Source organism: Acartia tonsa, chromosome 15 (genome assembly GCF_053477335.1).
Source record: "Acartia tonsa isolate MP-2025a chromosome 15, ASM5347733v1, whole genome shotgun sequence".
NCBI classification, from domain to species: Eukaryota; Metazoa; Arthropoda; class Copepoda; order Calanoida; family Acartiidae; genus Acartia; species Acartia tonsa.
Window position 1 is genome coordinate 25,540,709 of NC_137274.1, and position 120,774 is coordinate 25,661,482.

Here is a 120,774-nt window from a genome sequence, read left to right on the forward strand (position 1 = left end):
TTATAATTATATTCAGATGTGACACCACTATTACTTGCCTCAGCAGGAGGACATCTCCCTGTGGTACAATATTTAGTGGAGGAGAGAGGTGCTGATCTTAAAGAAATAAATAAATATGGTAAGTTTTATTATTTAGCAGTGTCTATAGGAATATATAGATAAATAGATAGATAGATAGATAGATAGATAGAATTAACTCTAATGAATTGAGCAATACTGATGTGCCCTAAAAGGGCGAAACACTTTGTCTATTAATATATTTATAAATAGATAGATAGATAGATATATGGATAGATAGATAGATAGATAGATAGATAGATAGATAGATAGATAGATAGATAGATAGATAGATAGATAGATAGATAGATAGATAGATAGATAGATAGATAGATAGATAGATAGATAGATAGATAGATAGATATATAGATAGATAGATAGATAGATAGATAGATAGATAGATAGATATATAGATATATAGATAGAAAGATAGATAGATAGATAGAAAGATAGATAGATAGATAGATAGATAGACAAAGATATAGATAGATAGATAGATAAATAGATAGATTTAGGGCGAAACACTTTGTCTATTAATATATTTATAAATAGATAGATAGATAGATATATGGATAGATAGATAGATAGATAGATAGATAGATAGATAGATAGATAGATAGATAGATAGATAGATAGATAGATAGATAGATAGATAGATAGATAGATAGATAGATAGATAGATAGATAGATAGATAGATAGATAGATAGATAGATAGATAGATAGATAGATAGATAGATAGATAGATAGATATATTGATATATAGATTAATAGATTGATAGATAGTTAGATAGATAGATAGATAGATAGATAGATAGATAGATAGATAGATAGATAGATAGATAGATAGATAGATAGGCTGTTAAATATTGAAACAAAAATGATAGTGATTATAATTATATTCAGGTGCTACACCATTGTTTTGTGCCTCAGAAGGAGGACATCTCCTTGTGGTACAATATTTAGTGGAGAAAGGTGCTGATCTTAAAGAAAGATCAGCAGATGGTTAGTTTTATTATATTTCACAACAAGATAAATAAGTCAGACTAATTAAAATTGAAGCTCTGAAGCAATGACAACATTCTAAAAGCAAAGTTTAATACAAATTAGACAGACAAATGAGCATTGATAATTGTTAAGTAACAATGCATTAAATAGTCCTAAATATATACAGGGTGTGGCACATAAATCCGAACTTTTTATAATGAAAATAAAATTGTAAATCTTTATTGTATATTTAAAACTGGGAAGCAGACTAGGTATATGACTATTAGACTATTCACTAAAATTGCCTCCAGCACCAATTACCACCTCATTCTACCCACAGCCCCTAGTCTGAAGCTGGTGAAGATCTCCCTGATAGTGGCAATGAGTGAGGTATTTGAGGTATGGGCGCGTTTATTGGGTAAAATAATAGGAAAAAGTTAGGAGATATGCCTTCCAATTGTTTCACCTTCTTAAGTCTTAAAAGTTGAACCATTTCCACATTTGTGAATGTCCCCTGTGAAAAAAAAAGAATTTCCACTTATAAGTTAGTCTAAGTCACATTTTGCTTCTTTCACCTTTTATTTAACAACCTTTGTTGTTAGGTCTTTTAGTTCCTTCCAACCGTTTAGGGTTAAGGTTCACACAAACCTCTTACAATCTTGTGCATGCCATTGGTTGATTTTTTTAACCCCCCCTAAATTTTTACCCTGGGGGTAAAATTTGCTTGGGGGGGGTAATTACCCCCCCTGAAATCTGTTGGCAGGGGTAAATTTAGTTTACCCCCCCCAAAATTTACCCTGGGGTAAAATTTTTGGGGGGGGTAATTTAAATTTTATTAAATATATAGTATTAAAAATGCGCGCGAAGCGCGCAAAAATTTTTTTTATTAAAGATTTTTTATTTTGGGGGGGTATTTACCCCCCCAAAATAGTTTGGGGGGGGTAAATACCCCCTCCTAAATGGTTGGGGGTGCCTACGGCACCCCCAGGGTAGGGGTAAATTTTGAATGGGGGGGGTAAAACGAAAAAATTTTATGGGTGACTATGGCAACCCCAAAATCGTTTGGGGGGGTAATCACCCCATTACCCCCCCCCCCCTTGGACGCCTATGGTTAGGTTGGATGAAAAATAATCAGCTATACTCAAAAAACGCCTATCTCAGAAAACGCCTATCTCGAAAAACGCCCATCTCAGAAAACGCCTTTTTCATAAAATGCCTACTTCATTTTTAAAAATTATCTTGTAGTGAAACATGTCAGTCTAAGAAGGCATTGTGAATAATGTACAATATGTACATTATAAATCTTCTTATTAAAATATCTATCCCTGAATACCTATCCCTCTTCTACACTCTTCATTATTTTTTTGAGCAACAACATACTAAAGGTTTGCTATTTGAAAATTGGCCACAATTGAATAATACAAACTTTTACCTAGTTTATTCATGTTTTAAGTTTCTTTTTTTAAGCAAGCAAACCACTTTACTTTTCAGTTATTACAATAAGATGAACAACTATGAGCTCTAATAAAACATACTTCTTATTCATTTTCTTTATTATTTGACCTAATATCTTGAATTAACAGAATATTAGGTTGAATATGACTAAACCTAGTAGGTAAATTTGTTAAGAGATATTAAATAAGATGTTGTAGAATTTGGGTTGGGTGATTTTCAAAATAGGGTTGTGAAATTTGGGTAGGGCTTAAGGAATGGATAAATAGTTTGGAAAACACAAAATTTTGTTCTAGTTTTTATTATGCCTAAAAGAAATTTTAGATTCATGTTATATCATTATTTACTTACACAAATAATATACAAAATATTTATTGAGTATGATATGCTTTAAACTTTTCAGAATTATATAGCTGTTCCTCAAAATAAAAAAATAGTTTAGAATACCTAATTTTTATAAATTATAAAGCAATTTAACTTTTTTTAGATTTTACTTTCCATAGTTGATGAAATTTGGGGGAAAAAGAGGGTCAGGTTATTTTAATGTCTATCCCTATATTCTTTCTTATTTTTACCAGATTAAAAAATGATGTTCTTTTGAATAAGCTTCAATAATTAAACACTTTCCTCTAATGAGCTCTCCCTCCAATAATTTTCTCCCATTTATTTACACTATTAACTGGTTGATTTGGTAACTGTTTTTTTGTGTTTTAAATAAGAGATCATGAATGACAAGTATTGTTTTATACTATTTATAAATTAGGCTTTATTTTTTAAAATGTAGTGGGCATTTTATGAAAAAGGCGTTTTTTGGGATAGGCGAATTCTGAGATGGGCGTTTTTTGAGATAGGCGTTTTCTGAGATGGGCGTTTTTTTAAATGACACAAATAAACAAGGGGTAACCTACAGCTGTTTCAGGAAAGAGAGTAATAGAATAGTATAAAACAACTAAAACATGAATTTTAAAAGTACATCTATAGGTTGACCTCTGCAAAAAAAGTTGGCCTAAATTTTTTATAGGTCACTTCTGTGCTTCTGTGAACTGGGCTATAATGTTTCATATAATTTCAGGACCCAATGCAGTTTTTCTTTCATCTTACCGTGATGTTCATTCTGAGTGTTTGGAGTACTTCATCTATAATGGAGTAGAGTCAGATCAATTAGTTAAGCCAGGTTATCATTATTTAGTATTATAATTTCTAAGCAGTTCAGCTACTTTATAATTGTTAACATCTGTCAAAATATTAGAAAGTTGTCAGCTGTCATTCAAGATATGATAGTTCTTATTCTCTGTAGAAATACACATTACATTTACTTCAGGTGTTTCTTAATATCTCCAAAAATGCGGCTTTAATAACCATTAGATTCAATTTATTTTGCAACATATTGATTGAAAAGCACAATACAAATTAGTAAAAGGTTAAATCAATGTCCTCATTTGAGTTTTTTTTTCATATTTTCTTTTTTGGCTCCATGCAAATAACTTTTTAGGTTCTTTTGAACTTAGTTTTTTTTACCATTGATCTGTGTCAAAGTCAATATGTAAAAAAAACCCTATTAATACTGTGCACATTAATAAATAAAACAAGTAACTTTTTTTTCATTTTAATATCTTATAAAAAGCAATCTATAATGATCTGAAATTGTCGCTAAAAATGTATTTCCTTTAATTACTTATGTTTTATTAGTTAATCTGTTATGACCTGTCAACCAGAGATTATAAAATTAGAGGGGGGAGAGGAGAAAAAAATATGAAAATTTCTAATATCAAGAATCAAAATTCAAGAAAAGGAAAAATGATGTTTTAAAAAAAGTTTATAGCTTAAAATTCTACAAGAATACAGTAACACACACACCTTTTTAATTTATCAGAATCTAAAATGCACTGTTGTTTTAAAGTGATGGCAAATAAATTTTTTCAAAATGCATTTTTGTTTACCTTTTCTTATTTTTAAAGTAATTTTCATAGAATAATGCCTTAAAAGTTCCACTAAGTTAGAAAAAAAAATCAGTTTAAAATGCCCAGATCATTTCCACATGACCTTAATGTTAAAATTTGAGCAACAATTAAACTATGAGAAAATAAGCCATTTCTTCTAATGATAAAAACAAAAAAAAAAGATTTTTGTAATAAATCTCTATTGATATTTGTCTTTGAACTTTCTTTAAAATGTAATGAAAAGTTGCATTTACTTTATAAAATGATTATTCAAATTCCTCTATGATTGTGTTGGTATAAAGACTATGTTATATTTGCTATACATTTTTGAGAAAAAATCCGTTATTTTACTAAAATATTTCCATAGAAATTAAAATTCTTTTTTTATGTCAATGAAAAATTTGAAATACAAACTCAAACACACGCCACTTATCTACACACACACATACACTACTTAGTCTAACACTCTCACACACACACTCACACTCGCTCAGCCTAAAACGCCCCACCCACTTATCTACACACACACACACTATGTAGTGTAACACTCATACACATTACACACACACTCACTCACTCAGTCTAAAATTCCCTAACCCCTTTGTAATTACCTTACTTAATAACCAGGGAACTAAATGCATAAGACATTGGCTGATAAATTAATGGAAATCCACAATGAAAATATACACAAAATTACCCCTTTTGTAAACTATATTTAGTGGTTTGGACACACAAAGTAATGAACCAACCAATCAAAATTAAATAAAAGTCCCCAAAGTTATTTATCCAACGAATAAAATGTCATTAACTTTGGGAACTGATTCAATAAACAGCTAAATGTCCATTTCCTCCCTGAACACAGATCGAGAGAAGGTTGAGTTTTTAATGAAAAAATTTAACATTATCCTATTTTATAAAGTGGTAAGCTTTTTTTGTCTTTAGCGACGGTTTTAGGCTATTTTTTCTTTATTAAGAAAGTCATTCGTTGGTTTTAAGCTATTTTTAGGCCCTTTAATATCCCTTACAATATCCCTAGATACTAGGGATCTTTTTATACTTCAAATAATATTTATTCAACAACAAATCCCCCAGGTAAAAATAGCAGTTACAGATAGGGAGCAAGCAGGAGAAAGGAAGAGAGATAGAGAGAGAGAGAGAGAGAAAGAGATAGAGAATGTGAGAGAAAGAAGAGAAACAGAAAGGGTACTGCTAACACCAAGCCAGTAAAAAACATTTTAAATTTTGATTTGTGGCTATTCTTATTTTTTTCATTTTTTATCATGAAAACGATTGTCATGTGTGTTACTTTTAAATGACATTTTAAAAAAACACACAATGTTTATCTATTTTAAATGCAATTCTCTATAAATCACTGCAATTTTCCGTATTTAATGCATTATTATCAAATTTTCATAAAAATGATGCCTGCGGTATTGTTCTGTTCAGAAAATTTAAAAATTCTTTTTCATCTAATTAAATATTTGTCATTTTTTTAGGCAATATTTTTGAAGATTTATCTTCAATTGTAAGTTATCTTCCTACATGTATAACGTTATTTGCAAATTCACAGCCACTCTAAGAGATATTAAAAAAAACTTGTTGTAAATTTGATGCATATTTTTATCAAAATATTTATAATTTTAGAAGAATACATACTGGTGTTGAATGTAAACAACATTCCGACACTACTTGAAAGACCACCACCCTCCAAAGAAGCCTTGAAGTCTTATCTGGCCACTCATCTAAGTTTGACAACAAAGTACAAAAGAAAAGAGAAATTGAAGTTCTTTCTTCAGTATATGGAGGTGGCTACCAGTCAGAACATATTGACTAAAAAAGATGTTTATGAAATTCTCCACATAAGAAAAGCTGGACATGAGATGTTTGACACAGTTTTAAACAACTGTGTCAAAAATAATGATGAGGAGTCTGCTACTGAAATTATGAAGTTTGAAAAAGAAGTTCATGATGAAAATAAGTTATCTCTTCTGCAGTGTGCCAGAATAAACCTAGTTGATGAAGAGTTGAAACAATGGATTATTAGACAAATATATAATGAAGACAATAATGACTGTTTGGGAAAGATAGGGATAAACAAAGGAATAAAGATGTGGATTTCCATTATTTTTGGAACGTTTCTATTTTCTATGGGTAGCTATGCAATGGATCAGGAAAGACAAATTTAAAAAATATGAAATAGAATAAGAGAATAGTAATATAAATGTTTTTCACTAAAGAGCAATGCAAGGATCATTCCTCAAATAGAAATTCTAGTATAAAAACATCTTTGTTAATTTTTGATGATATAAATTTCCCTAAGCTAGCTTTATCCTAAGAAATTAAACTATTAATAGCTGACTTATAGTATATTTTTTTTCCTATTCTTCACTTTGTTCAAGCAGATATTTTTTTACATGATATAATTTACCAAATATCCAAAGAGATGGTTCGATTTAAAGCCCAACACTTCAATATAACTAAAGACATTACAAATGGATCCTTCTGTTGCTATGTCAGGTGTCCAACACTGATAGTTAGAGAGAGTGGGAATGTCTTGGCTCATAAACAGGCGCAACTCATTACCATGCACAGTTGGGACTTCTCAGACAAAGGTCATGCAATATTGTCTGTTGTATGTTACTTAGCATAATATCCACTAGTGGGTTTTAGAGTATATGATGCCCTTGGTTTTGCTAGATGATCACTTATATCAAATGTAAATCCTGCCAGGCTATTTGTAATAATAGTGCCAAAATGTTCCTCCATTGTTTTCCTATTGGCTGGTTTAGAAAGTATGTCTCTAGATTATCTCAATTTTCTATTCTTACAATTAGAAGAGATAATTTCTTCCATGGAAATTTGATTGATAGACCATTATATAATAGTGGTTCATTGATCTACATAATCCTCAAAAAAAATAGATCTGTCCACCTAAAGTAGCTGAAAAAATTATATTCTTTTAAAAATTCTTGTGTCAGTAATAGCAATAGTGTATCAAGTGAATTATATACTGTATGCTCTTTGTTAAAAAGAAAACAAAAATTTAGATGTCTATCTTATATACATAGAGACTTTTTAGACAAAATCAAAGATGGACAAATATTCAGACAGAAGGACAAACTTTTGGCTAAATATATATTTTTTTTAAGTAAGCTCCAGGAAATGTAAGAAAATCATTTTGGAAAAATTTGTTTTAATTAGGTGTCAGATTTCAATTTAATGTTGGATTACAACTCAAAAAATGTAAATGAAACATGGGATGAAATTAAGGTGAACAACAAAACAGCCTGTTTAGTAGATGATGCAATTACTAGTCAATATGCTATTGCAGGGTATGTCATGAAGGTGATACTTATATCCAATCTTATATCATACATTATTGGAGTATTCATAAGTAATCCAACCTGGGTAGATCAAATGATAGATAAAGTGAACAAAGATTTAGAAGAGTACAACAGAATTAAAAAAATTAAAGATGGCAACTATGTTACCTCTGATGAAGAAAATGAGAAATATAAAGACCTCAAACCAAAACTTCCTGAACTTGAAAGAAAGCTGATATTTCTCAAAGTCTTCCAATATTTTACAAAGTTGTTCTGGCCATTCTTGATTGTATTACCTCATGAATACTTGACAGGTGGTGTATATGTTCTTTAATTCTTGTTTGTATTACATCAAAAATACTTGAAAAGTATTGAGTGGTGGATATATTTAATAATATTCCTGTGTTTTTCCATTTTAATACTTCAATTGTATTGAGTGTTTATATTTTCTAAAATTTTTGTTTGCATTATATTTATGTGTACTATAGTGTACAATATTCAAAACCAGCTCAATAATCATACAATATTATCTTGTTGAGAAATTTATGATTAAATTTGATGAATAACGTAAAACAATTAAGAACATATACAACTTTAAAAGGTACATCTGACAACCCAATAAAGTACAGCGAAGGAAGAAGTAAGTCAAACAAGCTATGGCTTGGTGTCAAGTTCATTGAAACATCAGTCGAAAATAGTCTCCAGCTGTTCCTGATGATATGGTTACTTGTTCCATACTTTGCCTGTGTATCATGGACTGAACTGTTTTACCAAGGACTAAAAGGCCTAGGAAATATTCTCTCTTTCAATTACTATGATCCTGGAGACCTGGCAGTCAAGTGTGGAAAGATTATATTTGCTGTCCTTTCCATTTCTACTGGTTGTTCACTATTGAGACTTCGGAAACCAGGCCTGAATTTCAGCAGGAAAATGAAGTCATTGCTTTTTTTATTGCCTGGTGCTCTATGTCAAGTTATTGCAAGGCTGCTTTCCCTCAGTACTCTGATGCTAATGGAACAAAGTGGATTGTTGAAATACAGTTTGTTTCTTGTGAGCCACACAACTCTATTGATGTTGATGAAAACCCTGTTTGAAACCAGAGCCAAGAAAAAGAAACAGAAAGTTGCCAAAGTGCTATCAGAAGAGAGCTTTGAATTTGTTCTACAAAAAATAAAAGTTGCTTGCCTCAAGAGTACAGTGGAGACATGTATAAAGAAATCACTTCCTTGTATAAACAGTGTGATAAGTGGATATTCAATTTTGTATAACAAAACCAAGAGACCAATATTGATGTTCATTAGCTGCATATCTTCAACTTTCCTTCTAAATAATCTATACAACTCTAGAACACATTTGCATTACCCAAAGTTTGATATTATCAGCAGATGTTTGTTTCTGTTGGTGGTTTTTATTGAGAACAACCTCCTGTGTATTCTACCATTTATATTCCCCAATCTCTTCCCCAACATATCAGAACACTCTTTTGGAATCATTGTAGCTGTAGTTAACTGTCTATGGATAATCAGTATAATTACGGAGGTAATCAAAAAAGCCTTTATTTTAACCCTAACAGATCGAGGGGGGGGGTAAATTAACCCCCCCCCTCTTTGGCCAATGGGGTGGTGGTTTGCCAGATTACATAAGTTAGTTACACAATTCTTGAATGTTTAGGCCCTGAGAGGCCATTTGATTGTTGCCATTTTTTAATCTTTCCATGCCTAACCGGCCGGGAATGACTAGCTCTTGCTCAACATCATTAGATCAAAACTGATCATCATTGGTAAGGTGAATATTCAAATCATTGTCCAAAGCAGACCATAAATAAAGACATTGAAAGTTTTACCTTCTTCTGAGAAATGGAGAAAATGCCTTGGTCCATAAAAACTTACTATCAGGCACATTTATGATTATTAAATAGGGTCTTGCAATCAATCCCAATAATTATTAATATTAAACACTTTACTTATTAAGTTGATATACTTCAAATACATCCACATATTGAACACAATCTTGGGAGTTCAGAGACTAGAAGAAGGAAAATATACCTTTCACACCAGGTAATATAGATGCTTCTCTTCTTACTCCCCTCATTCTTAACTAAAATAAGATTAAGCTGAAGTAGGCAAATGATTACTTGTGGATCTCCTTCTTCTCCAATAAAACCTGCTATTTAGTTTATAAAACTCACTATCATTATTTTCTTAAGATGGTTGTGCAAAGAGCATGTACAGAAAATCTCATGGAGTTTCCCTTGCAATTTTTCAACAGAGGATTATAAAGGTATGGTAATAAAATGAACATTTTACTTCTTGATCCTGAGTCATTGTTTTTACTGTATAACTGATAGAATATCAAATACTGGAAAGAAATATGTTTTATCCTTACTTTGGGGTTATATTTCTTAGCTGTTGGTTATTATAGCTTTAAATCTCATGAATCAAAACTATTTATGTTTGACAATACGAAAATATTTTTCATTAAGGAATTGAGAATCCATTTGATGAAGATGGCAAAGAAACTGAAGAGACTGAGTTTTGGAATAGGGAGCCAGGAAATGTCATTATCTCTGAGGTAATTATAATATATAAATATCATTTAAACTTGTTTGTCTGGTATTTTAAATGATTAATTGAATTACTTAAGAGTTTATTTTAATTTTGCTTGTCTGCAAACAAATTGTTTTAAATATCAGAAACAGACACGATTCATACTTTAAAGTTTTTTTTAAACAATCTTGGCCCAACAAAGTATGTATATTCACTGAAAAGGGAAGTCTGTCATAACAGGGTATTGAGATTTTAGGCTGAAGATGGAAGGACAAAAATTGTAATACTTTTTTGATTAGTAAACAAAAGCAAGCTTGCTAGCTTTCAAATGACATAATGATGTTCAAAAAAAAGTATTCAACCAGCACTAAAGACTAATTTGATGTCATTGTAATTCAATTTTGTATCAGGTTGTATCAGAGCATGATATTTCAACAACAGAAGTGGAACATCAAGAGGCATCTGAGATTGAGCAGGTTATTTCACAGTTTAACATCAGAAGTTGGTCTGAATGTATTTAATTCTTTATTATCAAATAGATTTTTATACTAGTAGCTAATCTATTATGTATTGCATAATTTTTGATAGTTTTTCTTCCCCAAAAAAAGTGATAAACATCTGTAGACCTGTAAGAAGCTTCATTACAAAGGAGTAGCATATATGTTTACAAGATCCTCTGTTACACACAGACAGACTTACATCCTGTTTCTTTTATACAAGGATTAATAAACTGATGAATAATTAATGAATTCATTATCAGGATGAAACTGTAGCAGAGAGTGGCTTGAATGAAAATGAACCTCTTTTGGCAGGCAACAACCAGGTTGGTTATATTTTCAGTAATGATGCTCCTCTATATATTTTCTTTCCATGAGGATCTTCATGATGCTATCATAATTAGTAATTACTCTTACATGCTTTAAAAATTAAGTTTTGTAAAGATTTGCTAAATTTGATTTTCATACTTGGTCTCTGCTAAGTATGTAATGTTTCAGATGAAATTGGGTTTCAAGAAGGGAAATAAGATTTATATGGCTTCTATTGAAGATAGAAAGCTTATGTTTTTTTAAAAAGAAAATTAATCAATAAATCTTTTGTCCTCAAATAAAGCTATTTTTATACTATCTTAGGTAACTGTAGAAGTTCATGAAGAAATTCCCAAACTTGATGAGAGCAACCACAAAAAAATGAATATTGAACAGGTAAAAAATAATTTCTAGTAGCAAACCTACTCTATAATTCCAAATGTCTTTCTGTCCGTCTTTCCATTAGTCATAAAGTGGGAGAAACAAGATTTTCTCAGCTCTTATTTGAGATAAAAGGCTGAAGCTTCTTGTCATTATTCCCATTATAATGAAGCACAATTAATAAAAAAACATCCATGGAGGTCAGACTGCTTTTAAGCAGGTTTTTGGCTATCTTTACATATTAAATTTTCCCTATATCTTTGGTGTTTGGATCAATAAAATTTTTATCTTTCTATTATATAATGTTATTTATTTATTATCCAGATTGCAAGTGGGAGAGATGGAGATATGAATGAGAATGATCCTCTCTTTACCAACACTAAACAGGTTTATATTCTTTCCTGGTGCTTTCATACAATGTCATTGTAGAGCACTGAACCATCCCCCCCCCCTAACCCTCAGTTTTAAAATAAATTGAAAATAATGAAGATTTTTTACTTTGCCTAATCTGTCTGATGGGACCTTAACTGAGTTTTTCTAATCCTGTGGGGCTTCCCAACCTGACCTAAAGTAATAAACAAACAAACAAAAACTACCTCCCTAAAATTTAAAATCAATAAAAAGATAGGGGGGGGGGGGTGTTATCAGTGCTCAACAAAGTACATTGTGTAAAATCACCCCTTATCTTTGAATATTTATGAACATATAAAAAAATAATAAACCAAAGAAAGAGGGTTAAATTTATAATATAATATTTCAAGCAAGTGGTAATTGTCTTATTTCAATTATATGATTTTAAACTCTTTTCTCGTATTCATTTGAATCCGGTGGATAGAAACCGGTTCTCATGAATACGAAAAAACTATGTCTAGCATCGTATTATATCCAGTTTTCTACGAATATAGAAATGTACAATCATAAGATTAAAACTATTTTTTTTAGCCGGTGACTTCGTCACCTCGGGGCTAAAAAAACTAGTTTTAATCTCATAATTGTACATTCTATATCCGCGGAAAGCCGTTTATAATACGATGCGAGAAATAACTATTCCTGGGTATTTCTGTAACAATTAGGTATAGTACTGAAATTTCAGCTTTACTCTGTAATAATAAGCCCAGTTCACAAAAGTCAAAGGTCGACCTCTGGAAACTTTAGGTCGACCTATAGAAGCTTTAGGTTGATCTATTTTATAAAGGCATTAGTTAGTTTGACTTGTTTAGGTTGACCTACAGAGAAAATTGGTTGACCTTTAAAAGTTATTTGTGAACTGGGCATGTGTCAACTCAGGGAGGGAGAGGACATTGGGCTGTCTCCAAAGTCTTATTATAACATTTTCTTATTCGTCGGCTTAACAAATATGGGAACTTTTATTGAATTTTGATTGGTAGGTTCGTTTGGTTGAGTGTCAATACGTTTCATCCACTAAATGTAATCTACAGAAAGAGTGATTTTGTGTATCTTCTTTGTAGATGTACATCAATTTTTCGTCTACTGTCTTATCCCTTATAAAATTAATACCATTTTGTTAGCCCAGGTGAGCCTTCTTACTTTCAAGCTGTTGAAAGCTGTCTATAATACAATGCAATAAACAGTTATCAAAGCTGGATCTTTAAATCATTTCAATGGTGATCTAAACCACCCCGCGCGAAATTTCAGCCAATCACAGCGGCGCATTTTAAAAATACGCCGCTGTGATTGGCTGAAATTTCGCGCGGGGTGGTTTAGATCACCATTGAAATGATTTAAAGATCCAGCTCAAGTATGGCTTACAAACTGATTGATATTCGCTGGATTACAACCAGTTTTAAGCCATACTGAAAAACTATGTAATGCCTTCCGCTTCTCATGGTTAATAAAAATGGTTTAAATACCCTTAGAAAGTTGTCTATAATACAATGCAATAGATAACTATTATAGTTCATTGTTAAAAGCGATGCTTTTATTTAATTGGGATTGGTTTGTCCATCGGTATGTCCATTTAAAACATGCTGATTTTAACTTGTTTTGAGAACAAATGTTAATATTATCCAATTCATTTAATTTCTGGTATACTGATTCCTTTTATGACAAGGTACAATGTTATAAGCAAATCATCTCTATAATCAAGTCCTAAAAATATTTGTATGTAGTATCATACATTTAAGCAGTTTTGAAACAAATTTTCTTCCAATTTTGTTTATACTTATACAGTAAGATTCTGATTATTCAGTTTTGACACTCTACAAGTGTTAATGTTTGTTCGTCCTACTGTTTCAAAACTTCGTCTTATTGATAATGACATTCTTGTTCTATTTTAGGATGAAGAAGAAAATGACCATCACTAGATATACATTCAAATTATGACAACACTATGATGAGCACATTTCTAAGGTAGGTCAAATTTAATCTATTAAACAAATTAATTCGATAGCTGTCTCTCTGTTATGATCTTTAAAAGCAAAGCTTTTCTATATTTAGGGTTGGTCAGTCCACTCGTCCGGTTAGCTCTTTTCATTAATTTAGCCATGTTAAAATTGTCCTATTTTTTTCAAACTTTGCATTTTGATTCCTTCAACAGATAAGTAGGATTTATAAATTGTAGCAACTCTATAATTGTTACCCGAATGTCCATTAAGATATATAAGTTTTCCGGAATTTTAAAGTTAGGGGGAGATTTGAAATCTGCATCAAATTTTGAGGATTTTTTATAAAATTCGTTTTTTCTATAATTCTTTATCTAAAAGCGGAAATGCAATTTAAGTTAATTAATTTTGGCATCTGTGATTGGTGGATTTAAAAAATCTGCTCTCTGATTGGATGGCGTACATCATTCAACCAATTAGAGCGCTCAGCGCAGGTAGTTTAAAATCCACCTATCCTATTGGTCAAAATTAATTAACTTAAAATGCATTTCCGCTTTTAGATAAATAATTATACAAAAAACGAATTTTATAAAAAAAATCCTTAAAATTTGATGCAGATTTCAATCTCCCCATAACATTAAAATTCCGGAAAACTTATATATCTTAATGTCCATATGTACATTTCAAACACGTTGATTTGTATCCTATTTAACAACATTTTTTATGTGTTATGATAATCCTATTTATCTGAATTTTTGAATAATGATTCCTATTACATCAAAGTTTGATGCTATAAGGGAAGCATCTCTATATATAATAAAGTCCCAAAACAATATCCTTTAAATAAGCAGTTTGCAAAAAGTTTTCTTACAATTTTGTTTAGACTCATAAATGAATGCTTATCCAGTTCTGACACTCTGCAAGTTCTCTGGCTTTAAGGATGTGGTCATCCTTGTTTTTAAATATTTGCACTAATTAAGTTCTTCTTTAAACTGAAGGCTGCTGTGTCAGGTGCGCAACATAATTAGTTAGATTATGGGAAATGCCTTGACCAAAAACAGGCACAACCCATTACCATGCACAGTTAGGACTTCTAGACAAAGGTCGTGCAATTAAAGAGTTGGTTGTCTATTGTGTGTTACCTTACTTAATAAGCTGGATTAGATCTTTAAATCATTTCAATGGTGCGTCAAATAGGGGTGCGCCGAATTTCAGCCAATCACAGTGCGGTATTTCATAAAATGCTGTGCTCTAATTGGTGGAAAGTTGGCTCATCCCGATTTGGCGCACCATTGAAATGATTTAAAGATCCAGTTCTGGGTGAATAAATGAGTAACTCAACAAATATTCTCTACAACAAAATAAATTTATAAAATCCTTAAAATTATTTAATGTTTTTCAGGATGAATGTCCGTTGAAAAAAGAAGCTTTTTGTTACTGAGAAAAACTAAAAAAACCTACAAAACTTTGAAATCCTTATATATAATACAAAGTAGAACGATGTCTGTCTGTTTGTAGCAAAGGATCTCGCTAACCGCTGAAACGATCAGGTTCTCCTTTGAAGGGTAGCTTTACATAGGTCCCGGGAAGGTTTATTACTATTTTCTTGGAGGGTGGGACACCCCCAACCCCCCCAAAAAAATGAAAAATACCCCCCCCCCAAAAAAAAAAATATTTATATTTTTCTTTTAATTCTAAAATACTAAAAAATGGGTTGATCAAACCTCTTGGGGCACAGCCCCTAGAGGCTATGGGCGAAGCCGCTAGTATTTAATAAAGTAAAAGGATGAATGTTTATCTGCTTGTTTGTATTGAAGGATCTTGCTAACCACTGAACTGATCAGGTTTTCCTTAACAGTGTATCTTCTCATAGGTCCCGGGAAGGTTTATAACTATTTTGGGGGAGGGTATTACCACCCTCCTAAGAGAAATCGCCACTAAAAAATGAACCACCCCCCCACCCTCCTACAAATTCTTTTTTTATTTAATTTTTTTCACTAAAATTAAAATTGATGGGGGTCCCCCAAAAACACTTTTTTTACTTTTTCTTTTAAAATCTAAAATTAGAAATTGGGTTATCCCATTCAACTCCCTCCTCCTCAAGTATCCCTAGAAGCCTCTAGGGGCGTAGCCGCTAGTAATTATTGAAATACGACTTCTTCAAAATATTGGTATTTATATATGCATTTAATTAGCAAATACCTTTAACAAAAACTTTTTATTTTCAAACAATTTTACAATGCAACATATTTTTATGTAAAGATATTTTTAGCAAAAAAATATGATTTTTAAAGTTTTGATTTATGTCCAATGCCTATCCATAATACTATAAATCTAAAAGCTTTCAAACTTTGTTTTTAGACAAAGCCCAAATTGTGTCAAAATTGTGTCAAAAATGATTCATGTGACGTAATAAAAATGAGGGATTATCCATCTCTTTTTAAGGGGTTTTCTTTCCAACTTCTCCTCTCATCTCTCTCATTTTATTACGTCACATAGATCATTTTTGACACAATTTTAACACAATTTGGGCTTTGTCATCTTTTTATTAACATAATAATTATTATGATTATAATTTTATACTATATAATATATATTTTTTAATGTGATGTTTTTTGGGAAATAAAGTAGTTTTTTTAATAAAACTGTTTATTAGTCAATAATTACCATAAGTAAAGCTACTCCTAAATTATGTGTATGTCTACTTTCTCTCATTTCAGCAGAGAGAGAGGGGACAATGCAATGGGCTGTTTATTACACTAGTCCTCAAAGTTTTATAATAACGTTTGCTTATTCGTTGGCTTAATAACTTTTGGGACTTTTGATTGTTTGAATCATTAAGTTAAGTGTTAAAACGTTTTAACCACTTATTATAATATATGTATAAATGGTAATTTTGTGTATAATTATTGGGGATGTACATTAAATAAACGGCCATTGGCCTATCCCTGATGTTTAATTTTGAAAAATAGAATGGCAGTTGCTGCAATTAAAAATGAGCCACCTGCATTGTTATGTTCAGCTAAGAAGGAACTGCAGCCCAGCCGCGCAACTGCCATATCCAACTACCAACGGCAAGACATATAATTCTATAATTCCGTCCGTCCAAAACGGTTAGATCTTTTTGTTAATTTAAACATGTTAGAATTGTCCTATCAATTTCAAACTTTGCATGCTGATTACTATAACAGTTAGGTACGACTTAGAAAGCGTAGCAACTCTATAGTCATTACAGTAAAGTCCCTACGTCCATTTAAGACAAGCTATTTTTTTTACTTTTTTACAACAAATTTTTGTATGTTAAAATTATCCATTTCATCTGATTTTTTGAATACTGATTCCTATTACAACAAGGTACAATGTTATAAGTTAAGCATAAATATAATCAATCCTAAAAATGTCCGTATGTCCATTTTAAACATGTTGATTTTTACTTTTTTGACTTAAAATTTTTGTATGGGGTCAAATTTCTTATTTTAGATTTAAAAAAAGTTTTAAAAAATGTTTGGGGGCTGGAAATATTTTTTTTGGGTGGGTTGGGGATTTCCCACCCCACAAGAAAATAGTTATAAACCTTCCCGGGACCTATGAGAAGCTACCCTGTTTAGGAAAACCCGGTCGGTTTAGCGGTTAGGGAGATCCTTTGGTACAACCATACACACAGACATCCTGTTACTTTAGCATAAGAATTAAGCTCTATATTGATGGATATATTGACAAGAAGTTTCAGCCTTCTAGAATTTACAGGAGCCGAGAAAATCAGGTTTTAAAAAAAAGCAGCTAAAAAGCTGCTTCAGAGCAGTCCTATTGATGTTTTATAAAGGATGTGAAAAAAATGCGGACATTTTTAAAATTCAAATTACGCGGCTTGTGGTAATAGTAGAATAATGTTACACATATCGTTAGAACCGCTATGAAGTCTATCTTTTGGAAATAAAAAAATGATTCCTCTGCTACGTATAGTTTAGGAGCTACATGTTAAAATGTCCAACTTAAAATTACTGACTTGCGAGTAAATTTTATGACATTTAATTACTTTAATTTATTTAAATAAATTTACCCCCTAGCTTCTAGATTATTTGTAGCACAGGAACCGTTCTAATATTTCCAAAAAATACAGTTCATAGTGGTTCTAACGGTATGCGTAACATTTTTTCTACTAGTTATACAAGCCGCGCACTTTGAAATTTAATAATGTACGCATCTATTTTTGCAAAATCTTTTCTCTAATTTTTAGTTATATACTAGCAAGTCAAGTTTTACGTCAGTTGGGACATTTTAACACGTAGCTCCCTATCTATACTAGTACAGGAATCGCCCTCATATTTCCAAAAAATAGACTTCTTAGCTGTTTAACTTTTTCTACTATTAACACAAGCCGCGCAATTTAAATTAAAAGAATTCTGCATTTTTTGCATACCCTTTAGTTAATTAAGCTCCTTAATAATGGGAATATTGACAAAAAGTTTCAGCAGTCTATCTTTAATAGGAATATACTAGGAACTGAGAAAATCACGTTTCCTCAAAGACGTTTCTTACGGAAATAAATCATACAATCATGACAACATCCATAAAAGCGAAGCTCAGAAACGATATGACAGACGAACATTAACTTTTGTTGAGTGTCAAAACTAAATATATAAAAAATATGAAAATATAAGGTTTGACAAAATTATACGTATATTTGTTGCAAAACTTCTTAAATACAGAATTCTGTTTAAGGACATACTGACATTTTAATACTTGATAATAGAGATTCTTCACTCATAATATTGTACCTTATTGTAATAGGAATCAGTAGTCAAAACATCAGATCAATCGGATGATTTTATCACATAAAAAATTGTTATTAAAAAAGTAAAAAAATCAACATGTTTAAAATGGACGTACAGACATTCTGGTAACTATCATAGAGTTACTACGCTTTCTAAATCGTACCTAACTACTACAGGAATCACCATGCAAAGTTTGAAATCGATAGGACAATTCTAACATGCCTAAATTATCGAATAAAAGCTATTTATCTCGGTCGGACGTACGGACGGGCGGACCTACCCAAATTATAGAAAAGCTTCGCTATTAAAAAATATACTACAATGAGCACACAAAAACTGTTTTTAATTGAAATAATACATAATAATTAATAAAAATAAATTCACACACAAAAATGGTAAATTGTACAATAAAGTTGATTTTAGTAAAAATCTTTAAGGATCTAAAGGGATAAGACAATAGCAGATAAATTGATGTAAATCCCCAATGATAATACACTAAATTACCCCTTTTGTAGATTATAATTAGTGATTGAAACTTTAGGACACTCAACTTAATGAACCAACCAATCATACTTTTAAAAAAGCCTAAAAAGTTGTTGAGCCAACGAATAATATAAACATTATTACAAAACTTTGGGGACTAGTGTAATAAACAGCCCATCACCCCCTCCCCCTCCCTGAATTATGGAATTATTGTACATTTTTACCAACAAAAATATACATAAATTTTTTTAACAAAATATATAATCACAACAATTAATAAGTAATAACAGAAAATTTTATAATAAATGTAGTTATATACAAATTATGAGGGGGGGGGGGGGGGGTGGAGGGTAGAAACCCTTCCCAATTTTTTTTATTATACAAAATTGTTGAAAAGCTCTTTTAATAATTTTGCAGGGGTGTATATTCTGCACAAGATTCATTTTTTCCCCTGCTACAAATTTCCCCTTCCCCCAAGTTTTTTTTCCACCAAGGTGGGGGGAAATGGATTTTTTTTACATTTTTCCCCCCAACCACATATTTTATATCCCCCCCCCCCCCCCATTTAGCAGGGTCAATTATGCAGAATATACACCCCTGTAATTTTGGACTACAAATAAATACAGAAAAAAGGGTGGAAAATTAACTATTGATCTTCCATTGATTTATAAGGGAGGGGGGGGGGGGTGTTGAGAGAGTTCTGCACCTTTGCGTAAACAGTGATTATAGGCTTTGTCTTAGGTGTGGGAGAAGAGCACCTGAACCTGGAGGCCAAATCCAATTTCTTTTTAAAATAGGGAATCTACATGCCAAAAGAAAACTTTCCCCCCTAATAATCTTAAGACAAAGCCTATAATCAATGTTTACGCAAAAGTGTCAAAACTCCCCCCCCCCCCCCACTTACTGTATATTTTGAAAACCGGGAACAAAGTATTAAAAAAAATGCCCCAATTAGATTAAATGCCATAAAAAATACATTAGGTATTTTTTTACAATAGTTACAGACTAATAGCAGTCCAACCGCCAAGCCTATATTATAAAGGGAAAAGTAGGTTGCGGGTAAAATCTGTAAAGGTTGTGAGTTTAAAGTGAAAAACAGTAGAAGAACGATAAAAATGTTAGCTTAAAATTTTTTTTTTGTCATTAGGTAGTTCTTTTCAATAAGAAATACACATATTTAGTGAATGTTATCATTCTAATACCTACTATTTTTAAGCCTTAAAACACACACTTTTACGGATTTTACCCGCAACCTACTTTTCCCTTTAATTCTTAGAATACATTAGGTTGTGTATTAGGGTTGGCAATCCGTCCAATTATTGGGTCAGATTCGGATTTTTAGAAAAATCTGCCCAAAAAATAGCGGATTAATTCGTGGATTGCGGATTCTTGATTTTTTTTGTGGATTGCTGTTTTTCGGATGGTGGATTCTACCAATATTTTAAAAGGTCTTTTTGGATATTCTAGCACCTATAGCGGCCATTTTCTAAGCCTAACTTAACCTAACCTAACACAAACATTAAAAGCTGCTGTGAAATAAAACTTTGAATACTACACACCATTTTATCTCAATGCCTAGGGTAAAGCGGGGCGATCTCGGTTTTGAGGTGAAGTCGGTATTTTTTTGACCACCTTCATTAAATGACATTTTTTTCCATGTTCTAATCGACTGACAGAAAAAAACATAAAATCAAATTTGTTTCTTATTAAATTGCCTACAAAAAAGTGGAAAATGAAATTTTTGTGAGATGAATTTTGAGGGTACTTATTGGGTCTTAAAGTCGGACGACAAAAAAATTTTTTTTCGATTTTTTTGCTTCGGTCGGAAAAACGGTAAGTTGGACAAAAACTGGTAAGAGCTAGAGCTTAGACGTCTTCAGGGGACTTATTAAGAATCTAATAGGCTATCCATTTCCGTTTAAAACTTTAAAAAAGCTTGTATAGTTTTTTCTTAAATAGACTAAAAGTGAAGCGGGGCGAATTCGGTTTTTTCACTTTTTATACTAACTTTTTCAATTTTATATAAAAAAGTGAAATTTTCGAAAAAAAAAGTCAAATTTCTCGTACTTAGAAAAAAAAAAAAATTTTTGTAGAAAAAATTGTCCGATCTTCATAATTTTTTTTGTGAATGCTCTTTATTACATTTAGCAACTTTAACCTTTAGGGCATGCTGTAATTAAATCAATATGTCATAGGTTTTTTGAAGCTGGAAAATCGACCACAGATTTTGCCAAACTTTTCTCATTTTTTCAACTTGATTTTTTTAGGAAATTTTGCTAATAGAACTAATTTTTTTTTGGCCAAATCTATTCAAAATTGCCTGAATTTTAAGGATCAGGCCTTTAAAGTCATAAAAAGTTATTTTTTCTAGTAGTATTTTTATGTTTTTTATCAAAAAAATTTTCGAAAAAAAAGTCAAATTTCGCGTACTTCGGGAATTTTTTTTTTTTTGGTAGAAAAAATTGTCCTATCTTAATAAAATTTTTTGGGCATACTTTTTATTACATTTAGCAACTTTTACCTTTTGGGCATGCTGTAATAAAATCAATACGTCATCGATTTTTCGAAGCTTGAAAATGCCCTACCGACTTCGCCTCAAGGCGGGGCGAAGTCGGTGCCATTTTAGAGATCAATTTTGACAAACTTCCCAAAGTCCTAGGTTTACGTCCTTTTAGGACCTGATCGACTTTTCCGAGATCTTTCTACTGGTCTTGGTCCCATTTAAAAAAAATAATTTTTACGATTTGCAGGTTCAAAAAACCGAAAAAAAGACCGAGTTCGCCCCGCTTTACCCTAACTTATTTTTTTTCTGTCACATTTTAAATGTCATAAAACTTAACAATAAGAATCCAAAATTTCAATTGCGGATTCGGATTCAGGGTCCAAAAATTGGGCGGATTCTGATTGCCAACCCCTATATATATTTTTTAACAATCATACAAAAATAAAGGAATTATGAACAATTTAGCCGCCATTTTTATTTTCAGCTGTTTCTACCCGATTTTCCCGCCTTAATTTTTTGCCGCCATTTCTTTTCAAATATTGGATGTCGTCTTCGCTGGTGGCGGCCTCTTGTGAGCTGTTGGTGTACCTTTGTCCTGCAATAATTAAATAAAAGAGGACTATCCACGAACGAGAGCACATGATTCTAAGTACCTTCCAGCATTGATCCTAAGTATTTTCTTTCAGAATATAATAGGTCACCATATATTATTAATATATTGACGAGAAAATTTATGTTTCACCATGTTTTTTTAGGTATTTTAATTGATTTTGAAAACTTTTATGAAACTAATTATTTTAATAAAATGGATACTTGATAATACATATGCGAATACTCGTGTTATATAGATTGTAAATTAATCCATATTAGCATTAATTTAAACATAACATATAAGATATAGTAAATGTGCTTTTGACTTTTTTTAATTTTTATCATTTGACAACATGGACAATTAAAGACACCCCGAACTCAACAAAACGTTTGATAGAATTTTAACGAAAAATGGTGGACATTTTTTTACTTTTCTTCAACTTGAAGTGGTGAAACATAAATTTTCTCGTCAATATATTAATTATTAATAGTGACCTATTATATTCTGAAAGAAAATACTCAGGATCAATGCTGGAAGGTACTTAGAATCACGTGCTCTTGTTCGTGGATAGTCCTCTTTAGTAGCAAAGCCTATCTCTTAAGGGTGGTGATTATTTTTAATGGAACAAAAATATTACTTAATCTCACCCACTTACCATTGACAGAAATTAATAATCAATATCTCATTTTCTTCATTGACATGGGGGAGTTTTTTATCAGAAAAAAAACTTTTCATAGTTTTTAACAAATTACCTATGCATTTTTTGGCAAATCAGTTAACTTACTTTGGTGGGGAGGTTTAGTACCAACATTTGTTGCTGTGCTGTGATTGGTTGTTGGGGTGACTGTATTTCTTGAGCTGTGATTGGTTGTTGTGTTTGTTTTCATATTCGCCACAAGGTGGGATGGTATAGAGTCCTGAAATAGTATACTTAAACTAAGGAATCTTCAGGGATGGGGCTATGGGGAAATAATAAAGTGCATAGCTGATATGGTTAACATGTATATTTAAGTTTTTTAAAGGTCGAAGGAAGGTTCTTAACTTTTTCAGGGTTTTCTTCCACCCTCCCCAAAAGAAATCACCCCTGACAAAATACAGCAACCCTAAAAAAAATTTTCATGCTATATAAGGTGCCCCTTGAGGCTGCTTATGAGGGCATAGCCAATGGTAATGAATAAATGTTGGTGTTCACCTCTTTAACTTGAATAAGCTGAGTGTGTATAACTTCACAGTCAATCTTCATCATGGCAATTTTGTCAGGGGCCAGTTGGGACTCTGAAATAAAGGAAACATCAGAGAACCTAATATGTTACCTTGGGGCACCCCAATTCTAGACTCTTCAATAAAGGAATCATTAGGGTAAGGGAGGAATGAAGTCTGAGCTGGATCTTTAAATCATTTTAGTGGTAAGCCAGATCGGGGTGAGCCAACTTTCCACCAATGAGAGCACAGCATTTTATGAAATGCCGCGCTATGATTAGCTGAAATACGGCGCACCCCGATCTGGCTCACCACTAAAATGATTTAAAGATCCAGCTATGGTGTTTTTTTTCGTTTTTTTGAAAAAAAAAGAGGGTAAATAGTTATTTCTCGTATCGTATCATAAACGGTTTTCCGCGGATATAGAATGTACAATTATAAGTTTAAAACTAGTTTTTTTAGCCCCGTGGTGCTGAAGGCACCGGCTAAAAAAAATAGTTTTAAACTTATAATTGTACATTTCTATATTCGTAGAAAACTGGATATAATACGATGCTAGACATAGTTTTTTCGTATGGATGAGAACCGGTTCCTATCCACCGGATTTGAATGAATACGAGAAAAATTATTATTCTTAAATGAAAATCCTAATAGGTCCTAAGTGGACCTTATCCTAGGATTTTGGAAAGTTTTTCAAATTAGACCTAAAAAATTATCCGACTCCGCACCGTCTCAAGGCGAAGTCGGTGGTCGATTTTCAAGCTTCCAAAAACCTATGACATATTGATTTAATTACAGCATGCCCTAAAGGTTAAAGTTGCTAAATGTAATAAAGAGCATGCACAAAAAAATTTATGAAGGTCAGGCAATTTTTCTACAAAAAAAATTAACTAAGGGAGGGGGGGCGAAAGTGACACTTTTTGAAACCAAAACTAAAAGTCAACAAAGGAACTCAACTAAAAAAAGAGTTACAGGTCTGAGATTTTGCATGGCAGTTGCTTTATAGGGGTAAAATATGGAACTGTGAAGAAACGGCGGCGCAACCGCCGAAAACCGCCGTTTCCCGCCGAAATTTTTTTTTCCTTTTCTCGGCGGTTTTCGGCGGTTGCGACACCGTTTCTTCACAGTTCCATATTGTACCCCTATAAAGCAACTGCCATACAAAATGTCAGACCTGTAACTCTTTTTTTAGTTGAGTTCCTTTGACTTTTAGTTTTGGTTTCAAAAAGTGTCACTTTCGCCCCCCCCCCCCCTTTTTTCAAAGTACGAGAAATTTCACTTTTTTATAGAATTTATTGTATAAAATTAAAAAAGTTAGTATAAAAAAGCAAAAACCGAGTACGCCCCGCGCCAGAAAAGGTCATTTTCTGAAGAAAAAAAAATAAACAAGCTTTTATAGTGATTTCAACGGACATGGATAGCCCATTGAATGCTTATTAAGTCCCCCAAAGACGTCCGTTTGCCTCTGACTGTAAGGTCTGGCTAACTTACCATTTAAGGCAAGGGTGATGGCTGGCAATAACAAACTCATTCTTGGGCGCGCAACCTGAAATAAAAAAACAGGATGACAACATCCAAATAAACAATGGTAGGACAAACGAACATTAACACTTTTAGAGTGTCAGAACTGAATAATCAGAATATGATAAGTTGAAACATACTTACATTTATAGGACTTAATTATAGAGATGCTTCGCTTATAACATTATAATTTGTTGTCCTAGGAATTAGTTTTACAAAAATAAGATTAAAGAAATAATCATATCACATTAAAATTTTATGTTAAAAAAGTTAAAAATAAAAAAAAAGTTTAAAATGGATGTACGGACATTCCGGTAATGATTATGTAGTTGCTACGATTTCTAAATCGTACCTAACTACTTCAGAAATCACCATGCAAAGTTTAAAATCAATAAGACAATTCTAACATGCCTAATTAACGAAAAGAGGTAACTGTTACAGACTGACGGACCAACTCTAATTATAGAAAAGCTTCGCTTTTAAAAAGTGATAATTCTTTTTGCATTTTCTGTATAGTTGTGTGCAAGTCAAATGCGCTTGTTAGGTCAAACTGTTCTTGGTTATGGCCATTTAAAATACATATATATAAATTTGGTTATTATTAAGAACAGTTGGACTTAAAATACGCGAAAAAAACGAAACTCTTAGGATTTGCCAGGATGGGAGGGGATCATGAATTGTTAGAACACAGGTACCCAATATTTTCATATTCGTTGGCTTAAAACCTTTAATTTAACTGGTACCAGCAATGAAATGTACATTTATTTATCGGCCATTGTCTTATCCCTTCAAATCCCTGAGTTTTGTATCTATAACAAGTAACAAGTAACTGAAAGTAACAATAGAATGCAATATCACAAGCACCGAATTTTTGGATGCCTTTTTTGACCTGAAAGCCAACACTTTTCGACCTTTTAAGAAACCAAATACTGATCTCAGCTACATAAACTCGAAATCTAACCATCCTGCTAACATCAAGAAAGAAATTCCCAAAATGGTTTTAAGTAGAATTTCCAAACTTTCAAGTTCAAGAGAGATCTTTGAAGCTGAGAAAACACCTTTCAAAAATGCATTGAATTCAGCTGGCTACAATGATGACTTCACCTACTCACCCAACCAACAACGTCATCCTACTACAAGGTGCAGGAGAAGAAAGGTTATTTGGTTTAACCCTCCTTTCTGTCAAACAGTGAAAACTAATGTTGCAAGGAAATTCTTACTACTGATTGATAAACATTTTAAGAACACACCTCTTCAACAGTACTTCAACTGTTCTACAGTTAAAGTGTCTTATTGTTGTATGCCTAGCATCAAAGCCATCATAGCTGGACATAACAAATTCTTACTTAAAGATACAGCTGCTGCAAACACTCAACCTGCAAGATTGTGCAACTGCCGTGGTGGCCAAGCTGTGTGTCCCGTTGGAGGCCAGTGCCTGAAGTCTTCCTTGGTCTACAAAGCAGAAGTCATCAATGCAGTCAAACCTGCCACATACATTGGCCTGACTGGTAACACTTTTAAAGAAAGATTTACTGGTCACAAGTCATCCTTTAACAATGCCAATGCAGAGCACAAAACCAGCCTATCATCCTTCATTTGGTCATTAAAACGAAATCAAACTAATTTTGATGTTAGACGGTCCATCCTGCAGCAAGCACCAACCTACAACCCTAGCTCCGGTGCATGCAAACTCTGCAACCTAGAGAAGGTGAAGATCATGTTCAACAATGACGTCACCATGCTCAACAAGAGGTCTGAGATCAACAGCAAGTGCAGACACAGAGATAAGTTCCTTCTGATTGAACACCTGGCTGCTAATGATACCTGATACTGCCGTTTCAAGATTGTTTTTTTAAAATTATGTTTATTTGTAATTTCAATATTTTTTAAAAATCCTCTAAATTTAATTGAAAAAATCTATTAATTCTTATATTATCGTCAGTATTAAATTGTAACTGAAGATTGCTTAATGCATGAAACATGATGTTTTACAAATAAACTTTTGTTCATTCTATGTGGACTATATATATCTCCATACTTATTAGTTCTAATAGTGTGTCGAGAACTCTGCATTTTCTCCGTTGCTGATGTATCTATAATACAAAGTAGCTTGATGTCTGTCCGTCTGTCTATCCGTCCCTTAAGATCTCGGTAACTACTGAACCGATTGGATTTTACTCTTTACAGAATATACCTACTGGTCCTGTGGTGGTTTTAGGCTATTTTCTTGGGTGATGGGGAAATTAGTTCACATAAATTTTACTTCATTTTTTTTTAATTACCTCAGATAGTATGACTGAGAACCGGTTCTAATCCAGCGGAAATGTTACTGACGTTGCTGTTGTTACTATAGTGGCAGGTATTATAGACATCTTTCCGCGGAAAGTAAGACAGAAAACCGGTTCTAATCCAGCGGATATGTTACTTACCTTGCTGTGGTTAGTATAGTGGCAGGTATTATAGACAGCTTTCCGCGGATAGTATGAGACAGAACCGGTTCTAATCCAGCGGATATGTTAATGACCTGGCTGTAGTTAGTATAGTGACGGGTATTATACACAGCTTTCCGGGGTAGTATGACTGAGAACTGGTTCTAATCCAGCGGATATGTTACTGACCTTGCTGTGGTTAGTATAGTGGCAGGTATTATAGACAGCTTTCCGCGGATAGTATGAGTGAGAACTGGTTCTAATCCAGCGGATATGTTACTTACCTTGCTGTGGTTAGTAGCGGGAACCAGCAAATGATCTCCACTGAATGAAACCACATAGAAAGTGTCATCACGGCGTTCTATGTCCTAGAAAGAGGATACATATTAAAACTTTGGGTACCTTTGTTAAGATTTGATTAGTTAGTTCGTAATTATTAGTGTTAAATTATTATTAGTAATTTTTTCTTGGGGCCAATTCTATTGGGAGGGTGGTGATACCCTCCTCAAAAACAGTTATAAACCTTCCTGGAACCTATGAGAAACTACCCTGAAAAGTTGAACCAGAACTGTTCAGTGGTTTGCGAGATCCTTTGGTACAGACATCCTGTTACTTTATCATTAGGAAATGGTGGTTGCGCCCCTAACATCTAGGGATTCTATATTCGAAGGTGTATATATATAATATGGAAAGGCACAAAAAAAGCCTAAAACTATACCCAAACTTACTCATAAAAATAAAATAACCTATAACATTAACCATTTCAGTACTTATATGATTTGAAATATTTGGCGGGAAAACTAAAAAATTTTGCGGGAAAACCAACCTCGAACAGAGAAGAGAATGTGTGACGGTGCGGGGATGAGTCATACAGGCTGATGCTCTGCTGCCGATGGTGCCCATTTGCGGCGGCTGCTGCGGCTGCGACCTGACGGCGGGAGCCGCCGCCATATTGGTATCCACCGTCCTCAACCAACATGGAATACACTGAACCTTAATTAAAAAAACTTTAGGAAACTGTCTATGATACAATAAGATTTAATATCTCCTTTCCATATCATGGAAAGAAAACAAAGTAGCGTTTTTTTTTGGCAGCGCCGGAAAACAGCCTTCCAACCACGTAGGGGGGGGGGGGGGGGTGGTGAAAAACTAAGGAGTACTGAAAACTTTTCTTTCTCTCCATTTTTCCCTCGCCTTGGCCAACAATATGTGGGAGGGGTAAATAAATGAGTAAAATAAAAACCACTGAAAACAACAGAGAGGACAATGGGCTGTTTATTACACTAGTCCCCAAAGTTTTATAATAACGTTTTTTCTTATTTGGTAGGTTAACAACTTTGGGGACTTGTTGAATTTTAATTGGTTGTTAAATTGAGTGTTTAAACGTTTCAACTACTAGTTATAATCTACAGAAGAAGATATTTCGTGTATAATTATTGGGGATGTACATCAATTTATAGGCCATTGTCTTATCCTTGATTAATATCCTACCTATCATATTGGGCTTTATATTGTGGCGCTTGTTAATTCCCAACAATGGTTTAGTCGTCTTCTTTTTCTTCTTCTTACTCAATTTTGGAGGATTTTTGGTGGCGGGGATTCGGCGATTTTTTTCTATTTGCTTTTTTCCTTAGAACACAGAATAATAATTGAGTTTCACATAATCATTCAAAACCTATTAATATCCGGTGGATTAGAACCGGTTCTCATCCATGTGAAAAATTATGTCTAGCATCGTCTTATATCCAGTTTTCTACGAAAATCAAAATGTACAAGTATAAGATTGAATATTTTTAAAGCAACATCTCGGGGCCTAAAAACTGGTTTAAGTTTACAAGCCTATTATCCTTATAATAAAGTAACAGAATGTCTATCTGTCTGTCTGTCTGTTTGTACCAAAGGATCTTGCTAACCGCTGAACCAATATGATTCTCCTTTATATATTGCTAACCACTGTAAGTTCTACATTTTTGTGGAAGTTTACAAAAACATAGGAAATCAGATGGTTTTAGACTATTTCATTTTTTAACCTAAATTTTGAGAAGTTTTATCAATTTTTAACATTCGTGGAAAATTGTCTCTAATATAATGCTGTACATGAATTTTAAGTATGTCAACTTACAACCTGTTCTAATCCAGCAGATACTTATGGGTTTCAAAGCCAAATTGAAAAAATATTTATTTTATTATTCTTTGCCTTCGTCATGTTGAGCAGCAAATAATCCTCTCAGCTCGTTGTCCAGTCTGAAAATAGAATAATAAGAAATAAGGTGGGGTAGGTATTATTTTAAAACCGTTTTTTTTAACGATGTTCTAAACGTTTGCAAAACAAGTTTTGAAAAGCAAAGTTGTTGCTTATTGCATTATTTCATTTGTTACTTTGACAGATTTTTGACAGACCACCCCGTTTATGATATTTTTGTCCTCAAAAATTAACCATGAATAAGGAAATTTTATGTGAATAAGCTATTGTTTGTTCCGGCATTAGTAGATTTCCAGTATTGCTTCAAAACCGATCAATATCCGCTGGATTAGAGCCTGTTATCAGCCCTACTATCCGCATATTGTCCGCGCAGAGCTGTCTATAATATTATGCTATAAATAAATATATAAAACTCAGGGCTCTAAAGAGATAAGACAATGGTCAATGAACTGATAATAGAATAATTAGATTTACAGCATAAGTCATGTTTTCTTTCCACAGCAAAGCGTTATCCTAAGAAATTTGACTTAATATTGCTGACTTATTTTGCGAATGAAATGAAAAAAAATAGGGTTGGCAATTCGAATCCGAATCCGGAATCCGCAATTTTTGGACGCAGATTAGCAGACAAAAACTAAAAACTTATTTCTTAACTACAAGTAAAATGGTATTGGTTGGTAGCTTCAAAGTTTTTTTTGTATTTAATTTTAACAGTAGCTTTTCATATTATTACTTTAAGTTAGGCAAGGCTAAGTAAGGGTTAACAAATGGATTAATTCGCAGATTTTTGTAAGAATTTAAATCCTGCCCAAAAATTGGGCTGATTGCCAACCCTAGAAAAAATTACTGCTCTTTCAGGCCAATAATGGTCGTATTATGCTCCTGCGCTGTTCCTATTGGTCAAAATATAAGAATTTTTAATCATCTAAACTTTTTAAATTTATTGGGAATGGGGTATCAACTACACCAACTACCGAAGCCTTTAGAAATAACTAAATAGAAGTATATAATATGTTACAATAGACAGTTAATATAATGTTAAAAAGATAGTAGACATACGGATTTAAAAATTGATAAATAGAAAGAAAGACAGATATAGACAGACAGACAGACATAGAGACAGACAAACAAACAGACAGAAAAAGATAGACATACAGACATACAAGCACACATGCATATAGACAGACACAAATACAGACAGACAGACAGACAAACAACATTCATAGACAGACAGACAGATAAATAACTAATTGATTCAGTCTTATTAAAAACATGGGACACATGGCTGAACCTTTCTCTTATGAGGTTAAATTTGACAGACAAACAAACAGACAGACAGACAGACAAACAGACAGATAAATACCTTATTGATTCAGTCTTATTAAAAGACATGGGGCACATGGCTGAACCTTTCTCTTCTGAGGTTAAAGAGGACTATCCACGAACAAGAGCAAGTGATTCTAAGCATCTTCCAGCATTGACCCATAGTATTTATTTAGTAAATATACTAGGTTTATGTTTAATATTTGCTTTATTGACCAAAAAGTTAGGTTTCACCATGTTTGAAATGTTAAGCATTGTTTGGTGCAATATCATCGAATGTTTTGATGAGTTCAAACTGTTGTTTAAAAGCTTTGACACAAAAGTGTATTATTGTGATTAAAAATGTATATTTAAAGACATGGGGCACATATCGAAACCTTTCTCTTCTGAGGTTAAATTTGACAGCAAACAGACAGACAGACAAATAAACAGATAGACATACATTCATAGACAGACAGATAAATACTTGATTAATCAATAATTGATTCAGACAGACAAATACCTTATTGATTCAGTCTTATTGAAAGACATGGGACACATGGCGGAACCTTTTTCTTCTGAGGTTAAGTTTGACAGACAGACAGACAGACAAACAGACAGACAGACAGACAGACAGACAGACAGACAGACAGACAGACAGACAGACAGACAGACAGACAAATACCTTATTGATTCAGTCTTATAAAAAGACATGGGACAATTGGTGGAACCTTTCTCTTATGAGGTTAAATTTGACAGACAGACAGACAAACAACATTCATAGACAGACAGACAGATGAATACCTTATTGATTAAGTATTATTAAAAGACATGGGACACATGGCGGAACCTTTCTCTTATGAGGTTAAATTTGACAGACAGACAGACAGACAAACAGACAGAGAGACAGACAGACATACAGTCATAGACAGATAAATACCTAATTGATTCAGTCTTATTAAAAGACAGGGGACACATGGCTGAACCTTTCTCTTCTGAGGTTAAGTTTGACAGACAGACAGACAAACAGACAGACAGACATACATTCATAGACAGACAGACAGATAAATACCTAATTGATTCAGTCTTATTAAAAGACATGGGACACATGGCGGAACCTTTCTCTTCTGAGGTTAAATTTGACAAACCGACAGACAAACAGACAGACAGATATACATTCATAAACAGACAGACAGATAAATACCTAATTGATTCAGTCTTATTAAAAGACATGGGACACATGGCGGAACCTTTCTCTTCTGAGGTTAAGTTTGACAGACAGACAGACAGACAAACAGACAGACAGACAGACAGACCTTATTGATTCAGTCTTATAAAAAGACATGGGACACATGGCTGAACCTTTCTCTTATGAGGTTAAGTTTGACAAACAGACAAAAAAACAGACAGACAGACACAAACAAACAAACAAACAGACAGACAGATAAATACCTTATTGATTCAGTCTTATTAAAAGACATGGGGCACATGGCGGAACCTTTCTCTTCTGCTGAGGTTAAATTTGTTGCAAGATTTTCTAAATCTGACAAATAATCATAATCAGCCTGAAAAAATAACAAGGATGAAAATATCTATCTATCTATCTATTTATCTGTATATTTATCTGTCTATCTAGCTATCTGTATATTTATTTGTCTATCTATCTATCTTTATCTAACTGTCTGTCTATTTATACTTTCAGATTGTCAATCTGTTTCTGTCTGTCTGACTGTTTGTATGTCTATCTGCCTGTCTGTATATCAGTCAATATGTCTGTCGCTCTGTGTTTGTCCATTTGCCTGTCCATCTGTATGTCTGTAATGCTTTCTATACCTGCCATAAGAGAGATCTGCCAGCTGCCTGTTTCTCATGAATAAGACTGCTCCCCACCCCTCCAACACCACTAAGGTCAGGGCTTGTGTTCAGTGAACTAAATATCAATCAATCAATTAAAATATTTATCAATCAATTTATCTATTGATCCATTTAGTGATGGATCAATCTATCAATCAATCTATCCATCGATCAATTCATCAATCAATAAATCAACCATTCAACCAATTCATCTATCAATAAATAAATCAACTAATCAACCAATTTATCAATCAATCAATAAATCAACTATTCAAACAATTTATTGATCAATCAGTTTACTGATCGATCAATCAATCAATCATCCAATCAATCAACCAATTTATCAATAAATCACTATTCAAACAATTTATCGACCATCAATCTATTTATTGATCAATCAATCAATTATTCAATCAATCAATTAATGAATCTATATGAATCCATCAATGAATTCCTCAATTAATCAATCAATTAATTGCTGTGTAAAAGATGATTTTACAGCAATACTTTGGAATAAGATATCTCAAAAAGTATTAGAGCTAGAAAAATGTTAGAGACATTTTTAGAAAGCTCCAATATCTGTCAATTCTACTGTAATGTGAACGAATTTGCATGATGAACATGAGCCAATTAAGACGATCAAGGAGTTTTGGTGAAGAAACTCTAAAAATAAAACTGAAATTTGATCCCCAAAAGTAATTTTTTTTTTTAAATTTTTTACTATGGGAAGGTACTAATTCAATTTAGGGAAAGCATGTTCTGAACTCACCATAAGGTCCCAGTACATCCTGTATAAACCGTTTCTAAGGTTTTTTTCTAACCTAAAAGCCTTCGGGTGGGGTGTGATCAATCTATCAATCAATGTAAAATACCCGAGGTTTTCTGGCTGATTTTTGATCACATGACAAAATGGCTGACATCAAAATACCTGAGGTTACTAAAGTTAAGTCCCACAAGGAAGAGAATACCAAACAGGGCCGTGGCTTTCTTGGCGTGCACAGTACTGAAATATATCCGCTGGATTAGAACCGGTTCTAAGTAATACTATCCGCATAATATCCACGGAGAGCTGTCTATAATACTATGCTATATATATATATATATATATTAAAAATATTGGGATCTAATGGGATAAGACAATGGCCAATAAATTGATGTACATTCTAGTGTAATAATCAGCACATTGTCCCCTCTATCTCTTATTTTGGATACAGACCTGCCAACACTCTTATTAAAAAAGGGTTAATTTTGTTCATAATCATTGGGAACTGACCTGTTTCCAATATTTGTTGGCCAAGAAAATTTCTCCACCTCTAGTTGTGACACTCGTTCTTGTAATCTGTTATTCTCCAGACGTAGCAGGTTGTTTTCCTAGATATATGGCCTGTATGAAAACAATGTGTGAATACATATTACTGCATTCTTCTTACATTTAAGGAAACTGAAAATTACATCTAATATAATCTAGTGGGTAGATTAAAAGACAGATATAAAGACAGCTAGACAGACAGACAGACATACAAACAAACAGACAGACTGATAGGTAAACAAACAGACATAAAGAAAGTTATAGACAGACAGTGTTTGTATATATGTCAGTATGTCCATCTATCTGTCCATAAGTGTATGAACTAACCTCTGCCAGAAGTTTGAGCTGTTCCTCCAAAGATGTCACATATTCCTTTTTCTTCTTTCTACCAGTGAGAGAGGGGACAATGGGCTATTTATTACACTAGTCCCCAAAGTTTTATAATAACATTTGATGGGGTAATTTTGTGGATCATCATTGGGGGACGTACAATTCAAAATAACAAGTATCAACAAATATCGTCATGTTTCCAGAGCTGGATCTTTAAATCATTTCCATGGCGCGCCAAATCGGGGTGAGCCAACTTTCCACCAATGAGAGCACAGCATTTTACAAAAAGGCCGCGCTGTGATAGGCTGAAATTCGGCGCATCCCAATTTGGCGCACCATTGAAATTATTTAAAGATCCAGCTTAGGAATCTAAAGGGATAAGACAATGGCCTATAAAATGATACATAACATATATCCTTAATGATAAACAAAATTACCCCTTCGAAATAGATTAAAATTAGTGGTTGAAACGTTTGGACACCTGTAGATAAAAAAAACTAGTAGTTGAAACGTTTAAACACTCAATTTATCAATCAATCATAATTCACTTTAGTCCCCAAAGTTGATAAGTTAACGAATAAGAAAACGTAGTTATAAAACTTTGGGGACTAGTACACGTAATAAACAATTATGGGAACCTTAGTTAAATTTTGATTGGTTGTTTCCATTAGTTGGGTGTTTAAACGTTTAATCCCCAATGATGATACACAAATTACGCCTTATGTAGAATACAATGAGTGGTTGAATTGCTTCAATTGCCCTCGATTGGACTATAAATTACACTGGTACTCAAAGTTTTGTGACCATAGTACCCAAGTTTTATAACCATGTTATTTTAATTCGTTGACTCGAATATTTTGGTACTTCTACTGAATTTACCCAACAAGGAAGGGGACATTGAAATTTAAATTGCTTGCTAATGCTAATGTCGTATGGGTGAGTTGCACCTGGACTGAACAGTCAACTTGTCAACTCAAGGCCAGACTCTTGGTCCTTCACCTCATACCCGTGGTACAGTACATTGCAGACAACCAACTCTCTGTGATGCACGACCTTTGTCTGAGAAGTCCTAACTGTGCGTGGTAACGAGTTGCGCCTGTTTTGGGCCAAGGCATTCCCCCCACTCTAACTATTCACGTCGCGCATCTGACATAGTAGCAGTGGGAACCATTTTTAACGTCTTTAGTTATGACGCGGTGTCGGACCGAGATTCGAACCTAACACCTTCCCGACGACGAGCGGATGCGCTACGTGTTGAGCCACGGTCGCGGGTGAAATTTAAATTACACTGGTACCCAAAGTTTTATAACCATAGTACCCAAAGTTTTTATAAGCATGTGCCCTCCATCCCTGGAAATACAGGCGCTCTCGCGGTTTTTGATCATTCGCTGCTGCCGCTTCAAATTCCGTAACTGAAAAAAAATAGTTTTTTCTTAGAATTGGGCCGGATACTTTTTTGGCCGGATACCGGATATCCGGCTGATTTCCAATGCCGGATATCCGGTTCCGGCCAAATATCTGGCAAACGTTCGATATCCGACAAATTACCGGATATCAGGCCGGATAACCGGATATCCGGCGTCAAAAATCAGCCGGATATCATGTAACCGGATAGTTAAAATATCCGGTATCCGGCCGGATATTGGGCCAGACCGGATATCTGGCCCAACCCTAGTTTTTTTATCACATCGTATTATAGACAGCTTTACGCGGTTACAAAAATGTAAAACTATCCTAATATATAAAGTAGTAAGTTTTTTTTGGGTGTAGTGAAGGATCTCGCTAACCGCTGAACCGATAAGGTCCTCCTTAACAGTGAAGCTAATTTTAGGTCTTGGGATGGTTTTAGGCTATTTTATCCTTATAAAAAGTGTGGGTAGGTATGGTTTTCGTCTATTTTTGTGCCCTTCCATATTCCTTCGAATATAGAGCCCCTAGATGCTAGGGGCGCAGCCGCTAGTAAGAGTAAATTCAGTGTATTTTATCCCCGAGGTGCCGCTAGATTAGAACCAGTTCTCAGCCATACTGTAAAATATTGTTTTTGAATCGTATTATAGACAATTTTAACAAATATTAAAATAAAAAACATAAAATTAATACCTAATAATTTTAGTTTTACAATTTTTTTTTACTTTTTTTAGCGGGGGGGGGGGGGGGGTTGGTGGTAATTTTTTTTCTAGAGACCTCTGCTAAGTTACTCTGCAAAGGAGAACCATATTGGTTCAGCGGTTAGAGAGATCCTTCGGTACAAACAGATACACACAAAGATCCTGTTACTTTATTATAAGGACTAGTGGTTTCGGCCGAAAAGGTAATTTAACAAAACAAATTTGGTACCTAAAAAATGAAATCAGTAGGTAGGTATATTCCCTGAAGAGTAGAGCCCAATCGGTTCAGTGGTTACCGAGATCTTAAGCTTCAGACAGACAGATAGAGAAACAGACAAACAAACAGACAGATAGACTTCCTATTACTTTATTATAAGAAGATAAGACTAACTTCTCAAAAGAGAGAGGGGACAATGGGCTGTTTTATAATAACGTTTTCTTATTCGTAGTTGGCCTAACCACTTTGGGGACTTTTAATGGATTATTATTGGTTAGTTTATGAATTTGAGTGTCCAAACTTTTTAACCACTAGTTGTAATCTTCAGACGGGGTAATTTACTATAGAATCATTGGGGGTGTACATCAATTTATCGGCCATTGTGTTATCCCTTTAGATCCCTGCGTTTTACAGAGATTTATCACATCGTATTATAGACAGCTTTCCGCGGACATTATCCGGATAGTATTGCTGAGAACCGGCTATAATCCAGCGGATATTAATCGTTTTAAAATATGTAGACTAACCTCTTCTGAATTGTGAGCAATAGTTGGTGGAGCTGCAGGACGCGTCACGTGACTTTGGGTACCCGTCGTTGGGATCAGCTGATTTTGGGTACCCGCCACCGGGTTCAGGTGAGGTACTGAGGTAATTTTGGTCTTCTTTACTTCGTTAGGAGGTTTTAGGCTGTTTTTTAAAATAATGGTTGGTTTTTAGGCTGTTTTAATAAAGATATTTGGATTGTTTCAGGCTGTTTATTTAGTATTTGGATGGTATTAACCTGTCTTTTAACCACATTGCGATGGATTTAGGCTGTTTTTAAACCATATTGCGATGGTTTTAGGCTGTTTTTTTTAAAAAATATTGGGATGGTTTTTAAAAAGCATTGAGAAAAATATTTTGAGTTCTCTTTATTTTATAGGTATTCTTTTTTTTCCACTTCCCATATATTTTTCTAGTTTTTTTTTATGTTTCATGTTTTCAGAACAACCCCCCTTTAGCAGGGCTCAACACGTAGCGCATCCGCTCGTCGTCGGGAAGGGGATAGGTTCTAATCTCGGCCCGACACCGCGTCCTAACTAAAGACGTTAAAAATGGTTCCCACTGCTACTATGTCAGATGCGCGATGTAAATAGTTAAGAGTGGGGGGAATGCCTTGGCCCAAAATAGGCACAACTCGTTACCATGCACAGTTGGGACTTTTCAGACAAAGGTCGTGCATCTCAGAGAGTTGGTTGTCTGATGGGCGAATGGACGCTTTACACCGCAATCATAAGCGGTGTATGTTTCAAGGTGCGTGGAGAAAGATCTAGAACCCGAAGCGACACCAAGCCCCCTAGAGTCTTAGCCGGGGACCCAATGCAAAATATAATACACCCCTGGCTGTTTTTTTAAAAGTATTGCGCTGGTTTTATGCTATAAAGAAGACCTATGCCTGAATTTAATTGTGCTGTCAGCTGTGTATTTAATTCTCCTATACATTCATAAAACTGATTATAGAAACCTCTAGGGGATTAAATCCAGAGAGGGAGGGAGGGGGCATTGGGCTGTTTATTACACTAGTCCCCAAAGTTTTATAATAATGTTATCTTATTCGTTAGCTTAACATACTTGCGGACTTTTATTGAATTTTGATTTGTTGGTTCATTTAGTTTTAAACGTTTCAACCACTAATTATAATCTACAGAAAAGGTAATCTTGTGTATTATCATTGGGAATGTATTTCAATTTATTGGTCTTTGACTTATAGTTTTAGATCCCTAAGTTTTAAATATTTCTTTATCACATCGTATTATAGACAGCTTTCCGCGGATATTATGCGGATAGTACTATTGAGAACCGGTTCTAATCCAGCGGATATTAATTAATTTTATGCCTGTAGTGATGTTTTGATACTGATAACTGTTGTTCGTCTCACTCTTGACTAAAATATAAATGATTATTAGCGGCTACGCTCCCTAGAGGCCTATAGGGGTAATTAAGGCGATGGGAGGGGGGAGGAAGTCAACCCTCCCCTCATTTTCAATTGTATTTTTTTTTTAAAAAAGGTAAAACAAATTTTTGGAGGGGTCATTTTTTTCAATGTAAGTTGGCGGTCGGTACCCCCCCCCCAAAAAAAAAAAAAAAAAATTAGTTATAAAATTTACCAGGATCTATGAGAAGCTACCCTGTAAAGGTGAACCATATTGGTTCAGTGGTTAGCGACAGACAGGCAAACGGAGATCCTTTCACTTTATCATAAGAATTTATCGCATCGTATTATAGAAGACAGCTTTCTCGGATATTGAAATGAAGAAAATTGTTTGTAATACAATGTTATAGAGGATTTTCAGTATGGCTAAAAACCGGTTCTAATCAAGTGAATTTTAATTGGTTTCGAAGACATACTGGAAAATAAATTTTAGAATGTCTTGGAATCCTATTAAAATCCGCTAAATTACAATCAGTTCTAAGCCATGCTGAAAAATTAGGTTTCATAACGTATTACAGACAATTTTTCATTCGTTATAAATCTTGATTTTTATAAAATTTCTTTATATTTTAATAGCCGCGGCAAACTTGTCTACACACAATTCGATTATTAAGTACCTAGGTAACTATTATTCTGTTTTTATGGACTATATGAATCTTATTTTAAAACTGTACAAGACATGTTTTTTTATGATAGCTCCGAATCTAATAAATATTCTGAGGCTGATTCTTTAAAAAAAATAATGGTCGCTGCCAGCTAGTGAGGCAAAATTGTTTTTTTGTAAAAAAAATCCTCCAAAATCACATAAAAAATCTACAAAAATTCAACAAAATCTTATGTTAATAACCCTTTTATGATTTTTGTAGATTTTTTGTGCGATTTTGGAGGATTTTTCACAAAAATAATTTTGCCCCACCAGCGATCAGCTACCCTAATTTTTTTATGAATCCACCTTTGATCCATAATGAAAAAACATGTCGCGTATAGTAACATCCATAAGTAGCGAAGCACCAACAGATAAAGTAAATTATTGACCAGATGTTCAGGTACTATCCTTATAATAAAGTAACAGGATGTTTATCTGTCTGTTTGTTTAGAAGGATCTCGCTAACCGCTGAACCAATCTGGTTCTCCTTAACAGGGTAGCTCCTTATAGTTCCCGGGAAGGTTTATAATTATTTTGGGGAATTGTACCACAACCCACCCAAGAGAAATCACAAAAATCGAAAATTACCTAAGGACTTGAATGCAACAAAGACATGAAATAAACGTTTACAGTTTAGAGGCATCTAGACGCGCGTAGCCGCTAGTATGCGATAATTTGACAATCAAAAAATAAATTATTTATCCTTAGCTCAGCTTGACCGACAGAAAAACGGTCAAAGTAACTCAACTACTGGGATGCACTTTGATAATAAAGGGAATATTCGCCAAAAAAATCAGTTGGTAGATCTTAAAACTAGCGGCTACGCCCCTAGAGGCCTCTAGTGGCACTTTAAATGTTTTTGTTAGTTAAAATCTCTACGATATTTCTTTATGTTTCAATACCTCTTTATGTTACGTTAAAGTCTCCCGAATATTAAAAAATTTAGATTTTTTTCGTCATTTCTCTTGGCAGGGATAGGTATAATGACATTATTTCCCGCCGAAATTTTTTTTGCCTTTTCTCGGCGGTTTTCGGCGGTTGCGCCGCCGTTTCTTCACAGTTCCATATTGTACCCCTATAAAGCAACTGCCATGCAAAATCTCAGACCTGTAACTCTTTTTTTTAGTTGAGTTCCTTTGACTTTTAGTTTTGGTTTCAAAAAGTGTCACTTTCGCCCCCCCCTTTAGATTTTTTTGTCATTTCTCTTGGCAGGGATAGGTATAATGACATTATTTTATTTGTTGCTTTAGGTGCAACTTTGGGGACTTTAATCAATTTTGCTTGGTTCGTTCCTTTAGTTCAGTGTAAAATGTTTCAACCGCTAATTTTAATCTACAAAATGGGTAATTTTGGGAATGTACATCAATTTAACGGCCATTGTCTTATCCTATTAGATCCCTGGTCTATCAGTGAAAGTCTTTTTTAGTAGCGAAGCTACTCTATGATTCACTTTGTCCGTCAGTCAGTCTGTAACGCTATAGGGGAAATGGAATTTACTCAGCTCCTATAAAAGATAGAAAGTTGAAAGTTTTTGACAACATTTCTATTATTAACGAGCACAATTAACTATAAAACATCAATGGCGGTCGGACCGCTTTTTAGCAGGTTTTAGACTATTTTTACCTATAATAGAAGTTGGTGTGGTGTAATACCTTCCATCCGTCCCCAAGGTCAAGACAATGGGTGCTGAAATAATAAATGAATATTATTAAAACTTTGGATACTTTTAAAAAGGTTATTAAAAAGAGAACCTCTTTTCTCTTATTCATTCGAATCCGGTGGATAAGAGCCGGATCTAATCCATACAAAAAAACTATGTCTATCATCGTAATATATCCAGCTTTCTATGAATATAAAAATGTACAATCATAAGATTAAAACCAGTTTTTTAAGCCCGTGCCTTCGGCACCTCGGGGCTAAAAAAAACTGGTTTTAATCTTATAATTGTACATTCTATATCCGCGGAAAGCTGTTTATAATACGATGCGAGAAAAACCTATTCCAGTATGGCTTCAAAGAAACCGATTAATATCCGCTGGATTAAAACCATTCCAGTCAGCCATACTGAAAAATTAGGTATAGCATCGGCACAGACAATTTTCCACGAATATTAAGATGAAAATCATGATATTAAAACCGAAAAACTTGTTTTATACCTAATATTTTTCATTTTAATATCCGCAAAAAGCTGTCTATAATACGATGCGATAAATAACTATTCTAAAATTCGTCTAGGTCTGTCTGTAACAAATACACTATGATTCAAGGAGGGACGAGACAATGAATTGTAAATTAAACTGGATGGAACCCAAAGTACTTTATCTAAATCGTTGGAAGTAAAACTTTGGGTACTTTTAACAAAGTTACAGTGTACATCTAAATGTCTGTCTGTCTAACAATCTTGATAAATGTATATCCAGCTATCTATCTACCTAGCTAAATGTATATCGTTCTGTCCTATCTTCTTTGCTAGATGTTTGTCTATATAATGGCTTTCTACCTAGCTAGCTAAATGTTTGTCTATATGGCTTTCTACCTACCTAGCTAAATGTTTTATTTCTATATATCTACCTTGATAAATGTATTATATATTTATCTATCTTAATAAATGTCTGTTTGTCTGTCTATCTATATGTCTATCTGTCTATCTGTCTATCTGTCTATCTGTCTATCTGTCTATCTGTCTATCTGTATATCTATCTATCTATCTATCTATCTATCTATCTATCTATCTATCTATCTATCTATCTATCTATCTATCTATCTATCTATCTATCTATCTATCTATCTATCTATCTATCTATCTATCTATCTATCTATCTATCTATCTATCTATCTATCTATCTATCTATCTATCTATCTATCTATCTATCTATCTATCTATCTATCTATCTATCTATCTATCTATCTATCTATCTATCTATCTACATATCTATCTATCTATCTATCTATCTATCTATCTATCTATCTATCTATCTATCTATCTATCTATCTATCTATCTATCTATCTATCTATCTATCTATCTATCTATCTATCTATCTATCTATCTATCTATCTATCTATCTATCTATCTATCTATCTATCTATCTATCTATCTATCTATCTATCTATCTATCTATCTATCTATCTATCTATCTATCTACATATCTATCTATCTATCTATCTATCTATCTATCTATCTATCTATCTATCTATCTATCTATCTATCTATCTATCTATCTATCTATCTATCTATCTATCTATCTATCTATCTATCTATCTATCTATCTATCTATCTATCTATCTATCTATCTATCTATCTATCTATCTATCTATCTATCTATCTATCTATCTATCTATCTATCTATCTATCTATCTATATATCTATCTATCTATCTATCTATCTATCTATCTATCTATCTATCTATCTATCTATCTACAAACCTGTGGCTTGTTGTAAATTTTGCAAGGTAGGTACAGGGCGTTTTATTTTAGGTATGGGCAACTGATGAAACAGATAATTTTATTTTTATGGTTTTTTTTTACTTTGGGTACTATAGGTAACCATTGTAATTTTTCTTTTTTTGGCTTATTATTTAGACTTTGGGTACTGTTGCAATTTTTCTTATTTTGACTTATTATTTGAGTTTGGATACTAGCGCCATTGAGACTGTTCTAATTTTTAATGCGTTGTGTAATTGTATTAAGGATGTAAGGTGATATATAGTAACAATTTAAAATCATAAATTCCTTATCGGTGCTTTGTAAAACAACCTAGAAAGGGAGGAGACAATGGGCTATTAATTACACTAATCCCCAAAGTTTTATAATAACATTTTCTTATTGGTTGGCTTCACAACTTTGGGGACTTCATTAAGTTGAGTGTTCTAACATTTCAAACACAAGTTTTAAGAAGTGGTAATAGTGTATCATGATTGGGGATGTACAACAATTTATCGGCCATTATCCCTTTAGATCCCTGAAAGCAAGCATATGAAATTATCAATTCCTTAGCAGTGCTTTGTTGGGCATTCACCGCGGCGGGCACAGGGCGGCTTGGCGTATGTATGGCGGCAGAGTAGCTGATGAACTGGGCTGGCGGCGGGAGCTGTGGCGGTGGCGGCGAGAATATGGATTGTTGTGGGGATAGCGGTGGACTGTTGCGTCGGCTGTTGCTTGTGCTGTCACTTAAAGAGGGGGAGGTATGTTGTGCAAAAATCCGTAAAAGTGTGAGTTTTAAGGCTTAAAAACAGTAGTAGAACGATAATATTCACTAAATATGTGTCTAGAACCATAGACAACATTTTTTATACATAAATATTTAGTGAAGATAATCGTTTTACTGAAATGTTTTTTAGCCTTACACCTTTACGAAATTTTAGCACAACCTACCTCCCCCTTTTTCATAATCTATAGGTAATACAAAGAAGAATGACGTCTGTCTGTCTGAAGCTTAAGATCTCAGTAACCACTGAACCGATTGAGCTCAACTCTCCAGGGAATATACCTACTGGTCCTGTGGTGGAAAAGTTACAGCTGGCGGCAGCCTAGCAGAGGCCAAGAGTATGATGTGTAGATAGGGCTGGGCCGCCAACTGTTCTTTTCCAACTGTTTGTTTAATTTCAGGGAAAAAAATCTACCAAGGATCATTTGCGTATCAAGTGTCATTTGCATATTGATTACGAGATGGTTGCATTAAACCTCTCCCCACTTTTATTTATTAATTGGACTTTTAGAAGTAAAAAATAGACATGGAAAAAAATGTTTAAATGAGTTTTTTGATTTTAGGTAGGAGACGGATCCGTTTTTTTTTCAGTGGCGGCTCCGCGAAGCCACAACAAAATCAAGCAGCTCCACAACAACAACAACAACAACCTACCTATGGTCCGAGTCTGTTGGTGAACTGGGGGGGAAGGGAGAATCCGGTTCAGATTTGACACTCTCCCCGTATCCACTCTCTCCACAGCTGAGCTCTGCAATTAGAGATAGATAGATAGATATTTAGATAGATAGATAGATATTTAGATAGATAGATAGATAGATAGATAGATAGATAGATAGATAGATAGATAGATAGATAGATAGATAGATAGATAGATAGATAGATAGATAGATAGATAGATAGATAGATAGATAGATAGATAGATAGATACTTAGATAGATAGATATTTAGATAGATAGATAGATAAGATTTGACACTCTCCCCGTAACCACTCTCACCACAGCTGAGCTCTGCAATTAGAGATAGATAGATAGATATTTAGATAGATAGATAGATAGATAGATAGATAGATAGATAGATATTTAGATAGATAGATAGATAGATAGATAGATAAGATTTGACACTCTCCCCGTAACCACTCTCTCCACAGCTGAGCTCTGCAATTATAGATAGATAGATAGATTAGATTCATAAAATCAATAATAGAGAAAATAAATCCGTCAAGTAAAAAGAGGAAAATCCGCGAATGAAATTGTTGCAGAAGGGGGAAAGATGAAGAAAGGGGGGGGGGGTGAACGGAGAAGTGTAAAACTAGACTTAAAATTGCAGGGGTGTATAATTCTGCATGGGATCCCCTATTAAACGGAGGGGGGGAGGGATAAAATGAAGAAATAAAAAGACCTGTAAACATTTTTCAAGTTTATTTCCCCTCCTTGAGAGAAAAAATAATCGAAAAATATGTGGGAGGGGTACCTATAAAATGACGTAATAGTTATTTATCACATTATAGACAGCTTTCCGTGGATATTAAAATAAAAAATTATGCGATTAATACCAGTTTTGTTAGACCCAAGGGAAGGCCCTGGCTAATAAAACTGTTATAAATTCTATGACTTTTATTTCAATATTCGTGGAAAAATGTCAGCAATACAATGCTATACATGTTTTTTTTCAGTATGGATGACCAAACTGGTTCTAATCCTGCGGATATTAATCGGTTTGGAAGCCATACTGGAAAAGATCTTAAATGTAGAAAGAACCTACAATTATGATAAACAAAAGTAGGTACCCAAGGTTTTGTTTTAAAACTTTGGGTACCAAAAAAATGTTTACCTGGAAAAATTTGGTCCTGCAGTCCGTGGAGATCAAACTCCATCATTCCTGTCAACATCTCTTCATCCTGAATAATATCCGCTGGATGAGAACCGGTTCTCGGCCATACTATTCGTATATTAACCCCGGACTGCTGTCTATGATACTATGCTATTTATAAATATATAAAACTCAGGGATCTAAAGGGAAAAGACAATGGTAGATGAATTGATGTACATACCCAATGATGATGCACAAAATTATTACTTCTTTAGATCAAAATTAGTGGTTAGAACGTTTAAACATTCAACTTAATAAAATTGTAATCTAAAGGAGGAGTAATTTTTTTCCATACAACCATAAATTTAGGGGGGGGGGGGGGTTTAATGCAACCATCTCATAATCAGTGAGCAAATGGCACTTAGAATTCGAATTTCCATCTGAAATTTTGCATGAGTAATCCTTGGTAGGTCTATTTTCCCTAAATCGAACAAAAAGTTGGAAAAGTAACGGCGTGCGGCTCAGTCGTTCGATTTAGGGAAAATAGACCTACCAAGGATTACTCATGCAAAATTTCAGATGGAAATTTGAGTTCTAAGTGCCATTTGCTCGCTGATTACGAGATGGTTGCATTAAACCCCCCCCCCCCCCCTTTAACAAACAAGGATGACATTATCCATAAAAGCGAAGCTTTGAAACGGTTAGACAAATAAAAATTAACACATGTAGAGTGTCAGAAATAAATAAGCAGAATATAAATGCATAAGTCTAATAAAATTGAATAGAAATAGAAGAGTAGAAGAATATTGTGAACCCTTTTTTCGTCAAATCTAAGAGAGAACATTCCTAGCAGACAAAAGTATTGTTTACTTTCGACTCAAGCTGATGTGGATTCTTAAAAAATGATAGACTCGCTATTCGATAGTGAGGCAAAATTATTTTTGTGAAAAATCATCCAAAAGCACATTAAAAATCTACAAAAATTAAACAAAATCATATGTTAATAACCCTCTTAAGATTTTATTTCATTTTTGTAAATTTTTTTATTCGATTTTGGAGGATTTTTCACAAAAATAATTTTGCCTCACCAGCGAGTTGCCAGCCTAACTTTTTTTTTAAGAATCCAACTTTGTTTCAAGCTTTCAAATTGTAAACGAAATTTTTGGGCAATTAATTCTGATTCCGCAAAGCTTTCTATTAAGAAAATATACTGTTAACAGCTGACTTTTATGTATGTATGAAATGAAAAAAAACATGCCTTCGTAGGAAAATGTGTACATAATTTCAACCAATGAGATCCAATGTAAATTCCGATGCGATTCTCCTATTGGCTCAATCAGACATTCCCTCTCTTTCTTAGTACCTTTATTTAAAATTGTAAGTAAACTTGTTGCAAAATTGAGTAAATACAGTATTCTGTTTTAGGACATGCCTACATTTTTAGGATTTTTTACATAGGACTTGATTATAGATATGCTTCGCTTATAAGAATAAGTAGAAACGTCTAAGGAATCAGTATTTCAAAAAAAAGAGAAAAGGATATGTTATATGTTCTAGGGATGGGAATCCGTCGAATTTTTGGGCCGGATTCGGATTCCGGATTCTGAAGGAATCCGTCAAAAAAAGTGACGGATTCTTGCGGATTCCGGATTCTTATTTTTGGCGGATTCCGGATTCGGATTCCGGATTCTAGCAGTATTTTAAAAGGCCGTCCGTCACAGAGGGATAGCTTTTTTCGTTAATTTATCACTATGTTACTTAGTTGAAGCCTTGATTTGTTTAAAGTGTTGACTTCCAGCATAACTAAAACATTTACATCACATTAGTAATTATTAAAATTTGTTATGTAGAAATTTTTTTTTATCTTTGCCTTCAAACAGAGGGAGTTGTAAGAAAATAGACGGTAATTTTAGCCTACCAATTTAGAATCCGGAATCCGCTATAAAAAACGGATTCCGGATCCGGATTCGGATTCCAAAATTGGCCAAAAATTGGGCGGATTCCGGATTCCGATTCCGGATCCGGATTCCCATCACTAATATGTTCTAATATAATTCACTATTTCTGTTCGTCCGTCTGTCATTCCGTCCCTTAGCTATGGAGGAAATGTGATTTTCTTGGCTGAAACTTCTTGTCAACATTCCCATCATTATGGAGCATAATTAACTATATAACACCCCTGGCTGTCGGACTGCTTAAAAGCAGGTTTTTGGCTAGTTTTATATTCACACTTTCCCCCATATCTTTGGTGTTTACAGTTTTGTTTTAATTTTTTTAAGGTGAAAAATAAAAAATATATGTTCTAATGAAAAAAAACTATATACCTATCCAGTATGGCTTTGAAATCGATTAATATCCGCTGGATTAGAGCCGATTCTCTGCCATGCTGAAAAATCGTATCACAGACAATTTTCCATGAAAGTTAAAATAAAATTAACACCAATTTGTTTTAATTGTATAGTTTATCATTTTAATAACCGCGGAAAGCTGTCTGTAATACGGCGGTGCAATAAATAAAAATGATCTAAAGGGATAAGACAATTACCGATAAATTTATGTTCTTCCCCTATGATGAAACACAAAATTACCCCATCTATAGATTAAAATTAGTTGTTAAAACGTTTGAGGTAACCAACCAATCAAAATTCGCCAAAGAAGTTAACTTGTTAAGCCAACGAATAAGCAAACGTTCTTATAAAACTTTTGGAACTAGTGTAATAAACAGCCCATTGTCCCCTCTCTCTCTGGATAAATAACTAACCTGATATGAGGCATCGTTGGCAAATTGTTGCAGGTCTAGGTCCTGTGATAGTTGGTGCAACAAATCTTCATCCCCTTCTTCCCCCATCTCGCCTCCAGAATAGTGGCTTGCAGGCATTCTAAATGATGATACACAAAATTACCCTTCTGTAGATTAAATTAGTGGTTGAAAACGGTTGAACAATCGACTTTATGAATTAACCAATCAAAATTTGATAAAAGTTTTTAGGTAATCTCAAGAACAAGAATATGTAATTATAAAACTTTGGGGACTAGTGTTATTAACATTCCTTTCTCCCACCACCTTGCCTCCAGAATAGTGGCCGTAGCAGCATTCTAGATAATCCACTGGATTAGAACCAGTTCTCAGTCATAATATCCGCGGATAACTGTCTATAATACGAGGCGATAAATAACTATAAAACTCAGGGATCTAAATGGATAAGACAATGGTCTATAAATCCTAAATGATCCCAAATGATGATGCACAAAATTACCCCTTCTGTAGATTACTAGGTATTAGAGCTTGAAATCGTTTGAACACTTAATATAATAAAGCAAACAAACAAAATTTGATACCTATAAGAAACCAAGCTTTTTAGCTAATTCCAAGAACAAGAAAATGTGATTATAAAAAACTTTAGGGGACTAGTGTAATTAACAGCCCATAGCTTTATTCTTTATCTTAGGCATGCTAGACCTTGCATGGTGATTCCTGCAGTTTTAAGGAACGATTTAGATAGCGTAACAACTCCATAATCGTTACCAGAAAGTCCGTACATCCATTTTAAACATGTTAATGTTCAAATTGTACCTACCTACCTACCTGTAAATAGTAGGTAGAATTTTACGAAAATTCTAAATTGACAGGTCCGACAAATACTCTATTTCTTAAGCGTTTAGAACAGACACACAGACATCCTGTTACTTTATGAAGTGGATGTTACCTTCAAGCAATTTTTCTGTTAAGCTTTTGAATTTGTTTTTCTTCAATACATTATTAATAAGCATATATTTCTGAAAAATAAAATAAGTACCTTTTATATTATATATATAAAAAATGCATTTCACTACTTTTTTGGTAGGTAGGTTTTGAAAACTAACAAGGATCTAAAGGGATAAGACAATGCCCGATATAATGATATACATCTCCAATGATGACACACAAAGTTAACTCCTCTGTAGATTGAAATTAGTAGTTGAAACGTTTGTACACTCAACTAAATGAACCAACCAAAGAATAAGGTATAACCATCAAGTAAATTATATATTAAATCATAATTGGGAGGCAGATAAAAAAGGTCGTCAATTTTACTAAGTGTACGTTGACCCCAACAACAGCTAAAAATTACTTTATGGATTAAGCTGGAATTAGCCCCAAAGTTATCAAGCCAACAAATAAGAACACATTATTATATTTGATATTCATATTTATATTTATAACACTTAGATAAAAGTACTTCTAGTAACTGCTAATTAAATTGATATGGTTATATTCTTTACTCGCAGTAAAGATTTCTACAAATCTAGGGCATGTTTTTAACTTTTTTAAAGGGGATAAATGGATAAATTAATTGTTAACAATTCATAACCCATAAAGAAAAAAGCTGGGGATGGGACATTGGGCTGTTTATTCGATCCCACTAGTCCCTAAAGTTTTATAACAGCGTTTTCTTATTTGTTTGCTTAAAAAATTTGGGGACTTGATTGAGTTTTGATTGTTTGGTTTATGAAGTTGAATGGTTACACGTTTCAACCACTAATTTTACGCAACGGAAGATGTTATTTGGTGTGTTACATCATTGGGGATGTACACCAATTTATCGGCAATTGTCTTATCCCTTTAGATCCCTGCATAAAAAAAGATTCACGGTCTTAAAAGGGACACCAAATCGGTGGTTATGTGCTTCTAGCATATAAAAACCAAGATATAAAATTAAATAGCTTAAAACCTTCCCCCCCCCCCCCCTATATAATTGGAGAACACTAATCGGTTCAGTAGTTATAGATATTTTATGATACAGACAAAAAAAAACCTTTCTACTTTATATAATAGTTTTTAATAATTTATAATCAATTATTAATTAATATAGAATGCTGTTTTTGTCAATAAAATTGCCTTTTTTCACTTGTTAAACGTTGACTAAACAACACACACACACACACACATACACACACACACACACACTGCCGGTGTAGTATTACTTCAAGACAGAGTCGCCGTATATTTAAAGTCAGGGATCTAAAGGGATAAGACAATGGCCCCTTATTGATGTACATCCCTAATGATAATACACAAAATTATTTCTTCTGTAGATAAAAATTGGTGGTTTAAAGGTTTAGACACTCAACTTAATTGACCACATTGATCGGTTTCAAAGCCAAACTGGAAAATATTTTTCATATTTTTAAAAACTATTTTATGGTACCTCTGTTATATTGTTTATTTATGATAAGACGATGCAACTTTTGTTTAATTCAAAAATAAAATAATCTTTAAAATCTTCCAAATTTTGTTTTAAAAATGTTTGAAAATTATTTGGTACAAATTTTTGAATTGGTGGATTTTTCAAAAAAAATATTGAAAGATTTTGTTTTTAATAATAAAAGTTGCGACAGTTATTGATGACAAGTGGACAAGCGCAAATGCCGCTAAAAAATTTATTATGAAAGTTCTAAGGATAATAATTTTATAGAATTACAATACGATTTAGACTAAAACAGTGTTGTGATTTACATTATTTAATAAATAAAGAGTAGCCATTTCTCACATCGTATTATAGACAGCTTCCCGCGGATATTGAAATGAAAAATAGTAAGATTAAAACTTGTTTTGTTAGCCCCGAGATGCCAAAGGCCCGGTTTAACAAAACTGGTGTTGATTTTATGATTTTTTTGTATTACTATACACATAATTTTTCTGTATTATTGTGCTCTGTATGATTTTTCAGTATGGCTAGGAACCGATTCTTATCCGGCGGATATTAACCGGTTTGAAACCACAATGGAAATAACATGGATGCAAGATATTAATAAAAAAATAAAAACCTATTTTTTTTATTTAGATCGATTTTAACAAATGATTTTTAGGGAGGGTTGGACATTGTGCTGTAATTATTACATTAGCCCCCAAAGTTTTATAATAACGTTTTCTTATTCATTGGCTTAGAAACTCTAAGAACTTTTGTTGAATTTTGATTGGTTTACAAAGTTGAGCGTCTAAACGTTCTAACTACCAATTGTAATTTACAAAAGGGGGTAATTTTGTGCATCATCATTGGGAATGTACATAAATTTATTGGCCATTGTCTTATCCCTTTAGATCCTTGGAATTTACAGTCAAATGTCCCTTTCTCTATAAAATAAGTAGTCGAGCCATTTATCTTAAATACAAGCAGAGAAAATAATGCTTAAGTGTTTTTAGACGGACACACAGACATTTTAAATTATATTGGTCAAATGCTCTAAAGACAATTAACCTTTTGATTGCACGAACCTTTTTTGGAAGTCATAACCATTCAAATATTAAAAAAGACTGTCCCAAATGTATCCAGGACCCCTATTAAGTTACTATAAAATGAAGAAATCCATAGGTTTAGTCATTGAGATCTTAGTAGACAAACAAAAAAAAACTTTACTACTTTTAAGTCTAAGATTTTTTATAATTAGAGTCTGTTATAACCTATGATTGAACCACACCTAAGGGATAGTTCTTATCAACTTTAAACTTTGCAGAATGATTCTTGTAACAGTTAGGTACGATTTAAAAAGGATATGATCAGCACCAAAGAGTACTTTTAAAACACGCAGATTTTTTGACAATTCATTCATTTTCAAATATTGATTCCCAGAACAACAAGGTACAATATTTTAGGCGAAGTATCTCCATAATCAAGTCCTAAAAATGTGAGAATGTCATTAAACAGTATCCTGTATTAACCAATTAGTGCCGAGTGCCACTTTTATTGGCCGATCGAGCTGAAAATCTCAGGGAAGCTTTATAATGGTCAAAACGGAATTCCAATTTTTTTGTTTTGCTCTAGTGGCATGCACAGGAAAGTTGCAAAAAAAACCCGGTTCGGCATGGCCATAAATGCACAACGGGTATTTTGACCCGTTTTGGGTTTTTTTTACTAAATACCAGGTTATTTTGATAAAAAAATGAAAAATGTAATTTTTGAACGCCCAAAGTGAGATGAACACTTTTTAGAACTTTGATCCCATCTGTAATTGAAAACTACACAACCTCATGTAATCTATAGAGCTACAAGTAATATACGAAGCGATTTAATTCAAATTTAGTGTTTCGGCTATATGTGCCGCCGTTTTCGGTTAAAAAAACCGTTTGTCGAAGTTTTAAAACACACACACTACAAAAAAAGAACATATAAAATTTGGGTGTTACATATCAGAAAAAGAGCATAACAATATTGGGTGACACATATAGAGATTACTAGGGTATACTGATTAGGGTGGCTCAAGAATAATAAATCATAAACAAATATTTAATGGTTGAAAAGTTAAAACTGGGTAATAAAACCAAAACCGAGCAGGGTTTTAAAACTGTCAGGTATTTATGGCCATGCCGAACCGGGTCTAATAGGGCGTAAAAAAACAATAAAAAAATCATATAAAAAATAATAATTTGAATGAAACGAATTCACAAATAGATGTACTTGTCAATAAACATTAGATTTCACAAAAAAAATCAGCAACTTTACTATAAAAACAAAAAAGTTAGAAGGGGTATTTGGAATTCACCTAAATTTTCATGTTTGTTGAGCTATACCGGCAAACGGAAGTAAGCAAAACTGCCTGCTCCAGGGGGAAATGAAAGCCAGGGTAGTAGAGGGGGGATTCATACTGAGAATGATGCAATTATGAAGCTGGAAACCGTTTTTTTTTTTACATTTTCTGGAACCGGGTTTTAATACCAGGTTCATCACTAATGGGTTAATTATTTTTCATCTCATTTATGTAATACAATTTTTTAGGCATAAAAATTAATATTCTGCTTATTAAGTTCTAACCTTCTAGAAAAGTTTATGTCCATATGAAATATTCTCAATCTTTAGAGCTTTGCTTTTATGGATAGTTAATTGATCATTAGAGTAGCAACACTAAATAAAATAACCAACATCTATCAAATCATATTAAGAGTCAATGATTGAAAATATCCATAAAACGTTTCAGAAAATATAAAGCATCTTTTAAGACTCAATATTTAAGTTAAAATAGCTCTTTCAGACTTGTAACTGACAGACAAAGTAAATTAAAAGTAGTCTAGCTAGGAAACAAAATTAAAATTATAAGTAAAAAAACTGAAAAAATCTAAATATTCTTATTTTGAAAATCATGAATCATACAATAATCAATTTTTATAAAAAAAAAATGCAGATTATAAAGCATTTGTAGGTAATCATTCTGTTAACCCAAAGCAGTTCTGTTCTGAAATAATTGTTATAGTAATTAATCAAAATAATATTGGAATTAATAACAGATATAAAATATCAACAGATAAACTGGAAATATTAATAGATAGATATAGAGAAACTAGAGATTAGAATGAGTTGTTTGTCTGTTCATTATGATTTTCAGATTAGATATTTTGAGATAAATAGATATAAAGATATGTTTAGATAAATAAAAAATTAAATAGAGATAGAAAGATAAACATCTTATGCCATAAACATTTAAATAGATATAGATTTAGAATTAAGGATTATAATAGATATACATTTCTGATATAGTTAGATAATAAGCAAGTAAACAAATAGCAGTTACTAAATGTATATACAGATAAGTAAATAATTAAATAGACAGATATACAAGTAAGTTGGTTTAAAAAAGATATTTTAAGATTTATTTCACAAATAAGAAGTGTAGGGATCTGTGCTCCCAAGGGACTTTAAGGGAAAGCAATGATATGGCTAACTCTTTAGTTTTGTTTATCAACCTTATCATCATTTATTTAATTGTTTTACCTTGTTATAAGAAAGACTAACAAATATGGTTACACTTTCCTCCTGAAAACAATTTAAATTTTTTTATTGAATTGCCTGCTTTATGCATAAAAGGGATTTGTTTCTTAATGGGAGGGGACAAAATAATAGCCTAAAACTATTGCTTAAATGATAATAGCCTAAAACAGTCCTAATGTTAAGTTTTCCTAAATTTTGTAACTAAACTTATTTAGTAGTTTTGGGATCTTATAGGACGAACCAAAATACCTTACAACTTTATTCAATAATAGAAAGAAATTAGTTAATGAAAATAATGATTTTCATTCTGATTTATACAGAAATATATATTACTCCAGTGTTTTATAAGTTTTTAATGTACAAAGCCTGTTAGTTTTACAAAACTATGAAAAAAATGCTTAAAAAATAGGCCTTTTCTGAAACAGTTTCTTTACAAGCTCAAAAAATTAATTTGAAGTACCATTAATAGGTTAAAAAAGATATTTTTTCTCTCATTTCTATGGTTTCCATATATAGAAAAAAAATTTGCATAAATATTCCATTGAATAGAAGTATATTTCAAAACTAATTAATTGGGCTTGTGAAGAAATCGTTTCAGCAGCTTAGGTCAAAAAAGGTCAGTTAGTATTTTTGACAGAGTTATAGGCAAATTCATGTAATGTTCTAATTGAACATATAAAAAACTAACAGCCTTTATTACAAGAATAAAGCTATAAAATATAGTAAACTTAAATATCATAGTTTTTGTATTTTTTTTTACTCTTCATCCAAAGATTTACTTAAAATAATAGAAAGAATTCATTAAACGCCAAATGAAATGATAGGATAGCTATACTTATAAATATAGAATTATTGTATAAGCTTACCATGTTCTCTAAGTATTTCTGCTATTTCTTCATGTCTATTAGGGTGAGTACAATCTAGAGCTGTCCAACCTATGATATTTATTATTATTTAATGTATAGATAATTACCCTATTAACATTGTTTATCACATGTGCGTACAGTCATGATGTCATAATATTGCATAGTTTTAGAGAGAGAGAAAGAGAGAGAGAGAGAGAGAGAGAGAGAGAGAGAGGGAGAGAGAGAAAGAGAGAGAGAGAGAGAGAAGGAGAAAGAGGGAGAGAGAGAGAAAGAGAGAAAGAGAGAGAGGGGAGGAGGGAGAGACATAGAAAGGGAGAGGAAGAGTGAGAGAAAGAGTGAGAGAGGGGGGGAGGGAGAGACATTTTTTGCTGATGCATGTAACAAAGGGATTAGTGTTTCACCACCACTTTTTTTCTTTAAAATTTTCTCTTGTGGCAAAGCCCCTTGAGGCTAGGGGCGAAGCCGCTAGTTCATTATAAAGAAAGATAAATGAATAGAGAGATATAACCACTGAACCGATCGGGTTCTCCTTATCAGGGTAGCTTCTCATAGGTCCCAGGAAGGCTCATAACTATTTTCTTGGGGGTTGGGACACCCTCAACCCCCCAAAAAAATGAAAATCCCCCCCCCAAATTTTTTTTCTTTTTCTTTTAAAATCTAAAGTAAGAAATTGGGTTATTAAATTGGACTCTCTCCTCCTCAAGTGCCCCTAGAGGCCTCTACGGGCGTAGCCGCTAGTGAAGAGATAAATAGATAGATAATTAAACAGTTAAATTAGAACTATTAATAAAAAGATAAGAAGATAATACTTAATAAGTACATTTGTGTGTTTGTAATTCTTTATAAAGAAAGATAAATTAATAGAAAGATATATATGTGGTAGGGGTGAAGCAGTTCAACCCTACTGAGCGAGTTCGATTCAAACGAGCCCCTAGCCTTGAAGATTCTATCAATAAATAACTAAAAGTAGTTATTGCTAAAGAGATATATTTTGAACTGATTCATTACAATAGATATACAGGTTTATATAGCAAATAGAAGTATAATAATAGATTATGAGGGGGTAGCTGGTGAGGGGTTCCTTTGAGCTGGGGCTGTGTCCACAGGCACAAAGGTAGGAGGGAAGGCTGCCTCCTTGGGGTGGCAGGTGATGGCAGAGGAAAGGGAAGGTCCGGCTGCGGAAAGGGGGAGGGGGGGTAATCCCCTCCCCATGCCCAGGTGGCCATTGTATTCCATAACAATGGGTTGGGTGACCGCTTATCAAAATGACCGTCTTTTGATAGCATATCTAAAGGTGATGGGTGGAGTTTTAACATCTGCATTTGCCGGGAGTCCCAGAGCGTAGTATACTCTAGAAAAGGCTTGTCCATATGATGCCGTCTACCACATATACATACAGAAAGATAATTAAACAGTTCAATAGCAATTCGAACTATTAATGAATAGATAAAAAGATAATACTTATCACAACTTCAATATTTACATGAAATATTAAAGATACAATATTTGGTATAATAAAGCCTAGTTCACAAAAGGCCTAAAGAAACTTTAGGTAGACCAATTCCAAAAAGGCATTTGTTAATTGAATATTAGATACATTATATATTCTTTAGTTTAGAGTAGAGTTATAGATATAGAGAAAGATATGAAATAAATTAAAGATACAAATATATGGTATAATAATATTATGTAACTAACCCTTATCATCTTTATGGTTGATATCTGCTCCATGATCTAGAAGTATCCTCACTGTTTCTCTATTTCCATTGTATGCTGCATGCATAAGACTTGTCCTTCCTAAATACAAATATATTAGATACATTATATATTATTTAGTTTAGAGTAGAGTTATAGATATACAGAAAGATTTATGTGGAGAGATAGATAGATATATATAGTTAAATATGCAAACATGCACAAAACAATTTGTAATGTCTGAATAAATATGTAAATTCATATTTTGTTTGTGAGTTAGCCTTTTATAGTTAAATGAATGTATAGATGGATAAAATAAATATAATATTTAGTTCAGAGTAGAGTTATAGATATACAGAGAGAGGTATACAGATAAATGGATATAAAGATAAAGATAGAATATACTACAGATACAATATACGAATATAGTATAATAATATTATGTAACTAACCAGTATCATCTTTATGGTTGACATCAGCTCCATAGTCTAGAAGTAGACTGACTGTTTCTGTGTTTCCATTCATTGCTGCCCACATAAAACTTGTCCTTCCTAGATATAAATATATTAGTTACATTATATATTCTTTAGTTCAGAGTACAGTTATAGATATACAGAGAGAGGTATACAGAAATAGATAGATATATAGTTAAATGAATATATATATGTATTTATATGGATAGAATATTCTAAAGATAAACTATATAGTAAAATAGTATTATGTAACTAACCAGAATTACTTTCATGGTTGACATCGGCTCCATGTTCTAGAAGTATTCTGACTACTTCTGTGTTTCCATACTGTGCTGCAACCATAAGACTTGTGTAACCTGGATATAAATATATTATATACATTATATATTCTTTAGCTCAGAGTACAGTTATAGATATACAGAGAGAGGTGTACATAGATAGATAGAATATACTAAAGATACATTATATAATTATAGTATAATAATATTATGTAACTAACCAATTATATTATCATTATGGTTCACATGAGCTCCATGTTCTAGAAATAGTCTGACTACTTCTGTGTTTCCTTTCTCTGCTGCAGCCATAAGACTTGTTCTTCCTAGATATAAATATTCTAGATACATTGTATATTTTTTTGTTCTGAGTACAGTAATAGATATACAGAGAGCCGTGTAAAGAGATCTATAGATAGAAATAGTCGACTATAGATAGATAGATAGAATATACAATATATAAATATAGTTTAATAATATTATGTAACTAACCATCATTAGCTTTATTGTTGACATCCGCTCCAAGTTTTAGAAGTAGTCTGACTACTTCTGTGTTTCCATACAGTGCTGCATACATAAGACTTGTGTAACCTGGATATAAATATATTAGTTACATTATATATTCTTTAGCTCAGAGTACAGTTATAGATATACAAAAATATGTATGTAGAGAGATAGATATAGATAGATTGAAAGATAGTAAGATAGATAGAGAGATAGTTAAATATATAGATAAAAAGATATATAGGTATCTACAGATAGATACTTAATCCAGACAAAATAAGAACTGGCATTGTAGGCCAACAAAATAATCTGATGTAGACAAGGTTTTTATGTGCATTCAGAACGAGCTATATTGATAGAGACTGTAAATGAGAAAATTTCTCATCAGATTATCAAACATTAACATCATATCATTCATATAATCTCAAAGATAGGGCAAAACTTTCTATTGTTTCCTAAAAAAAACGGCTTTTCCACCGATTTTTATTATATCCAAGATTGGGGAAAAAATTTCCAGACTATATAAATGTGCAGTTAATTGTCTTTTTTTTCATTCTATAGCTAAAACTAAACTTTTTGACATAGTTCTCTATTTTTTCTAACAGTTAAGCTGACTATTAAAGTGATCACGAAGCAATTTTAAAAAATTTGATATATATTTGGAATTTCTTAATTATTTAAAATTATGACAAAAAAAAAAATTTGATATAAAAAGTGCCTTAAAACCTCTATTTTTAAATTTGCTACAGTACCCAAAAAAATTAACTTACACAATTATGTGTAAAACAAACTTTTAGATTTGTTGGCATTTCTCTTAACACAGATGGAGTTAATAAAATTCATACTTAAAAAATAGAGATATTTCTGCTTTTCATACTGTTGTTATCAATTTTGCTTATTGACAACTGAAAAAGTTGCAATTAAGGTTTAAAAATGTTTGACCAAATGACTAAAAAGATATTTCTCAGCTTATTTTAGTGCAACTAACATAACAGGCAATCAGAACAAGTATAGAATAATGTATTATGGAAACACAACTATTATGGAAACACAACTCAAATGGTTTTAGAGAGATGTAGTATTACAGATAAATTCAGTATAATTTTTGTTGTCAATGTTGTGTCAAAGTGCCTCAATAAAATGATCCTTATAGATGTTTAAAGATATAGATATCCAATTTAAATCTTTTGATTGTGGAATTGTAAAAATATAAGCCCTTTCACCTCACAGCCCAATTGATTGCTTGTGGATTTAATGGGGCTCTAATGGTCTTCTTTGGTAATTATAATATCAATGAAAAACTTTTAAAAATATTTAGACTATACATATCATATTTTTACAATTCCACAATCAAAAGATTTAAATTGGATATCTATATTTTTACTTATAAAATGATACATCTACCACCAGTTTCTTCTTGTTCTAAGGATCATTTTATTGAGGTACTTTAACACAACATTGATAACAAAAATTTTACTGAATTTTACTGTGCATTACTAACACTACATCTCTCTAAAACCATTTCAGGGCCCCCTTAGTTGTGTTTCCATATTACATTATTCTACATTTGTTCTGATTGCCTGTTATGTTAGTTGCACTAAAATAAGCTGAGAAATATCTTTTTAGTCATTTGGTCCAACATTTTTGAACCTTGTTTGCAACTTTTTCAGTTGACAAAAACTAGCAAAATTGATTTTATCAGTATTAAAAACAGAAATTTATCTCTTATTTTACAAGTATAAATCTTATTAACTCTATCTGTGTTAAACCTTACAGATTGGGGGGGGGGGGGGGGGGGTCATATTGAGAGTTGTGACTTCATGACTTTTTAAGTTTAGTAATTATACATCGGCAAGAGTTGGTCTTATAAGGATATCTGGTCTGTGTCGGTCATGGCATCCGGTCAAAGTTGGTTAGGTGGCACCAAAATTAGAAAAAAATCCAAATAAATCTTAATTTCTTCATTATGACTTTTGTGAATACTGGGATATCAATGAACATCTGAGAATAGTGGTGTTATGACCGTTTGACCGCTTCCTCACCGATTTTATGACCAATTTTTGTCCCGCTTTTACTATAAACTTACATCATGTATATAGTGGCTTCTATTACAGCTAGAGACCTAAAAACTTTTGTAGTACATCCTTGAGCAATAATAAACTTCCGTGAGTAGTAAGGTCATGACTGTTTGACCACTCCTTGACCTATTTTTGACCGATTTTCTATTTTCTACCTGTAATTTTGCTTTTTTTAAGCTGCCAGCTGCCGAATTTTAAAACAGCTTTAGACCAACAAAATTTTTTATGTAGTCTTTTATTGTGATCAGAAACAGATAAAAATATTAATTGGTGCTGCTAACCGCCGTTTTACTGCCGTAACCGCCGAAAATAGCAGTTTCCATTATTTGCCATTTTTTGGCGATGGTCAGAAAAAGTAATTTTTTTTGTTATAAGAAATAAAAGTTTGTCCTAAAATTTGGTGATCCCAGCTTTTAAATTGGCCGCTCTATGGCTGTTTTAATATTTAGCGGCTAAGGAGCGGTCTGACTGCTATGACTAGAAAAAGTAATTTTCTTTAAAAATACACATAAACCACCAGAAAACATTTTTATGTCTCTAACTGTAACAGGAACCGATATATAGGGGGGGGGGGTCAATATGACCCTCCCCCCCCCCCCCCAATCTATTAATGTGGGAATTGGAGCCCGAGCTGTAAGGCTTAAGAGAAATCTGTGCCAACAAATCTAAAAGTTTGTTTTACACATAATTGTGTAAGTTAATTTTTTTGGGTACTGTAGCAAATTTAAAAATAGAAGTTTTAAGGCACTTTTTATAACAAATTTAGCAAATTTGTTGTCATAATTCTAAATAACTAAGTAATTCCAAATATATATCAAATTTTTAAAACTTGCTTTGCGATCACTTTCAAAGCCTCTTATATACAGAACAAATTGTTAATAAATATGTCTAGAAATTTATGTGTTTTTGTATTATACTAATCAATCCCAAAGAGAGAGAGAGAGGGGGGGGACAATGGGCTGTTTATTACACTAGTCCTATAATAACATTTTCTCATTTGTTGGCTTAACAACTTTGGGGACTCTAGTAATTTGATTTTAATCTACTGAAGTATAATCGTACATATCATGGTTGGGGATGTACATCAATTTATCGGTCATTGTCTTATCCCTTTAGATGAATCCAATGATTAAAGCCCACCAAAATGATTTTTCTCTTCAATATTGGCTCCAGCATCCAATAACTTGATAACTTCATCAGTAGATCCTGTTTTTACTGCTTCTAATAAATCTAAACAAAATGATTTTTGATTAACATTGTACCTTATTGTAATAGGAATCAATATTCCAAAAGTCAAATAAATATCATAATTATATTATATCACATAAAAATTTATTGCTTCTATTAAATCTAAACAAAATGATTTTTAATTGACTTTATACCTTGTTGTAATAGGAATCAGTTTTCCAAAAAACAAATTAATAGAATAATTATATCACATAAAAATTTATTATTTCTAATAAATCTGAACAAAATGATTTGTAATTTAAAGAAATAAACAAGGATGACAACATCAATAAAAACAAAGCTCTGTAAAGGTAGGACAAACCAACATTAACACTGTAGAGTGTCAAAACAGAATAAGCAGAATATAGATGCATAAGTCTAAACAAAATTGTTAGTAAATTTGTTGCAAAACTACTTGATACTGCTTAAGACATTATAGAGATGCTTCGCTTATAATATTGTACCTTGTTGTAATAGGAATCAGTATTCCAAAAATCAGATATTCATAAGATATGAAAATTTAGTGTCAAATATGTTAAATATCGTCATGTTTTAAATGAACATAAGTACATTCTGTTAACAATTTTAAAGTTTTCCAAATCGTACCTAACTAATACAGGAATCACTATGCCAAGTTTGAATTTAATAGGACAATTCTAACCTGACTAAATTTAAGAAAAAAGCTTACTGTTATCTAACCGGACTATCCTTAATTATACATACATTGTACATTGTATAGTAGTAGAAAACTGGTTATATATGCCAACAACAAAATTAATTTGAAAAAAAATCACGAAACCTGTGTTTTCAGCTGTTGTTAACAAATCAATGTGTTTTAAATGGACGTAATGGCATTCTGGTAACGATAATAGAGTTGCTATGCTTTTAAAATCATACCTAACTACTACAGGAATCACTTAGCAAAGTTTGAGATAAATTTTAACATACCTTAATTAACAAAAAAAAATTTGTTCTTGATGGATGGACAGACTGACGGACCGACTCTAATTATAGAAAAGCTTTGCTTTTAAAAAGAGGCCTTGTACATTTGAATAAAATTCATAATTGTCTATTCATTTGACTTTTGAGTTGGTTAATTCTACGTCGATTGGAAATAATGTTATAAGCTTAAAGAGCATTGTAAGCAGGTAGGGAGAGGACATTGCCTTAATTAAAAAAAAAACATTCCGTTCTGGACGGATGGACAGAATGACGGACCGACCCTTTTATAGAAAAGCTTGGCTTTTAAAAATAACATTTCTTATAGACATTTCTATTTACAGCTTTGGTTGTATAAAATTGCTTACCCGGATCTGCAATATATGGACGATTGGATAAGCATCCTCCAACATATAGCAGCAAACAAACCTTAAATATTTTCTTTTTAATTTTATCGTATTCATTTGAAACTGATTAATATCCAGTGGATTAGAACTGGTTCTCATCCATACAAAAAAACTATGTCTATCATCATATTATATCCAGTTTTCTATGAATATAAAAACCTGGTTTTAATCTTATAATTGTACATTTTATATGCGCGGAAAGCTGTTTATAATATGATGCAAGAAATAACTATTATATACTTTTTTAGTAGCGAAGCTACTCAATAATTCACAATGTCCGTCCATCTGTCCGTCTGTCATCTGTCCATAATTAATGAATTGGGGGGAACAGATAAGAAAATTAGGCCTCCAATATTAATGTTTTTTTAAAAATAAAATTTTCTAGGGAGATTTCTCTTCTGAGGAAAGTTGTACCCTCCCCCAAAATAGTTATAAACCTTCCCAGGACCTATGATAAGCAACCCTGTAAAGCCTATATGTTCAGCAGTTACCGGGATTCTTTGGTACAAATAGACAGACAAAAATAAATCCTGTTACAATATAATTAGGAAATATATATATAGATAGATAGATAGAAAGATAGATAGATAGACAGATAGATAGATAGATAGATAGATAGATAGATAGATAGATAGATAGATAGATAGATAGATAGATAGATAGATAGATAGATAGATAGATAGATAGATAGATAGATAGAAGATAGATAGATAGATAGATAGATAGATAGATAGATAGATAGATAGATAGATAGATAGATAGATAGATAGATAGATAGATAGATAGATAGATAGATAGATAGATAGATAGATAGATAGATAGATAGATAGATAGATAGATAGATAGATAGATAGATAGATAGATAGATAGATAGATAGATAGATAGATAGATAGAAAGATATATAGACAGATATATAGATAGATAGATAGATATATATATAGATAAATAGATAGATAGATAGATAGATAGATATGTAGATAGATAGATAGATAGATAGATAGATAGATAGATAGATAGATAGATAGATAGATAGAAAGATAGAAAGAATATAGACAGATATATAGATAGATGGATAGATAGATATATAGATAAATAGATAGATAGATAGATAGATAGATATGTAGATAGATAATTAGATAGATAGATAGATAGATAGATAGATAGATAGATAGATAGATAGATAGATAAAAAGATATATAGATAGATAGACAGATATAAAGATAGATAGATAGATAGATATATAGAAAAATAGATAGATAGATAGATAGATAGATAGATAGATAGATAGATAGATAGATAGATAGATAGATAGATAGATAGATAGATAGATAGATAGATAGATAGATAGATAGATAGATAGATAGATAGATAGATAGATAGATAGATAGATAGATAGATAGATAGATAGATAGATAGATAGATAGATAGATAGATATATAGATAGATAGATAGATAGATAGATAGATAGATAGATAGATAGATAGATAGATAGATATATAGATAGATAGATAGATAGATAGATAGATAGATAGATAGATAGATAGATAGATAGATAGATAGATAGATAGATAGATAGATAGATAGAAAGATAGATAGATAGATAGATATATAGATAGATAGATAGATAGATAGATAGATAGATAGATAGATATATAGATAGATAGATATATAGATAGATAGATAGATAGATAGATAGATAGATAGATAGATAGATAGAAAGATAGATAGATAGATAGATAGATATATATATAGATAGATAGATGGATAGATAATAGATAGATAAATATATATGTATAATATGTACTCACAAAACTAAATGTTATCATGATCACGTATGAGAAAGAACTGATCTACTAGTGGTCGTGGTGCTGCTAGTCACCTTCAGATTTCTCTTTTTTCTTGGCCCAACAAGTTTTCTTTTTAAATTGTAATTCACAAGTCAACTTTTTAGTGTATGCGTGTGTGTAGTGATCTACAGGGATAAGACAATGGCTGATAAATTGATATACATCCCCAATGATGATATACAAGATAAACCTTTCTGTAGATTTAAATTTGTGGTGGAAATATTTGGACACTCAACTTAATGAATCAACCAATCAAAAAAAGTCCTCAAAGTTATTAAGCCAACGAATAAGAAAAGATTATTACAGTCCACTGTCCCCTCCCTTCCTGCACATACCAACACACACAAACACCAGAACTAAAACGTCCCCACACACAAAGAGATAGGGGACAATGGACGGGGTTTATTATAGCCACACACACCCACACACACACCACAAACACACATACACACACACAAACCATCAGAACCCGCTGTTTTTTTCAACGTCACTACAAGTATATTACAGAGAAAGTGCGCATACACATTCACACACACACAAATCATTTTGATTCAATCAAAATCTTTACTTTTAGTAAAAGCTGACTTTATAAGTAAGGTTTAAATTTTTTTATTAAATATTTTTTTCAATTCTAAAGCCCTATATGTACATATATACTAGAGTATATGTTACTAGAGGCCTGTAGAGGCACTTGAAGGTAAAGAAATTTCTCTTGGGAGGGTGTTGGTACCCCTCCCAAATATTTATAAACCTTTCCATGACTTATGAGAAGCTGTATTGTAAAGAAGAATCATATTAATTAAGCAGTTCAATATCCTTTAGTACTAACAAACAAAAAAAAACAGACATACACACATCCTGTTACTTTATTATAAGAATTTAAAGAATGTCACTTGAAATTTTATAATTTTTCATATTAAATTGATATTTGATATTATTTTATTCTTATAAAATACATAAGCAGTTAGCTTTTGTTTCTAAAAAATGCATGACAAAAAATTCAGGATTTTTTATAAAATCGGGAAATTCCCTTTCTTCAGAGCTCCATATTAGCTACGTGACAAGAGCTGGATCTTTAAATCATTTAAATGGTGCGCCAAATTGGGGTGAGCCAACTTTCCACCAATGAGAACACAGTATTTAACGAAATGCCGCGCTGTGATTGGCTGAAATTCAGAGCACCCCGATTTGGCACACCATTGAAATGATATAAAGATCCAGCTAAGGATGACAACATCTTTAAAAGCGGAGCTCTGAAACAGTAGAGATGCTTCGCTTATAACATTGTACATGTACATTGTTGTTTTAGGAATAAATATTCCAAAAATCAGATCAATTGGATAATTATATCATATAAAAAACATATTTAAAATGGACATATGGACATTCGGGCAATGATTATCTAAAATCATACCTAACTACTACAGGAATCACCATGACAAGTGTAAAATCTATATGACAATTCTAACAATTCTAAATTAACAAAAAAAAGCTATCCGTTCTGGAAGTACAAACCAACCCTAATCATAAAAAAGCTTCAGTTTTAAAAATAACACAAACTTTCATTTTACAAGAACAATGAAGTCTTTTCTAAGCAGAGAAATAATAAAGATTGATTAACTAAGAAAAGCCAAAACAAAAAGAATTATTTTTGCAAGAACTTTATACCCACCAGAATGCCTAAAACTTGCCCTGGACTATTACCAACTATCCATTGAATTTACATAAATGATTAACTTTCCGTTTTTTTTGGGTGGGGTAGTATTAAGAAAGTGAGGGGACAATGGGCTGTTTATTACGCTAGTTCCCATGGCTTTATAGTAACGTTTTCTTATAAGTTGGCTTAACAACTTTGGGGACTTTGGTTAATTTTGATTGGTTAATTATTAATTTCATCTATTGAAGGGGTAATTTTGTGTATCATCATTAGGGATGTATATCAATTTATCGGCCATTGTCTTATCCCTTTAGATCCCTGAGTAATATTACTTGTAAGTGATCGAGTAGCTTTACTCATTGTAAAAATACATTTAAGGCGCCTCAGAACCTAGACTCACGTTTATGAAAAGCAGACATACTCTCTATATACTATTATACAGGCAGTGTTACACTTTATGCTCCCAATCATAAACATAATTCTTACATAAATTACCAGAAAAGGAAAGACACGTAAAAATATAACCAAATGTACTTAATGAATATGATAAATTAAAATTTTTAATCCTAATAAAAATTTATGTGAGTTATTAACTTATTATACTTATTATTAATACTGATGTATGATTATACAGGTGTCAGACTATATTTTTAACATCCCTTTCAAAAATAGGTTAAAACCAGTGTAAATATTAAGAATTTCTTTAAGATATTGATTCAAAGCCTTTGGATTTTATTCATCATTTAAAGTTTTGACATTTTATGCATATAATTTTGGTTTTTACTCCCTTAGAAATTTTAAGGGGGGGTGGAGGCTTTTTAAACACCCTTGTATTTTTAAATTTTACCAATTGGGTAGAAATAAGAGTATTTTTAGTGCATTAAAAATGCTTTTATGTGCCATTTTACTTCCCCAAAACTTGATTAACATCACCCTCCCCCCCCCCCCATATTTAGATTTTGCTAAAATACAATACAACTTCCCTCTCCTACATTGTTCTGATTTTGAATATGAAAAGAAAATCAAATTTGCGTCGAGCTTATAAAAATCAAATTTTCCCCGAGGAAATAATATAGTATTTTATCTCTACCTCCCTTTTTGTCTTATTTTGATACACTCTAGCCCTTTTATTTACCAAACAAGTATCTATTTCCCCATTCCATCCTTTGATTATACAACCTTTATCTGTAACTATGCATGGTAATGAGTTAAAACTGTTTAGAGGCGAGCTATTTCTCCTACTCTTACAACTTTTGCAGTCTGTATTAATGTCGCGGTTTGAGTAAATATTTATTTATTTTTTTTGTAAAAAAATAATTGTTGGTATTAATAATTAAACAAGGACAACAGCATCCATAAGTAGCAAAGCACAAAATCTATCTGACAAAGTGAGTTATAGAGCAGTTTATTTGTAATTATACCAAAGAAAAGAAAGAGAGATAATATGCAAACTCTTAAAAACACGAAACCTTACAAAAACAAGTTTATGTCTTTGAGAAAAGCAGCTAAAAAGCTGCTTAAAAGCAGTCATGTATTTTTTATACTTAATTATGGTAAATTATGGTAATATTGACAAGAATTTTCTTTTATGAATTAGTTCTAAATCTAAAATAAAAAAAAATTGGTTTGATCCAACCCAATTTATATTTCCTAGGGGCTAGGGGTGAAGCCGCTAGTAGCTGTATACAATTATAGATGTGTTCACACACACACAAACACATAGACAGACACACTGACACAAACACACACACACACACAGACGCACTCAGACACAAACGCACACACACAGACGCACTCAGACACAAACGCACACACACAGACGCACTCAGACACAAACGCACACACACAGACGCACTCAGACACAAACGCACACACACAGACGCACTCAGACACAAACGCACACACACAGACGCACTCAGACACAAACGCACACACACAGACGCACTCAGACACAAACGCACACACACAGACGCACTCAGACACAAACGCACACACACAGACGTACCCAGACACAAACACACACAGACGGACAGACACACACACACACACATGCACAACTAGGCTTATAAAAATTCAACCTGTGGTTGTAACAAGGATGACAACATACATAAAAGTGAAGCACCAGACAGTGTGACAAACATAATAATTCAGAATATTAATCTATAGATCAAATCAAAATAATATAAGATTATGATTTAAAAATATTGCAAAATTAATCAAATAAATGATATTGTTTTAGGACATACTTACATTTCTAGGATTCTTGGCTTCTAGTACCTTGTTGTTCTAGAAATGTCATTACAAATATGAAATGCCTAACTATTACAGGAATAAACATGCAAAGTTTTAAATTGTTGGGACGATTCTAAAATACCTGAATTAAACAAAAATAATTACAAAACTGTAATGAAATAAGGCCACTATTAATTTTCAAGTTTCAGCCGCTAATTGTAATCTACAGAAAGAGTAATTTTGTGCATCATCATTGGGGATGTACATCAATTTATCGGCCATTGTCTTATCCCTTTAGATCCCTGATTTTACACCCTTCACTTTTCCTTTTTAAGTTTGACGGATTTAAGTGTCCAAGAGTCCATCTATGGTTATAAATCTATTGTATATACAATGATGTGTAGATATGTTTGGGGGGCCCCAAGGAGGAAAGGGACATTGGGCTGTTTATTACACTAGTCCCCAAAGTTTTATAATAACATTTTCTCACACTGAATTTTCTTATTCGTATTCTTAATAATTTTTGGGACTTTTATTCAATTTTGATTGGTTTGTTTTCAGTGTCCAAACGTTTCAACCACTAATTATTATTTACAGATGGGGCAATTTTGTGTATCATGAATGGGGAAGTGCATCAAATTTTAGGCCATTGTCTTTTCCCTTTATATCCTAAACAAATTAAACTTTACAACCTACTTTTAGTCCCCAGGCAGGAAGGGGATATTTGATTGTAAATGACACTGGTACCCAAAGTCATATAACTACTTTTATCTTTGGGTAGAAGGAATAATTTTGTCTATCATCCGTGTGGGTATGTCTATTCATTTATTATCCATTGACGTTTGGCAATTGTAGTGGCCGCCATTGGTCAATAACGGCCTCTCATTGGCTAATTTTTTTGTTACGTCATATTTTTTGCACTAATTCTCACAGCATCTTTTTTACGTCATAATCAGTCCGACACTTTTACTAGGTTCATAGATAGATAGAGAGATAGATAGATAGATATATATACCGTACCCCATTACTACACTTTTTTAGGGCTTAGAGAAAGAATCTACCACTTAAAGACGATTCCTGTGACGTCATATACATTTCGGAAAAGAAAAAGGGAAGGGGGGAAGAAAATATCTTCAAAAGAGATGTGAGAAAAGTGACACTAAAGTGACACAAAAGTTATGTAGTTTAGTCTTTTTCTACCCTCAGCAATAGCAACCCTAAGCTGAAGAACACCAACCCACAGATGCTATAAAACTACTAGATGTGCTGCTGCCGATTATTGGAAAAGCATCCACAAATTTAAATTAGAATGAGTGCTAAGACGATTGGGAATAATTGTGTTGTAGGAAAAAATCTAACCCCCCATAAAATTTAGTAACAGCTTTATACATTTACTAGAGGCTGCGTCCCTAGCATCTAGGGGCTCTATATTCAAGAGCAAAAAATAGCCTAAAACCACATCAAGACCTATAAGAAGCTTTACTAAAAAGAAGAACCATATCAGTTCAGTGGTTGGCGAGATCCTTCGCTACAGACAGAAAAACCTTGTTACTTTATATAGTAGGATATTCTGATGTTATTCAGTTCTGACAATCTACAAGTGTTAATGTTTATTTGTCCTACTATTTCAGCTTTTATGGATGTTGTCATTCTTGTTTTATCTCAACATTAGAAGATATTTCAAGTATAAAAATGAAAAAAAAATCCGTCAAATAAAAAGTGAAAAATCCGTGAATTATAAAGATTAAATTATAGTTTTTATTTGCATCTGAAGAATGAAAATGTAATTAGTATCAACTAAGGTAAAATATTTAATAAACAAGGATGACAACATGCATAAATGCAAAAGCTCAACGAACTGCAAACAATTATAGAGTGACAGCCAGGGAGGGAGGAGAAATTGGACGGTAAATTATACTGTTCCCAAATAATTTTAATACTTTTGTTTGATTAAACACTTTTGTTGACTTGATTTGTTGGTACACCTACAAATATCCTACTATGACAAACCTCTGAAAATACAAACCTCCTAAACGACAAACGTCCTAAAGGACAAACCTCCTAATGCGACATCTCCTAAGTAAAACTTCCTATTTTTAGTAGCGAAGCTACTCTATAATTCACTTTGTCCGTCCGTCCGTCCGTCAGTCAGTCAGTCAGTCCGTCCGTAACGCTATGGGGGAAATGGGATTTACTAAGCTCCTATAAAAGATAGAATGCTGAAATTTTTTGACAACATTCCCATCATTAAGGAGCACAATTGACTATAAAACATCATTGGCGTTCGGACTGATTTTTAGCAGGTTTTAGGCTATTTTTATATTATTCACATTTTTCTCCATATCTTCTGTGTTTATGGTCCGATTTTTAAAATTTTTTCAATTACAGATATCAAAATTAAATTTCCCGTCGTTTAAAGGAACAACCATGAAGGCCAGCCTGCCTTTTTAGCAGGTTTTAGGCTATTTTTATTTTTTTTTCACATTTTTCTCTATATCTTCAGTGTTTATGGTCCGATTTTCAAAAATTTTTCAGTTATAGATATCAAAATTAAATTTCCCGTCTTTTAAAGAAAACAATCATGACGGCCAGACTGCCTTTTTAGCAGGTTTTAGGCTGTTTTTTATATATTTAACATTTTTCTCCATATCTTCAGTGTTTATAGTCCGATTTTCAAAATTTTTCAGTTATATATATCAAAATTAAATTTCCCGTCTTTTAAACAAAATAACCATGACGGCCAGACTGCCTTTTTGGCAGGTTTTAGGCTATTTTTATATATTTAACACTTTTTTCCATATCTTCAGTGTATATGGTCCGATTTTCCAAATTTTTAAGTTAAGGATTTAAAAATCAAATTTTTTGTTGTTTTAATAAAACAACCATGACGGCCAGACTGCCTTTTATCAGGTTTTTGGCTATTTTTATATGTTTTACATATTTCCCCATATCTTTGTTTATTTTGATGCAATTTTCAAACTTTTTATCGGATATCAGTATCAAAATAATTTTTCCCATTGTTATGAGCATCTTTAATATAATTTACTTTGACCATCGTCATCATGCAAAATAAAACAAGGTTTCATGTCTATTTTATCCAATAAATCTATTCTTGATTTTAGTAAAAACCTTTTAAATCTACCTGTACGTATTCCCATCCACGATTTTTTGTGCTTTGCTACTTATGGATGTTGTCAGCCTTGTTTTTAAAATTAAAGGTCGAATTTTGTAATGCAAGGATGAAACCACTTCAAAACACACACCTTTCCGGATTTTACCCGAAACCTACCCCTCTCTTTATAAACAATTTCTTTTATACTTATGAATTAATGTTCTGCTTATTATGTTTAAACATTTATAAGAAACCTTGATTACTACTTGCCACAGTTTCTGACAGGATTTTTACTTGTAACATCCAGCATGTAAAGATGCCCATCTGGTATCAATAATCAAAAGTCGGCCATCTGCTGCCACAAAGCTAAATATCATAGTTTAGCTGTATTACTGACTAGCGGCTACGCCCCCTAGAAGCCTCTAGACGCATTTAAGTCAGGAGAATGAAAGTCTACGTCATCCCATTTAAATTTGTGTTTAAAAAGAGAAAAAAAAAAATATTTTTTTGGGGGGATGGGGGTGAAGACACCCTCCCAAAAATAGTTTAAAACCTTCCCAGGACCTATAAAAAGCTTCCCTGTAAAGGAGAACAATATCGGTTCAGTAGTAAGCTAGATCCTTCAGGACAGAAAAAAAACGCTTACTACTTTACATATTAGGATTACATTGATTGAGTATCTTTATAATTTTCGTATCTTTTAAATTAATATATTGTAGTATGATCAAGCTGACGGATAAAGCGAGCTATAGAGCAGTTTTGTCACAAACAAAGTTTATAACTTTTAATGTTACAAAGACATTAATAGACTTAAAACACAGACAATAAATAGTTATCAAATATAGCAAATAGAACTTAAAGTGTAACGATCCTTAATATCATAATGATGCTTTTCTTTGTATTAGTAATTCCTTGTTATATAGGTAATCTGGATCAAGCCAAGCCACCAAGAGCCTTAGTGGATAATTTATTGCCAGCAGGGATGTCCTACCACAATTGAAGAACAACCAAGACTTAAGATAAGGTAAGCACTTTGTTCAGTTAATTTAGAATGTTTAAATTAGTGCAGACTAAGCTATGTATTAAATAAGAGAGAGAACAAAGCAACTGTAGAAGGCACTTAAATGCCATAATGCACTACTAACATTTGTTGAGTACCTTAATTGAATCTTACAATCAAATCAATATAAACACTTGAAACATCAAGGGGATCTATACTTAGTGGAAGTGAAAAATATCCTAAACTCATCTAGAAATTAAAATATTGAAATATAATATTCTTAAGGTATATTATCCAGGACCCATATTTAATTTCTATAAAATGGAGTAATCAATCAGTTTAGACATTGAGATCTTAATAGACAAACAAAAAAAACTTTACTACTTTTTTAAATCTTAGATTTTCTATCTTTAGAGTCTTTTGTAACCATAACCTACCTTTGAGCTCCACCTAAGGGATAGTTCTTGTCAACTTTAAACTTTGCAGGATGATTCCTGTTACAGTTAGGTACGATTTTTAAAAAATATGATCATCATCAAGAATGTCCATTTAATACATGCAGATTTTACCAATTTTTTCATCTGAACTTGGAATATTGATTCATAGAAAAACAAGGTATAATACTTAAAGCTAAGCATCTCCATAATCAAGTCCCAAACATTATATGCATCTATATGAAATATTTTTCATCTCATTTAATACAACATTTTAGGCATACAAATTTATATTCTGCTTATTAAGTTCTGACCCTATAGAAAATTTAATGTCCATATGAATAACCTCTATCTTTAGAGCTTTGCTTTCATGGATATTGTCATCCTAGTTATAATAGAATAGAAATGACAATTCAGCATGAGAATACCAACACTGAAATACAATAACCAACATGTATCAAATCATATTAAAGTCAAGGGTTGATAATAACCATAAAACCTTTTAGAACATATAAAGCACCTTTTTAAGACTCAAGATTTAAGTTAAAATAGGTCTTTCAGACTTGTAACTGACAGACAAAGTAAATTAAAAGTAGCCTAGATAACAAACAAAATTAAAATTATAAGTAAAAAAAATTTAAAATCTAAATATTCTTATTTTGAAAATCATGAATCTTACAATAATCATTTTTTATATAAAAAAGGCACAATATTTTTTAAAATAATAAAGCATTGTAGGTAATTATTCTGTTCATCCAAAGCAGTTCTGTTCTGAAATAATTGTTATATTAATTTTCAAAAATTATATTAGAATTAAAATCAGATATAAGGTATAAAGAGATGGACTGGAGAAATTCACAGAGAAGCTAAAAATTAAAAAGTCTTTTTTGTCTATTAATTCTAAATCAAGGATTGCAACATACATCTACATAAGCATAGTTCTGAAATGGTAGGACAAACAAACATAAATACCTGTAGAGTGTCTGAACTGATTAAGCAGAATATAAATCAAAACAAAACTATATATGAATTTCTTGCAAAACTACTGTTTAAAGACATGCTTTCATTATTGGGACTTTGGAAAACATTTAAAATGTGGCATATTTTGAATGTTTTCTAAATTATACTTTACTGTTATAGGAATCAACATGCAAAGTTTAAGATTGATGGGACAATTTTGATATGTCTAAATAAACAGAAAGAACAAACCATTATGGACAGACAGACAGATCAAGCCTAATTATAGAAAAGAAAATAAGTATTCAAAAAGTACTAACTAGATGTACAATAACAGATAGTTAAATTACAATTACAAAAGATAAATAAATAGATAAATATATGACAAGTAAACTAGTATACAAAAATTAACAGACTCCTTTTTTGAAATTTATACACAAATAGGGGGTGGAGTTATATTTGCTCCCTGTGCACTTTGAGTGAAAGAACTCATTTGTTCTTTAACCTTTTCATAAGAATTATTTAAATGTTTTACCTTGTTATATTGTTGTTATTCTGACTTTACTCAATTTCACTTCCTTTCTTAGCTCCTAAAAAAGGTTTTAACTTTTAAAATATTTTTAAATGTATATTTTGCATAATCATCATATAAAATGATAAACTAAAATAGCCCTAAACCATCCTAGGAATTTTCAACTCAATTAGTTCAGTGGTTATCAAAGAACAAATTAAAAACTGTATTACTTGTTTGTCTTTATGGCCAAGATTTCCCCCCCTTCCTTAATTTTGCAATAAGGGTGGATAAAACCCCCATTACCTCTGATCTGCATGCCTATTGAATAAACTAAAGACTATTTTTTTCAATAAATTCATTATTTTCTGAACTTAGCCCTTAACAACCCTCCCCCACCCTTAATCTATTTCATTGAAAGTGACCAATAGAAAAAATTCATGAAAATCTGAATGAAAGGATAGCTATACTTATAATTATAAGCTTACCATTTTCTCTAAGTATATCTGCTATTTCTCTCTTTCTTTTCATTCTTTCTTCAGTATCCCAAAACATTTTTTTAAGGGCCTCATCCAGAGCTGTGTCCCCTATAATATTTATTGATTATCTAATAATACACTATATTAACCCTGTTAAAATTTTGCCATGTTAAATGATAATAGTCAAGTAGTCATAATATAATTACAATATTATTAATATTGTTAATATGTCAGCAATTTGACTTTTATATAGTTTATAAAGTTGGCATAAACTATATTTGAATTGTACACATAAACATAATGTTTCCAAGGTAAATAAACAAGCATCATAGCAAAGTATTACTGAGTAGAGAGATGGATAGAGATAGAAATAGAGAAAGAGAGAGATAGAGAGAAAGAGAGAGAGAGATAAAGTTGAAAGGAAAATTTACGTATTCATGCATAAGATTGATAAATAGATAGATAGAGAGATATACAGATAGATAAATAGATATTAAGATTGATAAACAGATATATATTTATATATATATGTATAATGTATGTATATAGATGCATACATATATATATATATAGATAGAACAAACTGTTACTAAAGAAATACAAATATAATATAATAATAATATATAACTAACCATAATTATCTTTATAGTTGACATCGGCTCCATGCTCTAGAAGTATTTTGACTACTCCTGTGTTTCCACCCAGTGCTGCCCTCATAAGACTTGTCTCACCTAGATATAAATATATTAGTTACATTGTTTATTATTTTGTTCAGAGTACAGTTATAGATATACAGAGAGAGGTATACAGATAAATGGATATAAAGATAAAGATAGATAGAATATACTAAATATACAATATATAAATAGTATAATAATATTATATTGTAACTAACCATTATGAGCTTTATGGTTGACATCAGCTCCATAGTCTAGAAGTAGACTGACTGTTTCTGTGTTTCCATTTATTGCTGCCCACATAAAACTTGTCCTTCCTAGATATAAATATATTAGTTACATTATATATTCTTTAGTTCAGAGTACAGTTATAGATATACAGAGAGAGGTATACAGAAATAGATAGATATATAGTTAAATGAATATATATGTATTTATATGGATAGAATATTCTAAAGATAAACTATATAGTAAAATAGTATTATGTAACTAACCAGAATTACTTTCATGGTTGACATCGGCTCCATGTTCTAGAAGTATTCTGACTACTTCTGTTTTTCCATACAGTGCTGCATACATAAGACTTGTCCATCCTAGATATAAATATATTAGTTATATTATATATTCTTTAGCTCAGAGTACAGTTATAGATATACAAAAATATGTATGTAGAGAGATAGATATAGATAGATTGAAAGATAGTAAGATAGATAGAGAGATAGTTAAATATATAGATAAAAAGATATATAGGTATCTACAGATAGATACTTAATCCAGACAAAATAAGAACTGGCATTGTAGGCCAACAAAATAATCTGATGTAGACAAGGTTTTTATGTGCATTCAGAACGAGCTATATTGATAGAGACCGTAAATGAGAAAATTTCTCATCAGATTATCAAACATTAACATCATATCATTCATATAATCTCAAAGATAGGGCAAAACTTTCTATTGTTTCCTTAAAAAACGGCTTTTTCCGCCGATTTTTATTATATCCAAGATTGGGGAAAAAATTTCCAGACTATATAAATGTGCAGTTAATTGTCTTTTTTTTCATTCTATAGCTAAAACTAAACTTTTTGACATAGTTCTCTATTTTTTCTAACAGTTAAGCTGACTATTAAAGTGATCACGAAGCAATTTAAAAAAATTTGATATATATTTGGAATTTCTTAATTATTTAAAATTATGACAAAAATTTTGCTAAATTTGATATAAAAAGTGCCTTAAAACTTCTATTTTTAAATTTGCTACAGTACCCAAAAAAATTAACTTACACAATTATGTGTAAAACAAACTTTTAGATTTGTTGGCATTTCTCTTAACACAGATGGAGTTAATAAAATTCATACTTAAAAAATAGAGATATTTCTGCTTTTCATACTGTTGTTATCAATTTTGCTTATTGGCAACTGAAAAAGTTGCAATTAAGGTTTAAAAATGTTTGACCAAATGACTAAAAAGACATTTCTCAGCTTTTTTTAGTGCACCTAACATAACAGGCAATCAGAACAAGTATAGAATAATGTATTATGGAAACACAACTATTATGGAAACACAACTCAAATGGCTTTAGACAGTATTAGTATTAGAGAGTATTAGTATTACAGATAAATTCAGTATAATTTTTGTTGTCAATGTTGTGTCAAAGTGCCTCAATAAAATGATCCTTATAGATGTTATTAAATCTTTTGATTGTGGAATTGTAAAAATATAAGCCCTTTCACCTCACAGCCCAATTGATTGCTTGTGGATTTAATGGGGCTCTAATGGTCTTCTTTGGTATTTATAATATCAATGAAAAACTTTTAAAAATATTTAGACTATACATATCATATTTTTACAATTCCACAATCAAAAGATTTAAATTTGATATCTATATTTTTACTTATAAAATGATACATCTACCACCAGTTTCTTCTTGTTCTAAGGATCATTTTATTGAGGTACTTTAACACAACATTGATAACAAAAATTTTACTGAATTTTACTGTGCATTACTAACACTACATCTCTCTAAAACCATTTCAGGGCCCCCTTAGTTGTGTTTCCATAATACATTATTCTACATTTGTTCTGATTGCCTGTTATATTAGTTGCACTAAAATAAGGTGAGAAATATCTTTTTAGTCATTTGGTCCAACATTTTTGAACCTTGTTTGCAACTTTTTCAGTTGACAAAAACTAGCAAAATTGATTTTATCAGTATTAAAAACAGAAATTTATCTCTTATTTTACAAGTATAAATCTTATTAACTTTATCTGTGTTAAACCTTACAGATTGGAGGGGGGGGGGGTCATATTGAGAGTTGTGACTTCATGACTTTTTAAGTTTAGTAATTATACATCGGCAAGAGTTGGTCTTATAAGGATATCTGGTCTGTGTCGGTCGTGGCATCCGGTCAAAGTTGGTTAGGTGGCACCAAAATTAGAAAAAAATCCAAATAAATCTTAATTTCTTCATTATGACTTTTGTGAATACTGGGATATCAATGAACATCTGAGAATAGTGGTGTTATGACCGTTTGACCGCTTCCTCACCGATTTTATGACCAATTTTTGTCCCGCTTTTACTATAAACTTACATCATGTATATAGTGGCTTCTATTACAGCTAGAGACCTAAAAACTTTTGTAGTACATCCTTGAGCAATAATAAACTTCCGTGAGTAGTAAGGTCATGACTGTTTGACCACTCCTTGACCTATTTTTGACCGATTTTCTATTTTCTACCTGTAATTTTGCTTTTTTTAAGCTGCCAGCTGCCGAATTTTAAAACAGCTTTAGACCAACAAAATTTTTTATGTAGTCTTTTATTGTGATCAGAAACAGATAAAAATATTAATTGGTGCTGCTAACCGCCGTTTTACTGCCGTAACCGCCGAAAATAGCAGTTTCCATTATTTGCCGTTTTTTGGCGATGGTCAGAAAAAGTAATTTTTTTGTTATAAAAAATAAAAGTTCGTCCTAAAATTTGGTGATCCCAGCTTTTAAATTGGCCGCTCTATGGCTGTTTTAATATTTAGCGGCTAAGGAGCGGTCTGACCGCTATGACAAGAAAAAGTAATTTTCTTTAAAAATACACATAAACCACCATAACTGTAACAGGAACCGAGATAGAGGGGGGGTCAATATGACCCTCCCCCCCCCCCCCAATCTATTAATGTGGGAATTGGAGCCCAAGCTGTAAGGCTTAAGAGAAATCTGTGCCAACAAATCTAAAAGTTTGTTTAACACATAATTGTGTAAGTTAATTTTTTTGGGTACTGTAACAAATCTAAAAATAGAAGTTTTAAGGCACTTTTTATAACAAATTTAGCAAATTTGTTGTCATAATTCTAAATAACTAAGTAATTCCAAATATATATCAAATTTTTAAAACTTGCTTTGAGATCACTTTAAAAGCCTCTTATATACAGAACAAATTGTTAATAAATATGTCTAGAAATTTATGTGTTTTTGTATTATACTAATCAATCCCAAAGAGAGAGAGAGGGGGGGGGGACAATGGGCTGTTTATTACACTAGTCCTATAATAACATTTTCTCATTTGTTGGCTTAACAACTTTGGGGACTTTAGTAATTTGATTGGTTGGATCATTAAGTTGAGTGTCTAAACGTTTTAAACACTAATTTTAATCTACTGAAGTATAATCATACATATCATGGTTGGGGATGTACATTAGGGCGGGTTCATATTGGAATTAGACAAAGAGGGGATATGCAACAGATAAAATTAACCTTTAAAACATTTCTGACCGAAAAAGAATTTTAAAAGATTGAGTTTTAGAACGAGACCACTAAAAAATATATTTGATTACTTATTAATATGCAAAGACGACATTCAAAAATTTTTTTGAATCAGAACTATAGCTTCATGGTACTCCCAGGAAAGGCCTTGAGGAGCTGAATCAGGAACTTTTGTCCGTTTCAAAATATCTCGTTCCTAGCCTTAGAAATCACTAAAAAAAACACATTTTTTAAAGGTTTATTGAGAATTGTCCAATTTGTAGAGGTTTTTTTAGATTTTCTCAGGCTAGAAACGAGATTTTTTGAAACGGTCCAAAGTTCCTGATTCTACTCCTCAATACCTTTCCTGGGAGCACCATGAAGCCATAGTTCTGATTCAATAAATTTTTGACTCCCATTTACAAATAGCTATACAATTGAATGTCTGGTCGTCAGTGGTTTTAAGACTTAGGATAAATTTTAAATCTTCCAGAGGTGTATTATACTCATACAAATCAGTTGCAGATCCCCGCTTTGGCCTCAGAAAAAAAATGTCCAAAATCGACCCACCCTAATGTACATCAATTTATCGGTCATTGTCTTATCCCTTTAGATGAATCCAATGATTAAAGCCCACCAAAATGATTTTTCTCTTCAATATTGACTCCAGCATCCAATAACTTGATAACTTCATCAGTAGATCCTGTTTTTACTGCTTCTAATAAATCTAAACAAAATGATTTTTGATTAACATCTTACCTTATTGTAATAGGAATCAATATTCCAAAAGTCAAATAAATATCATAATTATATTATATCACATAAAAATTTATTGCTTCTAGTAAATCTGAACAAAATGATTTTTAATTGACTTTATACCTTGTTGTAATAGGAATCAGTTTTCCAAAAAAAACAAATTAATAGAATAATTATATCACATAAAAATTTATTATTTCTAATAAATCTAAACAAAATGATTTGTAATTTAAAGAAATAAACAAGGATGACAACATCAATAAAAACAAAGCTCTGTAAAGGTAGGACAAACCAACATTAACACTGTAGAGTGTCAAAACAGAATAAGCAGAATATAGATGCATAAGTCTAAACAAAATTGTTAGTAAATTTGTTGCAAAACTACTTGATACAGCTTAAGACATTATAGAGATGCTTTGCTTATAATATTGTACCTTGTTGTAATAGGAATCAGTATTCCAAAAATCAGATATTCATAAGATATGAAAATTTAGTGTCAAATATGTTAAATATCGTCATGTTTTAAATGAACATAAGTACATTCTGTTAACGATTTTAAAGTTTCTACTCTTTCCAAATCGTACCTAACTAATACAGGAATCACTATGCCAAGTTTGAAATTGATAGGACAATTCTAACCTGACTAAATTTAAGAAAAAAGCTTACTGTTATCTAACCGGACTATCCTTAATTATACATACATTGTACATTGTATAGTAGTAGAAAACTGGTTATATATACCAACAACAAAATTAATTTGAAAAAAAATCACGAAACCTGTGTTTTCAGCTGTTGTTAACAAATCAATGTGTTTTAAATGGACGTAATGGCATTCTGGTAACGATAATAGAGTTGCTATGCTTTTAAAATCATACCTAACTACTACAGGAATCACTATGCAAAGTTTGAGATAAATTTTAATATACCTTAATTAACAAAAAAAAAATTGGTTCTGGATGGATGGACAGACTGACGGACCGACTCTAATTATAGAAAAGCTTTGCTTTTAAAAAGAGGCCTTGTACATTTGAATAAAATTCATAATTGTCTATTCATTTGACTTTTGAGTTGGTTAATTCTACGTCGATTGGAAATAATGTTATAAGCTTAAAGAGCATTGTAAGTAGGTAGGGAGAGGACATTGCCTTAATTGAAAAAAAAACATTCAGTTCTGGACGGATGGACAGACTGACGGACCGACCCTCTTATAGAAAAGCTTGGCTTTTAAAAATAAATTTCTTATAGACATTTCTATTTACAGCTTTGGTTGTATAAAATTGCTTACTCGGATCCACATTATTATATCTGCTACCATTTTCTAATCCGTTATCATCTTCTTCAATGTCTAAACAAAAGATGTAACCAAAGTTTATCAGAATTTTTTATTCTGTCAATTATGGTTGGGCAGGATACTTTTTGGCCAGATACCGGATATCCTGCGTATTCCCTATGCCGGATATCCGGCATCCTGCTGGATATCTAGCCAACGACGGATGTCCGGCAAATTACCAGATATCCTGCCAGATAACCGGATATCCGACATTCAAAATCTGGTATCTGGATAGTTTCAGTATCCGGTATCTGGCCGGATATCCGGCCCAACCCTTCTGGCATTTTTCCCTGCACATATTTTTATCTTTAAATATATTTCCAGTATGGCTTATAATATCTGTTGGATTAGAAATCTTGTATAGTATTGTATTACAGACAATTTTCTATGAACATCAAAATAAAAAAAAACCATAAATAAATACCAGTTTTTTATAGACCAGGCCTTTGGCCCCTCAGGGCTAACAAAATTATTTTCAATCTTCTATTTTTTTTTCATTTCAATACCTAAGGAAAGCTGTCTATAATACGGTGCAATGAAGAACTATTTTAGGATGATTTAGGTAAGGATTTGGGAGGAGGGGGAGGGGTGATAGTGAGATTCTTAAGTACAGACAAAGATCCTGTTTTCTTTTTATACAGATTACATTTTGGGCTTATTTAAATGGGGTGTTTTGTTTTTAGGTAAGGTTTTATTAGAGGCAGGACAGCCAGGAGGGTTAGTTTTTAGATTTGAGCCCTGCAGGGTCAAGCCATCCACATGGGTTAGGCAAAAAAGAAAACAATTCATTTTATAAATAGGGGTTTGGGTAAGAATAATTCGAGAGAAACCACAATAAAACAGGGATCTAAAGGGATAAGACAATAGCAGATAAATTGATTTACATTGCCAATGATTATACACAAAATTATACCCGTCTGTTGAATACAATTAGTAGTGGAAACGTTTGGACACTCAACTAAATAAACCAAAAAATCAAAATTCAATAAGTTCCAAAGGTTGTTAAGTCAACAAATAAGAAAATGTTATTATAAGACTTTTGGGACTAGTATTAAAAACAGCGCAATTCCCAACCCCCTGACAATAAAATCTCACCTATAAATTTGGATAAGCATCCTCCAACATATAAGCCTTCTCCAACATATAGCATCAAACAAACCTTAAATATTTTCTTTTTAATTTTATCGTATTCATTCGAAACTGATTAATATCCAGTGGATTAGAGCTGGTTCTCATCCATACAAAAAAACTATGTCTATCATTGTATTATATCCAGTTTTCTAAGAATATAAAAATCTACAATAATATGATTAAAATCAGTTATTTAGCCCATGCCTTCGGCATCTTGGAGTTAAAAAAACTGGTTTTAATCTTTTAATTGTACATGTTATATCCGCAGAAAGCTGTTTATAATACAATGTGCAAAATAACTATTATATACTTTTTTGGCTAACTAACATATACAGAGTTATAGCCAAATACAGAATAAATTAACGGGTCCATTTTATATATATAAAGGGTATTTAAAGAGAAATTGATTTTTGAAAAATTATGAATGCAAAAATTACTAATTTAAATTTTAAATGTCCACAACAACATAACATAACGTTATTCAACCATCTAAAATGTCTGAAGTGCGAAGATTTATTCTGATAAAGTATGACCCTAAAACCACTGGGCTCTTTTTTGTGAAGTAAAACATGATTTTTTGCAAAAATGAAATTAGATTAAAGAGATTACTTCCCACCTCAGATGTCCATTAAAAACACAGGAACGGCAAAAATCATCAAAATTGATACATAAACAGTCTTTCCAAAATTTTTTATGTGCTAAATTAAAGACAAAGTTATTGAAAATCCATTTCTCTTAAAAGACTTTTTATATTTAATCCTTTATACTAATTTTAGATTAAATTTCCTCCCCCCTCCCCCCCCAAAAAAATGTAATTATATTTTTTTGGGGGGGAGGGAAATTTTCTAGGGGAGATTTCTTTTCGGAGGGTAGTTGTACCCTCCGATAAAATGGCTATAAACCTTCTTGGGACCTATGATAAGCAACACTGTAAAGGAGAATCCTATATGTTCAGCAGTACTGGGATTCTTTGGTACAAACAGACAGACAAAAAAACATCCTTTTACAATATAATTAGGATATATATAGATAGATAGATAGAAAGATAGAAAGATAGATAGATAGATAGATAGATAGATAGATAGATAGATAGATAGATAGATAGATAGATAGATAGATAGATAGATAGATAGATAGATAGATAGATAGATAGATAGATAGAAAGATAGATAGATAGATAGATAGATAGATAGATAGATAGACCCATGCAAAATATTTTTTTACTGGTACAAACACTGCAAAGTTTTAAAATCTGCCAAAAAAAAAACTTTTTTTAAAGCTTTTGTACCATCTCAATTTTAAAGATTTAACAAAATTTCAATTCTAGTGTGTCGATATAAACCTGAAATTTACCAAAATTATAACATATGAAGGTATAGCAAGTAATAAGAAAACGTTATTATAAAACTTTGAGGACTAGTGTAATAAACAGCCTATAGTCCTCCCTCTTTCTCTGGATGTAACTATAGTAATACTTACAAAGCTAAATGTGTTCATGATGACAAACGCCACAAAACTGATTTTAGGTCCGAGTACTTGAATCCTAGTAATTTCTCTCTATTTCGTTTTTCTGGTAATTCACCAGGTTAAAAATAGAAAGTGACTACTGGTATATGGTCCTACTTGACCTAGTACTGAAGAATTTGGGTGGTGGTGCGTGCGCGTGTGTGTACTTGTGAGCGCGCGCACGTGTGTGTGTTTGAAATTGTATGAATAGTTTTGAGGACACTAAAAAAACCAGGGATCAAAGGGATAAGACAATGGCTGATAAATTAATGTACATTCTCAAAGATGATAAACAAAATTATCCCTTCTGAAGATTATAATTAGTGGTTGAAACGTTTGAACACTTAACTTAATGAAGCAATTAATCAAAACTCACATAAGTCCCCAAAGTTGTAAAGACAACGAATAAGAAAACGTTGTTATAAAACTTTAGGGACTAGTGTAATAAACAACCCATTGTCCCCTATCAAGTATTTTATAGATTATTGCTTTATTTCCAAAAAGTTTTATAACATTTTCTTATTCATTGGCTTAATAGTGTCCAATCCTTTTCACCACTAATAGTATATAAGGGGTAATTTTGTTTACATTAATTCATCAGCTATTGTCTTATCCCTTATCTTAAGATTCCTGGTCAGATCAACTAAAGCACGGACATTTTCTTTTTTTTATGTTGTAAATTACCAACTTTCAAGACAAGGACAGATTTTATCAGGATGTATATCTATACTACATAGTAGGCTATTTTTTTGGGGCTTGGAACACCCCCAACCCACCAAAAATATAATTCCTCCCCCCCCCCCCAATTTTTTAGGCAGACAATTAAAATGTTTATAAATTTATTTATTTATTTATTTTTTTTTATATTTTTTTTTCTTATTAAAATGTGGTAGTGGCAGCACCAGAGGTACTTAATTTTATTTAAATTAACTCTTGGGACAAAGCCCCTAGAGGCTAAGGGCAAAGCCACTAGTTTATGTAAAAAGTAACAAGATATGTGTATGTCTGTAATAGTTTAGAAACAAAGCGATAATCGTTACTAGAAAGTCCGTGTGCGTTTTTCACTATATAAATATTTTATTAATCTGATTTTTAGAACAATGATTCCAAGGACGACCCTCCCCTTTAAGCCATTGTCTCCCATCTTGCTAGATGAACGATCTGGCCAATAAATGATATCCATGTTAGCAAACTTAATTGGCGACAATTTTTGCCCTGGTCATGACGTCATCAATTGGTGAAAGTGTTGTTACCCTTGGAAAACTTGATTTTTTATCAGAGAGAGAGAGAGAGAGAGAGAGGAGACTAGTTCCCAAAGTTTTATAATACCGTTTTGTATTTGTTATAAACAATTTTGGGGGCTTTTACTGAATTTTAATTGGTTGGTTTATTAAGTTGAGTGTTCAAATGTTTCAACCACTATTTTTGATATTCAGAAGATGTAATTTTGTGTTCCATCATAGGGGATGTACATCAATTTATCGGCCATTGTCTTATCCCTTTAGATCCCTGTATTTTTTTTAAAGGCCATATCTGAAATCAAGGACCTAGTGAATTCTAAGCATTTTTTGAAGGAATTTAAAAGGATAGTTGGGGGTAATCTATGTATTTTTGCTTTTTATTTTGCTTCATTACTTTGTTTTTTTTACTTTCTTGTAAATTTAAAGTCTCATTTAAATTCATTTCAGTCAATCAATAAATGTTTAGGTTTGTGGCATTTTAAAGATAATGATCGCATTAATAGTGTTTTCTCGTATTCATTCGAATCTGGTGGATAGGAACCGGTTCTCATCCATACGAAAAAACTATGTCTAGCACCGTATTACAACCAGTTTTCTACGATCATAAAAATGTACAATCATAAGATTAAACCAGATTTTTTTTAGCCAATGCCTTCGGCATCTCGGGGCTAAAAAGACTGTTTTTAATCTTATAATTGTACATTTTATATCCGCGGAAAGCCGTTTATAATACGATGCGAGAAATAACTATTATCGTATTATAGACAACTGTCCGCTGATAGATTAAACCAGATTTGTTAGCCTAAAGGGGACTAAGGCCTGGTATAGCAAAACTGGTATTAATATTATGAATTTTATGTTAATATTTGTAGAAAACTGGCTTTAGTACTATGTAATAAATAATTTTTCAATTTGACTTAGAAGTAGTTCTAATACAGCAGATATTAATCGGTTTGGAAGCCATATCGTAAAAGGCCTTAACCCTTACAGATCGGGCCCCTATTCCCACCTTAATAGATCGGGGAGGGGGGGGGTCATATTGACCCCCCCTCTATCTCGGCTCCTGGTACAGATAAAGACGTAAAAATTTTATCTGGTGGTTCATGTGTATTTTTAGAGAAAATTACTTTTTCTAGTCATAGCAGTCAGACCGCTCCTTAGCCGCTTTTTAGCGGCCAGCCGCTAAATTTTAAAACAGCTGTAGAGCGGCCAATTTTGCAGCTAGGATAACCAAATTTTAGGACGAACTTTTATTTTTCATAACAAAAAAATTACTTTTTCTGATCAACGCCGAAAAACGGCAAATAACGGAAACCGCCATTTTCGGCGGTTACGGCGGTAAAACGGCGATTGGCGGCGCAAATTAATATTTTTATCTGTTTATTATTGCTCAAGGATTTACCAAAAAAAATTATAGGTCTCTAGCTGTAATAGAAGCCACGATATTCATGATATATGTCTGTAGTAAAAGCCGGATAAAAATCGGTCATAAAGTCGGTCAGGGAGCGGTCAAACGGTCATAACACCACTTTTCTCAGATGGTCATTGATATCTAAGTATTCACCAAAAGAATTTTAGGTTTCTATCTTATACACAAAAGTCATAATGTAGAAATTGAGATTTATTTAGAATTTTTTCTAGTTTTTTTTGCTACCCAACCGACTTTGACCGGACACCACGACCGACACAGACCAGATATCCTAATAAAATCAACTCTTGCTGACGTATAATTACTAAACTTAAAAAGTCATGAAGTTACAGCTCTCCATCTTACCTACAAAAAAAATGAGATTGAAAAAACTAGAGGGGGGGCTCTTTGAGCCCCCCCCCCCCAATCTGTAAGGGTTAATATTATTTTATTTTATATTATAATAGCGGCTACACCCCTAGAGGCCTCTAGGGGCACTTGAGGAGGGGGAGTCAAATTTGATAACCCAATTTCTTATTTTAGATTTTAAATAAAAAGTAAAAAAATATTTTGGGGGGTGAAAATTTTTTTTTTGTGGGGGTGGGGGAAGGGGCCTTCACCCCAAATTTTTAATTTTAGTTAAAACTTTTTTTTTGTGGGGGGGAGGATTTTTCATTTTTGGGGGGGGGAGTTGGGGGTGTCTCAACTCCTAAGAAAAAAGTTATAAACCTTCCCGTGACCTAAGAGAAGCTACCATGTTAAGCGGTTAGCGAGATCCTTCGGTACAGACACCCAGACACACAGATACACAAACAGACAAACATCCTGTAACTTTAGTATAAGGATTGACTTCGATTACGGGTAGTATTCAACATTCAGACAGACAGACATACAGACTGATAGATAGACAGACAAAGTGAGTTATACAGAATCCTACTTTCTAATTCACTAGCGGTTGCGCCTCAAGTTTCTAAAGGCTCTGTCTGTATTGAAAGAGGTAGGAATTTGGAAATGCAGAAAAAATTTATAAAATTTTGCAAAGACATTAATGAAAAAAATAGCCTAAAATCATATAAGTTTCCTTAAAATAAAGATTCCAATCGGTTCAAAATCTATTAAAATCCTAAGCTTCAGAAAAAAAATATTATTTGATATGAATTTGTTCAAGAATTAAAATGACCTTAAATTGTACACTTTTAGTTTTGTTATCATTATAATAGAAGCAAAAAAGATTAAACCCTCTACACAAAACAAAGTGAACAACAACAATTGATGTTGAATATACGTGGATATTATGACAGGGAAAAATTGTCGTCAATTTAGGTTGCTAACATGGACATCATTATTGGTTTGTTCGTTATCCAGTAGGAGGAGAGGGGATGAAGAATTCGTTATTTTAGCCTGCTGCGACTTTCACTATATTCGAGAATATGAAAATCTGGTGTTATATCCAAGTAATATTAAATCCATTAAAACCCCCGTGTCCAAGGAAATAGGTTTCTATAGCTCGATTTCTTGAACAAACAGCTTGGTACATAGGGTTTACTAGGGGGAAATTCCTTATGTGTTACCTATGGGAAAGTGATTCCCTATGACGCACTTACAGAAAGTGTCTCATGAATAATACTTATGTTAGCTGTGTGTATTTTTCACATATGTAATTAGCTGAGGGAAGTAAGCTATCATAAGTATTTAAAAGCAATGTTGCCACATTTTTAATTATTATGTTGTCCAATTTTTTTAACAGTTTGATTTACACAAAGCCCATTTTGAAGATCTTATTAAATGTCTTCTTCTCTAAATTCCGGAAATAGAATCATAAAATGATAATAGTAAACATAACTATTATTTTTAAGTATTAATATAATTTTTAGAAACAATAATTTAATCAATATAATAACTTTTCTTAATTATTTAGGTAATACAAATATGTCCTTAAATTTTTTTTCTTATTAACCCTTAAAGATCGGGGGGGGGGGGCTCAAAGAGCCCCCCCCTCTAGTTTTTTCAATCTCATTTTTTTTGTAGGTAAGTTGGAGAGCTGTAACTTCATGACTTTTTAAGTTTAGTAATTATACGTCGGCAAGAGTTGATTTTATTAGGATATCTGGTCTGTGTCGGTCGTGGTGACCGGTCAAAGTCGGTTGGGTAGCAAAAAAAATTAGAAAAATAAATCTTAATTTCTACATTATGACTTTTGTGTATAGGGTAGAAACCTAAAATTTTTTTGGTGAATACTTAGATATCAATGACCTTCTGAGAAAAGTGATATTATGACCGTTTGACCGCTCCCTGACCAACTTTATGACCGATTTTTGTCCAGCTTTTACTACAGACATAAATCATGAATATCGTAACTTCTATTACAGCTAGAGACCTATAATTTTTTTTGGTAAATAATTGAGCAATAATAAACAGATAAAATATTAATTTGCGCCGCCAACCGCCGTTTTACCGCCGTACCCGCCGAAAATGGCGGTTTCCGTTATTTGCCGTTTTTCGGCGATGATCAAAAAAAATAATTTTTTTGTTATGAAAAATAAAAGTTCTTCCTAAAATTTGGTCATCCTTGCTGCAAAATTGGCCGCTCTACAGCTGTTTTAAAATTTAGCGGCTGGCCGCTAAAAAGCGGCTAAGGAGCGGTCTGGCCGCTATGACAAGAAAAAGTAATTTTCTCTAAAAATACACATGAACCACCAGAAAAAAATTTTACGTCTTTATCTGTACCAGGAGCCGAGATAGAGGGGGGGGCTCAAAGAGCCCCCCCCCCCCCCCCAATCTATTAAGGTGGGAATTGGGGCCCGATCTGTAAGGGTTAACAAATTAAGTTTACAAAGAGTGTAGATAAATCAAGAAAAATACAAAGAGTAAATCTTTATACAAAAGTAACAGGATGCTTATCTGTATGTTCGTCTGTACCAAAGGATAATTGAACAAAATCTTTTTTGCAGGGACAATGTTTGTCTCTGTAATAATTATCTTTTAGAGAAACTGCAGCTGCTGAAATCGCTGCCACTGGCAAAAAAAAATTTTTCACCATTTCTTGCCATTTCAGACAATATTGTATCATCAACCCTTACAGATCGGGGGGGGGGGTCATATTGACCCCCCCCTCTATTTTTTCAATGTCATTTTTTTTGTAGGTAAGATAGAGAGTTGTGACTTCATGACTTTTTAAGTTTAGTAATTACACGTCGGCAAGAGTTGATTTTATTAGGATATCTGGTCTGTGTCGGTCATGGTGTCTGGTCAAAGTCGGTTGGGTAGCACCAAAATAAAAAAAATTCTAAATAAATCTTAATTTCTACATTATGACTTTGTATATAAGGTAGAAACCTAAAACTTTTTGGTGAATATCAATGACCTTATGAGAAAAGTGGTGTTATGACCGTTTGACCGCACCCTGACCGACTTTATGACCGATTTTTGTCCGGCTTTTACTACAGACATATATCATAAATATCGTGGCTTCTATTACAGCTAGAGACCTATAAATTTTTTTGGTAAATCCTTGATTAATAATAAACAGATAAAAATATTAATTTGCGCCGCCAACCGCCATTTTACCGCCGTAACCGCCGAAAATGGCGGTTTCCGTTATTTTCCGTTTTTTGGCGATGATCAGAAAAAGTAATTTTTTTGTTATGAAAAATAAAAGTTTGTCCTAAAATTTGGTCATCCTAGCTGCAAAATTGGCCGCTCTACAGCTGTTTTAAAATTTAGCGGCTGGCCGCTAAAAAGCGGCTAAGGAGCGGCCTGACCGCTATGACTAGAAAAAGTAATTTTCTCTAAAAATACACATGAACCACCAGAAAAATTTTTTTACGTCTTTATCTGTAACAGAAGCCGAGATAGAGGGGGGGTCAATATGACCCCCCCCCCAATCTATTAAGGTGGGAATAGGGGCCCGATCTGTAAGGGTTAAAGACAATGTTATTTTTTTCCAAAAATTTTCCACTGCGAGAGCACTTAGTAATTTTTTGTAGAATTTTTAATAATAAATTCTAATGTTAGGCTTTTATTTTGTTTTAGTTTGTTAATGGTCTACATAAAAAAGCAGTTACATCCCCCTTGAAGAAATAAATTAAAACCGTGGTGGGAATAGAATTAATTAAAGAGTTTTATTTTCTATATTATCTTCCATATAGAACAATTTTTATCATTGTTTATTTTAGTTTTCTGGAGCTTTTTTTTTTGTGTTTAAATTCTAATCTACAAAAGTAACTTGAAAAACATATCTACTTAATTCTACCCTCCCAAAATTATTGTTGTTATGCATAAATGCCCCGTAAAAATCGATTAATAACTCATGAATTTGACAGCTAAGCTTAGGTAAAACAGCTTATTCACATAAGGAATAGCCTGTTCCAAATGTAACATAAGGATTAAATTCACATATGTAAATGACGTCCACTTAGGGAATTTACTTCGGGAATTCACTTCGGTTTTACATCGGGATTGTTTATGATACACTTTTTCTATGAGTTCACTCAGTGAAAGCTGTCATAGGGAAAATCAAATTCTTCAAGAAATCGAGCTTATAGTAGTAAAAAAGAGTGTTTTTAAAATGCTGTCAAAATCTACAAATTAAAAGTATTACTAAATGTAATCAAGGCATATATTATAATATTAGCTGAACTTAAAAATAAGGAGGGGGGTTTTGTGCTCAACAAGGCACTTTGAGAGAAAACACCTAATGATACAATATCATTTTATGAATGAATATTCAATTACATTAATATAAATTAGCTATTTCTAAATAGAGTTTAAACTGAAAGATATGAACACTTTTTTAAAGTTTAAAAGAGCCCCCCCCCCCCAATCTATTAAGGTGGGAATTGGGGCCCGATCTGTAAGGGTTAACAAATTAAGTTTACAAAGAGTGTAGATAAATCAAGAAAAATACAAAGAGTAAATCTTTATACAAAAGTAACAGGATGCTTATCTGTATGTTCGTCTGTACCAAAGGATAATTGAACAAAATCTTTTTTGCAGGGACAATGTTTGTCTCTGTAATAATTATCTTTTAGAGAAACTGCAGCTGCTGAAATCGCTGCCACTGGCAAAAAAAAAATTTTCACCATTTCTTGCCATATCAGACAATATTGTATCATCAACCCTTACAGATCGGGGGGGGGGGGGTCATATTGACCCCCCCCTCTATTTTTTCAATGTCATTTTTTTTGTAGGTAAGATATAGAGTTGTGACTTCATGACTTTTTAAGTTTAGTAATTACACGTCGGCAAGAGTTGATTTTATTAGGATATCTGGTCTGTGTCGGTCATGGTGTCTGGTCAAAGTCGGTTGGGTAGCACCAAAATAAAAAAAAATTCTAAATAAATCTTAATTTCTACATTATGACTTTGTATATAAGGTAGAAACCTAAAACTTTTTGGTGAATATCAATGACCTTATGAGAAAAGTGGTGTTATGACCGTTTGACCGCACCCTGACCGACTTTATGACCGATTTTTGTCCGGCTTTTACTACAGACATATATCATAAATATCGTGGCTTCTATTACAGCTAGAGACCTATAAATTTTTTTGGTAAATCCTTGATTAATAATAAACAGATAAAAATATTAATTTGCGCCGCCAACCGCCGTTTTACCGCCGTAACCGCCGAAAATGGCGGTTTCCGTTATTTTCCGTTTTTTGGCAATGATCAGAAAAAGTAATTTTTTTGTTATGAAAAATAAAAGTTTGTCCTAAAATTTGGTCATCCTAGCTGCAAAATTGGCCGCTCTACAGCTGTTTTAAAATTTAGCGGCTGGCCGCTAAAAAGCGGCTAAGGAGCGGCCTGACCGCTATGACTAGAAAAAGTAATTTTCTCTAAAAATACACATGAACCACCAGAAAAAATTTTTTACGTCTTTATCTGTAACAGAAGCCGAGATAGAGGGGGGGTCAATATGACCCCCCCCCCAATCTATTAAGGTGGGAATAGGGGCCTGATCTGTAAGGGTTAAAGACAATGTTATTTTTTTCCAAAAAAATTCACTGCGAGAGCACTTAGTAATTTTTTGTAGAACTTTTAATAATAAATTCTAATGTTAGGCTTTTATTTTGTTTTAGTTTGTTAATGGTCTACATAAAAAAAGCAGTTACATCCCCCTTGAAGAAATAAATTAAAACCGTGGTGGGATTAGAATTAATTAAAGAGTTTTATTTTCTATATTATCTTCCATATAGAACAATTTTTATCATTGTTTATTTTAGTTTTCTGGAGCTTTTTTTTTTGTGTTTAAATTCTAATCTACAAAAGTAACTTGAAAAACATATCTACTTAATTCTACCCTCCCAAAATTATTGTTGTTATGCATAAATGCCCCGTAAAAATCGATTAATAACTCATGAATTTGACAGCTAAGCTTAGGTAAAACAGCTTATTCACATAAGGAATAGCCTGTTCCCCATGTAACATAAGGATTAAATTCACATATGTAAATGACGTCCACTTAGGGAATTTACTTCGGGAATTCACTTCGGTTTTACATCGGGATTGTTTATGATACACTTTTTCTATGAGTTCACTCAGTGAAAGCTGTCATAGGGAAAATCAAATTCTTCAAGAAATCGAGCTTATAGTAGTAAAAAAGAGTGTTTTTAAAATGCTGTCAAAATCTACAAATTAAAAGTATTACTAAATGTAATCAAGGCATATATTATAATATTAGCTGAACTTAAAAATAAGGAGGGGGGTTTTGTGCTCAACAAGGCACTTTGAGAGAAAACACCTAATGATACAATATCATTTTATGAATGAATATTCAATTACATTAATATAAATTAGCTATTTCTAAATAGAGTTTAAACTGAAAGATATGAACACTTTTTTAAAGTTTAAAATTCACGTGATTTTAACCTGAATATCATAGAGTTTATAACCAGTATTGTTACAAAATAAACAAAACCCCAAAAAATCTTCCCTATATAAAAGTAATGTGATGTCTCTCTATCTATGTGTGTCTGTCTGTAGCTTAAGATCTCAAGATTTTAACCTGAATATCATAGAGTTTATAAACAGTATTGTTACAAAATAACCACATTTATCCTTACATTAAAGTAACAGGATGTCTCTATGTCTGTGTGTCTGTCTGTAGCTTAAGATCACAAAAATTTAACCTGAATATGAGTTTATAACCAGTATTGCTACAAAATAAACAAAACATTTACCCTTATATAAAAGTAATGGGATGTCTTTGTTTATATTTGTGTCTGTCTGTAGCTTAAGATCTCATGATTTAACCTGAATATTATAGAATATATTATCAGGATTGGGATCTACTGCAGTTCACGGTAAAATATTGCTGGTAACGAATATTGCCAAAAATTTATGAATTTTAAAGGCTGATAGCTGCCAAATGGCTGAACGTACAGATCATACCCGCACACTATTTTAAGTGGTATAAGAAGGCCTACAAATAATCTGGAATAGCCAAGATCCAATGATGCACAGGGAAAGCTTCACTGAAGAAAAAAACGCATAAAATAGGTCTTTTTCGCGCATTTCTCTGCACTGCTAGATAATTATGCATTATTGATTTATGGCTATTTCAGATTATTTGTAGGCCTTCTTATGCCGCTTAAAACAGTGTGCAGGCAAGATCTGTACGCTCAGCCGTTTGGCAGCTAGCAGCCTTTAAAATTCAAAAAATTTTGGCAATATTTTACCGTGAACTGCAGTAGATCCCAGTATTGTTACAAAATAAACAAAATTTATCCATATATAAAAGTAACAGGATGTCTCCCTATGTCTGTGTATCTGTTTGTAGCTTAAGATCACAAGATTTTAACCTGAATATTATAAAGTTTATAACCAGTATGGTTACAAAATAGACAAAACATTTATTCTTATATAAAAGTAATAGGATGTCTATCTATGTGTGCGTGTCTGTTTGTAGCATAAGATCTCGTTAAATGCTTTATGAATATAGTTTTTCTAAAATGAAGCTTCTGTACAGGGAAGGTTTATAACTAGTATTATATAAAATAGTTTTTTAGTTTGTCCGTTTGCTTATAAATTTATTAAATTGTATATAAATCAATATTTCATACATAGGTTAATACAAGCTAAAATATCACTTCGCCCCAAAGCTGTAATTTTTTAAGTTTAATTTTGACAAACTTGCCAAGATCCTAATAACGACATGCCTTACCCTACATAATTCTAGCGGATACTTTAATCTTCATTAAAACAAGGATGACAACATCCATAAAAGCGAAGCAGTGAAACATTAGGACAAACGGACATTAACACTTATATAGTGTCAGAACTGAATAATCAGAATATAAATGTATGAGAATCAGAGCAAAATTGTAAGTAAATTTGTTGAAAAACTGCTTGATTCAGGAAAATGTTTATGGACATACTTACATTTTTAGGAATTTATTATAGAGTTGCCTTGCTTATAACATTATACTTTGTTGTCCCAGGAATCAACATACCAAAAATTGGAGTTAAAAAAGTAGAAAAATCAACATGTTTAAAATGGACGTACAGACATTCTTGTTATGATTATAAAGTTGCTACGCTTTCTAAATCGTAGCTTACTACTAAAGGAATCACCATGCATAGTTTGAAATCGATAGGACAATTCTAACATGCTAAATTAATGAAAAAAGCTGTTCATTTGTGACAGATGGAAGTACGGACAGACAGACGGGCGGACGGACGGTTGGACCAACCCTAATTATAGAAAAGCTTCGCATTTAAAAAATATTTGGGGGGGGGCCTTTTTTAAGGAGAATTTTTTTCCTCTCCCAAAATAGTTATAAACTTATGGGAAGCTACATTGTAAAGGAGAACCATATTGGTTCTGGGGTTAGGTACAGACAGTCATCATGTTACTTTATTTTACGGATATAAAGTAAAGTTGAGGTAGGAGAAGCTGGACAGGCTGCGGACAACCAGGTATATCCGCTGGATTAGAACCGGTTCTCTGCCATACTATCCGCATAGTGTCTGGTGAAAGCTGTCTATAACACGTTGATATAAATAAATATATAAAACTCAGGGATCTAAAAGGATAAGACAATGACCCCGATAAATTGATGTACATCTCAAATGTTAAGAAACAAAATTACCCCTTGTGTAGATTAAGATTGTAAAGTTCGAACTCTCTACCTAATGAACCAACCAATCAAAAATCATTAACAGTTCCCAAAAAAGTAAAGCCAACGAATAGGAGCACATTATTATAAAACTTTAGGGACTAGTGTAATAAACAGCCCATTATCCCCTCTCAAATACATTTTTAAAAATGCATAAATTCTTTGTATAAGTAGAGGGAATGCCTTAGCCAAAAACATGTGCAATGCATGTTAGAATTGTCCTATCAATATCAAACTTTGACTCCTGGAACAATTAGGTTTGATTTAGAAAGCATAGGGACTTTATAATCGTTACCAGAGAGTCGGTAGGTCCATTTGACTTTTAAACTTTTTGACATCATCTTTTTAGTATGATATAATCATCCTATTCATCTAAAATAATGATGCCTATGATAACAAGGTTATAACAATAAGATAATAATATTATAAGCAAAGCATCTCTATAATCAAGTCATAAAAAATGTAGGCATGTTCTTAAACAGAATCTTGTATTTACGCAGTTTTGCAACAAGTTTACATACAATTTTGTTTATACCTTTTAATTAATTATCTTATTATTAGGTTTTGACATTCTTCAAGCTTTCATGTTCGTTTGTCCTTCTTTCTGATTTTATAGCTTTGCTACTTATGGATGTTGTCATTAGTGTTAAAAGCAAAGCTTTCCTATAATTAGGATCGCCCCGTCCGTACGTCCATCCCTCAGAACGTTTTTTTGTTAATTCAGGCAGTAAGAAATGCCTTATCGATTGCAAACTTTGCATTGTGATTCCTGTAGTAGTTAGGTAGGATTCAGAAAGAGTAGCAACTCTATGATAGTTTACAGAATGTCCGTATGTCCATTTTAACATATTAATGTTTATCTTTATTTACAGCAAATTTTTTTTTTGTGATTCAAGTAATTATTCGAATGATCTGTTTTTGAAATACTTATTTCTAGGACAACAAAGTACACTCATATAAGCAAGGCATCTCTATAGTCCTAAAAATGAAAGTACAGGGTGCGCCACATAAATCCGGACTTTTTCTTATTTTCAAACAAATAAACATAAAATCGTCAATTTTAAAAATTTTATTAAATTTTAAAAACTGGTAAGCAAACTAGGTATATGACTATTAGATTATTCAATAAAATCGCCACCAGCCTCAATCACTGCCTCTACCCGCCCCCTGAACCGCCCGCCCACCCTAGTCACCATGTCCCTGTCTAAGCAGGCGAAGTTCTCCATAATAGGAGCAATGAGAGAGGTCCTTTTGGTATGGGCACGTCTATTGGTTCATGCTTTAATGGCGCTCTAGACCCAAAAGTCCATTGGATTAAGATCGGGGCTGCTGGGAGGCCACATCTCCTTAAGGACGTGAATAACCGCAGGATCTAAATTAACCCATCTTTAATTTAGTAGGCCCAAGTTGAGAATCCGTGTAAACTACGTGTGCGTTTCGAATCTGCCTTGTTGAACATATGCGCGGCCAGCTCGGCGTACACGTCCTCCATCGTGTAAAGATTTTCATGGACAAAAAGGTCATTACCTAAGCTTTTTATAGTGGGGTCAAACGTCCTGATTGGTCAATTAGTTTTGGCGCTATGGCCGTTTAAAAAAAGTCCGGATTTATGTGGCGCACCATGTATGTCCTTTTACTATAACCTATACTTACAATTATTAAGCAACAAATTTATGTACAATTACATTTAGACTTAACTAAAGTTCTGCTTATTAAGTTCTAATACTCTACAAGTGTTAAAGTTCGTTAGTCTTACCTTTTCAGAGCTTCGCTTTTATGGATGTTGTCATCCTTGTTTTCATATAATTTGATAAGCAGAGAAGCAAGAGATAAATTTTGATGTACCAAAGTACATAGTCAATTATATAGATGTTCAATTGTTGCAGAGGCACAATAAAAAATATTTATCAAAACAATAAAAATCACAAAACCTTTTTGCATAAAATATTTATAATTCTAAGTAAATTACATATTCTAAATACTCAAAATGATAAAGATAAACTAAAACTATCAGACTTTTATCTTGAAATGCAGCTGAGACATTCATGTTTCTTATTCTGTTTCTTGTAGATGGATGGGCGGACGGATGGACAGACAGAATTAAAGAGTAAGAGTAGCTTCACTTCTAATAATATGTGCGATATAGTAATCTAATAGATCCAAGGATGTAAATGGATTAGGCATTGGCCGATAAATTGGTGTTGATAAACAAAATTACCTCATCTGTAGATTTCACACACAGAAAATGAGATAGAAAAAAACGGATGGGGGGGGGGGCGTTCAACGCCCCCCCCCCCCCTCCCCCGACCGTTAAGGGTTAACAGCAAATCTTTATGTGATAAAATTATTTGATTGATCTGATCCCAGGGACAACAAAGAACAACGTTATAAGCGGAGCAGCTCTATAATGAAGTCCTAAAAATGTAAGTATGTCCTTAAACATTATCCTGTATTTAAGCAGTTCTTCAACAAATATACTTAAAATTTAGTTACGACTTTATACATTTATATTCTGATTATTCAGTTTTGACACTCTACAAGTGTTAATGTTCATTTGTCCTACTATTTCAGAGCTTCGCTTTAATGGATGTTGTCATCCTTGTTTTTTACCTAAACATTAAATTTGATGAAGATATTTCAAGTAATAAATATGAAAAAATCCATAAAAAAAGTGAAAAATCCGTGAATTTTAAAAACTAAATTTTAGTTTTTATTGGCATCTGAAAAATGAAAATGTAATAAGCATAAACTAAGGTAAAATGTTTAATAAACAAGGATGAGAACATCAAACTTATTGTCGGGCAAACAAACGTAAACAATTATAGAGTGACAGCCAGGGAGGGAGGGGACATTGGACTGTAAAATTATACTGGTCCCAAAAATTGTTGACACTTTTGTTGACTTAAAAACTTTTTGGATTAGATTTGTATGTACAAACTATTATTGTCTAAACTTTTCAACCATTAATTTAAACCTACTGAATTGATAATTTTGTTAATTTGCCATCATAGTAATCTTATTTTATCGCCAATTTTCTTATCAGATCCAAATGGACAGCGCTTACAATTAAAACCAACCAAACAGGGATGTAAAGGGATAAGACAATGGCTAATAAATTATTGTACAACCCCAATAAAGGGATAAGACAATGGCCGATATATTAATGTACATCACCAATGATTATATACAAAATTACTCCTTCTTTAGATTACAATTTTCTTTGGACGCTCAACAAACTAATTTTAAAATTTCATGAAAGTCCCTAAAGTTGTTGAGCCAACGAATAAAAACATTATTTAAAGCTTTGGGGACTTGTGTTAAAAACAGCCCAATGTTTCATTCCTCCCTACTATCTAACCAATAATTATAATCTTAATTCTACGTATTTTTATTTTAAGAAACATCCTATTTGCACAGTGCGATCTTTTGAAAAAAATCGGGACATCCAAAAAATTTAAAATCGACTTTTATCTATCCTAGGACCTAATAATGGCTGTAAGTAGACAGATAGAAAAGAAATTTTTGATAAAATATTAATTTTTGGCGGATTTATGCCATTTTTAAAAAGGGTAGTGAAAATTTTCTTTTCAGTTTTGATGATATTCCAGATTTTTTTACACAATTTTTTCAAAGCAACAAAAAATACATTTATGTTCAGCTTATGCAAATAGTTTTTGATTGAGGTACTTTTCAGATACCTGTACCAATGTCTAATTAAAGAAAAAATTTTAAAAAATATTTTTTTGGTGGTGTAAATTGACATTTTGTGAGAAAATTTCACCAAAAATATTAAGATTTTTAACCCCAAAAAATCAGTTTTCTCCATTTTACCCAAAAACGGCCAGGAGGCCCTGGGTTTTGCAATAATAATATTTATATGGAACATGTATTGTGTATAAAACAGTTTTCACAACCTGGGGCCTCCCGGCCGTTTTTGAGTAATTGAGCATTTTACATTGCATGGTTTGAACAATTTCGGGGAAGGAGTCATTTTAGAGCCCAAAGTCATCTCTGCAATATTTTCAAACTTTTTAAGGCAGATCTTTCTTGACTTATGAATCATTTGCCTCTGGCGAACCGTTTCGCCATTATTTGCCGCCGTTGGCGTGATTTATAACGATTTTTGCCGTTCTCGCGGTTTTAATGGACATTTAAGGGATAAAGGAGTCGTTAAATAAAGATGACTTATAAATACTTTTATTTTAGCAATTAAATTTGCTAAATTTCATGTGTTCTAAAAAATTGTAGTTCTAGCTGGTTTTGGTCCAGTAGAAATTCAAATTTGGGGATTAATCATAATATTGCAAAAACATTATATACGCATCAGAGAGAGAGAGAGAAATATAAGTTTGAGAGAGAATATAATTTAAGTAATTATGTTTATATTCTTATACAAACTTTAAATGAAGATAGCTAGACTTAGAATAAAGGAATTAACACAAAATCAAAAGTGTTTTAAAAATTATGTTATTGTTGTTTATATCTGTAAAAAAAATATTTGAAAACATGCCTTATAAGTGTCCTATTTTACTTATACTGGACCTACCTAAAAATGCCGGGACTCGAACAGGGTGCACCTGACGCTATATTCTTGTTCACAAACATTGTTTGCATTGAAGAAATATTTACATAGACGTTGATTTTGTTAGAATATTCCTATCCTAACTAAAGTTGTGAAAGTTTATAGATTTTTTAAAAATAGGGTAGCTTCGCTCCTCCAAAACAGCTACTCACCAAATGCACATTAGAAGTTAAGAGAGGCAAAATTGAAGTTATTTCCGAGTTAAAGCCAAAAAAATTACATCATTTCTTCAAATACAAGCTTATTTATGGAAGTTTACTTTTGTCTACTTTAAATGTCCCGTTTTTTGGCAAAAGATCGCACTGTGATTTGTATAAAACCTTGGTTTTTAAACATTTCAATAAAATATGTAAAAAGTTTATATCAAAAAGTCCATGCGATCATTTTAATCTACCTCCTTTCCTTTTTCAAATACCTCTTTCTTCTGCTTTTAAATTATTTTCTTTTACTTTGCTGTGTTAATATAAGCAACACCATTGGTTGATTTTCAATGACCCAATATAAAAGTTCCACAAGGTTGTTGCTATGGGGAGATTATTTAGTTATTTAACCCTTTCTCCCTCTTATGTTTTACGCTAATGGTTATTATAAAGTGTAACATCTCCATAATAACATTTTTAAATGAAAGCAAGTTTATAGTATTTGTAATTGTAATATATTCATACACCTACTACGATCCTTGTAAGAAGGGAAGACTTGAAAGTCACACAGCGGATTTTTTTGGGGCTATTTCTAATGGGAGAGTGGTGGTACCCTCCACCAAAATAGTTATAAACTTTCCCAGGACCCAAAAGAAGCTACATTGTAAAGGAGAACCATTTTGGTTCAGTTGATTAGCGAGATCCTTAGATACAGACAACACACACACACACAGACCCTGTTCAGCATATATATACGGATTTTACTTTCTTTCTATCACCCTTCTCTATAGTATTCTCTTTAGAAGCCTCTAGTGGCTCTTGGGAAGTAAACCCACTCTGCTTTATATTTTAGTTTTAAAAAAAAGAAATAGTAGGATTTCAATGGGGTCATTTTTTTCTAGTGACAATTTTTCTTGGAAGAGTTGTGGAACTCACCCTCAAAATAGTTATAAATCTTCCCAGGACATATGGGAAGCTACACTGTAAAGGAGAACCATATTGGATCAGCAGTACAGACAGACACACACAGATCCATTTACTTTATTATAAGTATTAACTAGAAACTTTTGTTATAATTAAAAGTTCCAAAGATTTTAAAAATAAATATAAAAAAAAATCCATGAAGTGAATAAATCAAAATCTGTAAGTAAATCAAAATAAGTTAAATTTTTTAAATTGTAGGTTTTTTTGCCGCAGAATAATGATTATGTAATAATGTATATTGTAATCCTTTTATAAAAGTAACAGGATGTTTATCAAAATACTATTATCATAGTAATATGATGTGTTTCTATGTGTCTGGCTTAAGATCTCACTAAATGCTAAAAGTATGTCCTTTCACTGTAATCTGTGTTTACTCAGTTTTGCAACAAATTTGTGTACAATTTCATTTTTACTTATAAATTAATTTTCTGCTTATTAGGTTTAAACATTTATTAGGAACCTTGATTACTAGTCTTGATTACTAGAACCCGCAGATATGGCTTAGTAGTTTAACGTCCGCTTATCTGTTGGGGAGGTGTCGGGTTCGAGTCCCCAGACCGCATCAATACTAAAGATGTAAAAATTAGTACCTACTGCTGCTCTTTCAGGCGTTAGAGATTTGGAGTAAGAGTAGGGGGGAAGCCTTAGCCCTAAATCAGGTATGCATGGGTGGTCCTTGGCATGGTGCACTAGTGATCGAAAACGCTGTAAGGTCATAGGTTGATTGAAAAGTCCTTGTGGACTAGCATTGTGTAGTAGCTCACTAGTGTATTAGTGGCATTTGTTAGTTCAACGACTTGGAGTCATGCTTGGATCCTAGGTTGCATTGAAAAGTCCCTAGGATTTGATGTGGCTTCAGTCATTGCTGATACAGCGTCATGTTCATGCTTGGGTTGCATTAATTGTCGCAATAATACCGTGACCAAAAAATCACGAAACCTTAACTCTCCACCCATAAGGTTGAAGTGTAAATTACCCACAAGTCCTAATTAAAGTGCCAAGGAAATTGATGGGAAGGATGCAACTCGAATCCGCGTCATACCAAAGACGTTAAAAATGGTGCCTACCTGCTCTGTTTGGCACAGGACATCAAAGAGTTAGAGAAGGGGAAATGCCTTGGCCCCAAACAGGCGCAACTCATTACCATGCACAGTTAGGATCTCCAGACAAAGATCGTGCAATCAAAGGGTTGGTTGTCTGTAATGTACTGTACCACGGGTATGAGGTGAAGGACCAAGAGTCTGGCCTTGAGTTGACAAGTTGACTGTTCAGTCCAGGTGCAACTCACCCACACGACATTAACATACTAGTCGCCACAGTTTCTGACAGTAGGATTTTTACCTGTAACATTCAGCATGCAAAGATGCTTATCTAGCATTAATAATCAAAAGTCGACTATCTGCTGCCACACAGCTAAACATCATAGTTTAGCTTTATTACTCATTAAATTGATTGAGTATTTTTATAATTTTCATATCTTTTAAATTTATATATTTCAATAATAGAGTATGAACTACCAACAATAGTTGAGTACCTTTATTGATTTTAATAATCAAATGACTTTAAACACTGTATACTTATAGATACCCCTTCATATCATATTGAATGAAAGATGAAGGTGGCAGAAAAAATCTAAAGATTCAAATTTGTACATAAGTGCCTCAATGTATTTTATAACCTATATGAAGATTCTATAAAATAGAAAAATCAACAGTTTCAGTCATTGAGATCTTAATGGGTAAACAATGCTTTTTTTCTTTTCTTCTAAGGATGATTATATTCACAATATTATTTTAGAATTTCTCAGAACATAAAAGACAAATAAAAAATATAATTTTGGTTTCTTCAAAACTGAAAGACTATGTTAAATTTTCCACTGACCCAAAGTGCAAAATAACTATTTCAGACTTGTTACTCATAAACACACAAAGTAAATTAAAAGTAGCTAAGCAGCAAAAATAGAATTATTGAAAAAACAACTTTAAAATCTAAATATTCTTATTTTGAAAATTATGAATCATACAATAATCAATTTTTATATAAAAAAGGCACAATATTTTAAAATGATGACTATAAAGCATTGTAGGTAATTATTCTGTTCACCCAAAGCAGTTTTGTTCTGAAATAATTGTTATATTAATTAATCAAATTATTTTGGAAGTAATTGCAGATATAAGATTTAACAGATAAACTGGAATTATTCATAGATAGTTGTAGAGAAACAAAAAATTATAAAAGACGATGTTTTTGTCTGTTCATTGAGATTTTTTGATTAGATATTTTTAGATGGACAGATATGCAATTATACATATACATATATATATATATAAAGATATATTTAGATGAATAAAAATACTTATAGATAGAAAGATAGATTATAAATTTTAACAGTTATAGATTTAAAATTGAGGATTATATTATAAGATATTAGATAATAAGCCAAGTATACAATTACAATATATACAGATAAGTGAATCAATTAATAGACAGATATATATATGTATATATATAGCTAAGTTGGTATAAAAAATTAATGGACTCTCTTTGTAAATTCTATTACACAAATAAGAAGTGGAGTGATCTGTGCTCCCTAGGCACTTTAAGTGAAAGAACTGATATAGCTGACTCTTTTGCTTTTTAAACTTTTCATAAGAATTTATTTAAATGTTTTACCTTGTTATATTGTTGTTATTATTCTGACTTCACTCAATTTCACTTCCTTTCTTTGCTCCTAAAAAAAGGTTTTAACTTTTAAAATCTTTTTAAATGTATTTTTTTGCAATGAATTGTTAATAATAACATCTGGTGGCAGTGTTTTTTTAAGGGGGGATAGAAAAAAACCCACAAAATCATCATATAAAATGATAAACTAAAATAGCCTTTAACCATCCTTGGAATTTTCAACTTAATTAGTTCAGTGGTTATCAAAGGACAAATTAAAAACTTTATTACTTGTTTGTCTTTATGACCAAGACTCCCCCCACCCCCCTGTTCCTCATTTTTGCAATACGGGTGGATAAAACCACCATTACCTCTGTTCTGCTCGCCTATTGAATAAACTAAAGACTATTTTTTTCAATAAATTCATTATTTTCTGAACCCAGCCCCTAACAACCCTCCCCCACCCTTAATCTATTTCATTAAAAGTGACCAATAGAAAAAATTCATGAAAATCTGAATGAAAGGATAGCTATACTTATAATTATAAGCTTACCATTTTCTCTAAGTATATCTGCTATTTCTCTCTTTCTTTTCATTGTTTCTTCAGTGCCCCAAAACATTGGATGAGGCTCTTGAAGAGCCTCATCAAGAGCTGTGTTCCCTATCATATTTATTGATTATCAGATAATATACATTAGATCTTTTCAAGAAATTACCCTTTCTCGAATTTCATTCTTCTGCTAACCTAAAAAGTTACTTTAGGGGCCTAGAAATACATGTACAAAATTTCAGCTCTTTATCTCTACTGGCGACCTAGCGCCAGGCATGTAAAATAACAACAGATAACGGTAGCACAGCGGTTTTAACAATATCTCAGTAATAGCGGCCAGCCGCTAAAGATTAAAACTGATGTAGAGCAGCCAATTTTATAGCTAAGAAAACCAAATTTTATGATGAACTATTATTTTTTATAACAAAAATACCTTTTCTGACCATTGCCGAAAAACGACAAATAACGGAAAACGCCAATTTTGGCAGTAAAACGGCGGTTGGCAGCGCTAAATAATATTTTTATCTGTTTATAGTTAAAACCTATTAAGATATTATTTTCAGTTTTAAAAAATTGGCGCTTCCAGCATTAAAACAGGCAGTTAAACTTCTGTACCCCTACTTAACCCCCTAACAGACCCCCCCTCTGTCTCAGCTCCTGTTACAGATAGAGACGTAAAACTTATTTCTGGTGGTTCATGTGTATTTTAGAGAAAATAACTTTTTCTAGTCATAGCAATCATACCGCTCCTTATCCGCTTTTTAGCAACCAGCCGCTAAATATTAAAACTGCTGTAGAGCAGCCAATTTTATAGATAAGAAAACTAAATTTTATGACAAACTATTAATTTTTATAACATAAAAAATACCTTTTCTGACCATCGCCAAAAAACGACAAATAATGGAAACCGCCAAAATTGGCGGTAAAATGGCGGTTGGCGGCGCTAAATAATATTTGTATCCGTTTATAGTTACAACATTTTAAGATATTATTCTCAGTTAAAAAAAATTGGCGCCTCCAGAACTGAAACCGGCAAAAACAGGCAGTTAAACTTATGTAACCTTACTTAACCCCAAAACAGACCTCTCTCTATCTCGTCTCCTGTTACAGATAGAGATGTAAAACTTTTTTCTGTTGATTCATGTGTATTTTTAGAGAAAATTACTTTTTCTAGTCATAGCTGGTCAGACTGCTCCTTATCCGCTTTTTAGCTTTTTATGACGAGCTATTATTTTATTATAACAAAAAAAAATGCTTTTTCTGACCATCACCAAAAAAGACAAATAACGGAAACCGCCAATTTTGGTGGTAAAATGGTTGGCCGCAGCTGGCCGCTAAAAAGCGGATAAGGAGCGGTCTGACCGCTATGACTATAAAAAGTAATTTTCTCTAACAATACAGATGAACCACCGAAAAAAGTTTTACGTCTCTATCTGTAACAGGAGCCGAGATAGAGGGGGGGGGGGGTCTGTTAGGGGGTTAAGCAGGGGTACAGAAGTTTAACTGCCTGTTTTTGCCAGTTTTGGTGCTGGAAGCGCCAATTTTTTTTAAACTGAAAATAATATCCTAATAAGTTTTAACTATAAACAGATAAAAATATTATTTAGCGCCACCAACCGCCATTTTACCGCCAAAATTGGCGGTTTCCGTTATTTGTCGTTTTTCGGCGATGGTCAGAAAAGGTATTTTTTTGGTTATAAAAAATAAAAGTTCAACATAAAATCTGGTTTTCTTAGCTTTAAAATTGGCTGCTCTAAAAGCGGATAAGGAGCAGTCTGACCGCTATGACTGAAAAAGTAATTTTCTTTAAAAATACACATGAACCACCAGAAAAAAGTTTTACGTCTCTATCTGTAACAGATGCCGAGATAGAGGGGGGGGTCTGTTAGGGGGTTAAGTAGGGGTACAAAAGTTTAACTGCCTGTTTTTGCCGGTTTTGGTGCTGGAAGCACCAATTTTTTTTTAACCGAGAATAATATCTTAATAAGTTGTAACTATAAACAGTGACAAAAAAAAGAAATTTTTTAGGCCTTTTCAAAAGGCAGTTTTGAAATCCCGTTATTTCATAAAAAAATTAAAATGCTTAGATAATGGCTTGGAAGGTGAATTTAGGTGTTCTGCATATTTCAACTTATACACATAAGGCCTAAGATATGATATCCCAAAAATCTTTTGTCAAAGTCTACTCTACACCTAGCGCTGGCGATTTAATTTTTCACAGGTATAAAATGCATGATTTTAGAAAACTGACTGGCACTAGGTGTAGAGTAGACTTTGAAAAAAGATTTTTGGATATAATATCTTTGGCCTTATGTGTTTAAATTGAAATATGCAGAAGGGCTGAAAACCTGCACATTACTGAGATATTGTTAAAACCGCTGTGCTACTGTTATCTGTTGATATTTTACATGCCTGGCGCTAGGTCGCCAGTAGAGATAAAGAGCTGAAATTTTGTACATGTATTTCTAGGCCCCTAAAGTAACTTTTTAGGTTAGCAGAAGAATGAAATTCGAGAAAGGGTATTTTCATGAAAAGATCTAATATACATATATTAACCCTGTCAAAATTTTGTCAAGTTGAATGATAATAGTCAAGTAGTCATAATATAATTACAATATTATTAATATTGGTAATATGTCAGCAATATGACTTTTATTTAGTTTATAAAGTTGGCATAAACTATATTTGAATTGAACACATAAACATAATGTTTCCAAGGTAAATGGACAAGCAACATAGCAGAGTATTACTGAGTAGAGAGATAGATAGAGATAGAAATAGAGAAAGAGAGAGATAGAGAGAAAGAGAGAGAGAGATAAAGTTGAAAGGAAAATTTACGTATTCGTGCATAAGATTGATAAATAGATAGATAGTTAGATAGAGAGATATATAGATAGATAAATAGATATTAAGATTGATAAACCGATATATATTTATATATATATATATATAGATAGATAGATAGAACAAACTGTAACTAAAGATTTACAAATATAATATAATAATATTATGTAACTAACCACCATTATCTGTACTGTTGATATCCGCTCCATGTTCTAGAAGTAGTCTAGCTAAGTCTGTGTATCCATACTCAGCTGCATAATGAAGACTTGTCATTCCTAGATATAAATATATTAGTTACATTATATATTCTTTAGTTCAGAGTACAGCTATAGATATACAGAGAGAGGTGTACAGAGATCAATATTTATACTACAGATAGATAGATAGAATAAACTAAAAATACACTATATAGTATAATAATATTATGTAGCTAACCTCTATTATCTTTATGGTTGACATCAGCTCCATATTCTAGAAGTATTCTGATTACTTCTGTGTATCCATTAATTGCTGCATGCATAAGACTGGTCCATCCTAGATACAGCATGACCCTCGAAAAAGTATTTTTAAGCATCTGCAGCCCATATTTCTCAATGAATTATCAAAAAATGTATATGTCCTTGTTCTCTGTAGATTTCCACATAAGTAGATACAAAAATATTTTTTTTACATCAATTAACAGCGGAGATTTTTTGAGCCAAAGTTTTGAAAAAGTGGCTGAGAAAAAAGTAACTTTTCAAGAAAAATGTTTTTTTAAAGTGAAATGATGTGTTTTCCTCATAATTTCAATACTTTTTATAAAACTTATATAAAGATGTTTCCAAGAAATTTATTTCATGCTGAAAGCACTTTTTTCACTTGCTCTAAAAGGCATTTTTAGATTAGTGTAAATTGCAAAAACACCCTTACAGAAAGAAATCCTATAAAAAATAGTAGCAAATTGAAAGTTTACATAAACAGAAATCAAACACTTTTTATTTTATAAAAATAAGTTAAAAAACAAAAAAGTTACAGCTACAAACTTTTATTAAACATTTAACAATTTAATGATTTTTATCTGTGTTTTAGTAATTTGTATGAGTGGGCGGGAATTTAAGCACTAATCTTTCCGGTCGTAAGCATTGATTGGGGAGGGTTTTATTTAAGGTCATATTAATAAGTGGGAGATATTATAAGATTTGAGGGAAAATGGTTATAAGAAAAATGTATCCAGTAAAATTTGAAAAGTAGTTTTTTATATGTAAAACTAACGTTTTTTAATGCAATAAAAAATGTATCAATTGTAAACTTGCTCTTCTTTCTTATTTTTTTTAAACTGGTTGATAAAAAGTAATATACTAATAAAAAACTAAGAAATATTTAGCAATATCCAGTTTCTCAAGCACTTTTTCCAAACTTTGGCTTTAAAAATCTCGGCTGTTAATTGATGTAAAAAAAATATTTTGATATCCTTTGATGTAGAAAATTATAGAGAACAAGTACATATGAATCTTTTAATATTTTATTGAGAAATATAGGCTGCAGATGCTTAAAAATACTTTTTCGAGGGTCATGCTGTATAAATATATTAGATACATTATATATTCTTTACTTAAGAGTACAGTTATAGATATAAAAAGAGAGGTGACAGAGATAGATAAATAGATAGAATATACTAAAGATACACTATGTAGTGAAATAATATTATGTAACTAACCATCATTATCTTTATAGTTGACATCAGCTTGATGTTCTAGAAGTAGTTTGACTACTTCTGTGTTTCCATCCCTTGCTCCCCTCATAAGACTTGTCCATCCTAGATATAAATATATTAGATACATTATATATTATGTTGTTCAGAGTTATAGATATACAGAAAGATATAAGTGGAGAGATAGATAGATATAGAGTTAAATGAATATAATATGTATATAGATGGATAGAATATACTAAAGATATACTATATAGTAAAATAATATTATGTAGCTAACCTCTTTTATCTTTATGGTTGACATCAGCTCCATATTCTAGAAGTAGTCTGATTACTTCTGTGTATCCATTAATTGCTGCATGCATAAGACTGGTCCATCATAGATATAAATATATTAGTTACATTATATATTCTTTACTTCAGAGTACAGTTATAGATATAAAAAGAGAGGTGACAGAGATAGATAAATAGATAGAATATACTAAAGATACACTATGTAGTGAAATAATATTATGTAACTAACCATCATTGTCTTTATAGTTGACATCAGCTTGATGTTCTAGAAGTAGTTTGACTACTTCTGTGTTTCCATCCCTTGCTCCCCTCATAAGACTTGTCCATCCTAGATATAAATATATTAGATACATTATATATTATGTTGTACAGAGTTATAGATATACAGAAAGATATATGTGGAGAGATAGATAGATATAGAGTTAAATGAATATATATGTATATAGAGATGGATAGACTATTCTAAAGATATACTATATAGCATAATAATAGGTAATAGGATAAATGTCAGAGCGACAAACGTCTGAGAGACAAACATCAGAGTGACAAATGTCAGAGAGACAAACGTCAGACTGGACAAACATAAGACTATACAAACATCAGAGTGGTACAAAGGTCAGACAAATTAAGCTTTTTGTAAAAGTCTGACGTTTTATAAAAATCAGTAAAAATTATGTTTTGTATTCATTGTTTATGAGAATTAACCAATTATAAAAAAGATTAAAAATGGTTTTACTTATCACAGACTTGCTACATATGTTTGTTTAACATCTATTTGAACAATATGCTACTCTATAATTCACTTTGTATGTCTGTCCGTCAGTAAGTTCGTCCTTCAGACAGTAAGTCCATAATGCTATGGGGGATTTACTCAGCCCCTATAAAAGATTTTTGACAACATTCCTATCATTAAGGAGCACAATTAATTATAAAACACTCAAGCTGGTAGGGTCGCTTTTTAGCAGGTTTTTGGCTATTTTTATATTTTCCACATTTTCCCCAATCTTTTGTGTTTATGGTCCGATTTTCTAAATTTTTTCAGTAAAGATATCAAATTAAATTTTCCGTCATTTGCAGAAAACAGCAATGACAGTCAGACTGCCATTTTGCAGGTTTTAGGCTATTTTTATATTTTCCACATTTTTCCCCATATCTTTGTTGTTTATAGTCCGATTTTCTAAATTTTTCAGTTAAAGATATCAAAATAATAATTTTTTCCATTGTTATGCGCATCTAGTATGTAATCTACTTTCACCGTCTTTATCATACAAAATAAAACAAGGTTTTGTGTTTAATTTTCCCAATAAATCTATTCTTGATTTTAATAAATACACTTTAAATCTACTTGTTTTTTTTGCTTTGCTACTTATGGATGTTGTCATCCTTATTTTTTTCTATGGATAGAGCTTATTTATAAAAACAGAGTTAAAATCTATTTACATTGTTTTACATATTACTATTGAAAATAAAATTGAATTTGACACACCCTAACACATACTTTAATTTTATAAATTATACAATACATATTACATATACTTTTACTTATCCAAAAAAAACATAATATAAGGTATAGTTGTTTACTATAGTGTTATTTTTTGTGTTCAAGAGCAAGGTTTAAAGCAGTACTAAATCTAGAGAGAAAAAAGAAAAATATCTTATATTTGACTTCATTCACCAAAACAATGAATACAAACATAGTTTTTAAGGTTTATAAAAAATGTCAGACTTTTACAAAAAGCTAAATTTGTCTGACCTTTGTACCACTCTGATGTTTGTATAGTCTGACCTTTGTCCAGTCTGACGTTGGTCTCTCTGACGTTTGTTGCTCTGACGTTTGTCTCTCTGAGGTTTTTGTTGCTCTGACGTTTGTCGCTCTGACGTTTGTCCTAGTATCTAATAATATTATGTAACTAACCTATGTTGTCTTTATTGTTGACATCAGCTTTATATTCTAGAAGTAGTCTGACTGTTTCTGTGTTTCCAAACCACCCTGCTGCCATCATAAGACTTGTCATTCCTACATATTAATATATTATATACATTATATATTCTTTAGTTCGGAGTACAGTTATAGATATACAGAGAGCCATGTAAAGAGATATATAGATAGAAATAGAATATAGAAAGATAGATAGAATATACTAAATATACAATATATAAATATAGTTTAATAATATTATGTAACTAACCCCAATTATTTTTATAGTTCACATTGGCTCCATGTTCTAGAAGTAGTCTGACTGTTTCTGTGTTTCCATACTGTGCTGCAAGAATAAGACTTGTCTCACCTAGATATAAATATATATTAGTTACATTATCAATCTGCAAAACAAAAATTGGCTGAATATTAGTTACATTATATATTCTTTAGTTCAGAATACAGTTATAGATATACAGAGAGATAAATGGATATACAGATAAAGATATGTAGAAAATAATAAAAAAGTTACAAATATAGTAAAATAATATAATGTAACTAACCATTATTATCTATATGGTTGACATCAGCTTTATGTTCGAGAAGTAGTCTGACTGTTTCTGTGTTTCCCTTCAATGCTGCCATCATAAGACTTGTCAATCCTAGATGAAAATATTTTAGATACATTATATTTTTTAGTTCAGAGTGCACACACCCCACCAGAAGGCTTGTTAGGTTAGTAAAAACAACCCATGGAAAGGGTTTACACAGGATGTACTGGGACCTTATGGTGAGTTCAGAACATGCTTTCCTTAAATTGAATTAGCACCTTCCCATGGCAGAAAATTTTAAAATTACTTTTGGTTGTCAAATTTTACTTTTATTTTTAGAGTACCTTCACCTAACCTCCTTTATTGTCTTATTTTGTCTTTTATATTCATCATGCAAATTCATTTACATTAAAGTTGAATTTACAGATGTTGGAGCTTTCTAGAGAGGTCAAAAAGGTGAAACATAAAATTAAATATTTTAGAGAAAATTACAAGTATCTTCTTAAAAATCTTTCTAATATTGCTTTAAATTGACCAAATTGGACAGTTAAGGTGCCTAAAACTATTGGACAATAGGTGCAGTCAATATTTTTTATTCCTTGAAATTATATTGCAGCAACTTTATTAAAGATAGTTAAATAATAATTTATGTCACAGATATGTCACAGTTTTATGTGGATATTTATTTTGTTTAAAGACATGCCATTTATAACAATAGTTAGTGTTTAGTTCTCATCCTATAAACACATGCATTTGTAATTCATTTCCTATACAAGGGATCAAATTAACAAAATGTCAAAGTTTAACAACTTAAGTGTAGAAACTACAGTAACAGAAGATATTCGGGATATCAGGGATAGATTATCTAAATTAGAAGTAATTGAGAGTCTGTCTGCCCGTATTACTGCAAATGAAAAAGAATTGGTTTCTCTTTCTAAAGCCATGAGTGATTTGCAGGACGCAAATACTGATTTGAAAGAGGAGATTAAGAAGCTGAATGATGATCTTGAGTCCAGGCCTAAAAAGGCAGATTTAGATGCTTTAAAAAGCGAGCTATCTGCATTTAAAGCAGAAATTAATGATAAGCATATACTTCCTTTAAAGGAAGGACTTGAGACTGTCAGAGAAGGAGTGGATGCTAGAGAGCAGGCATCAAGGAATTACTGTGTGCGTATAAATGGTCTATTTGTTCCAGAGGCGCAAGCCAAAAATATCTCTGAATATGACCATGCTAAGCTTTGTATGGCTGCTGTGCATGAAGTGCTTGAGCCTGTGTTGATCAAAAAGAAAGATTCCATTGGGTTCAGCGTTGATCAACCATCAGATTACATTGAGACAGCACATATATTGCCCATCCCAAAGAGTGGTAACTATATGTGCCCACCTATTTTTGTGCGTTTCAAAAACCGCAACCTTCGAAATCTTATTCTTGCCAACAAAAATTTTGCCAAGGTTCGGAAAAATGATAGTGAAAAAGGCACAAAGAGCTATCGTATTGCTGCGGATTTAACCAAACGCCGCTATGCTGTCATGCAAAAATTGATCCAATCTGAGAAATTTGAAAAAGTTTGGCATCTAGATGGTAAAATTGTCAAATTTATTACTAAAAAGAGTGAGAAAGTATTTAAAGTAAAAATGTTTGAAATCACACCCAATCAAATAATTGAGAAATATTGTTAAGATATAAATATATTACAAAGTGAATTTTATGTTAAATATCCTATCATATGTAATACTTTGATTTTTGACTAAGTTTTATCTTCTTACATTATATTTTATAATATTTAAATTATAGAGTAGCTACGCAACTAAAAATTGCTTCATGTAAATATAATTTTATACCCTTGTTATGAGATATGTTTATGTTAACTAATAATACCCAATTTCCGTTTGTTTCATTCATTATATATAACCTATTTTCCCCTTCATTATACCTTCTTAATATGAGTCACACACTGTGTTGTAATTTTAATTTTCGATAGAGTGGGTAGCATCTGTCAGATTTTAAATAACATTGAATATGATTTCTTATCTAGATATAAAGATTCTACATTAAATGGTAATAATTATGAAAATCCGTATTATGAAATTGATCTGTCATGTTCATATTTTAATAACAAACAATTTATTGAAAAATGTAAGCAATTTCAAACATTAAAATTTCTTTCTTGGAACATTCAGAGTCTTAATAGTAAATTTATTCAGCTTAAAGAATATATAGATCATTTAAAAGAAAATAAAGTTACAATAGATGTAATATCTTTGCAAGAAGTCTGGACTATTTATGACCAAGATATATTTAAAATAGAAGATTATATCTTTATCTATAAGTGTAGAAAGAATAAAGGGGGCGGCGGGATAGCTTATTATATTCATAAAAATCTAAAATTCAAAATATTAAATGAATTGTCAACATTTGAAGAAGGCTTATTTGAGTCACTCACAATTCAACTTGAATATAACAAAGAAAAATTTATTTTGAGTAATGTCTACCGGCCTAATACTTCTATAATGGGATTTACTGAATCTCAACAAATGGATTTTTTTATTGATAATTTTTCTAACCTACAAAGTAAATTAATGTCTTTTAAATGTGCCTCTTACATTTTCACAGATTCTAATTTTGACATTTTAAAATATCATTGTCATGAAAAAACAAATGATTTCCTTGAAAATTGCATTGCAAATGGTTTTTTATCTTTGATAACGAGACCAACAAGAATTTCTAGGACATCAGCAACATGTATTGACCAAATTTTTACTAACGCAAAAGATAATAGTTTTCATTCAGGAATTTTATTAAATGATATATCTGATCATTTCCCAATTTTCACAATAACACCTTATTCATATAAAGCAAGTAAAGAATCTTGTATTTTTACAAGAAATATTAATGAAGAAAAAATTACTGGGTTTATCAATCTATTAAGAAATGTTAATTGGGAAAATGTAACTAACAGTTTAGAACCTCAACATTGCTTTAATAAATTTTATGAGCTTTTTAATGAATTTTATGAACTTTCTTTTCCTTTACAAAAGATTAGAATTAATAAGAACATACATAAAATTGAAAAATTTATGACTGATGGTTTAATGAGATGTAGAGATAAAAAATTTGAATTGTCAACGTTAAGTATTAATGAACCAACTGCTGATAATATTAGGATGTATAATAGATATAGAAATGTCTATAATCGTGCAATAAAAACAGCTAAAAAATTGTATTATTGTAATGAGCTAAAAAAATGTAAATCTGACTTGAGGAAAACTTGGGATATTATTAGAGATGCAATCCGAAAAACAAAAGATAAAGCAACATGTATCAATGAACTGAAGTTTAATGATGCTATATATTTAGATAATGCAGAAATTTCTGAGAAATTGAATGAACACTTCACTTCTGTAGCAAGCAAGATATCATCTAAAATAAATCCTTCTAACATTGATCCGTGTAGCTATATACCTAATTATAATTCCAGTTTTAAAATGCATACAATAAACCCAAATATAGTCACAGATATTGTTAAAAAAATGGGAAATAAACAAAGCATGGACATTTTTGGCCTGTCAAATTCTTTTTTAAAGAAAATAATTTCTGTCATTGCCCTTCCTCTCTCTCATGTCATTAACCAAACTATTTTAACTGGAAAAATACCTTCTGAATTAAAAATTGCAAAAGTTATACCTATTTTTAAGTTAAAAGGGAATAATTCTAATGAAAAAGCTGATCCATCAAATTATAGGCCAATAAGTTTATTAGCTATTTTCTCAAAAGTTTTAGAAAAAGTCATTTATCAACAACTGTCGTGCTATTTGATTAGAAATAATATCATTTTTGAACATCAGTATGGATTTCAATCAAAAAAGTCTACAATACACCCTGTGATACACCTCTTAAATTATATAGCTGAAGCAAAAAACGATAATAAAACTGTAATTGGAGTCTTCTGTGATCTTGCAAAATGTTTTGATACAATTCCACACTCTATTTTAATTAAAAAGTTGTCAAAAATTGGCATTAATGGCGTTGAACTTGAATGGTTTAAAAATTATTTAAGTAATAGACAGCAATTTGTACATGTAAACAATACTGACTCAAGAAAGCTGAACATAGATAGAGGTGTCCCACAGGGCTCTATTTTAGGACCAATTCTATTTTTAATCTACATAAATGATCTTAAAAACTGTACTGATTTATTTACCCTATTATTTGCTGATGACAGTAATTTTTTAATTTCTGGTAAAAACTTTACAGAGATTAAACTGAAATTAAACAATGAACTTAAAAAGATATCCGATTGGTTTAGGAGTAATCAAATGAGCTTAAATCCTGATAAAACTAAAATCATGATATTTAATAAAAATGAAAATACTATTGATTGGAATGCTCTTAATATTAAGCTAAACTTTAACAATGAAAATGAGTTTGATCCTGAGAAAATAAAAATTTTAAATTATGTCAATTCAAGTAGCAATATTCCTGCAATTAAATTCCTAGGTGTATTTATAGATCCTTCTTTAAATTTTAAATATCATGTAGAACATTTACGTAAAAAGATTTCTAGTTCCTTATTTCTTATAAATAGAGCTAAACATATACTGAATTTAGATAGCAAAAAAATGCTTTTTCACTCACTTAGAAATAGTCATTTACTTTACTGTTTACCTGCCTGGAGTTGTGGTCTTAAATCTACTATGGAACCATTAATTAAAATGCAAAAAAAGGCAATAAGAATTGTTTTTAGTAAGAAACACATCTCACACACAATGCCTTTATTTAAAAAAATGAATGTCCTTCCTTTACATGAATCAGCTAATTATTTGAAATTATTATTTATGTATGATTTTATAAACAGTAAGCTACCAAGTTCCTTTCAAGGTACATGGCTTCGCCGTAATCAATTACATACCAGAAATCTTAGAAACTCTAATATGTTTGATGTTAAAAAACCGAAGTTTAAATCTATTGAAAGATTTCCTAAGTATCATTTTCAAGAATTATGGAATAACCATTGTAATAATGATTTATTAACCCACAATCAATCAAGAAAAAAATTTATAAAAAATCTAAAAGAATCTTTGTTATCAAGCTTAACTTTAGTGTGTAACAACCCATTATGTCAAGAATGTAGATAAAATTGTATTTCTTTTCAATATTGTTTGAAATCTGATAAATCAATCAAAATCTATTTGTTGAAATGTTTTTTTAAAATTTCTATTAATGCAATAATGGTGTGAGACTTGTATGCCCTAATCAATCCTTCCTAATATCATTCTTTCCTCTCCAATATGATTTTATTTATTGCTTATTATCTTTTTTCTATTTATTTGTCTTATCTATATGGCCTGTATGAAAACAATGTGTGAATACACATTACTGCATACTTCCTAGTTTTTAGGAAACTGCCATTTGGGAAGAAATTTTTTTTATAAATTAACCATATCAATAAAATTTGACTGTATATATAAATGTATATAATATTCATTTAATTCATTTATTATTTTGTTGTTTTTTTTTCTATGTATGTACACCCAAGAATAATAAATCTAATCTAATCTAATCTAATCTAGAAAAAGGTGTAATAAATAAAGCTCATTCTAAAGAACATACTTTTACATAAGAGATGTTAAAAATGATACCCACTTCTGAAATGTCTGGCACTGACACCAATAAACAGGGGCAACTAATTACCATGATCTGGAGCTCCAGACAATGGGTTGTGCAATCAAAGGGTTGGTTATCTGTTTAAATGTTGCCTAACAAAATATCTCTATGAGTATTAGAGCATCGTATGTTATTAGAAGGGCATGATAATATGGCTTCAATAGATGATCACAAGAAATTGAATGAGAATCCCACCCCAATAAGGTATATCACTTAATTTTCTTAACCTTAAAAATACAGACCCCCAAACTTCTTTTTAAGTTAGACAATTTTTGAACAGGAAAAAAAAAATCCAACAACAGTGGTCATGGTGCTGATCAAGGTGTCATAAATATTTGGAATAGATCCTGGTACATAATACAAAAATTATTCTATCTATCTATTTGATCTGGCTGATTTGCAATGCCGGGTAGCTGGTTTAGCCAATATCCGGCATTAGAAATCAGCCAGATATCTGGTATCTGGCCAAAAAAGTATCCGGCACAACACTAGTTGGATAGATAAATAGATTAAAGAATAGGAAGAAACTATAGAAATTGATAAAATTAAAAGGTATGTATGGACAGTTAAATAAAGGATAGATAGATAATATAAACATACCAAGATTATCTTTCTTATCAATAAGAGATCCTCTATCCAGAAGAAGCTGTACTACAGAAGTATGACCACTCTGACTTGCCCAGTGGAGACTTGTTTTTCCTAAATATTTGAATATGTAACATAATTTCACATTTTCACTCAAACCGATTGGTATCCTGTGGATTAGAAGTGCTTCTCGTCCATACAAAAAAAACTGTGTCTAGCATCGTATTATATCCAGTTTTCTATGAATGTAAAAATTTACAATCATTAAAAGCTTGAAAGATTGAAAGCAGTTTTTTTTACCCCGTGTCTGCGGTATCTTGGGACTAAAAAATGGGTTTTAATCCTATAATTATACATTTTATATCCGTGGAAAGCTGTTTAAATACTATGCTATTTGCTGGATTATAATCAGTTCTCATCCATATTGAAAGATTATGTGTAGCATCCTAATACAGACAATTTTCCATGATTATAAAAAAATCATAAACTTAATATCATTTTTGTTGGTGGCCCCCCTTGGGGAGGACCTCCACTTCCTCTTAACCTCCTGGATAGCCGGGATATCCACCTGGAGGCCCTGCCTGGTTCATATGAGGCGGACTTGTGGGTGGGTGGTAGTAACCGCCACCACTGGGAGGGTATCCTCTATAGCCTCCGTACCCAGATTGTGGCGGATAGCCACCACCCGGTGGAGGTGGGTAACTGCCGGGCGCTGGCGGATACCCACCTGAGTAGCTGTGCGGTGGATAGCCTTGCGGCAGGCCTGGTGGATAGGGCGATGAGCCTGGCGGCGGCGGACCATAACTTGGGTAACCACTTGGTGGGGGTGGATATCCACCAGGATAGCCAGAGGGTGGAGGTGGATGTCCACCACAGGGCAGGCCGCCCAGAAGTCCACCTGGAGACTGTGACGGTGGGTTGTGCGGAGATGGTGATCCAACTGGGCGGGGATGAGGGGAGGGCGCTCTGCTGTGGGATGGCGGTTGTGGTAAAGGGGCTGGAGAGGGCTTCGATGGCACACCACCACTGCTTGATGATGGGGGTGTCTCGCTATATCTGATAAACCGATTTTCTGTTTTAAGCTTAACGGGAAAGTAAATTATGAGGGTCACTTTACCACTCCCCATTCCATCACATGATCCCAGAGGCGTAGACGATAGTAATAAATGAACCACGATTTAATATCAAATAGGAGAACATAGAATGTTTTCTCGTATTCATTTGAATCCGGTGGATAGGAACCGGTTCTCATCCATACGAAAAAAACTATGTCTAGCATCGTATTATATCCAGCTTTCTACGAATATAAAAATGTACAATCATAAGATTAAAACCAGTTTTTTTAGCCCATGCCTTAGGCACCTTGGGGCTAAAAAAAACTGGTTTTTATCTTATAATTGTACATTCTATATCTGCGGAAAGCTGTTTATAATACAATGCGAGAAATAGATATTATTAGTCAAAAAATATATTGGTTTCTGAAACCTTTTTTAAAAAAAACTCATATCAAATAAGATATAAAAACCGTAGTAATGCATAAGCAAAATATGTAGTTATAGAAGATAATTATAAATGATATTTAAATAAAGCATGATAATAAGTAAATAAGTTTATATATGACTTGCAAAAAAATTGAGAAAATTTTAAAAATATGCGTTTTAAGGGAAAAAAGAATTTACTTTGCATAAGAGGATAGGAAAAAATATGTACTTATAGATGATAATTATAAATGATATTTAGATAAATAAAGCATGATAATAAGTAAATAAGTTTATATATGACTTGCAAAAAATTTGAAAAGATTTTAAAAACATGCGTTTTAAGGGTAAAAAGAATTTACTTTGCATAAAAGGATAGGAAAAAATGTACAAAATTCATATGAACTTAAATTTTAAAATTCTATTGTAATATAAGCAAATAAATGAAAAAAAGATTAGAAATGGAATTTGTTATGCCAATTTTCAGAATTTATTATTTGCCGCCAAAATGAACCAATCAGGCGTCTCCTAATAAAAATACTAGCGTATCAATGGAAGTCTTTGGAAAAATGAGACACGGGATCTATCATATTATTAGTTGTTATATAACAAAGAAGACACATTGTTGGTCCATTTTGGCGGGAAACTATATATTTAGATTTGTGTCGCATCTATGATGCTGCCTACCTAGGGACATTGAGCTTGGACCAATAGAGGAGACAATGGGGACTCCTCCCGGCCCAATAGAAATTGTAGATCCTTAGAGAGATAAATAGATACATTGATGGATAAATATCTGATATATAGATTTATGATAGTCAAGAGTTATATGTATATATAGAGAATAAAACTAGATAGGCAAAACAGCCTAAAATTTTTGTTAGACCCATTGTTCACCAGTTACTAGTTCCAGAAAGGTGTTTTTTTTAAGGGATGGTTTGGTTGTATGTCATAGTATAATATATACCTGGATTAGAGCTTGTAGGTGGGCCAGCAGAGCTGGAGACAGGAGGGCCACCAGGACCACTTGGAGAATACCCAGGTCCACCTAAAGCAAGGACAATTAGGATGATAAGTAGCGCAGCTACAACAAAAAAAACAGCTGACTGTGAAACAATCAAAACATCAAAAAAGTAATGTAATCCTATATTCTAAAGCAACAGTATGTCTCATTTATATCTGCGTGTCTGTACCGAAAGAATAATTATTA

At 32.2% G+C, this 120,774-nt stretch overlaps 6 protein-coding genes across 10 annotated transcripts in view; 1 reads left to right on the top strand and 5 right to left on the bottom strand.

Annotated features, from left to right (window-relative positions):
• The first annotated feature begins 8,726 nt into the window (after positions 1 to 8,726).
• Positions 8,727 to 13,814, top strand: LOC145307037 (uncharacterized). The gene is made up of 9 exons (XM_080149376.1): positions 8,727 to 9,296; positions 9,729 to 9,814; positions 9,964 to 10,037; positions 10,240 to 10,328; positions 10,714 to 10,779; positions 11,064 to 11,126; positions 11,434 to 11,505; positions 11,815 to 11,877; positions 13,788 to 13,814. The coding sequence occupies exons 1-9, from the start codon at positions 8,763 to 8,765 to the stop codon at positions 13,812 to 13,814; spliced, it is 1,074 nt and encodes a 357-aa protein (XP_080005502.1). The 5' UTR covers positions 8,727 to 8,762.
• A 6,503-nt stretch (positions 13,815 to 20,317) lies between these two features.
• On the bottom strand, positions 20,318 to 49,069 carry LOC145307473 (uncharacterized). 4 transcript variants are annotated; one of them, XM_080149919.1, is made up of 26 exons: positions 48,998 to 49,069; positions 48,052 to 48,169; positions 45,312 to 45,378; positions 44,136 to 44,229; positions 43,266 to 43,443; positions 42,701 to 42,761; positions 40,900 to 40,962; positions 38,535 to 38,582; positions 38,088 to 38,132; positions 37,186 to 37,301; positions 35,684 to 35,745; positions 34,331 to 34,388; positions 33,968 to 34,065; positions 33,623 to 33,697; positions 32,674 to 32,770; positions 32,339 to 32,405; positions 30,902 to 30,947; positions 29,533 to 29,579; positions 28,827 to 28,964; positions 28,162 to 28,328; positions 27,620 to 27,703; positions 24,877 to 24,931; positions 23,378 to 23,460; positions 22,970 to 23,102; positions 22,003 to 22,188; positions 20,318 to 20,438 (listed from the first exon to the last, which is right to left on the bottom strand). In XM_080149919.1, exons 2-25 carry the CDS (start codon positions 48,166 to 48,168, stop codon positions 22,055 to 22,057), a joined length of 2,133 nt encoding a protein of 710 aa, XP_080006045.1. In that variant the 5' UTR covers position 48,169; positions 48,998 to 49,069; the 3' UTR covers positions 20,318 to 20,438; positions 22,003 to 22,054. The 4 variants fall into 4 exon arrangements, with proteins under 4 accessions (XP_080006045.1, XP_080006046.1, XP_080006047.1 ...); XM_080149920.1 differs by lacking the exon at positions 30,902 to 30,947 and adding an exon at positions 31,913 to 31,958; XM_080149921.1 differs by lacking the exon at positions 30,902 to 30,947 and having other exon boundaries at positions 32,293 to 32,405; positions 38,094 to 38,132.
• Positions 49,070 to 53,437: 4,368 nt separating this feature from the next.
• Positions 53,438 to 83,936, bottom strand: LOC145307174 (uncharacterized). Of its 2 annotated transcripts, none has more exons than XM_080149526.1 (10): positions 83,830 to 83,936; positions 82,315 to 82,378; positions 81,175 to 81,234; positions 79,771 to 79,860; positions 75,897 to 75,995; positions 75,621 to 75,719; positions 75,358 to 75,456; positions 74,735 to 74,833; positions 74,271 to 74,325; positions 53,438 to 53,498 (listed from the first exon to the last, which is right to left on the bottom strand). In XM_080149526.1, the coding sequence occupies exons 1-9, from the start codon at positions 83,845 to 83,847 to the stop codon at positions 74,297 to 74,299; spliced, it is 657 nt and encodes a 218-aa protein (XP_080005652.1). In that variant the 5' UTR covers positions 83,848 to 83,936; the 3' UTR covers positions 53,438 to 53,498; positions 74,271 to 74,296. The 2 variants fall into 2 exon arrangements, with proteins under 2 accessions (XP_080005652.1, XP_080005651.1); XM_080149525.1 differs by lacking the exon at positions 53,438 to 53,498 and adding an exon at positions 73,415 to 73,549.
• LOC145307430 (uncharacterized) lies at positions 54,035 to 62,511 on the bottom strand. The gene is made up of 9 exons (XM_080149873.1): positions 62,457 to 62,511; positions 61,063 to 61,152; positions 57,833 to 57,931; positions 57,565 to 57,666; positions 57,323 to 57,421; positions 57,045 to 57,143; positions 56,596 to 56,694; positions 54,898 to 54,966; positions 54,035 to 54,076 (listed from the first exon to the last, which is right to left on the bottom strand). The coding sequence occupies exons 3-9, from the start codon at positions 57,915 to 57,917 to the stop codon at positions 54,051 to 54,053; spliced, it is 579 nt and encodes a 192-aa protein (XP_080005999.1). The 5' UTR covers positions 57,918 to 57,931; positions 61,063 to 61,152; positions 62,457 to 62,511; the 3' UTR covers positions 54,035 to 54,050.
• Positions 83,937 to 107,554: 23,618 nt separating the features above from the next.
• Positions 107,555 to 109,446, bottom strand: LOC145307038 (uncharacterized). The gene is made up of 4 exons (XM_080149377.1): positions 109,354 to 109,446; positions 109,080 to 109,178; positions 107,819 to 107,917; positions 107,555 to 107,658 (listed from the first exon to the last, which is right to left on the bottom strand). Exons 1-4 carry the CDS (start codon positions 109,436 to 109,438, stop codon positions 107,555 to 107,557), a joined length of 387 nt encoding a protein of 128 aa, XP_080005503.1. The 5' UTR covers positions 109,439 to 109,446.
• Positions 109,447 to 109,591: 145 nt separating this feature from the next.
• The window catches only part of LOC145307039 (uncharacterized), an 11,366-nt gene continuing 183 nt past the window's right edge, over positions 109,592 to 120,774 (bottom strand). Inside the window, exons 2-8 of the mRNA XM_080149378.1 lie at positions 120,532 to 120,612; positions 120,252 to 120,323; positions 118,102 to 118,200; positions 111,849 to 111,947; positions 111,557 to 111,655; positions 111,283 to 111,384; positions 109,592 to 109,695 (exon numbers count right to left, since the gene is read on the bottom strand). Of these exons, the coding sequence (XP_080005504.1) occupies positions 109,592 to 109,695; positions 111,283 to 111,384; positions 111,557 to 111,655; positions 111,849 to 111,947; positions 118,102 to 118,200; positions 120,252 to 120,323; positions 120,532 to 120,612 (656 nt within the window). The remainder of the gene's footprint in view (positions 109,696 to 111,282; positions 111,385 to 111,556; positions 111,656 to 111,848; positions 111,948 to 118,101; positions 118,201 to 120,251; positions 120,324 to 120,531; positions 120,613 to 120,774) is intronic.

Bases quoted from the DNA above. Each gene is read 5' to 3' on its own strand.
- LOC145307037 (XM_080149376.1), top strand. From the start codon at position 8,763: ATGCTAATGGAACAAAGTGGATTGTTGAAATACAGTTTGTTTCTTGTG. The intron at 10,329-10,713 runs GTAATTATAATA...ATTTTGTATCAG, and splicing joins GAAATGTCATTATCTCTGAG to GTTGTATCAGAGCATGATAT. The intron at 11,878-13,787 runs GTTTATATTCTT...GTTCTATTTTAG, and splicing joins TCTTTACCAACACTAAACAG to GATGAAGAAGAAAATGACCA.
- LOC145307038 (XM_080149377.1), bottom strand. From the start codon at position 109,438: ATGCATGCAGCAATTAATGGATACACAGAAGTAATCAGACTACTTCTA. The intron at 107,918-109,079 runs GTTAGTTACATA...TGCTGTATCTAG, and splicing joins CAACTATAAAGATAATGATG to GATGGACCAGTCTTATGCAT. The intron at 107,659-107,818 runs GTTAGCTACATA...ATTTATATCTAG, and splicing joins CAACCATAAAGATAATAGAG to GAATGACAAGTCTTCATTAT.
- LOC145307473 (XM_080149919.1), bottom strand. From the start codon at position 48,168: ATGCCTGCAAGCCACTATTCTGGAGGCGAGATGGGGGAAGAAGGGGAT. The intron at 38,133-38,534 runs GCATAAAATTAA...ATGAATGTATAG, and splicing joins GTATCAAAACATCACTACAG to GAGAATTAAATACACAGCTG. The intron at 35,746-37,185 runs GTTAGTCTACAT...ATTTTTTTTCAG, and splicing joins TTGCTCACAATTCAGAAGAG to TTACGGAATTTGAAGCGGCA.
- LOC145307174 (XM_080149526.1), bottom strand. The intron at 75,996-79,770 runs GTGGGCTTTAAT...ATTTATATCTAG, and splicing joins TGAAGAGAAAAATCATTTTG to GATGGACAAGTCTTATGTAT. The intron at 75,720-75,896 runs GTTAGTTACATA...ATTTATATCTAG, and splicing joins CAACCATGAAAGTAATTCTG to GAAGGACAAGTTTTATGTGG.
- LOC145307430 (XM_080149873.1), bottom strand. From the start codon at position 57,917: ATGTATGCAGCACTGTATGGAAACACAGAAGTAGTCAGACTACTTCTA. The intron at 57,667-57,832 runs GTTAGTTACATA...ATTTATATCTAG, and splicing joins CAACAATAAAGCTAATGATG to GAAGAACAAGTCTTATGGCT. The intron at 57,422-57,564 runs GTTAGTTACATA...ATTTATATCCAG, and splicing joins CCATAATGATAATATAATTG to GTTACACAAGTCTTATGGTT.